Source organism: Ambystoma mexicanum, chromosome 11 (assembly GCF_040938575.1).
Source record: "Ambystoma mexicanum isolate Mex_15411 chromosome 11, UKY_AmexF1_1, whole genome shotgun sequence".
Lineage (NCBI taxonomy): Eukaryota > Metazoa > Chordata > Amphibia > Caudata > Ambystomatidae > Ambystoma > Ambystoma mexicanum.
In genome coordinates, this window is record NC_090934.1 from 1,330,407,646 (window position 1) to 1,330,551,824 (window position 144,179).

General features: G+C 44.0%; 1 protein-coding gene across 1 annotated transcript; it reads right to left on the minus strand.

The window, feature by feature from the left end:
* Positions 1 to 11,679: 11,679 nt before the first annotated feature.
* ONECUT1 (one cut homeobox 1) lies at positions 11,680 to 93,125 on the minus strand. The gene is made up of 3 exons (XM_069624852.1): positions 91,875 to 93,125; positions 50,793 to 50,900; positions 11,680 to 14,213 (listed from the first exon to the last, which is right to left on the minus strand). The coding sequence occupies exons 1-3, from the start codon at positions 92,944 to 92,946 to the stop codon at positions 13,921 to 13,923; spliced, it is 1,473 nt and encodes a 490-aa protein (XP_069480953.1). The 5' UTR covers positions 92,947 to 93,125; the 3' UTR covers positions 11,680 to 13,920.
* Between the last annotated feature and the right edge of the window lie 51,054 nt (positions 93,126 to 144,179).

Genomic DNA, 144,179 nt, shown 5'->3' on the forward strand with positions numbered 1-144,179 from the left:
GTTTTTTCTGCAACCTACAATTGAAAATTCATAATTTCTTCCTTAGTTACTGAGTTAATGTTTACATAATAGGGATGGAAAACATTATTTTCTTTTGTGCTTCTAGATATCTTAGCTTACTTTCCATATTGGTATCGACCTTTGTTCTTAGCAGAAACAGTTGCAAATGTCTTTTTTTGCCGGTGACCAAACAGAGGTGGTATATTGAAAAATATTTCTAATTTGTATACGTACGTCTCCGTAATAAGCCCATGCTTCACTATCACATTAAAAGATTTATGGTTTTGTTATGCTGGGCTACAAAGAGAATTATTTCTCTAGGGACCATTTTCTGTGTTCCAAAAACTGTACTCTTTTCATTTGTACTACATTTTAGCAGATGTTTTATAAGGTTGTCTAGATCATATCATCTCTGTGCAAATGTACTTGCTCATTGCAAGCCCTTTCAACCAATACCACTAGTTTTCCACGACTGGGAGGGCCTTCATTAAGCTCTGAGGATGGCAAGTAGTAGCACGGAGTATACTGAAAAACATGTACCTTCCAGTCTTACTGTAAAGAATCAGGGAAGTTCATAATTGGGCCTTTCATATTTGCCAACGCGGACACACTGGTGACATATTGGTGAGAGTAGGAATTTCCGTATTACATTATAGTGCGACTTCATTTATAATGTATTTCCTAATGAACGATTATGCCGAATAGAATTGGTTTCTCTGTAGGCAATAAATTACATTTTTTTAAAGGAGAAATGCCCAAATGCTGATATATAGAATTTTAAATATTATTTGAACTCCTAGGATATGATGTGAAAGTGAAATAAAAACCTTGTATAAGTTATGTGTATGGTTCACACTTTTATGTGGATGTGAGTACCGCAGGCTGAGCGGGTCAGATGCGAATTGAATACAAGAGTGCACTCCTCTGTTGGGGAATTCTACTGACACCAATGCCTAATTAATAAATCAAATAATTAATGCAAAGGAACAAACTATGTAAAAGCCAATACTTAGCACTTTTCTTTTTAAATAGGGATTGTATAGACGTATGTGTGGGGATATGGCAGGACAGGGGTTCATAACAGTGAAGAAGGCATAGGGTCAATAGGGATGATAGCCCACTCGATTGCTGCGTTCAGTGTGAGAGGACCACGCTGCCATCCCTCTCCTCATCCTGCCTCACTGTATGTGGACAGTGAGGCATTACTGTGGGCATCCTGCACTCTGGCACTATTTTGTCTGAGCCAAATTGTAGTATTTCTATACAAATGACTAGAGACCACACATAGTAAGTGTGCCTCATTGCTGACTTTGCCGGTAAAGATAAACAACTAAAAAGGAAAAAAAAACAACTCTGGTATGACAGTTTTGGTGGTGGGTCAGCAATCCCTTTTTTGATCACATGAGGATGCCTAGGGTGGGGAGCATTGGGGGCCCCATAAAGATAACTTTAGCATGTGGATATTTCATACCATATTTAGCTGCATCTATAGCTTTGAAAAATAATGATAACTTGCATAGATGCTTTTGATCGTACTCCTCATCTTGTCATGTTGTCATGTTGGGAATATTTAATCTTTTTATTCATGTTGGGATAATCTCCTTCAGCAAAGTAATGAAATGTATTTATTTTCCATCCCAAAAGATAAACTCTAATCTCTTCCTAATTGAGTCATACTGGAACAGATGCAAGTAAAAAATTATGATTGCGCCTGAACAAACAAAAAGAAGGCAAGTCATACCTAAATTTAAAGCGCTGGAAAATCCAACATTTTATTTACTACATTTTTTGTGACTACATAAACGCTGAAACATTCTAACACTGAAAAGCATGATGACATCATCACTTGCTTTTTTTGCTTAGCAAACACAGCAGATGATAGTGCACGGCAGAAAGTGAGGACAGTAGCAAAGGCAAAAAAAAGAAAGCATATGAAATAAACCTTAATGCAGTACAGGAGATACCCATAAACAAACTGGAATAATGCCTATTGCATCAACCTTGTAGCTATACACAAAAATACATAAGACGCGCTTGACCAAGAGAGATCGACAAAGTGTTTGCAAGGAACTGCAGTAAGGTGCAATAATCATTCTGAAATGCAGATGCAAATTTAGAATCCTCTACCGCTTTTTAACTTGCAAAGAAGTGTGCATCAAAATCAAAATCTTTTGAACCCTCTCTTGTTTCATTGCTTGGAAGAACTCCCCCTCTCCTCTCAGAAGAGTCTCTCTCTTCCTGTTGTTTCATCGCATGATTGTCCTGGGCGCACTCTTTCCATTAGGGATAATACCATCCAAGCTAACTTGAACATGGAAACTAACTCTTGTGAAAACAGTAGGAAAGATCAATAGGCGTACAGAATTTCTGAACAAATTGAAGCCTTGTTTTGGTAGGCATGTATAGTTTCATTGTGCAGCCTTGTGATGTCAGACTAAGCACATAACTTACGATTTATTGAGTCCACCACATTGAAGCAAGCTAATGACAATACTTGTATGCATATTATTTCAATTCTCGTTTTTAGGGTTCCTATTGCAAAGTTGAACTGATCCCACACTGGCGATGCAATAAACATAAGAGGAAATAAAGTTAAACCAAATACAGTGTTCTAAAACTCAGGTTTAGTGTTGGTAGCTTTATTGATTAGCCTAGTCTTGTTGATGGTTGTTTTAACAATATTGTGTCATGGTGTATCTAGAAAGCAAACAATCACCCGCTGCCAATACTAACCGTCTGACCATTTAATGATCGTACACGTCAGAGCACTTTATTTTCTTATATTAACACTTGAAGTACAAAATTGTATCAAAGATGGATCGCCACCCACCCCAACAACACATCCGGCCCATCAATCCCATGTCCTATATAAAATAGTATACACCTTGAGCTTAACGTTTGTGAACAATGAGAAAATATTTACACCCATAGCACAGCTGTATGTTGTTATATATTTACAGTGCTATTGGAGACTGAAATATGCACACCTAAAGCACGAATCAATCCCACAAGAATTGACAAATTGTTTGGAATACAGTGTTTACAGTTTTCCAATTGTGGGTAGCGAGGTCGTCCTGTCTTCTATTTTGACTATGTATACATTCTGCTCCAAGAAAGCGTGGTCTTACAGCAAATCAAAAGATACAACAAAGTAAGTTTAAGTGGCACAGTAGTCCATGTTTTGACAATCGTGTTGTAGTTACATTAATGTCTTATTCATCTGGTTACATGTTTTACATTTTGGTTAAAGGCAATGATACAATACTTTTTGCGCACACCTTGCTTTATGGTTGTTGGCCTGCTCGTGCCATGATAGCCATATTCACTCTATAGGGCTACTGTACCATTCTTTTTCTAGTAAAATACAGCCTTCTGGTACTTTTTGCAAAGTGAATTAATTTGCAAAGTGGATCACAAAACAGCCAATTCATTTCTAGCCGCAGAAAATCAGCAGGATCAAAATGGGCTGTTGAAATATTTTGAATGTGAACTTGCCTATGCTAACCGCAAACTTCAATAAATAGTTCTGCCTGTGCGTTGAGTCAAAAAATGGAAAAGAAACAACAACAAAAAACAGCGCAAAGACGTGTCCAACCTGCTACTTCTATGACAAGTTGAGCTCTCACATTTTCGGTTTGACTCCCACAAACATACACAAAGTCCAGTTGACACTTAATTAAAGAGTTGCAAAGGTGGAGAGCAAGAGGGGGGGGCTCATTAAATGATTAAAGTAGACAACTGCTTAGTAACGCCTACAAAGATAAACTCCCAGCCTACCCTTCCTGAAGAAACTCTTAAAAGTCTGAGGCAGCATGATTGACCATGACTCACTTTTGACTCACTGAACCAAAATGGCCGAATAGCCCCCCCCCCCGCCGCCAGAGCACTTTATAGCTAGATTTAAAGCTAGATGTTCACACACTGTTAACCACTTAACTGCACAGAAGTAGCAGACCACGCCCTGGGCTAGGCTGCTGTGACGCGTAGGACATCCTCACGGCACTGTTTTTAAAAGCGGCCACAGCACCGCTAAAACTGTTGCTGCGGCGCGTGGATGATGAAGAGAGCTGCGCAACGTTGCTAAGCTGCTCAATTTCGCACAATAAATAGATCAGCATAACTAAACTACGTGGCAGACCAGCTGCATGAAACTGGGCATTGGGAGAGGGAGAAAACTATATATGGATCCAGCTCAGACTATGCAAGCATTCACTGCCCCTTAGTGACGTGGTTTGCTCTTCTGAATGTCTCTGTCAAGGCTATATACATGCATTCAGCTGATTTGTTCAAATTCAAGTTAGCTTGTGTATTTTTTCTTTAAGTCTTACTCCTTCTGCATTCCATACCCGTGCATGAGGCAAATCAAATTAGAAAAGCAACAAATTCTCTCACGGATTCCAGTGCGTTCAACATTAAATAACGTTTCAATTCTTTGGATGTGCGGGTTTTACCCACAAAGCAACCATTCTACAAAAAAGGACAAATAAATTAACAAGAGAAACATACATATAATAATGCCATTGTATTTAAGTAACAACACCGTGAACCCTCCTTTTGGCTTGTCCAAGTGTGGGAGATCTGGCAGTGTTTAGAACACACATTGAAGTGCCTGCCAGGGCAATCGCTAAGATGCACCTGGCAGTCAGTCATGAGAAATCATTCTCTCATTCATTGTTTCATAGCAGAAGGACAAAAAGATTGTAACATAAAGCTTTGGCGATTTTCAAATCTAATATGTACACGTTTTCATTTTTACTACACAATCATAAATTAAAGCATTGATTAAATAAGCATACAAAATTGCAATTAAATATCAAAAAAATCACACCACATTATAGAGAACGCAAAAGTATGAGCAACAAGTTATCACAGAAGAGGATGTTTTTTTTATACCCTGTGAAAAGAACATCAACCGTCAAACACAAAGTTTTGTCGTAAAAAATTAAAGCCATGTTTGTCTTTCTCGCATTTGGTTTTTGCATCCCCTTAACATTTCCCCCCAAAAAATTCTTCCATGAACGCAACAGGGTCGTTCTGCAAAAATAAAAACTACAAAATAAATAATAATTATAAAGCATTTGAAGTAACATTAACAATTGTCAAACTACTATGTTTTGCCTTATCACATAGACTCTCTATACAACAGAACCCTAACGATTTCGTATACTATGAGGTATTTGGAAAAATTGGTAAAAGCACTGCACGGCCTGCATCACGGCACCAGGGACTCGAGACAGCTGCGCACACGCAAGGAGGTGGCGGGGATGCGCGGGTGAGAAAAGGGACCATTGGCATTGGCATCACATCAATGTTGACTGTGCATCGCAAGTAGGACCCTATTGGGACTGTGCCAGTGTTGATGACCTTGGGGACTGATGAATTCGGAAACACAAATATGTACTGTGAAAAGAGACATACAGAAACTTTGCACAGGAGCAAGTGAAATTGACACTGGGACAAATATTGCCCGCATACGAAAGACATATTCTTTCAATGCACTTTTGCTTGCCCTGGACCTAGCACTAGGGTGAAGTGAAAACATGTGTTCTGCACCAGGGCATCTTGACGTTGGTGGTAACTGTGCTTACACTGGTGCAAAGTGTCTGTAATATGGCCCCAGGTGTTCAAAAGGTGAATAGTGCCATGAAAGATCATGGAAGAAAATGGGTGCGCGAAAGTGCGCCTGCGTCTTAGCTTTGGTGGTTTCCAGTTTCTGTAAAGTTGCTCCTTCTCTACCTTATTTTTACCTCGATGAAAACTGGCTGCAAATGTGGCTTCAATCGCAATGGTTTACATGCAGAAACCAATGCATGTTATCTATATGAAAGAAAGTGTGGCTAGCTCAATTCTAAATGTGTATTTGTGTGTGTCTCCAGTATTAGGCAAGATGCCAATTTGGTTTTCTCAGTGAGGAGTGGATCTACACCTCGGGCGGTCTTCCTTACACCTCGGGATGTCTTCCCAACACGCTGATTCTGACTACGCGAACTAGACTACAAACTAAACACAAGCCATGTGCCCGACCTGCTCACCCTTGTACCATTTGCTCATACCACTATCTGCATTCTGCCTGAGGCTTTGCTTTATCTGTTCTGATTGGTGCTAAATATTCCAGAAACAATACAGCTCTGGTCCCAATCCCACCAACCAAGTCAACCACCTCTCCCCTCCAAGTGCTTCCCCTTCTAGCTTCCCCTGTTGGACATCCTTGGTGTGGGCCAGACTGGAGGAGGGCCAGTGAATTCTGCTTTTGTAGCCCGCGACTACTGGCCCAGTTGGCCACACTTGCAATGCACGGTCTCCCTTGATGCAGGCCCATGAATCGGAGCTTTGGTTCATTAGCGATAAGAGTGGAAACAGATTCCTTTGGTATCAAAGAAAGGTTGGTTGCATGCTTGCACTGCAAAAGCACCACGGTGAAGAATGATTCCATTTCTTGTTTTATAAGTGGCCTTTCTAAGAGGCTGAGGTATTCATAGAGTAGAATGTGAGAGATAAGAGGTCAACAGCGGTTTAACACTTTGGTTCAAGCAAGGCACTCATTCTAGGAGTTTACAAAGTTTGCAAAATGTTTGCCTAAAGCTTTATTAGTAGTATTATTCATAGTTTTATTACTCGTAATAATAATAATCATGAAGAAAACATTTGCACTGAGTGGAGGTGGAGGGCGGGAGGGAAGATGCCGAGTGCCCTCCGCGGAGGAAGGCCGTGCAAGGAGAAATCTTTGGTATTCTTTGGTATCATCAATGTGAATAAAATCACGAATGGAAATCGAGTGAGGTAGCGTCTTTGGTTCACACTATAAATAGTCGATCTTTACACATTGTACACCTGGAAGCAACTATTTCGTACATTTGCTTCTTTGTCGTAGGAAATAGCTACCAAATGTATTGTAAAGCTAACCACACCACAATAAACCAGAAGGCCAACACAGTCCACTGGCCTCCCTTTATGATTTGAATGCACCCGAAACACCTGTTACAAAAAAGGTAAAGTGCGTTCTCTTTGTTTGCTAAATGCATAGTTTTTTTTTTCTAAAAAAAAAAATCTTTATGAAGAAAGAAGAACCGTTCTAGGAAACTGCCTTTCCGACTCCTGCGAGTAGAAATGTCCTAAGACTCTTTGGTATATCTAGGCCTGCAGTTTACTTTGCCTGTAAGGACAGGTCCATCTATGGCAAAAGGCAATATCCCACCTACCTAAAGGAAGCAATCGGGTCAGAGGTTGGATGATTGTTTCCTGGGAAACTCAAGCACTATCAATGTGATTAAGTGGCTCTGTGACGTGAAACTGAAAACATTCAAACTCCTTATGCACTCACTGTCTTTGGTATATTCTGGTTGGTTAAAGTCTGTCCGTGCCATCTCCGGGAAGGAGCGCAACCTTGCCCGCCACCATTCACTTCCTTGAAACCTGAACTACACATCACACAACATCACTTCGCAACTGCACATCTTCCACTCAGGTTACATGTTACACATTTACAGCATGTATTAAAGATCTCCTACATGCATCAAAATGATCTTTTTTTGTAATTGATGTGTTCACTATGCAGTCAACTTTCAATCAGAATGCCGACTCAGCCCCCGCTACCTCCCACTCACACATTCTCATTATATGCTCTGGAACACAGCTCATGTAAATGTGCATAATAACTTATTTGGGCATGTTGATGAAAATTCCAGCCCTCAAGTTACAAATAGTTTCTCATGGAACCTGTTGCCGGCGTATGGGCTTGAGGGCCTTTACAGGCCTTTGCAGACCTGTCGCGGAGACCACTGCAGTTGATCCAAGATACCACTTAGTGATTTTGATTGTATGTGATGGTTTTTGTTGGCATTTCTATTTAGCCAGCAGTCATTTCTTTTTATGCTGTTATAGACAAAAGTTACTCTGTGTATAATAGCCCATACGATGAAACAGGATTCAGCAAAAAACATTTGCAAAAGGTCCTTTGGAATGTACATTCGCACAGCTTTTAGTTTGTTTTTTTAGTTTGATTTTGAAGGCAACATGAAATGTAATATTCTGTCTTTGGTTGTAGTTTGAACAATCAAGGGGAAAAAAACAATATCAGAGATTGCAGTTAGAAGTTGCATTGTGTATATAGCAATGCAGAGGTTGTCACCATAGTGATTTTGTGTATGTTACTACATTTCACTGTTTATGTTAAAACAATTTTGACTACATGTATACAAAGCTATAACTTTCACTTTAACTCATATTTTTAGAATGCCATGCCATGCCTTCTGGATCTAATGATGGGGAAATATTTGGCATAGCAAAACAATCATATAATATGGACATAAAGAGCCGAAATGCGATTCCAGCATTGCCACCTTTTTCGGAGATGCATATTTTCATGGCCTTTTAATAGTACATGGCATATAGGTATTTAAAAAAAAAATATTTTGAAAATGAACATCATTCTTGGCATAGTCTTAACATGTTTGACCAATAAGGTATGAGGTTAACTGGGTGATTTTTGAACATGCCTTATGATTTACATGTTACGTGAGCCTGGTCTAGTCTATTTCGAGTGGCTAACAGGCTATATCACAGCTTGTCCATCACGCAACATTACAGTTAGTTTTACCTATTATGTTTCGATTTTGCGTGGACTCTTTGGGATTATGCTACAAATGGTCAGAAACTGCATATAAAATGGTAAATCTACCGTAAAAAGTCTCTTTGGTTTTAGCAAACGCTTCCTTTGGTTGCGTTACAAATAAAATAACTTTTCTGCTAAACAAAGAAAATATATCCACCGTAAGAAAAGGATATTTGATTGGTTACCTATTAAATAAAATAATCTTTCTGAAGTGTATAAAATATTTTACAATCCAGCATTTCCTACTTCAAATACTGGAAGCTGTCTCATCTCACTGTAAGAAGTGGACTTGTCTTTGGTAAAGGGTAGTTAGAGAACATGTACTTAAAAGTGGGTGTTCTGCAGTGTGAGTGTCTAACCCATGTCTTACAAACGTTGGCTATTTTCTGCTGATTTTCATTTCTATGTGTTTGAATGGATAGATCATGCTGCATTTACTTTGGGGTATCTTAGTGCTAACTAGACTATGGCAGGAATAAGCCGGTCATCTGGATCGGGTTAATCTATGCCTTCTTATGTTGAGTAAAACCTTCACAAGTCAGAAAATCGTACATCTTGTGAAGGTGTGAAACAATACAATTTTTGGGCCACAAGATAAGGCGGTCCTCTGTGAAAAGCCCTGCAAAATATATACAGTGCCTTCGGCTGAATCCTTTTGCTACAGGGCACCAATGACGTTTATGCAAAGCGGCCCATACAGAGTTGCTTGGCCCTGATCTACACAGCAATCTGAGGGCCAAATTCTCAATTCACTGGAGTCTGTAGGCTTCAGATTCTGAGAGGTCCAGGTATACAGCGTTCAGTAGTACAGTCTTGAGGAGACTGGACTGTTTTCAACCATGATCTGGGCTTTTGAATAATCAAATGATAGGCTCATGTGGAGCAGTCTGAGGTGAAACAAAAATCTAACCTTCTTCTCCCTGAAGATTCTGATAGAGTTACTGATGCGTCCAGTTTCCAGTTTCACCGCAGGTTTTTAACTAAATGCATTGGGGTTGGGCACAGGTCCCTGCAGGGAGGCCAAACGTAGGTGGATGCTAGATAAACTTGAAAGTCATTAGAAAGCTCCAAAAATTAAGTGCAAAGCTGCTGAGGCTACAAGAAGGGTATATGAGGCGTAATGCCAATTGAGATTTAATTCAAAAGTATTATCTTCCCTATTAAAATGTTAGGAAAGCTCTAGGGGCTATCAGCTTGAGCCTATTATTTGACAAAATAGTGAATGAAGACCAGCATATGCTATGAAGCCTGGGATTGGGAGATGGGGGATGCAGCTGTAATGCATGCTGCAGCATTGGCAGGTTTCTTCTTAATGACCCCTTTAATCCTTCCCGGTTGCCATTGCTGATGCTAAGCCTAACCTGTCAGCTTAGCAGCAGATCACCAGGTATACAATGGTAGTATTAGTAGGCTGAAGAGTCACTAGGTGGCAGAGTGAGGCTGCACAGAACGTTAACTGGGATCCAGCCTGGCCTCATTCCACATAACATTCTTTGGTAGCAGGTGCAGGAGGATATTTACAGAAACACTGCCATCTTCATCAAGACTAGTGGTATAAACCGATACCGTTGTTTGGCATGTGAAATTGTGCGACCCTAAACAGCTGTGAGCTGTGCTTTCATTTAGCTGGTCTATTATCTGCTAGAATAAACACAACATTGAGAGAGTGGAAGTGTAAAGCTACTAAGATACATTTGAGAGAAGCTGGCTCATTTTAGGATACTGGGTATGCGTGGCCAGGAGAACCGGGCAATGGCGTAAAAGATGCTGAGGGCCTGGAAATCCTGAATCCCTACCACAGAGTCCTGTGGACAGCATTTGGAATTTTCATGATGGTGAAATGCCTGGAATTAAAGACTGATATGGTGGGTGACCTGTCCTATGCATGTATTCCAAGCAGACTCGTTATATCTTGATTCCAAATGCCGAGATTCCTAGAACACTTTTGAAATTGGGATACTTTCTTGGATTTGTCTAAACTCGTTTTGGGTCTGCAAAGAGTTAATGCAGGATGCTCCTTTATCAGGGGAATCCCACTATCCATTAATTCATTGTGGTTGATTATTTACTGTTTGATAAAGGTAATACAAACGTGTTGCCTGGTCGGAATAGAGTACATTCTCTAGATAAGCAGACTCCACTCATGGATTCATGGTGAGCACTACACAAAGTGCAAACTATTTTGAGATAGATCTCATTATTCCAGATCATTTTAATAATTTAATTAATTTTGGAAGGGGCCAAAGTGACATTCCTTTAAAATTGTCCCTGAAAGACTGATGGTTGAGGAGAGATGTTCAGCTACAAAATTGAATTGTGGAAGTATCAGGGTAACACTGCTTAATTTTTAGAGGCATGGAAGTCTCAACAAATGTATCCAAATGTCCTCCTGCAATAATTGAGAGAGACAGAGTACAGGGATTCTACAACATAAACTGAATACACCATTAGACAGGATGGACGCATTATAGCCCTCAAGTAGTGGCAGGAGGAAGACTCGGTGGGACTATCTAATGTATTGAGTGGAAGTATCTTAATGACAAAGGAATCTAAAGAGTGCAAGGTCCAGGTGTTGGAACAAAAGCACTTTATAATTACTAATACCCCAAAACATGTGCAACACGAGTCTCTCTTTGCCGCACCATTTTGAATTTATGCGAAAGGTAAATGTATGATGCTTGAGCGTGTTTGTAATTTCAAAGATATCTGGAACTTCTGTGATTCGTCAAGAAGCATATTTTGACAGACAACTTTCTTCTTCTGTCTATTTATAAAAAGTACGGCCAAGTAATCCAGGCACTCACGAAAGGATAGTTACACACATTGTAGAAAATTGTTACATTAAGGAATCCAAGAGGCTTACTCTTCACATGTATCTAGGTTATGGGAAAAGGAGTCCAGGGTTTCAAAGATTGAACTGAAAAGGAGATAATGATGAGAAGAAAAATCACAGCAAGAAGTGTTGCTGATGTTCTAGAAGACGTAAGACAGTCAAATTGGAATCTGACTGTCTTTTGTCTTCTAGATCATCAACAACACTTCTTGTTGTGATTGTTCTTCTCATCATTATCTTCTTTTCAGTTCATTCTTTGAAACCCTACACTCTGTCTACAAATGTGGGAGGAGGTGGGAGGCCAGCAACTTCAGGTCAATCATTCAGACCTCATCAACAGGTATTTTTGTCAGCAATATACAAACTTAAGACCAGCAGAGTGCTTTGAAAGTATTGGGCTACACAAGATAGAATTTATGCAGGAAACATCTGAGATTTCTGACCAACCGTCAAAGTAAATAGATAAATGCAGTGAAGACGACATGAAACAATTGGACTTCAGTAAAGCCAACTCTATTGTTCCATTAAAAAGATGCGTGAAGATATTGAGTACCCTTGCGATTGTAGCTAGCATGGTTAAGAAACATGGGGCAGTTCACAAAGAGAGCTGGAAAGTGAAGTAAATCTTGAAATAAAAGAGGTGACAAGGGATGTGTCCAAGGATCAGCCTTGTGTTTGGTGCTCTACAGTGCTCTCCTAGTGAACCATGCATGGGGGCTGAAATTAAAGTGCCCAACTGACCTCAGATGATTCTATGATCCGCCATAGACAGTCCAGAAGAAGAGGACACAGCTTGATTATCCTAGGAAGGTGGCTGATGGCTCTTGAACCAACATTCGGGATTATATGCACCCAACTGCAAATGTATGCCCACTGGGTGCAGAAACTCGGACAAGGTTGCTGCCGCCTTCATCCCTCTATAAAAATGTGGTAATGTAACACATGTTTATTCATCAGGAGAATTTCCTGTTAATTAGATGCACAACCTTTATGTGCTCCCACATTTAGTGAAATTAGATTTGTGCATAGGCGTGACACGAGAATGTGATGGCAGGGAAGGTAATATTTTCCCCAGGTGGCATGGACCTAACTACTCAGCATACATCTTTGTGTTACCGTAGTACCAATGTACGTATGGAAGGGTATTCACGCCCTAAACTTAGAACTAATGTGTTTGAGGCAAAATGCTTATCGTCTAGTTTTGTAGAGGTGCTACACAGGAGAATTATGAATTGTTCAGGGTCTTTGGTGTTCATATAATTTGATAGTAAAATTCATCTACGTTCACTTTAGGTACAGAACACTGGAGTTGAATAACAGGTCAAAGACTGGGAAAGACATAAATTATATGTTTGATTTTAGCATCCTAGCAAAGGTGTGAGTAGACATTGTTTAACTATGTTGGAACGTTTTTTTTTATCAGTGTTAGGACCTCTCTCCTTCTCTACTTTGGGACTGAGGGGTTTTGGATGGGCTATTTGTTATTTTTAATGGAGAATGTGTGGCAGGCCATATGACCATTGTCTATCCCCTTTAGTGAGTGTCCGTTTGTAGTAAATGCCCCATCACACAAAGGGGGACAGGAATTTGCGATAAGATATCGTCGCATTTAGTGATAGTTCTTGAATGCCATTCCGCTCATAGTAAACAAATAAATATTACGAATAACAGTCATCTGTAAATCTTGTTTCTGGTAAATAAAACTGTCCTACACTATCGCTCTACATTTTTAGTGTAAAAAATAGCTTTGAAATATCAACATTGTTGCATTAAAATACCTGCAATAAAATATTCAATGTGTTCTTTGGTTCCTAGTTTACTTATTTTATGTGTTGAAGGAGTTGTGTTTCATTTTGGTTTGAACATCCCTTAACAAACAAAGAGAATGCACTAATTTCGGTGTCATTCAAAGTTTCTTTGCCTACCGTTTGGACTTAGCTCTTGGGTCTTGTATTACTATGTCCAAACAATACAAGCACAAACACACCACCGTTCATTTGAACTCAGACGACTCTACAATGTTTTTTTGTGGTCATGCTCTGTCATTACCCATTCTGCAGACCAGCTTTGACCATGTCCTTATCACTGGTATGTACACAGTACTGATACACCGTACACCTTCATGGCATCCACGTGGAAATGAAAAGTCATATTTGGAAAGATGCCCGTTCAATGACAAGAAATCACTATGCTCCAAACCACCAAACAGCCAAGTACAGTGACGATGATGATGATGGATGAAGGTGTAGGACCAGTGGGATTATTTTTTCCATTGTTTCTTTGATAGTCGTCCTCCTCCTACAAAAGTGGGTGTCTTAGTAGAAAGTCGTAATGCAGGTGACTAAGTCTTTGGTTTCTCTTTGGACTTATAAATAACATTTTTTTGTCAAACAGTTATAAGTTTAAACCTGCTATCTTGAGGACCTGGTCTTTGTTTTAAAGCTTTTCCACCGAGGTTTAGTTTGTGGTTATTCCTTCATGCTTTGGTACAAGTGCTTGATGAAGATGATGAATTTCCTGAATTGGAGTTACCCTCATCTTGCCACTTATCGAGGCTCCTTCTCCGCGCATTCATGAAGAAGTTGCTGACGGTACTCAGCTCCAATCCAAGTTGCTGGGAAATGGTTATTTGTAATTCTTTGGATGGGCGCTTATTTTCTTTGAATATTGCATGTAGAGTTCGACGCTGGACATCTGTGAAGACCAGCCTGGGCTTCTTAGGCGTGTTCCCTCGATCCTTCACATGATCTTGCTCTTTCCGCTTGCATGCTGTAGAGAAAACACATCTTCATGTGAGAATCAATTTGAAAAAAAAACTCTTGCAAATACCTAAACGCTTACAATAATTGAGAGAAAGATTATGAATATTTTGATAGATTTTTTTAATTATATGTGCATTGAGTTCAAAGAAATGTACTGCATTATTCATGACAAGTTGTGAAAGCACTTTGGTGTATCTGAAGCAGTTCGAGAAACCATTGTAAGCTCATGAATTCTCTTTGTCTTCATTGCGTGTGGTTAAGAAAACAAAGTGCAAGAAAAGCATTTTATTCTGATTTAATATTGCAAGAGATCCTTAGATTTTATAAGCTCGGGTTTAGATCACTGCATTTTAACTGAGAAACTTTAATGGCTTTCTTTAAGCCCGTCATAATACTAAATGGCTGTAGGTTGTATGGGTAATCTTTCTTCCCTCCGCGCTTAGAAATCTCTGGGTATTAAGCGCATTATAAATAACCTATCATATCATATCATGTCAAAGAAACAGGTTTGATATAGGGTCTATTCATATAAGTACATTTTTTTCATTTCTACTTTTTTATGTTAAGATTGTATTTAAAAAAGTGTTTGTCGAACACATGAAATAAATATTTTCAAATAAAGTTAATTTGATAAATAAAAAAACCTTCCTGAATGATAAGTGTTTTCAAGAGTGTGTCGAATTTAACAAATCACTCTGGCTACTACTGGAAATATGCCAATACATTATTGAACATTTTCTAACAAAGTAATCCCTTTATAACTGCTGTGCATCCAATCGAGGGGGTGAGTTCTCCGTATCAGTGGAAAGTTATTTACTACAGTGAGAATCATTAGGTGATTGGTCTTCCAACTTTTCATCAGTTTCACGCATTCTTTACTTAAGCACTGTTGAATATCTTTAGTAACTGCATTTTATAATCAGATTGCCACTGATGAACTATACTCCATTCCCCAAGGCAATACTATGCATAATTTTACCCGGGCATTAATTAGTTTTAATTGCTCACCAAATGTACCTAGAATATCTCTTCTTTTGTGAATATTAGAAGAGCGTGGTACAGCATCACACCTTTGTGCAATCACTTTAAATAAGTTAATGGTTCAGCATATGGTTTCCTCTTATTTTACTCTCATTCTTGTCACTCACCAGAAAGAAGAGACCCAGGCCTCTCTTTACTAACTACATACCATTTCTACAAATAGGCTTTACAACTAGGTATTACACTTGAGCAATGTAACCTTGAGAGGGATTCTGGAACATATTCAAAGTCTGGCAATCAATCACAAATACATTAAATTACTCTATACTTGTACTTTTAGTCATGATTTTCTGAGAGCCTGAATGCTTGGTAGGTTGACAGCCTACAATAAAGGTGGTTTGAACGTATATATTTTAGGACATTTAGATGATTGCCAACGGATATTTTAAATATCTTTCAAGGAAATAAGAGGCATATGTTTTCCATGTTTAAAAATAAGCTGTGTGTTGAAACCAATATAGAACAGAGAGTCAATCGAACAGTCCGGTAATAAAACTCCTACGCCAAGCTTTTGGTTTAGGGCGATGGACAGCGGGGAGACGACAGCAGTCGCTACAAATCTCTGAAGCTGTGAGATTGTTGATGCATTGTGCAGGTAAGAATTTGTTGTGGGTTTGTCGACCAATATCACACCCTTAATCTGGAACATCAAAATGTTACACGGTGCAACACAGGACTTCCAAGTACACTCTGCTTTGCAGTATTACAGTGCTGATAAAAAGATATTGAATTTAAAATAATGAAGCACAGTGTTTTTAGAGCGGACATTAATGCTCTGGATGTTACTAATTGTAGCAAAGTGACATAGCGCAATCTTGGGAAAGAAATGGCACAACACTTGTTCCCTAAAAAAGAATTACATGATTCTGCACACAGAAAACCAAAGAGGGTGGCCACAGTTCTCGAGTGCAGAAAGAACAGTTGTGTTATCATAGGTTCCTGTGCTGAAGTTGGTCATTGGATGTGTTCCAAATGTTATCAATATATAACATATTGTAACATATGGTTATCTATCTATCTATCTATCTATCTATCTATCTATCTATCTATCTATCTATCTATCTATCTATCTATCTATCTATCTATCTATCTCTCTGTCTCTATCTCTATCTCTCTATCTATCTATGTATCTATCTAGGTCAAGGGTCGTCAGTTGTTGTGTACCACAACTCCCATGATTGCCAGCCATTGACTATACTGGCTAGGCCTGATGGGAGTTTTAGTTGAAAATATCTGGCGAACCAAAGGTTGCAGACCCTTGAACTATGAGGTACTTATAAAGCACTTATGGCCCAAAAGGCATTTAAGCACTAATTATCAGAATATAGTCAACCCATTGTAATTGAAAATAAGTTTTAAGTGTTTTGCCAATATGCTACCCAAATTTGTTGTTTTTTTTGCTACCCAATTGGTGAAAAGTGAGTTATTCTTTCTTGTCACATTTATTAAACATGTTGAAAGAATCACAACTTTTTTCAAATTTTAAAATAACGCTGAAACACAAAATCAGATTTCAACCTACACAAAAATGAAACAATCCTCGAATGGAAATGTAGTCATAAATGAAAAGATTGAAGCCTCTCCTCAGCTGCCTTGTTGGCTCAGATTATAGTCGTGATATTGTAGCAGAAATGGAGTTTGCCAGTTTTATATATTTTTAGAAATACAAGGTTGCAGCTTTTTGAAGAAGTTGGAACGGAAATACGTTTTCCATACATAGGCATCAAACACGAGTTATTGACAGATATTGTCCAAGTGGTGTGGCGACCACTAACATAGTCCAGCGCTGTGTAAGACCTCTCGCGTACATACTGCGATTAGGCTGGAAATGGGAACAGTTCCTTTCCTCAAACTGAGTCCTCAAAGCCACAAGGGGAAATTCTTTCCATAGATGACCACAATTTACAACAACAAAAGGCTGCCAACAGGTTGCATGCAACACCCCTTCCAGTGGTCGATTTTCTGTAGTTGGACAACCCTGCCCTACCGTATGCCTTCCTTCAAATTCCATGGGACGGCCCACCTCTCAAGCTCTGGATGTAAGCGATGTTTACGAAATCAGAAAACAGAAACTAGAAATCACCTTATCTCAGATGGAGTCTCTCTGTGTTTGCTTCCAATGGTTGGGTAATGCTTAATGAGTGGGAGTGTTGGGAAGATAAACTTTAAAACACCTGCATAGGAATAAATATGGTACCTACCACCCAATACTTGAAAATGTTTCTTAAGGTTTCTGGTTTCTTGGCAGCGTTACTAACACTAAATACAAGCCATATAACACCTACCTAAGCCAAGTCTTTCTTATGGCTTGATATCCATTTATGCCAAAAACCATCTACAACTGATTAGTGCAACAGGTAGGATTTAAGTGGCATGCCAAACCTAGGGTGGCAGTTTCATACCTAAATTATGTTTATGGGGTTTTTGTATCAGTGATCTTCACATTTGTGTGTGATTTCTGTACATCAAAATCAAATAAATCAATTACAGACACGACTTAAGACTAGTTGAGCAAAATAGGATCAACTCATATCATGAATTTTGAAGACTTCTGGAAACAGATATGCTTCTTAGAGGCTGCGGAGATAGACATATGCTATGGAATAGGGTTTGAGAAATAGGGTTCCATGTCATTTCATCGCGGAATGTTTTTTCGCGGAGTTTATTACCGCAAATTCTTTATCGAAAAAACCCAATTTTAAAAGCAAATTATTTTTGAGGGGGTTCCTCCCTACCCCCCCCATTCCCTTTCAGTTTATATCTATTACCAAAAACCCACATCCCATATATATACTTTTTTAACCCCCCCAAAAAAGATTTGATGGGTTTTTTCGATAAAGAATTTGTGGTAAAAAACCCGCGAAAAAACGTCCCACAATCAAAGGACGTTGTACCACTCAAAGGGGTTGGAGTGAAACATCTTTGCACCCTGTTCTTTGAAAGTATGAATCGCTGCTAACAGGCATATGGAACATCCAAACAGTAAAACATATTTGCCGATATTTACTGGCATAATAAAATGTAAACAAAAAAAGGAAATGTCGCTCATAAGTACCTGTCACTGGCTCTTCCATATGGTCTTTAAATAGCAGCGTACCTTTAATAGAAACATGGTACATGTTTACACCAGTCATATGTTTACAGCCCCTTTAAAGAGAGGAATCACATACTTTATTGGCCTATAGCTACACATAATACTTCACTATTTCTAAAATCATAAATGTATGGTCACAAACAGAAATACGTGCAGCCGTAAAATATGGCTCTTCAAATGTTTGCGCCTCAATAAAAGGATTTGCTGAACTGAATTACTGTCTTTTTACGCAGCGACCTGAATGATTTCTCATATTTCAAACTAATCAAATTCCTTTCTAAATAGTCTACATCAGTGCATTCAGATGCGTCCCAGCAGAGCAATGTAATTGAACATGTTTTTTATTTTTTTATAAAATCGTGAGTCTTGTTGCAGTTCGGCTGAAAGCACAAAAGAAATAAATTCCGCGTTTGGGGAAGATTTTGTGACATTGTGAATTTCCGGATCCGTGTAGTAAGGGGATTTGTACTTCTTCTGTTAGAAATAGGCTTTGTTACAGTTGGTAATTCTACTGCAATAGTTGTTTGTTTATTAAAGGAAGCGGGATAGGGAGCTTTTAGCAGCAGCTGTTTTTTCTGCCCCGTGCTTTTTCTGGGCATTGGACCGGCAGCGCTAGCGGACCTTGGGCATTTGCAAATCCCAATGAAACTAGTCACTGCACTGCTTAAATGTGGTTACACAGTATTTATGCACTTTACAGAGTTTTAGGTTTCCAATTAGGGGTCAAATGGACAAAGAGGAGTTGCATAATTCCCTGACGCTGTTAGCGCCGGGCAGCCTTGTGCCATCGGGTTCAATTAGAGTCGCAGCAAATGTACTGCTCCTTTGCAGGGCAAATTCATTCTGTGCTTTTAAGGCACAGTCTGGGTGTGACGGTACAGTTCATTCACATAAATGGAGAAAGAGTCGTTGATCCCAAAGTGCCTACGGTGGGAAAAGGAGGAGGAAACCCAGACGGTTTCCAAGGCAACCCAAAACCACCTGAGTTTCCGTAAAACCGACGGTGGCGCCGGACAACATACATCAATAATTGTAATTGGTTATTTATAACACACCTAAGACCCAGAGGTTTCTAAGCGCGGACTGGTGTTGCTCTGCGTCGTCTTGCTTCCAAGACGAGCGCGTTGCCCGTGAGCTATCCACCCGAGACAATTGTGAAAGAATATCATGGCGGACACTTCTATGTTAGCTTTCTGTCATCGTTTTCCTCGTGTGCATTTTCTTTGTGCCCTTTTGCACAGTGTGTTTTTCACCTTTTTTAAAAATAATTTAAAAAACGCATTACGACGCATGCGGTCAAATTGACTTGGTCTTAAGACCGCTCAGCTCTCTTTAGGCCGTTGTAATGCTGTACAATATATGCATGCCTGGTATGTATTTAGTGCGTACAGATACCACAACATAAATAGAGAAGTATAATTTGCCTTTACAACATGCCTACCCTTTCCAATTCGTACTGTCCTCAATGGTTCCACTGCGTGGTGCAATGATGTCATTTTTGAAGCATCTGTGCCATCAGTATGATTTTACTAAAGCTCGTACAATAAGTTTTAGTTGCAGGCATTTGCATATTTTTGGCCCCTCTCGAAACCTGGCTACATTTTGCATTTGATTGGCTCACAAGCCTGGCTCTATTTCTGATAAGTGATGGGGGATGAGGGCAAAGCTTTTCACTGTAGGGCATGACAGCCAATGAACATACATCTGGTAGGATGGGGGTTTGCAACTCCTGGTTCATTTCAATCTACGTTTTTGACTTTCAGTAATTTTTTACAATTGACTTGAAAGGTTTTTATTGTTTGACTTGCAAAAAGAGCTCGTTCTACGGACGGGCTCCGGGGACAGACATGACAAAACTCTCATCAATTGTTTGAAATCAATGATCCTGTAGGGGGCTGTTCCGATTCGCTTATCGCTTGATGTGCTTTGTGTTCTGAAATAAACTGCACCGAGAATGGGCATGTGTGACTGGCTGACATGCCGCGGAGCAGACATTGGGGGGAGGCGAGAGAGGGTGTGCTGCTGCAAACTGGGACCTACTGTGCTCTCTCTCCCCACCTGTTGCCTCACTCTGGCATGTTGCAGCTTGTTGTGGTGCATTGTGGTGAAAAGCCCGAGAAGCCGTGCATTCTAGGGTTGAGGACTGGTCCTTCAATGACCACATTGATGTTTCGCTGATTTCAGGCAACCTTCTCTTCTGTGAAGGTGCTGAAATCCGGGGAAAGGGGTGAGGTGTCAAAAAGTTATTTAGCCAGTAATGTCCCAGGGGCCCTAACAAGTAACTATGCAAAATGTGATGCAGATTGGTGAAACAGTGTGGAATTGTATAATTTGTGTCTAGAAACATTTGTGTACAGGCGCGTTATAAATGACACATCATATCATATCATGTCATAAGGAACAACGCTTCACCAAGCCACAAACCCACAAACAAATTTTGGCTTGTGCTGAAATCCAGTGAAAGGGGTAGGGTGTCCACATTTCATGTAACCAGTAATGTCCGGAGGGTCCTAAGAGGTAAGTCTGCTACATTTGGTGCAGATTGGTGAAACAGTGTGGAGTTGTATACAGAACAATGCTTCAGTAAGCCAGAAACCCCCAAACAAATGTTGACGTTTGCTGAAATCCAGGGAATGCGGTGGGGTGTCCAAATGTCACGTAGCCAGTATTGTCCGGAGGGTCCTAAAGGGTAATTATGCAAAATTTGGTGCAGATTGGTGAAACGGTGTGGAATTGTATATGGAAAAATGCTTAGCCACAAACCTAGCCTCAAACCCACATATTTTCACTTTTATAAATATAGATAAAGCAGCAATACTTCCTGCTGTGAAGCTCTAAATACCTTCACTAACCGATTACAATGTATGCAAGCACATGGGGGACCACACACACACACACGTACGTAACCTGGACTCCTGAAATGAAATACATATCAAACAAGCATTGGCAATACCAACAGTTTGGGCTTTTGTGTAGCCTTAGAAAGGGCACTTGCCTGTCACTGCTTTAGTGGTATCAACTGGCCATTGATGGTAGCAGGTGCAAAATGGTGTGAGTACTTAAGCATACAATAGCAGTGCCTTGCAAATACCTAATGCTCATGCAGAAGCCGAAACTGTTGGCTTTTCCGATGCCGTTTTTAACAGGACTTCAGTGAAGGACATGCATGCATAGTGCTTATAAACCAAAGGCAGACCATATTTAGACATTTGTATTACACCAGTGACGTTTTTATACCTCAAATTAAGTGATTAAAATCTCAGAAGTCTGCTTTGAGAAAACACTGGCAGGCATTTTCAGTACTACGTTTGATGATGAGGCTTCATTAAAGAGAGCTCAAAAAGTTCCCATGCTGAGGTGTTTTGGGCAGGGAGAGCAGGAACTGGATGGTAATGGCCATAGGGATTACCATGGCCAGTCAATGGGTCAGCAAATAACCAAACAACACCGTCAAGTTGTGTGTCCCTCCTTATATGCCATTTCTCCCTATCTGTAGATAAATGCAATAGTTTCGGCTTATAGGTGGATCTGCCACCTACCAAAGCTAAACATAGCATTTTTGTGGACCTACCGTCCTACTTGAAGACATTGTAATGTATGCCAATAGCAGACCCAGAAGAACAGCTTGCCAAATATGGATTAATACTGATATTAACACGAATACTTATGACTCATTCTTCCTGTAATAACATCAAAGATCTTTTAATGTTTGTTGGTGTGTACATGTCTAAAGTATTGCATCCACAAAACAGTGTATCTAAATAGCTGGCTGTTTAAATGCATGTTTCTATTTATATTGTCATTCAAGGTATTCACACGCCATTCGTCCCATGCTAAATCTTTGTCCGGCCCTCATCTGTACTTCTCATGACATTTACTTCAAAGGGGCCAATTTACTACCATAACTCCAACTATATGGCTCACTGTGTTCTAATGGTGGGTGATGGGTGAGGGAGCCCATGAATGAACTCTGCGTTCTAGTATTAGGTGATGGGTGAGGGAGTCCATGAAGGGATTCTGTGTTCTAGTGTTGGGTGTTGAGTGCGGGAGCCCATGCAAGAATTCGAGGTTCTAACATTGGGTGATGGGTGAGGGAGCCCATGAAGGAATGCTGTGTTCCAACATTGGGTGATGGGTGAGGGAGCCCATGAAGGAGTTCTGTGTTCTAGTATTGTGTGATGGGTGAGGGAGCCCATGAAGGTATTCTGTGTTCTAGTGTTGAGGTGATGGGTGAGGGAGCCCATGAAGGAATTCTGTGTTCTACCGTTGGGTGATGGGTGAGGGAGCCCATGAAGGGATTCTGTGTTCTAGTGTTGGGTGTTGGATGAGGGAGCCCATGAAGAAATTCTGTGTTCTACCGTTGGGTGATGGGTGAGGGAGCCCATGAAGGGATTCTGTGTTCTAGTGTAGGGTGATGGGTAAGGGAGCCCATGAAGGTATTATGTGTTCCAACATTGGGTGATGGGTGAGGGAGCCCATGAAGGGATTCTGTGTTCCAGTGTTGGGTGATGAGTGAGGTAGCCCATGAAGGAATTCTGTGTTCTAGTGGTGGGTGATGGGTGAGGGAACCCATGAAGGAATTCTGTGTTCTTACATTGGGTGATGGGTGAGGGAGCCCATGGAGGAATTCTGTGTTCTAGTATTGGGTGATGGGTGGGGGAGCCCATGAAAGAACTCTGTTTTCTAGTATTAGGTGATGGGTGAGGGAGCCCATGAAGGGATTCTGTGCTCTAACATTGGGTGATGGGTGAGGGAGCCTATGAAGGGATTCTGTGCTCTAACATTGGATGATGGGTGAGGGAGCCCATGAAGGAATTCTGTGTTCTAGCATTGGGTGATGGGTGAGGGAGCATATGAAGGGATTCTGTGTTTTAGTGTTGGGTGTTGGTTGAGAGAGCCCATGAAGGCATCCTGTGTTCTAGTGTTGAGTGGTGGGTAAGGGAGCCCATGAAGGAATTATGTGTTCTAACCTTAGGTGATGGGTGAAGGAGCCCATGAAGGGATTCTGTGTTCTAGTGTTGGGTGATGGGTGAGGGAGCCCATGAAGGAGTTATGTGTTCTAGTGGTGGGTGATGGGTGAGAGAACCCATGAAGGAATGAATTGTGTGTTCTAGTATTGGGTGATGGGTGAGGGAGCCCATGAAGGAATTCTGTGTTGCAGTATTGGGTGATGGGTGAGGGAGCCCATGAAGGCATTCTTTGTTCTAAAGTTGGGTGATGGGTTAGGGAGCCCATGAAGGAATTCTGTGTTTTAGTGTTGGGTGAAGGGAGAGGGAGTCCATGAAGGAATTCTGTGCTCTAACTTTGGGTGATGGGTAAGGGAGCCTATGAAGGGATTCTGTGTTCTAGTGTAGGGTGATGGGTAAGGGAGCCCATGCAGGAATGCTGTGTTCTAACGTTAGGTGATGGGTGAGGGAGCTCATTAAAGAATTCTGTGTTGTAGAATTGGCTGACGAGTGAGGGAGTCCATGAAGGAATTTTGTGTTTTATGTTGGGTGAGGGAGGGCCTGGGGATCAGTAGGTCTGGTTGGCAGTAAGGGACGTGCCAGCTGAGAGGTGAGTTAATTCTCTTGGAGATTGCTATTGCAAATATTGATCTGTCTTAAATATATGTCTCACAAGTAGACATTTGAGGATTTGATGTACATTAGAGAGTGAGAGTGAGAAATAGAGAGAGCGCGAGAAGAAGAGAAAGAGAGATAGGGAGAGAGAGAGAGAGAGAGAAGCAGAGAGAGAAACAGAGAGAGAAAGTGAGAGCGAGAGAAGGAGAGAGAGAGAGAGAAAGAGAGAGAGAGAGAGAGAGAGAGAGAGAGAGAGAGAGAGAAAGCATATAGCAGATAGCAGGACAGTGAAGAAGAAGGTGGCATGGGAGGATAGACAGAAGAGCTTGAGTTGGAGGCTGGAAGAGAGACAGCAAGAAGAGTGAAGGTGAAGGGAAAGAAAGACATTGGAGGTGGTTCTATGGACATGGGGAGAAGATTATCAGAGAGCAGGAGAGAGATGAAGGAGGTCAGCACAGGCAGAGAAAAGAAGAAGAGAAAGGGAGGTGGTGGCATTGGACATCAAGGTCTAGGGATAAAAACCAAGCCATGAGGGCAAAGCCTGGAGGGGCTACTCAGAGGTGAAAGGCGAGAACAGTGGGGCCAGAGCTAGTCCACAGCCAGGGCATAAGAGCAAGCGAAGCAAGAAAGTGCAAAACAGAGACGGACATGCTAGCCGGGGGCCATACCAAGGATAATAAATAAGGCATGCTGGGGGAAGCCAAGAAAGGAGGAGAAAGATTCCAACAGGATAACTCACAGCCATATTCAGGGTCGAGGAGTGAACTCACAGAAGTTCACAAAGGACCAAGTGACAAGATAATTTGGTGAGAGTTACAGACCAAATGGTACCAAGAACTGGAGCACAGAGGATTCACTAAATTCAATACATCACTAAATAGAATACATCAGAGAAGAGCCTCTGGTGGGCTCAAAGGACACCTGAACTGACACTGATGCGGGAAGAACCTGATCATGCAGGTCCCTACGCGGCACATCAGCCTTCGTTGGTGGGCAATGCAATGACTTAGGCCCGACAGTCAACCTTGGACAGATGGGAAAGATATCAACTACAACTTTGCAGGGCAAACGTGTGCCAGTCGAAGCAACAGAGGGTGTTGGAGTCCAGGACCCATGACCCTACTTTGTATCAAATCCTTCTGGGAAGGTGCACCTTGAACAATTACTCATAAAAGCCTGTACATTTGGGACTTAGGATAATGGCCTCATTGTAGACTGCCATTGACTTCTACCAACATACTACATGTTTGGTTCTCGCTAAACCCATCCGTCTTTGGTTCTGTCCGTTCACCAACCCCCATATATTGAGTTGAATAACATGAATATAATGAAACCATATCTGAGTCTCAAATCATCGGTTGATCCCTTCGTCTATGACATGCGGTCCACCGAGAAGTATATCCCCGCTGCAATGGGGTCACAGGTAAAGTCCAGCATAGTAAACGAGATAGGGCTGCGGAGAGTATACTTGGACTTCAAGTGATCTGCTTTTTTATGTTGCACTTTCTTATTTGGTGTTGAGGAACACTAAATAAATGTTGACAGTGTATATCCTTTTTTTGATCTCTTTTTATAAATTCTTGGGTGTATTATTATCAGACATTTTAATGGAGAGGGCATAGGATGTTAAACACTTCCTCTAACCTCATACTATCCTTCCAGCCTGTCCCACTCAAGGACGCTTTTCTACAGGCCAACAAATTGAAGCAGATTGATTTTGGAGCATTTGCGCAATCTTTAAAAAAATGTGTTTTAATTTTATTTGATCGTTTTAAAGGTCACCAACCAACGGGAATACCACTCAACAGTGATTTAATGGATTAATGAAAACATGCAACACAGACTGGGGTGACAATGTCGGGATACTTGTTACATGGACGGGGTGCCCCAGATCAAAATTTGGTTACAACAAACAGGTGAAGTAGCTACACAATAAAGAGACGCATATGATAAGAGAAGCATTGGTGTTTCCAGTATAAAACAATAGGTGCAGGTTGTGTGTACATCAGGCATTAATACGTAACAGGTAGCAGATTCGACATTAACAGTCAGACTTAAAACAACAGCAATTGAGCCAAAAGTACTAGTTGTTACTTGATTGGATCTGGCATAAATGAAAGTGCTACTAGGGTAACAATGCAACGGGAGCAGTAGCAGTTTAGCGAAGGAACAAAATTCGCAAACAAAACAAATCAGGTTTTGCTCAATTTTTCAATTGTGACAGGTGTGCCTAGGTTTGGAGTTAAAGCTGTGTGTCCTAAAGGTTAATCTGCAAGTGGACAAAAAACTGCAACTATTGTTCTGCTCAATTGATTTCCCCAATTGCAAAAGAAGGTGGGGTTAGATCAGATCTATGTCTAAAAGCTGAGAACAAAAGACAGACTTTGCAAATTGCAGGCCGAGAAGGTTGCACCGGCTTGGGGGACTTTTGTTCCCGGCCCCTCTACTGGTTCTTTTTAGGGCCCCCCTGCACCCCTCCTTTGCTGCCTGACCCCACCATCCCGTCTTTCAACTCCCCCATTTACCTGCTGTGGGCTCAGGTTGCCTTCTCTCTTTGTTCTGCAGGTCTCGTAAATGGAAGCCCGATGCGCCACACGTCGCGCTTCTGTGCGTGACCTTTTGCGTGTCGGGCTTCCTTCTCTGTGGCCTAGAGACTGTGAATGGTTGGATCAATAATACGTTCTGTGGTCTGATTGCTTGCTAAAGCAGCACTGTAAGATGGTCGAGTAATGATACACAGGACAGCTACATTTCATGGTGTCTTGCACACACTTATTTATAGTGATGATTCAAGGAATAGGTTGGCAAACCGCCTACAATACCCGGGATAGAACTATAAATAAATAATAATCAGGCTCTATTCAAACTAGCGTCAGATTAGGACAACAAACGGAGACGACAGGCCTTCTGTTGGAACACGATTGACACCCACATCTCCCTGCTCCCACCCCCTTAGTTTACTTTGAAAACAGAAAGCTTCTAATCCTACTCTTCAAATCATTGTCACTCCTGGGGCACCACATTCTAAAAAGAAATTTCCAAACGGGTGGCCAACAGAAATCTAAAATCTAATCTTATCAAGTCCTTAGCTTTCTGGCTCCTTTAGTCTAAAACGCAAGACTTTTCACTAGATGGGCAACAATAGTTCACAACTCCTAACTTCAAAGGTCCATCACTATTCTAAGAAATCAAGAAAAAATAGTTATCTTGGTAAAGGCCCCTCTGTGGGTTACTCACAATCCAGTTCACACTCTGGTCTTCCTGCTTTCACAGTATCCCGGTGGACTCTTCAGATTCGTAGGTCTCGAGGTGTTTGCCCTCTGGCTCTTCATAAGCCTCTTCTAGTGTAATACTTCTTTTTAGGCCCTCCTTGATCATTGCTCCACCTTGCACAATCCTTCTAGGCCTCTCGGCTGCTTTTTGCCCTGGTATTCCGCCCCTCAATCTGGGTCCTTCTTAGGAAGTCCTTGCAAGGGTTTGTTTTCCAATCATTTCCTCATTCTTCCCCTCGGGCTCGCTGGTCTGATTTTCCACTTCTCCAAGGTCTTGTCAAGTCCTCTGGTAATAAGCTGGCCTGCCTGCTATCTCCAGGGTTTACCGCCAATGCAAGCTTTCAGCTGGTCTCTCCGGGCCTTTCAGGCTTGCACGGACTTCGCCCAGTCAGCAACTCTCTCTTCTTGTACTGCCCTATGACAGGGAGCAGTAGTGTCAGTCTAGTCTCCTTCAGCAGTCTCCCCCTGAACACGCCTGCTTCCTCTGGCTCCAGGCAGCTGAATGAACTTTCCCAGCCCCTTTTGTACCCATGAGGCAGTGCAGTATTTTCTAAGGCTGACTCTGATTGGTTATTCCTCACATGTTCTTGTATTCCCTTGTGTGATTGGTTATTCGTCTCAGCAGACTTCCCTTGATGTATTATTATTAGTGACGTTTGGAAACTGGTTTATTGTGCAGTGGCTCTTATTGGGTTTAATTAGGAACTGCGAGGTTTCTTAAGGACCCAGGGCAGGCAGCATCATCTGGGAATTCTCCTCGTCGCGTTTGATGGTTCTGTGTCATTCCACGGTCTCCTCTGTCTGTTCCGGTGGCAGCCTCAGAGGGGTGCTGGACTGCATGCTGCGCAGCTTGCTTTTGTCAGGCTAAGTAAACCTGAGGGATTTAGCAAATTCTGCAAACCTGCAAACAGACTTCAGATAACTGCTGCATGGTCGGTATGCCGGTTTGTGGATCGGTTTGCTTCCTTGTTGATGCATTCGGAGGGATGGAGTTCACAAGGGCAAGACTGTACTGATCTGCTCATGAGGGCACGCTACCACGTCTCTGTGGGCAGAGCCAGCTGGCAGGTTCCTTCCTCATCTACCTTCTGGGAGGCACATCGGGTAGCAGCCGTACCACACCAGTCCTTAGTGGCTTGCTTCCCACACAAGTTAAGATAGGGAGTTCAATGAACTCAACACGGGGACACTTGCAAATTCTTTACATTTTTCTGGCCAAGGTTTCCCTTTTCAATGCACAGTCATGAGTGTGTGCAATGTCTTTGCGCTTACAGTAAGTACAAGCTTAGAATAAGGCCTAACCTATCAAGCATGTGAGTGCAGGAAGCATAGAGGAAAGACTCAGAGGCTTGACAGAAATCCACAAAAAGGCACAGTACTGGACTGCACAACTTTGGCAACATGTATGTTCGAACACAGGCTGGAAATCAATTGTGCTGAAGTGAAGAAAATGTAAACTGGAGGTCCGAAACAATTTCTTCAGGTTGTAAACAGACGATTGTCTTCATTGGCAGGATGACAAATTTGCGGGATTAAGGACACGGTTCACCACTCGGCACACACAGTCTTAGGTGTATAGACAGCCCCGCAGAAAAGTATGTGAACGGAGGATAACGCAGGGGCAACGCGCTGGTCTTGGCAGTAGGGCAACAGAGGTTTGAATCCCGGATCTGCACTTAGAAACCAAATTCAGGTGCGGTATTAAGCATGTTATAAAAAAACAATTCAATAAATTCAATACATTGTGGGTTGGGGAATGTGCACAGGTCACTGTGAAAAACACGGTGCATGACCAGGAGAGGGCTCAATAGTGGTGTGGTGAACACATCAAGAAAAAAAGTTTTGTTTCGAAGCAGTTGGAGAAAGTCCACAGGGTATACAAACCTAGGGCATAGAAGTTTATAGGTAATGCTATAACTGGACCACACTGCAACATCCAGCATTGTGCAGATATTGGAAATGAAATGGGTCACTGTGATGAGTGGGCACATGGCCTAGTGCAGGGTCCTGCACTTTTTTCTCTCTACATGTTAGTGACTACAACTCCTGTCAATCCTTGCAAGCATATTCAATGGTGAGGGATCATGTGAGTTGCAGTTCAAAACATCTGGAGAGCCAAAGGTTGCAGACCCCTGGCCTAGGCAAATCCAAAACACCAACTAATTTGATTGAGCAGGGGAAATAATATTCTATAAAATGGGACTCAATGCTTTAAAATTAAAGGCATCCCCTATTGTAGCTTAGAGAACATCAACAGACTTTGAACATATTTGTATTAGCCTACAAAATGAGTTCTCCAAGTGCCTTTTGCAGAAAGGCATTTATAGTTATTATTTTCCACTGCCTATTTAATTCTCAAAATAAATATTAGGAATGTTAGACTCCTGTCCCAGTGTATCAAAAAGTATCCCTGGATTTCCTCTTCTTTAGAGTTGAAGAATGTGTTTTCTGCAAGTTCAGTCAATGTGTATATAGTATGATGAGAACCCTGCTGCTCTAATCTTTATTTTGAAAACAATTCCAGAAGTGGGAAAGTTGCTGCAGAACATTGGGATGATTAAGATATTTGACAAGTTTGCTGCTGTTCTCTAAAGTGCATCAGGTGGTTACTTCAGTGTTTTTATTTTAAAAGTATGCCTGGCTACGCCTCTTTAAGGCTCTCTGTTCCTTAATGAATTCTAAAATCACAAGCGAAATTTATGAATAGTGAATGTTGGAAGTAACAATTAGACACTGACCCAAATACAACCAATTTCCCATTGATATCCATAATCAAAGAGCATCTGAATGCTTAATCAGTGGATGCCATTTATTAGAAAGGAAACATTTCCTGGACAATGATACATTCTTGTAATATGTAACGCTTCGTCCGCCCAGTTCTGTTGCACACAAAAACAATATTTAGCCTAAATAGATGACTTTAATCAACTTACTTATCGAATGAATTACTGTTTCAAATCCCCAGGTTTGCAATAATGTGATGCAAGCTTTGCCAACTTTCATCCCAGAAGCCTAGACTAATGCAATTACACTCCCTGTTTAAACTGCTGAGCTTGGTTTATTAGATTTGCAGAAATCCTTCTTATCTTCAGTAAACATCTCATTATTTATTCCCATAATGCCCTTCTAACCTCATTGGAACCATTGTATCTTATTGCTCACTATAACTTTGTAGTGCATCTTCCCAAGTTAATGTTTTCCTCATTTAGCTGGGCCCCTGGTTAACCGCATTGGTGTGATGAGATAATAGTTTGTCGGGCATTTGTAATTAGAATTGAATCCCTTTAATTGCACTTTAATTACCCCCAATGAATTGAGAGTGCCTTTAATAGCAAAAAGTAAATTGTTCTAATGGGACTTTTTTTGAGAATACATCAATATTTTAATCACATTAGCCACTCCTATTGCGCTCCGCTTTGATTCCCATTTAATCATGGTGCGTGCACAGAAGGTGGCGCTCTTCCTCCCTGTACTACTTCTGAACAAGTAAAAGGCACTTTACCAGGCTGGCTGATTGGCATATTGTCAGCTTTTATGCTAGAGTTCAGGACACCTATTATACCATGTCTTAGCTATTGGTATCAGTAAATTTTCAATTCCTAGTGGTAGATACAGCCATTCACGACTGCAGGAGACATATTCCAAGTCTTGAATGCTGCCATGTTAATTCAGTTTAAAGAAGAATAAGAGACATACAGGTTACATTGTCCACAAATATTCGTTTTTAGTGCTCTAGAATCTTAGCCAACCTAATTCTGCCCTGAACTGATGGAAAACATAGACTATGCAGTGTGTTGCATGTTGACATTTCGTGTGCGTTTTGTCTTTTAAGTTGTCTAGCCTTCATTTTGTTTTTACAAAATATTCTATTTTGTGCAAATGTACATATTTTAAAATATAAGTAACAACATTGTAATCAGACCTCCCGCCTAAAATATTTCAGTGATGTAACTAATGCTCCATGTGTTAATGTTTTTTTATGTGTGATACATGAGTGCAAGTACAGAATGTTTGCATTACCATATGGCATAATTGAATTTGTGTTGAGTGTGACCTATGAGGTCCAGTAGGCTGAGAGAAGAAGCCATCACAGCTCTCCCATATAAACAAATGGAAGGCACGGCAAGACAACACCAACCATGAAGGCCTCATCCTATACGACAATAACAACAGGGAGACTCTGCTACCTACTCTAGTTCATGGGGTGACCATAGAACCTGCTCTCCCCAACTCGTTCGACAGAGAGCTGCTTAGGTTGATACCCCAATGAGTACTCTACAAAGCCAGAATGAAAATGAGGGGTGGCACATCAAATCATAACACCTGCAGGAAGAGTCATGAGGCTAAAGCCTTACCGTCTACCTGATGCACGTAACAGAATCATCAGAGAGTGGTTACGAAGACTATTGGACCTCAGCGTTGTACAGAGATCTCATAATGAAAGGTCCTACTCCTTTGTACTAGTGAATAAGCATGACAACAGGTGTAGGTTCTGTGTAGACTTCAGAAGACTGTACAAAATGTCCATGTTTGATGCCTATCCCGTGCCCCAAATAGACAAGCTGGATGAGACCCTGCGGCCAGCCAAGGATATCTCCATGCTGGACCTGACAAAATGGCATTGGCAGGTACCTCTAGAGGAAGAGGTCAAATGCAAAAAGGCCTTCTCCATCTAGGAAGGGCTATCACAATTTAAAGTCTTTCAATTTGGCCTGCATGGGGCACTAGCTACCTTTCAATGCTTATTGGCTCCAGTTCTGACTTCTTGCGGAGACATTTTCTGGGGCCTACTCAGAAGAAATCATTATATACAGTTGTTCCTGTGAGTATCACATAAACTATCTATCTGCCTATGTGATCGGCTAAGGATGGCTAGCCTCAGGGCAACTCCTGCAAAATGCCATCTAGCAAAGTCATGTACAACAGTTAAGTACCTTGGCTTCCAGGTGGGAAATGGGCAAGTGTTCTCCCAAACAAACAAAACAGAGGCTGTCCAAAACAGCAAACTGCCCGTCACCAAGTAGGACATCCATGCTGTTCTATGCCTGGTGCGGTATTATCAGAGGTTTAACCACAACAACTCAGAGTTAGTATCTCCCTTGACGAACAAGCTCACCAAGGTTCACCGCAGCCCTTGTACGGTGGGACTGCAAAGTGCATCTGTCCATCGAGAACTTTAAGAGTACCTTCTGTAAAAGACCAGTCTTAATCATGCCAGGCTTCATCCTAGAAATGTTACTCCAAACTGATTCTTCATCCGTAAGGCTTGGAGTAATCCTCTCCCAAATGCACGATAGGGCAGAGAAGCCAGTTCTGTTTAGAAGCTGAAAACTATTCCCAAGACAAATAGCTATCCGGTGGTAGAGCTAGAGTGCCTGGCCAATAAATGGACCATTTGCAGCCTACAATAATTGTTCGCTGAAAGGCAATTAAGACTGATAACAGATTGCGCCTCCTTGGTCTGGATGGCATGGAACAAAGACATTAACCCTCGATTTCCGAGAGGTTTTCTGGCACTCCAACCATATACCTTTGTGGTTGAACACAGGGCCAGTTCTAACCAAGCCAATGTTGACTTCTTGTCCCCTCAGACAGTTAGAACCTTCGTGGAGAGGGGGGCTCAGAGGAAATGATAGAGGTGTGTGAAAAGGCCAGCAATCTGTCCTTGAAAGGTGGGGATAGGGACCACTCCTACCCTGGGGTTGGAGGACCACCAGGGTACAAGTCAGAGCCAGTCCTACCCCCGAGGCAGGCTGGGCGAGTTCGGAGGGCCCGGACCATATGCCTTCATCCTGCTTGCCAGGTGTACCACAGTTTATCACCCCATGCCTGCACAGCTCCATCCTGGCTGCCAGTGTCTTTCTCTGTGTCTCACAGTACCCACAATGCCAGCAGCCAGTGGATAACAGGAGAGGGAGAGAGTCAAGCCAACAAGAAGCAGAAACAACCACGCAGCAGCCCAAATGTAGCAGGCCACTATGCAGCTCACCCCAGTTGAAACATTGGCAGGAGAGCGGAGCGGATCAGAGTGCTCCACCTGCCCAAGCAGAGCAACCGGCACTGGAACAATGCCAGAGCGAGTCTGGGTTTCCAGACAGACTTGCTCACTAAGGAACATTATGCTCACCTGCAGGGATAAAATGATGGGCAGGAAACAGGAAGGGGTTGGTTGTTTGGGTGAGTTCAAGGGAGAAGCAAGAGGACCGAAGGACCAGGCTGAGGTTGGACACAGCAGAGGAGCATTGAGGAGATGTATTACCAGAGTGTGCAAGGTGAGGTATTGGTTGGGGGGAGAGAGTGGTACTTGTGTTGGAGTGAGTGTGAGAGTGATGGGGAGAGTAGGCAGAGATTGTAAAGGTTACTGTGGGGAGTGAAGGGAGTGTGAGTGTGGGTGGAGAGAAGAGGAGTAGTAGAGAGGAGCAGAATACTACAGTGAAGAGTGGAGTAGTAGTAGTTAGGAGGGGAGTGGTAGTAGAGTTGAGAGGGGAGTGATAGTAGAGTGGAGAGGAGAGAGATGGCGGTAGAAGCAGGAAGTAAGATCGCAGGGTGGAGGTAGAAACAGAAAAGGGACAGAAGAGTAAGTATCAGGGAGTGGAAGGAGAGACGGTGGAGTAGGAGAGAGAAGATAAGAGAGAGTGACAAGGAAGCATAGGGAGAGGTATGGTAGCACATGGGAGGATAGGAACAACTGGAGCCTGAGTGTCTGGATGGCAAAGAAATCTTAAATTCCTTCTTGGGGAACCTAAGAGCAGGGACCCCCTACATTGTTCTCTGAGGAAGTTTAGATAGAAAAGGCGTTCACATTTAGGTTATCATCTGAAGAGAGGCAACTCATAGATAGTACGGGTTACCGATCTCGCGTGACCATCCCGGGGTTGAGAGAGGCCTGAGTTAGGGAGGCAACACTGTCTCTAGATGAGAGAGAGAGGTACAGCTCATAGAGAGCCCCTTGATTAGGAAAATAACAAAAACCCTTCAACTGTCTTAGACAGTTGGTGATTTCTTGGGGCAACCTGTGACAAAATTTGTATTGCCAGCATCCAAGTGGCAGAGTTTCCTGCCGCATTCAGGAGTGAGTGTAGGGCGTGTTAAAGACCACGAGGGACAAGGGTGATCTTGGAAGGGCTATACCGGAGATCCAATAGGAGTTAGAAAGAAGGGGCCCACTTTGAATTGTTGTAAGGAGCAGGAGTGGAAGGATGTGAAACGGGGGTGATGCATGTCCATCACTACTGCTAGTTACGTGTGATATTGAAGCAGGCATTTGATGCCCATGGTATTGACAGCGGGCCAGATGCCTGGAAGTTCTACCTGGTACTCCTCTCCTTCATCGGCTGCTGTGAGATGACCATTACAGCTTTTCGGGGTGGGGTTTCTGTGCCAATGCCGCTGCTGGAAACCAGGCTGCAGGTGGGTGTGGAGGAGGCTGTACTAGTGAGCAAGGAGTCCGGAGGTAACATTTTTTACAAGGATCTTGGATGTGGTGGGGTGGAGGCGTGAAATCAAGATTTAAGTATTCTTAGAAGAATGGCTTGGGTCAAGGTTTCATTGGCAGGGGATTTCAGAGGGGGGGGGTGGTACCCGTTAGGAGCCTGAGAGACTTTGCTTCAGGGTTGACTGTTGGTTTTAATGCAATCTTTTGTGAGTGTGATGCCCATGAAGATATGTGACGTTTGGAGAGAAGCAGTGTCACCCCTAAGTCTACTACGATTTTTGATCACTGAGCAATTGGGCTTCTTAGAACACACACATACCCGTTTTTCTGCTGCTGTCAGCCCGCCCTGACGTCCCGTGCCACGAGAGATGTTGGAGACAAACCTGAACTGCTTGAAATGAGCCTTGCCTATATGGCGAGACATTGCGTGTTTGCACCATACCGGGCGAAGGGACTCTATAGAGATAACAAACCGCTCCTCTGATCTTCTGACATACAGCCCTTGAGGATCGAATACTAGGAATGGCTCCCATCCTGGACTGCAAATCCCTCGCAGGAAGATGAGGTTACTGGGACTGGTCTCGACCAAGCTGCATAGGCGTAATGGTTCTAAGATTTCTAGATTGTGTGCCGAAGCGGTCTCTGCTATTAACCCACCATACACTGTAGGCCAGTAAGTATTTGATTGCTGTCCATCTCTGGGCTAATCTGGTTGATGTCTATCACTGTGCTCACCTGGTTAATCTATGTTGATATGCTAACTTGGTTGATTGAAAACTATTCCTGTAGACTGTGCCAAGTACTTTTCATCACCAAAGTTTAATGATAATCACTGAGGTTTATTGGTGGTTAAGTAAGTGCCCTTTCGATGACACGTGTTACGGCATTTGCATTTATCAAATCACTGCAAATTCATTTGTTCAAATTCACAAAAAGAACATTTTCTTTCTGCTGTCCCGTATTTCTGAGCATAGATTTAATGGGTTAGATCCCGTTGTCTCAACAGTCTAAGCACTCCCCGTTGGCTTGTCAGGGCTCAGAAATCAGATTCAGAGTCGGCCCATTTCATTATGGTTTGTTTTCAGTCACCACTTTCCCGTTTTGCCATTTTCTCTTTGCAGTTGGAGATCTGTGGTGTGCCAGGGTGGTAATCCTGGATGTTTTGTCTTTGAGGGTGCAGGTTTTGAACAACACTATTTACAATAGAGTACTTTTGTAGGCTGGGATAAAGGTATTTTGCTATGACTTTTGGACATTTGTTAAAGACCCCACAGTTGTGGGACCCTAAACTTGGAATCGATATAACATTTGTTGGATTGGTCCTTGTTAGAAACATCTTGTGAACTGTGTATATTTTATGGAAAGAGGAAGTTGCTTCATAACAATAAGAAAAGAGAATTTGCAAAGGGTTAGGGGAATTTTCGGAACCATTTGTAAATATATTTCAAGATTGATATTTCAGAAGTGAAAAGATAAGGTTGGGGTGATTCAACTCAACTCACTAAAGTGGTTATGTGACCTTTAGTATCCCTGATGCACTTCTGAATGTATTACTCATAACATTATAAATCACACTATTAACTATACCGCGCATGACGTAAACAAGGAATTATTTGTTATTAAAAGTCATGACATTAAATATGACATCAACGAAGACAATAGTGATGACACCACTTGTGAATCATTGTGCCATAAACCCAACACGCACTCGTCTGGTTCAAATGTATTCTAGTCATGTGTACTGCCACTGATCTATGGTTCCAACATGTGATATACACACTGATGGAGGTAATTAATTGCGTGTTTGCTCTTCAGCAAACTCTGGAGACTGTTTCAGTGATGCTGACCATCAAGATGTACAAGGAAAGATGAACATGAAGTGGCAAAGGCAACATTTATAGATTGTGTCAGGGAATGGGGCAGGCATTTTCCAGGCACTGCCATAATGGTGAACACCCGCCACAAAATAGCAACAGCAGGCAAATGGTGTCAGTATCTGTGCATTTTATGGCACTGCCTGGAAAATGCCTGTGTAGTGGCTATACAAGTGCCCAAACTATTGGCTTTAACAACGCTTCATTTCAAGGTACAGATACAAAGACATACATATTGTTTATAAATAAAGCGGCTGAAGGCGCAAACAGTTAGGGTGTTCTCATTACACCCTGAGCTGGTTTATAGCTGCTTTTAAGTCATTACCTTTCAGAAGAGGGAGAAGAACTAGTATTTGCATGCCCTTAACAGCACATTATAAGCTAAAAGAGACTCCTGGGGTCGAGGTTGCCTTGAGTGTAGAGGGGCAAGTAGTTGGTGGGAATGGTCGTAGGTCTACCATGGCCAGGAGGACAGGGTAAATTAGTGGGTAAAATCCAAAGAATATCCACAGGCTATTTGTCTTCCGAAACTCTCTCTCCTATCTTCGCCTCCCATGCCAAATGTTTTGGCTTATAGGCAGTGCTTACAGCGACAGCTAATGGTCAAAACTAAAAATTCACATTTTCACAACAGTGATATATCTTGGTTTGTCAAAAGCAAGCTTCGAAACAAAGAAACTTGTGAAAAGGTCAGTCCCAACTCTGAGGCCAGTGAATATGCCTCACCAATCACTACATTCCAAAAGCTGATGGAAAATTCCAGAATGTGCCGAACAACCGAAACCACATCTAGACTGTTCAACAGAAACACAAGTGAATCCCCCATCACTGGCCCATCTTGCAACAAGTCCTGCCCACAAGAGATGTACACAATTCACCAAAGTAAGGTGTGGTGTACAGCTGCGCCTGACAACCTTACCAGGCTGATTTTCAATCTTAAGTCAAAATTTGTCCTCTCTTTAATCTGGACCCACATTCCTATGTAACGTTCACACAGAAGATGAAATAACCCTTGAACCAATCCAGATGTACTTTGTTCACATCTAATACCAATATATATAATTTCCCTCAAACAGATATGAGATAAAAACGTTGAAAGTGACATTGCCCAGAGATGATGACATCATTATGAGCTTCTGCAAGGAATGCCTGAATTTAAACCAGTAAGATAATCCTCAGTGTCAGCAACTTCCTCTATTACGCTCGTCATGCAAACATTTAATCTATTCTTATTCTTCTCGACCTCTCTGCTGCCTTTGATAATGTCAACCATTTTGACCTTCTCTCTACATTGTCTCTCCTTATCATCAGAGATAAGGCCCTTGTTTGGCTACCTTCATATCTTTCCGCCAGATTTTTCAGGTGTCCTAGAACAGCTTTACATCCCCACTTAGCCCCCCTTACTGTTGGATCTCCCCAAGGGTCTGTCCTTGGTCCACTTCTCTTCACTCTCTAGACTTCAGTTCTTGGCGGCCTGATCTCCTCTAATGGCTTCTCCTATCAACTCTTCGCTAACGACACTCAGATCTTCTCCTTTCATGCCTTGTCTGACAAGCTGTTGTCAAAAATGTCAAACTCTCTGCCATCAAATGTTGGATGGTGTCTCACTCGCTCAACTCCACTAAGACTGAGGTTCTCTACTTCCCAGCCAAACAGACTCTCTTCCTCACCCACTCTTCTACTCTTCTCTCCTGATTACCTTCCTTACACTGCATCCATATGTAACCTTGATGTTATCTTTGACATATCACACACCTTCTCCCTCTTTATCTCCAAATCTGATACTGCAGTCATACTTAACTATCTCAAAATCAGAACAAATTGTCATTGTCTTGCTTTCAATACTGCTAAACATCAAATCTCCTTCTTTGTCCTTTCAAGATCTGACTACTCTGCCTGTTTCCTCTATGGCCTTCCAAAATATGCTTTTTCACTTCAGGGCAAATTCATCAACTTTGTGATCCGCACACTTTTCAACCTTTCTCGCTTTACCTCTACCTCCTCTGCCTGTTGCCAGATTGGCTGATTATCTATGAAAGAAAGTGCTAAGGATAAGCTTCTTCTCATCATCTTCAAACTATCCATGGACTCTCCCCACCCTACCTACCTCTCCCTACTCTCCTCCTTGCTCGTTAAGATCATCCTCAGCTCACCTCCTTGACACCACTCGAACCCTCTGTGCTCCCCTAATTTCCTCTCTCTCTCTTTCTCCACGTTCCCCTACTCTGGAATGCTTTTCCTTGCCCTCTCCATACACCTCCAACTCTACCACTATTTAAATCGAACCTCAAAGCTCTTGTTCATTCTGAAGAACCTGTTTCCTAGTACTCTATGCTACTGCATCACACTGTTTTCCTCTTTCCCTACCCTTCACGGACAACCCTACAGTACTTTTCCGTCACCCCTCCCTCCTTAATTCAGCACTTCCTCTGCCCTCCACTTCCTGTTATTCTGCCCTGTCCTCGTCCCTGGTTTATGCTTCCAGCTTCCCCTGTAGCATCTTGTCTTCGAGTCACATGATCTCACCCAATTGTAAAGGGCCCATGTCCTCTGCTCTGTTATCAATAGAAGTTTCTGTAAGCGCTTTTGTGCCAAAAATACATTGCTTTTCCTGTGATTTTTATGACTAAATTGATTTTAAAAATCCTGTGTCACCCTATTATCGGACTGTTCTTTTCCTCTGGGAGGGGGGACTCCCAGTAGCGGTCTGCAAGGCTGGGCGGTAGGCACATTTTTATGCATCATATTTCATTTTTAGATTGTGCGATACTGGGGAATGGGGTCTCCACGCTTTTCTGAAGCTACCACATCATTACGGTACGTAAGCAGACATGAACCCTCGTTATTGTGTAAATCACATATATGCATATATGTGACTAGACCATTGGAGACAGAAGCCACCAGGACATGCGTGGATTTCTTTGCCGAGTCCAACCTTCACCCATGAAATATCTGTCTGTATTCCAGCCAAGAATACTGTAAACAGGAAGATTTGCTTCTTGGTTAATGTATCCAGAGTTTTGATTAATGTAACTCAGAGATTAATCAAGTAGATGAGACAGTTCAGTGGGTGGTGCCCACATGGAGACCTGCAGGTTCCCATACTAGAAGGCTTCCCACAGTAGCTGATTCCTCTGGCCTCATTTTCAGCTGCCCAGAGACAATTGATTTTCAGATATGGACGTAAACGAATAGCCATTTTTAAAAATAATATCTTGCCATCTTTAGTAAATTTACTGTACCTTCCACCCAGGCACAATTCATGTCAGGAAACTGCCACCGAGTGAAATGAACTCGCAAAACCATGCGCCATCTTTCGGCATTATGCTCCGGAACCCACGCATGCAGACTCACGAGTCTGCCACTTCACTGCCCTGGCTGAAATCGTAATAAGCTTCCCTTACATAATCCTGACGTTCTGCACAGGTGGAAAAAGCTGCACATAGCGGGATTGCGCCTCTATAGTTTTTAATTGTTAATTCCCTAGACGTTGTTGCTTATTAAATTGCTCTCCTTTCTGTAGTGTCTGGTTTGCCAATTGAATCTGTGGTGGTATCTTGGTTTTTTGGATCCCATAAGCTTTTAAATCAAGCGGTGGGTATTTGTGAAGCATAATAGTTGCTCCCAAGAACATTAAGGTTCAATAAGCGCCCTGATGAAGGAGATATCCACAGGCGGAGCATGAAATCACCTTGCATTGCAAAATCTGCAAATTTAGCAAATTATTCACATCAGATTTAAAAGGAGAAAGAGATCTGCACCATCATCCGCGGTGTCTTATTGGCGTTTGGTGACAAGACAGCTCAGCGAGTAAACGTGGACCTGTAGGAGACGCAAACTCATGCATATTCACAAAACTGGCCACATAAAACTTTAATGTACTGAGCTCACAGACATGCATCGATGCTCATTAATAGCTGACCAATGGCGTGTCTATGCTCCGAAACTGACGAGGCGACAGTTGATCAATACCGTCTGGGAAAGCGTGCACCTTCTGGACGGGGCGTGCGAGAGATCAGCGTGTGCGCATCACTCAGATGCAGCAAATATTACTCCTCTGAAAATAAATGCTATCTTTAATTTGCATAATGTATGCGTAGGTGCATTGGCTGGTGGTTATAAATTCATGCCCCTCCTCAAAATGTTCAGTGGGTGATTACATTTAGATAGCACCAAAACAAACCAAAATGGACTCTTGGCGGCATATTCATTGCTACCGTAACTTGATATGGTACCTCAGGTAAAAGTGAGGAAAAAATAAGATTTTGACTGAAAAGGGGATAAGCAAAATTAGATGACTACATTTTATTATCTTTATTTTGACAGAAAGGCCATAAAAATCATAACAAAAACTTAACAAATAATCCAAACACACCTTTTTAAAAAGAGACAAAAACGTTGATTAGATCTCAGACAATAAAGTCCCAAATCCCCCAAAGCATTTACAATATAACCCCATCAAAACAATGTAAAATGATTAAACATTGTAAGACACAAGAATTATCTTATTAAAAACAGACCTTATGAAGACAGAAGCAGCTTTCACAGCTGCCAAAGAAGAACAACATTTTTAAAAAGCAAGGGCCGGGGGATTGACATAATATTTTGCTGGGCCCATAATCGCCCAAGCCAACACAGCCTCACAGCTCAATAAGGGGGGCGAAGGAGAAAGAAATGCTCTTCGTCTTCGATTACATCAGAGCAGAAAGGACATGCGGGCGACGTACAGCCCTTATCCCACTTAGCAGTAAACTTGGCCAATGGGAGGACACCCAAACAAAATTTTGCATATCAACTTTTAAGGACGGGCAACAGCTGCAAGAATGGTTCCAACCACCATACCTTTTGGAGATGCAAATAAACCTCTGATTGTTCCCCCCTCTGGGCATTTGTCTATCATCATGCTACAAGCCCATTCAATAAAACATTTCTAAAGCTGGGCTTTATACCCGGCCCCAAATGTTTTGGGATTTTCCCATCATTCCCCAAGCCCCAGGTTATTTAGCATGATTTTTACATGCCTGAACCCAGAGGTGTTGCTAGGGGGCGCTGAGGGGGCTATAGCCCTCGGTCTTTTGGTTGTAGCCCTGAATAGAAGCTCAGGGGCTACAACCAAAATGCTAGCTAGCCCTGAGTCCCGCCAGTCCCTACATTAGCGTAGCCCCTGATCTTTTCCAGACCTAGCAACTCCTCTGCCTGAAGCACTTTAGTTTCCTATCACCTGGGATATGAAGTATCTCCATTAGGCAGTGGCGTCACTAGGGGGAAGGCTGGGGGGGCCAGGGCCCCCCCTGTGAAACCCTGTGGCCCCCTTAGCATCCCCCACCTAAGACGAGCAGTGACCAGTTCTCCCCCTACTTTTGTCTGTGCCCCCCTACTTTTGTCTTTGGCCCCTTCTGTGCCCCTCCTAAATTTCATTCCTGGCGACGCCACTGCCATTAGGCCCTCCTTATAGTGTGTAAGTGCTTTGGAATTCCCCATTCATAGCCAGTATGAAACAGGTTGCAACAAAATAGCATATAAAAAGGGTTTTCAAAAATCTGTTCTCTGCGGTCTGAATGAAGGCACAATCCCCATAACCCCACAGTTCGGCTCCATACATTACCGCCGGCAATACTTGGGCCCAATAGATCTTCAGGGGTATGGAGAGAGCCTCTCCCCCAATTGATTTACAAGATTTAGGATTAGCCTACACTGACATAGATGGCTTAACAAACTTTTTTCAACATGGCTATGCCATTTTGATTTATTTGAAAAAATCACCCCCAAATAGCTGTAAGATTCCACAGACTCCAACCACTGGTTAATTAAATGGGCTCTCGTCGCTGTTCGAGCCCTAGGCAGGGGCCAAACACATCACATAATCTTTACTTTAGAATAATTGATTCGCAAGACCTTTTGCAGAACACAACTTTTCAAAAACGTCTCACTGATTCTGTAGACCCCGCCCCCACCCCCGCGCAGTTTTGGACAACAAAAAAGCCTCTTCTGTGGACAGAAGGAGGCTCCACTTATACCCACCCAGGCTCGGGGCATCCTTGCCGCACCCTTAAATGCAGGGACTATGCTATTAATAAATAATAAAAACAACAAAGGAGCTGTCTATGCTCTGAAACTGACGAGACGACAGCTGATCAATACCGTCTGGGAAAGCGTGCACCTTCTGGACTGGGCGTGCGAGATATCAGCGTGTGCACATCACTCAGATGCAGCAAATACTACTCCTCTGAAAATAAATCCTATCTTTAATTTGCATAATGTGTGCATAGGTACATTTTCTGATAGTTATAAATTCATGTTCCTCCACAAAATGATTAGATTTATATAGCACCAAAACAGACCAAAATTCTTGGCGGCATATTAATTGCTACAGTAATTTGATAGGGTACCTCAGTTAAAAGTGAAGAAAATTAGGTTTTGGCTCAAAAGGGGAAAAGCTAAATTAGATGGCTCAAACAGTTGTGCCTTTAGACACTTTTGAAAGCTCAACGGAGAAGAGGCAAAACGGATTTCCAAGGGGAGTTGGGGTGTGTGCAGCGATGTAGGGGAGTCTTTTTTTGTATTCCTCAGGATGACACGTCTTCAAAAACGGCTCAACTTGTGCAACAAACACCATTCTCTTGTTCAGAATCAGACACGGCGTCTGCCCTTCTCTTGAAGAGAAACGTGTTCACCAAGCCCGGATGGCCTACTAGTGGGTGGGAACATTGTTGTGTATTGGGATCCTGGATTGATACTGAAAACCTCGATTTACAATGTTTTTAGTTTAAGTCAATTCTCTCTTACATGCACACCTGGAATTGGTCAAGGCTACAAACACGTTTTTATGGTTGGTCTTCGCCTTGACAGCTGTGTTGTCTAAGGATAAGGATGAAAGTTCTCATACAACTATTACATAAAGAGCGGGGCATTGGGAGGCCCAGAGGAAGAGCGTCATGATGAAATCCAGATCTCTGATGTATCATTTCTCAGTTGCATCCACTGTTCTCTTTCTCCGCTAGGACGGATCGAATCTATCGGAGTTCAGTAACGCCAATTCCAGTGAAACCACTAGTTTCCTCACTCCTCTCTGTGTTCTTGAGGCAGTCTTCAACTGCATTTAGGGTTCGGTGCTGTGCCCTAAAATTACACTGCTGGGGTTTTAAAATCTTTTTACCATCCAGATGTCTTTGTAATAAGGAAAATACCATATTTTGCAGGATCTTAGCCAGTTCGAGAATCGCTTCAATTGACTGGACGTTACCTTGATGGTATCTGGTAATGTTACCCCCAGACAAATGGTCGCCGTACATATAGTCGCCGGGAAAAGACTGTGGGCGAGATTATGTATGGTGGCCATTTGTGAGGGGAGCAGGGCTGTCCCCCTCTCGCCTTGGGGAAAAGGAATATATATTTTAAAATGGGGGTTGTGGGGGTTCACATTGATAATGTTGCTGCAAACCACTGCCTTTTTGCAGCAAATGTTTAGTCACATGGCCTTTTTGCAAGGACATTATGACATGGAACCAAGTTGATTCTATTGGAAGATGGGCTATTTTGGCTTTCTTTAAAACTTGGGAACAAAGCCCTCAGTGAGTGGGCAGATATGGGTCAAAGTGATATTTCTGGGTGCTATTTTGACGTTCTGTGCTGTAGATGGGCTGATCACTTTTTCTGCGTGCTAAGTTAACTTCTAGTCTCTTTTCCTAAACTCTTAGTTTGCATGAGCATGGTATGGGGATTTCTAGACTCTTTTCCTGAACTGCTAGCTTGCATGAGCTTAGCATAGCATCTTCTAGTCTGCTTCCTTAAACTGCTAGTTTGTATGAGCTTAGCAAAGGATCTTCTAGTCTCCTTCCTTAAACTGTTAGTTTGCATGAAATTAGCAAAGGATCTTCTAGTCTCTGTCCTTAAACTGTTAGTTTGCAGTAACGTAGCATGGGGATAGTCTAGCCTCTTTCAAAACTAATAGTTTACATGAAATTAGTATGTCATTTCCCCTAAACTGTTAGTTTGCATGATTTTAGCATGGAGATCTTCTAGTTTCTATCCCTAAACTGTTAGTTTGCATGACCTTAGCGTGGGGATTTTCTAGTCTCTTTACCTAAACTGTTAGTTTGCATGAGCCTACCATGGGGCTCCTCTAGTCTCTTTACCTAGCATGGGGATCTTCTAGTCTCCTTCCCTAAAATGTTAGTTTGCATTATCTTAGCATGGGAATGTTCTAGTCTCATTCCCTATTAGCAAGGGGATCTTGTAGTCTATTTCTCTAAATTGTTAGTTTGCATGAACTTGGCTTGGGAATCTTTTAGTCTATTTCCCTAAACTGTTAATTTGCATGATGTTGGCATGAGTATCTTCTAGTCTCCTTCCTTAAACTGTTAGTTTGCATTGCCTTAGCATGGGGATCATCCAGCCTCTTACCCTAAACTGTTAGCTTGCATGACATTAGCATGGGATGTTCCAGTCTTTTTCCAAAATCTGTTAGTTTGCATGATCTAAGCATGGGAATCTTCTAGAATCCTTCCGTAAAAACTGTTAGTTTGCATGACCTTAGCATGGGGTTATGATATGATATGATAGTTTATTTATATAGCGCCTATAAACAATGTGTTTCAAATCACTTTCTTCTAGTCTCTTTTCCTGAACTGCTACCTTCCATGAGCTTGGCATAGGATCTTCTAGTCTCCTTCCTTAAACTGCTAGTTTGCATGAGATTAGCAAAGGATCTTCTAGTCTCCTTCCTTAAACTGCTAGTTTGCATGAGATTAGCAAAGGATCTTCTAGTCTCCTTCCTTAAACTGCTAGTTTGCATGAGATTAGCAAAGGATCTTTTAGTCTCCTTCCTTAAACTGCTAGTTTGCAGGAACTTAGCATGGGGATACTCTAGCCTCTTTCCAAACTAATAGTTTACATGACATTCACATGCGATTTTTCCTTAACTGTTAGTTTGCATAATCTTAGCATGGAGATCTTCTAGTTTCTATCCATAAACTGTTAGTTTGCGTGCCCTTTGCGTGGGGATTTTCTAGTCTCTTTACCTAAACTGTTAGTTTGCATGTGCCTACCATGGGGCTCCTCTAGTCTCTTTACCTAGCATGGGGATTGAGAACTGTTAGCTTGCATGACCTTAGCATGGGGATGTTCTAGTCTTTTTCCAAAAACGGTTAGTTTGCATGATCTAAGCATGGGAATCTTCTAGTCTCCTTCCTTAAACTGTTAGTTTGCATGACCTTAGCATGGGGTTATGATAGGATATGATAGGTTATTTATATAGCACCTATACACAATGTGTTGTAAAGCACTTTCTTCTAGTTTCTTTCCCCGAACTGTAAGTTTGAGTGACATTAGCATGGGGATTTCTTGTCACCTTTCTTAAACTGCTAGTTTGGATGAGTTTAGCATGGGGATCTTCTAGTCTCTTTCCCCAAACAGTTAGTTTGCATGAGATTAGCATGAGGATCTTCTAGTCTCTTTCCCTAAACTGTTAGTTTGCATGATCTCAGCATGGGGATCTTCTAGTCTCCTTCTTTAAACGTTTGCACTTACTTAGCGTGGGGATATTCTAGTCTCCTTCCTTAAACTTTTAGTTTACATTGCCTTAGCAGGGGGAGTTTCTAGTCTCTTTCCCTAAACTGATAGTTTGCATGAGTTTAGCATGGAGATCTTCTAGTCTCTTTCCTAAACTGTTTGCATGACCTTAGCATAGGATCTTCTTGTCTCTTTCCTAAATTGTTAGTTTACATGACATTAGCATGGGGTTCTTTTAGTTGCATTCCTTAAACTATTAGTTTGTATGGACTTTGCATGGGGATGTTTTGCGTCTTTCCCTAAACTGGTAATTTGAGTGAGCTTAGTGTGCGGATATTCTAGTGTTTTACCCAAAACTGTTAGTTTGCATGAGTTTAGCATGGGAATCTTCTAGTCTCTTTCCCTGAACCGTTAAGTTTACATGAGCTTAGTGTGGGGATCATCTAGCCTATTTCTCTAAATGTTTAGTTTGTATGAGCTGAGCATGGGGATATTCTAGTCTATTTCAGTAAATTGTTGATATGCATGACCTTGGCATGGGGACCTTCTAACACCGTTTCCTAAACTGTTAGTTAGGATGCGCTTAGCATGGGGATTTTCTAGTCTCCTTCCATAAACTGTTAGTTTACATTACCTTAACATGGGGAGCTTCTGGCCTCTTTTCCTAAACTGTTAATTTGCATGAACATGGCATGGGGATCTTCCAGTCTCTTTCCCTAATCTGTTAGTTTGCATTATCTTAAAATTGGGATCTTATAATTTCTTTCCCTAAATTATTAGTTTGCATGAGTTTAGAATGGGGATCTTCTAGCATCCTTCCATAAACTGTTAGTGTGCATGAGGTTAGCATGGGGATCTTCTAGTCTCCTTCCTTAAACTGTTAGTTTGCATTGCCTTAGCATGGGGACCTTCTAGTCTCTTTCCCTAACCTGTTAGTTTGCATTAGCTTAACGTTGGAATCTTCTAGTGTATTTCCCTAAACTTTTGTTTGCATGCGCTTAGCATGTGGATTTTCTGGCATCTTTCTCTAAACTGTTAGTTTGCATAGCGCTTAGCATGGGGGTCTTCTAGTCTCCTTCCTTAAACTGTTAGTTTGCATTGCCTTAGAATAGGGATCTTCTAGCCTTTTTCCCTAACCTGTTAGTTTGAATGAGTTTAGCATGGGTATCTTCCGTCTCTTTGCCTGAACTGTTAGTTTGCATGATCTTCAGATGCAGATCTTCCAGTGTCTTTCCTTAAACTGTTATTTTTTATGAGCTTAGCATGGGGATCCTCTATTCTCTTTCCCTAAACTGATAGTTTGCATGAGTTTAGCAGGGGGATCTTCCAGTCTCTTTCATTAAACTGTTAGTTTGCATGACCTTAGCGTGGGTATCTTCTAGTCTCTTTTCCAAAACTGTTAGTTTGCATGAGCTTAGCGTGGGGATCTTCTAGCCTATTTCCGTAAGCTGTTAGGTTGCATTGCTTTAGCATGGGGCTCTCCAAGCCCCTTTTCCTAAACTGTTAGTTTGCATGAGCTTAGCGTGGGGATCTTCTAGCCTACTTCCGTAAACTCTTAGTTTGTATGCGCTTAGCATGCAGATCTTCTAATCTCTTTCCCTAAACAGTTACTATACATGACCTTAGCATGGCGATTCTTCTAGTCTTTCTCAGAACTGTTAATTTGCATGACATTAGGTTGGGGGTCTTCTGGTCTCTTTCCCTTAACTGTTAGCTTGCATGAGATTAGCATGGGGATCTTCTAGTATCCTTCCTAAAACTGATCGATTTCATGAGGTAAGCATGGGGGTCTTCTAGTCTCCTTCCTTAAACTGATCTATTTCATGAGGTAAGCATGGGGGTCTTCTAGTATCCTTCCTTAAACTGATCGATTTCATGAGGTAAGCATGGGGGTCTTCTAGTATCCTTCCTTAAACTGATCGTTTTCATGAGGTAAGCATGGGGGTCTTCTAGTCTCCTTCCTTAAACTGTTAGTTTGCATTCTCTTAGAATGGGGACCTTCTAGCCTCTTTCCCTAAACTGTTAGTTTGCATGCGCTTAGCATGGAGGTCTTCTAGTCTTCTCCCTTAAACTGTTTGTTTGCATTGCCTGAACATCGGGACCTTCTAGCCTCTTTTCCTAAACTGTTAGTTTGCATGAGCTTAGCATGTGAATCTTACAGTCTATTTCCCTGAACCATTAGTTTGCATGAGCTCAACATGGGGATCTTCTAGTATCTTACCCTAAACTGTTAGTTTGCATGAGCTTAGCATGGGGATCTTCTAGGCTCTTTACCTAAACTGTTAGTTTGCATGGCCTTGCTTGCAGATCTTCTAGTTTCTTTTCCTAAACTGTTAGTTTGCATGAGTTTAGCATGTGAATATTACAGTCTATTTCCCTGAACCATTAGTTTGCATGAGCTTAACATGGGGATCTTCTAGTGTCTTACCCTAAACTGTTAGTTTTCATGAGCTTAGCATGGGGATCTTCTAGTCTCTTTGCCTAAACTGTTAGTTTGCATGGCCTTAGCTTGCAGATCTTCTAATTTCTTTTCCTAAACTGTTAGTTTGCATGAGCTTAGCCTGTGAATCTTACAGTCTATGGCCCTCATTCCGAGTTGGGCGCAAAGGGATACCGGGCACCGTTAAGGACATTGGTGCCGGTAATCCCTTTGCACCCTATTCCTAGGTCCCTTAGCGGGTACTTTCCTTAACGCCTGTGTTTTACCAGGCATTATGGACGGGTCCCGTTAGGGACTTCAGAGCTAATAACGGTACTGCAATTTGCGGTACCATTCTTAGCGCATTCCCTCTTCCCATTGAGCCCTATGGGGGCTGAAATGGGAATGGGGAATGGCTTTTTCAATGGGGACTTAACGGTCCTGCAAAGGTTGGAATAGACCGGTAAGTCCCCATTGAACCAGGGCGGACTGGGTACCGGTATTGGAGGTAGTCATGGCGCAAATAGCACCATGATTACCTCCAAACTCGGAATGAGGGCCTATTTCCCTGAACCATTAGTTTGCATGAGCTCAACATGGGGATCTTCTAGTGTCTTTACCTAAACTGTTAGTTTGCATGGCCCTAGCTTCCAGATCTTCTAGTTTATTTTCCTAAACCGTTAGTTTGCATGAGCTTAGCATGTGAATCTTACAGTCTATTTCCCTGAACCATTAGTTTGCATGAGCTCAACATGGGGATCTTCTAGTGTCTTACCCTAAACTGTTAGTTTGCATGGCCTTAGCTGCCATATCTTCTAGCTTATTTTCCTAAACGGTTAGTGTCCATGAGTTTAGCATTGGGGATCTTCTGTTGTTTAGCATTTTGGTTTTGCATTCTATTGACTACTTTACCCGGGGGAAGCTGGAGATTGGTTGGGAGGGGTCATTCTTTGGTCTTCTTTATTTTGTTCCTCTGCTCTTTTAAAATGGTCGAGACCCCCAAATCCTCCACACCTATGTTGCTCCAGCCCCAGTGAGTTTGGAGATAGAAAAGAGGGAATCAGTATTTAGGTTGTGCCCGAGAGATCGAAAAGAAGAGAATGTTAGCAGCAAACGATGTTAAAGAGATCAGATGGTATGAATGTTAACCTCACAGGGGCCAATTTATTTAAATAAATCTCCACTTGACAATGCCAGTTCACTCATAAATTGCGAAGTGTCCTGAATCGGTCTGTTGGGTGACTGACATGTGAAAACTCCTGTGAAAATGGCTTCGCATTGGCAGCTTCGACCCACCCACGTAGTTTGCAGGCAAGGGGGTTGTTCTTTGTGATGTGTTTAAAACGTTTTACAATTATTTCCTATGTAATGCACCTGCTTTTTGCTAGTGTAAAAAGCAAGCGGAATACGTAGGAAATCACTGCTTTTTACGCCACAAGCAAAATCTCATGCTGGCGTTAAACCAAGTTGTTTTTGAAGGTGGAGGGTTAAAAAAGGCAGAAAGAAACATACGTCAAGTTCCCCCCACGCCTCCAAAAACAATGAAAATGCGCCAGAGCGTAAATGGAGGCCTTCAGACCGGCGTAACACCTTTACACCTGCCTCTTGCACCTTCATTCACGCTCCGGGGACTTCGAAAAAAGATCCCCACAAGCTTTTGAAATGCTTGGGAACCATCAGTCGTAAGATTAAGTCCAGGCCGCGCGTGTTAATAGCGCTTGTCGTAATATATTCATGTTCCCTGCCTTTGAATGTCTGCCCGCATACCTGCACCGGGCATCCTGTAATCCATGAGATAACCTTGAAGAACGTACAGTGCCTAGACGCTTCTGTGTAGGGTGACCACATTTTGAAAATAAAAAACTGGGACATGCCACTAACATAAAAGTAGGACTAGTGCCCCCAGCTCAAAGCCTGCCCCACCCCCCATTTAAATAAATGCAATACACAGCCCTTCTCCTACATATAAAGTTCAGATTTGGCCGTGACAGTAAGCAAGTTAAATACAGAGGGTTTTGGTTTGATTGCTATTACAGGCTGTGCTAGTGGCATTTTTTAACCAGATTGTGACAATGGCAGTTCGAGCCTACCCTGGGGTGGCAGAGTTCTATCAAAGGTTAATTATTATGTGTAAATGTCACCTTGAATTGTTGAATTTCAGCAATGATAAACCTCTCTTTCCTAAAACCAGGATGGGATATATAAATAAAAAAAATCTCTTGGGACGGGTGACAGAGGGCCTAATTCCGGGACAGTGCTTGCAAAACGGCCCGCCTCTAGTGCCTACATCTTTGAACATTGCAAGGCATGACTGATGACGCCACACACACACACATTTGCTTCACCGTGCACATTGCTGCAATACACACATTATACTCACACAAGTGATTAGACTGCGCGCTTTGGGGCGGAGGGTAGCCGAGCTTGGTCATGGAGTCCGCTTGCAGCTGTCCAGAGTGCTGAAACACCGGGTCCGCTGGCACCAGGGCTAGTTTTACAAAGACATCAAAATAGTTTCAGTACCGCAAATGGCAAGGTTTTTCGCATACACACTTTCAGTTACTAGTTCAGGCTGCACATGACGGGTTATGTTCTAGAAGGGCACGTACGGTTCACGTACATAGATAGGAGAGGCACATTTCAAATAGCTGGAGTGACTACTTACTGTCTAGCAGGATGGCCCTGGCACTGGCCCCTCCTCCTGTCTGGCTCGGCCCCATTGCCTTTCTTTTCTTATTACGTGTATTGTTGGTTGCATATAGTATCACCCATCTCTTATTCCCCGGCACCAACATGTGTGCTGCGCTCTGGTTTGATTGGAACCTGCTTTGCTCCTTCCTCTCCCTGCATTTAGAAGCTGCTTGCACTGTAATTGTGAGTGTTATTTAACTTCAACATAAACAAACAATTGGTGATATATCCGTGCGGTGCGCAGCCAGGCCCGTCTAAACGCCCTCTGGCAAGTGCAGGTGTGTGCCTTGAAGGCTTCCTTCGGCGATTCAATGATATGGCGAGTAAGAAAGTGCGCTGGGCTCAGTCACCCACCGACGATGAAAGCCCAGACTCGCGTTTAGTGTAGTCACAATAAGTAAGCCTGAGACCAATGTGCAGGCAATGATTTGCGAATGGTATCATTTGCATATTTTCTGTCATTCTGGGAAGGGCGCCTGCCACTGACTATTCGTGGGCGATAGGCCGAGCCCGCCGTGACAAGGGGGAATCTACTGTGATGTGCGGTAGAGTTATTCGTCCCTTCCCCCGGTAACAATCTGCACGATAGGCCGCCGCATACTGGGGTGCAGGCCCGGAACCCGCATATTCCTGCAGTGTGCTGTAGGGGGGCACAACCGGAAGCAAAACCCGATCAGATCTATCTGTTCTCGCAATCAACGCGGCGCCCACGAGCCTGTTGAAAGGGCGATGCGTGGATCGTGATATTATTTCAGGCTAGTATACCTTGCTAAAGAACTGCACTTGGCTTAAGTGATGTATACATACGCATCATCTTGCTTGGACTGCTTATAAGAAGCTCTTTCCAATGGCGCCATTTGCTGAATTGTCATTTTTTTTCAAATAGCACGATGGCCAGTAGAGGGCGCGCTTGTTCCAAACTAGTTAATGGGTCATTGTGGCGGAAATAAGTGTTCATGTAATCAAGGCACTTCTTTTAACAATAAAAAAAGTTGCTCATAGAGTTTAACGTTAAATAACTTGCAGAGCTTGAATAGAGGTTTGCAACCTTTGGCTCTCCAATGTGTGACTACAACTACTATCAGACCTAGCCAGCATAATCAATGATGAGGGATCATGTGAGTTGTAGTCCAAAATACATGGAGAGCCACATGTTGCAGACCCCTGCAATATTGCGCGTGCTTCGAACAATACCGGAGACCAGCCTCTAAGCGCAAGGCCATGATTTCAACCTCTGTTGTACACAGTTGTCTTCCTTTCAAGACAAACACGTTGCCCCTGAGCTATCCTCCGGGCCCTCGATGCCTGCAACTAAAAAATAAAGCAGGTATCTCATTTTCATACGCACGGGGATGTGACATCACCAGAAATTAGCATATCCAGGTGACATTTGCAAATGTCATTCATTTGGATTTGTATAACCATAGAAATTGCAAGGTCGATTGGCATTTGACCTTCATAAAATCAACACGTCTCCGAAGGCCGGATCATAAGGCCTTTCCAGCTCTCAGCCGCTCTCTGCCGCACAAAGCCAAGCACCTTCGCTGATTCGCCAACTGGAAGCTACCAACATGATATCAGTGCTGGCAAAGGTAGGCATTCATCTGATCCGTGCCATAATGCAGCTGTTCTCAATGTATCCACCACCCGGGGTGCACCCGCCCGCTTCACTGTCTTAGTCACATCACTATATGACCTATCGACCCCCCATACTCCTGTCGGCTTCTGATTGGCTCAGGTAGGTGTTGCAAATCGCTCATTTTTGCCCGCCTACTTCCATCCCCACTCCTAATGCTCCATGCTACACTCCGAAGAGAGCCCCCTGGCAGCACTAGCGTCACTGCTAATCCCACGCACCAGGAGGGCTCACTATCTGCCTCTCGCCAGTATGCTGCTCCACCCACATGAGATTGTACTCACAGGAGCACCACCACAAGCTCCGCTCCGCGCACCAGCGCACTACCTGCACCAGCTCATGCCCACCTTCTGCCACAGACGCTCGGCCCACGCACTCTCTGCCTGTCTCTGCTAGGAACACTCGGCTCATGTCACACCCCACCTTGCACACACTCCCCATGCATCCCTAACCCATCCCCATCAGGAACTCCAGGCTGACACTGAGCACCTTGAGTTACTCAGCTCACACTCCGAACTTTCCACAATGGTGCAACTTTAAAAACTCAACTGCACACCACCCTCCTTGCCCAGCCAAAGCAGCCTCCTCCACAGACCTGTGTGCACCAAGTGCTGCAACCAAGCTACCAACAGCGCTCAGGGCAACTACCAAGTCTTACAGCGACACCCTCACCCACCAAGCCCCACACACCCCCTTCAAAGGAGCCCCAATTAATGCCTGATCTCTCCACGCCCACACACGGGAAATCAATGACCTCATCTCTTCACAGAAACTCGACTTCCTCGCCATCACTGAGTCCTGGCTGCATGCCACCTACTGCCTATCTCTATCACTAGCCATCCCTCCAGGCTTCACTATCCTAAGAACTGATAGACAGGACTTCAAGTTCGGACAATGTCCATCCAAAATGAATGGAAACTGTGACATGCTCTCCCTAAAACTCACCACCTCCTATACCAGCACAATACTAATCATCTTAGTATATAGGCCGCCTGGCCCCCCCAGGCACATTTGAGGAACACCTCCGACACCCCCTCAATGCCAACATGAAACCCACCTCCAAAGTCATACTTCTAGGAGACTTCAACCTAGGCCTTAACGACCCCACAGATGGTAATGCTTACACCATAGCAAATACACTAAGTGCTCTAGGCTTTACTCACTGAGTAAATGCCCCTCCCCATGCTAAGGGCTGCACCCTTGATTGGCTTGAGGGCCTCCACTGCAACATCCTCATCAACACCATCTCCCCATGCCCATGGTCCAACCACTTTATCAGGACCTTCGCCATTACGTAGCCCATTGACAACCCACCCGCCAGCACCCCTATGCCACCCACTTGGGCCCAAAGCGCAAGTAACATCACTAAAGACAGTACCTCTCCACTGCTCTCTAACCTCAAACCAGACCATCTCACTCACATGGCTAATAACCCAGTAGTTCTTGCGGATATCTACCTAAAGACACTGGCAACAGCAGTTGGCATGGTCGCTGCTCTAGCACCCCATTAAGCCAAAACCCTCGCCTATGCTGGTTCACCAATGATCTCTCTAATTTGAGAACTAAAAAACGCCAGAAGAAGCCAGTGGAAGAAATCTCAATCAGATGCCAACAGGACGCTATTCAAAGCCTCTGCCCAGGACTTACAAACTAGCCACCACTCAGGCCAAAGCATCATCCTACAACACTAGGATCTCTGAAGCCCAGTGTAACACCAAGGACATTTTATGTATACTTAGGGAACTGGAAACTCCAGTCACACCACCACCTGGCATCACCAAAGATGCAAGCTGGTGCGCAAACATCCAAAAAGCCCCCCTCCAAGAGAAAATCTCTGCCGAGCAGACCTCCATTAAAACCCCTTCTCCCACCGCCCCACCTAGCCCAACTCCCCACCATCAAGATGCCTTTCACTTCCAACAGGTTACTGAAGCTGATGTTGCAGCCATTCTCAAAGGTCCTCAGCCCACCAAATGCAAAGGCGACACCTGCCCTGGCCCTATCATCAAAGATTGTGCAGAAGCCCTCATTCCATTTATCACCAGCTTCAATGATGCCTCCTTCTCTGCCTCCACGGTCCCCACCTCCCTGAAGGAAGCCTGGGTTCTCCCCGTCCTAAAAAAAAACACCCTAGATACGACTATGCCCAGCAACTACTGGCCCGTCACATCGGTGCTGTTCCTGCCAAAGGTCCTAGACAGGGCCACCTACTCACAAATCCAACACTACCTGGAAATAAATCAACTCTTGCGCCTACGCCAGTCAGGCTTTAGACCAGGCCATGGAACAGAATCAGCCCTGTTAGACCTAAAAAAAAAACAACTAGATGCCCTCATGGATGACGGCGAGCCTGCTCTCCTGCTCCTACTACATCTCTCTGCCACAATCCAATTGGTGGACCACGAAATTCTATGCCACCACCTACGCTCTGCTGCCACCTTCTCGCCAGAAGCCTCATGCTGGGGAGCCTCCTTGCTGGAAGGAAGAACAATAACAGTCTTTTCCGAAACCGCTTGCCCCACTTGCCCCCATTACCTGCGGAGTGCCCCAAGGCTCATGTGTATACCCCACCCTGTACAACTGCTGGACCCCTCGGCATTACCTACACAAACTATACTGACAACATGCAAATCCTGCTTCCCCTCACAGGCAACTACACAGAAGACTCCCAGGCACTAAGTACCATCTACCTTCCCATCCAAATATGGATGACAGCGAACAGCCTCTGCCTCAATGATGAAAAGACAAAGAGCCTGGTGTTTGGACTGCCATCAGTCGCTAAAAACCTCTGCCCCCAATACGCCAACTTCATCATAGACAGGCTACGCATACCTGTGTCCATCTCGGTGAAGACCATAGGCGTGTACCTTGACTCCTCACTCTCACTAACACGCCAGGTCAACGCTTTTGCCTCCTGAGATGCCTGCACAACCAAGTTAATCAATGCGACCTGACCATTCTTAGACCCTAACAGCTGCCTCACAATTGCTAGAGCCATCATCGCAGCCAGGCTAGACTACTGCAACGCCCTCTTTGCCGGCATCTCGGCTCACAATACCCACAGGCTCCAAGTGATCTGGAAGCAACGCGATCCTTGCAGCTCTCAAGATCCCTCAAAGGGAGCACATATCTGAGGCACAAAGAAACTGCCACTGGCTACCCATAAAGGAAAGGACCTTCTTCAAAACACTCTCTATCGCTCACAGATGCCTTTCCAATTCGGCCCCTCCCTACCTATCACAGTGCTTCGTGAGAGCCCAATCCTCCAGACCTGTGAGAGGGGCCTACACTCAGAGCGTTGTCCCTCCCACATCCAGGCGAGAGAAAAGTGGAGGCGCCAGCTTCCCCTCCATGGCCGCACACCAATGTAACTCACTCCCTCCCCACCTAAGAATAGAACAATCCTACTGGGTCTTCAGAAAGGCACTGAAAGCCTGGCTGTTTACCCAGAAACCCTGCTTTTGTTCACTTGTATTCTTGCCTTGCCTGCCTTTCCATAAGTTGAATGTACCTGGCTGTAACAGCGACTCGATGCACCCCCTACACCCCCTACACCCCAAACCCCCCCCCCCCCAAGGTGTGCATATTTTAAATCCAAAGAATCAATACAAACATCTTCTCTGGAATATGCAGTCCCGGAATGTGACGTTTTCCCTTTAGTAGTTTGTTATTTTTCCTCATGTTATGTGGTGCAGTGGTGACGTGCCCGGCCTGCGAACCTGGCGACCGCTGATGTCAGCATAAATTTAAAAAGCACAGTCAATGTTTTTCATTTTACACACAGCCTCTAAAATAACCAGGGGGGCAGCGTCCTCCCTCTGAAAAAAGTGGGCGGACACAATCCACCCGCGTGTACCCTCGACTTGACCCCCGGTGCGCATCAACTGCCCCTATAAAGTGGAGACACCTGTCGCACCCCAAACCCTTCATCTGCCCAGCACAACCGCACGCCTGCCCAGATATGCATCCATGCATATGTTCGGTCATGCGGCGGGGAAGCCCTGGTCTGTGGATCCGGCTTCCTGCTCAGTCACCGGTGTTCCTACGTAGAGACTCTTTTGCGGAATGCGTCCTTCCCACTGGAGACGCGAGGACACGGAAACGAACACCTCACATCACTCACGCCTACTTCCCAGCTGCAATCCGAGCAACCACCCCAAGTTGAATATGGGTGGGGGTTCTTGTAGGGGCTTTTGTGTGTGTCTTAGCCCGCGTGAGAGTGATCCCTGGAATGATAGATTAGTCCATACACCCATAAGTAGACGGGTAGACACACTGTCAAGGCTTGTGGGGGCCCATTTTAATATGATGTTTGGGGACCCCCTTACCTGCAGTCCGGGAAACCAGCCTGAGAGATCCGTGGGGTGCTTAAAAAATAATGGCTGCAAAGGAATGCAGCGAGTATGTTAATTGCTGCAGATGAATGATAGGCAGCCATTGGTAGTTTAGGGCCTGATTGACAAAAGCCTTTTTCAATGGGAAAGTCCAATTTAAAAACGCTTTGTAATTCAGGCCCATAAAGTCCATGCAAAAAGGTAGAAATTACTCTTTGTCTGCGGGCGGCTAATGCAGTCGCAACTGGAGTAAAAGGCAATGAGATGAGAACAACGCTGCTGTATGCCGGGCCCCAGTAAAGGCAGCCTGTAATGTGTGTACCCCAAAGCGCACAGTGAAAGTCTTCAATTAAAGAGATATGTTGCTGTACAGTAAGGCTGTGAACGTGGGGCCCCTGGAGCTTGGGCACATTTTAACTGAAAAGGTTGAAAAGCCCAGACGCTGTCCCTGGTCACACAGCTAGACAGAGCCAAGATCGATCCATCTGTCAGGTTTCTTTCTACTCATAAACCCATTTTGACCGATGAAGAGGGGGGCCAGTGCTGCCAGCTGTGATCACCCGTGAGTGGGGACTTGGGCATGGATATAAGGGAATCCGGGGCGGGGGAATGGGAGGTGGGGGTGAGGGAAGAAGCCTCCTGGGGGTCCTCCCCCACCTACTATTAATGCTATACCATTGATAAAGGTTCGTGGATGGGAGGGCACTAGTTTCTTGACATTTCACGCCACGTACTCCTGCAGTTACAGTTGAAAAGGCAATATCATGAGTGCCAGAATGTTAGGTAATAAACAGAGGTTGAAGAACTCACACCCTCTCAGAACAACTTACAGTCGCTGAAGCAGTGCACCCGAAAGTGTGACACTGATCTTAAAACAAAGCGGTCATTCTTGCACAATGCATGTAATCCAGCAATGCACGCGAGGGCCTTCTCGTTGCTGCGAGGCAGGAGAGCCATTTACATCCGGCGCTGGTATTTTAACCCATCGCAGTTTGCATTCTGGGACTTGTAGTACAGTCGTTTCCCTCGTACCTGCAGGCTTGAAAGTCCCAGCATGTGACCCGCTGATACCCGAAGAGCCAAGGCTGGCAGGAAAGGTCACACTGGACTGTTGCCGTTGTGAAAGGCAAGGCCCCTTTCGGGTGCTGCATGTATGACCTACTGCTCAGCTGATGTGTGAAATACATGTGTCTGCATGTAACGAGGCAGCTCCGAACCCCCACAGGAATGGGCATTTACCTGATGAAATGTTAGAAGAACACACTCGCACTTCAGTCACCGAGTTAGACAAACATTAACAAAAAACAAACGAGCCTGTGTGCTCGCTGGTTATAAATCACCCAGGCCCAAGGACGCGCAGCCGGAGAGCCCTGCCCGCCCGGCACTGGGGTGGGGACGTTCTCAGGGTGCGGGGGAGCCGCCTATCAGCCATCTTATCGCGAGCGCACAGCCCCAAACTGCTGATGCAGCTAAGCGGCCGTCAAACAGCGCCCGTGCCTGGCCCAGGCCAGCGAGCAGGGCTCCTGCCGCTGGCAGCCAAATGCCCAGGCGAGAGGAGCTTCGAGCAAATAGCTCAGCGTTGCGCCCCTAGTGGTGGACAGAGCCACGGCCTGAGGCCTGGGGTAGCCTTACACGAGGAGATACGGGAGTCCAGGGGCCGTTCATAATCATTCACAATAAATCACTTAACGCAGTGTTTAGTGGTGCTAATTGTTTTATGCCGACGAGGGCTTAGAATGAGGCGTGCACAGAATACAGTTTCTACCCAAAGTTAGGCCTCTCTCCCATTCTCTTGGTTTTCCTTGCCTCCGTTTCCTCCCCTCACTGCCCCCTCACCATTCGTTACCTTCCTTCTCCCACTGCCTCGCTTCCCCTCACCCTCATTTTGCTTCTCGGTTCTAGGACATTTTTCTCTCCCGTCCGGTCGCTCGCTTTTCCCTAACCTCCCCTTCCCTCATTCTTTGCGCATCCTCTCGTCCTCCCTCTCTAAAGCCCTGTCGCGCCCATTTTTCTCTCCTTTTCCCCCCTCCACGTTAGGTCTTTCCCCAATCCCTCTTGGGTGCAGCCTTCCCTGCCCTCACCCTGAACTTGAGCTGGTAAGATAGCTCAGTGGGTTGAATACTTGCTATTGCGATCTGTGTGTGATCTGCGGATTATAGATTTGAATCTCTGCAATATCGACTCAGCCTATCATCCTTCAGAGGTCAATAAAATGAGTACCAGTTTGGACTGGGTAAGACTATTTGCACATAAAAGGTTTCTGTGTAAATAACAAATTAATATTGAGTGCGACCTGATTGCCACTATTGAAGAAGGCTCTCTAACATATACATGAACAGACCTAGAGCCCGATCCATGGGATTATCTCCATGGAAAATCAGGACTTTGCATGCCAAACTGTGTGCAAAATCCCATTTGTCGTTTCATGGAATCGAATGCGCAGCACTTTTTCATACTTTGCATGGACTTCGCGCAGGCTCGACATGTTACTGCGAGAGGCTAAGTGACTTGCGTGAGACACCACACAGAGCGTGGGCGTGGCTTGTGCAGAGGACATTTAAGTGGGTGGAACACAGAAAATGAGGAAGAACAAGGGAAAATGTAGATGTTATGAGGGACGGGGCGCAGACAGTCCATCGCACGCCCGCTATTGTGTGGAAGGATACCTATTCATGGATACGAGCGCACAACCTCGCGGCGAGGAAATGGCAACGCAAAGCCCTCATACAATCCGCTACCCAAAGCCAGGGGTACAAACACTATTCAAACACTTGCGCATAGGAATCACAGCATAGAGGTAGGATTTAGGGGTGTGTGCACGCAGCCGTGGTTCCGATCTGACTTGGGGGTGCGCGTAAGCACTGTAGCAGGGTGTATGAATGGTTTACAGGGGTTGGTTTCACCCGAGTTACGATGTATCGTAGAAATGTTGTCCTGGTGCCGGTTACAGTTACGGGGGACCGTGCAGAGGGTCCCTGAGATGCAGGCCTGCTTGCGGGGGACCCCACACACTGTTTCACGGGTGCATCTATTTTCGCCCAGGGGAGTACACAAAGGTGGCTTTTGTGGCTGTTTTTGCTCTGCGTATAGGCGTGTCTGAGGTGTTGCGGCCACAACTTGCATATATGGTTACTTTGCGCAACCAATCCCATGAATACGTGGAAAGCACATTTTATGTTCTGCGCGCAGGCTCGCGCATTGTCGTTCTCGCACACGGCCCTTGCCGGATTAATGCACACCTTTCCGTGAATCGGGCCCCTAGTCTGGCACCATTCTTTTTGCAGATAATATAATACAAAATAGGTTGTAGGCCCTACACAGTCTTCCTAAAAAAGCTATTACAAGATCACAAGTGAAAGCAGAAAGGACTGATGGAAAACGGATTTTGTTTTGTTACCAGTAAGGCTCTTTACCTAAAACATCTGCTTGGGGATGGAGTTCTCCCTGGCCAGTTCCCATCCAATGTTTACTATGTGCGATATGTTGCTCTTAAGACTCTCTCTGAGGGATCAATATGTTAAAAGACAGGGCAACCTGGGCCCTTGCACTTTGAATCATTTGCTCAGGATCACACAGTGAGATGAAGAGGGATAGGTCACACACATAGATATCCCTGCTCCACAGCCGATAAATCAACACCCGTACCACCAGGTCACTCACAACTTGGTTGTTTTTTCTAACTTTATTGATAAGAAAGGGGAATGATTTTAATTCAGAATCTCTAGGTGGAACAGGGATAGCCTGCCCTGTCCACGCCAGTAGTACACCAAGGAGTTCGAGTTGTGAAGTTTGTCAGGCAGGGTTGGTTTGATGTGGAAACACCTTGGCAGAGCAGAATGCCATAAAATGGAATTGCCATTATTAGGTGTCAGGATTTCTCTGAATGTGTGCATCAGGCATTTACCAACAGTGTAAGCATACCTTTGCCCAAGGAACGCCCACTTTCTAACAAAGTGGACAAACCCTTTATTACAAATGTGCATCTGCACACTTCATGAGTACCAGCTGAGTATCACAAAGTAGCCAATTCTTTGTGAAAGTATGCAGCCCCACTCACTGTGATTCTTGATTGTAGGTAAAGAGCACTGCCTTATTTGCTCCTTGGTAAAGTGCACTGTGTTATTTGCTCTATGCTATTTTCCTGTGATGTTGCCCATTCGGAAAGTGCATCTGTGTTGTATGCTCCCAGATATTGTCACTTTGATATTTGCTTCTTGGCAACGTGTTGTGGTTTATTTGCTCAATTCTATCCCTGCTTTGATATTTGCTCCTTGGTACAGTACACTGTGTTATTTGCTCCCTGCTGTTCTCGTTTTGATATTAGCTCTTCAGCAAAGTACACTGTGTTATTTGCTCCATGCTATTCCTGCTTTGATATTTGCTCCTTGGTACAGTACGCTGTGTTATTTGCTCTGTGCTATCCCTGCTTTGATGTTTGCTCCTTTATGAAGTGCACTGTGTTATTTGCTCCCTGTTGTTTTCGTTTTGATATTTGCTTCTTGGTAAAGTACACTGTCTTATTTGCTCAATGCTATTCTTGCTTTGATATTTGCTTCTTGGTAAAGTGCTCTGGGTTATTTGCTCAATGCTATTCTTGATTTGATATTGTTTCCTTAGTAAAGTGCACTGTGATATTTGCTTCCTCCTGTTCTCGTTTTTATATATTCTCCTTGCTAAAGTGCACTGTCTTATTTTCTCCCTGTTCTTCGTGCTGTGATATTTGCTTCTCAGTAAAGTGCGCCCTGGCATTTTCTCTATGCAATTGTTGCTATGCACTTTGTTATGTGCTCCCTGATATTCTCATTTTGATATATGCTCCTTGGTAAAGTGCACTGTGTTATTTGCTGTCTGCTATTTTCACTCTGATGTTTGCCCATCTGTAAAGTGCACTGTGTTATTTGTTCTCTACTATTATAGCTTTGAAATGTGCTCTTCGGTAAAGTGCACTGCTTTTTTTGCTCCCTGCTATTCTCCATTTGATATTCGCTTTTGATAAACTGCATTATCATATTTGCTCCCTGTGACTTCAGCTTTGATATTTGCCCCTTGTTAAAGAGCACTGTGATATTTGCTCCCTGCAATTCTTGCTTTGATATTTCTGCTTCTCCATGGTAAAGTGCTCTGCGTTATTTTCTCCATGCTGTTCTTGCTTGGTATTAGCTCCTTGTTAAAGTGCACTGCTTTATTTGCTCCCTGCTATTCTCCATTTGATTTTCGCTTTTGATAAAGGGCACTATCATATTTGCTCCCTGTTATTTCCGCTTTGTTATTTTCTCCTTTGTAAAGTGCACTATGTAATATTCTCCATGCTATTCTTGCTTGGTATTTGCTCCTTGGTAAAGTGAATTGTGTTATTAGCTGCCTACTGTTCTCGCGTTGATATATGCTCTTTGGTAAAGTGCATTGTGTTATTTGCTTCCTGCCATTCTTGCTTTGATATTTTCTCCTTGCTAAAGTGCACTGTATTATTTACTCCCAGCTATCCTTTCTGTGATATTTGCTCCTGGTTAAAGTGGACTGTGCAAATTTGCTCCCCGCTGTTATTACTGTGACATTTGCACCTTTGTAAAGTGCACTATCTTATTTGCTTCCTGCTTTTCTTGCTGTGATATTTGCTCCTTGATAAAGTGCACTGTGTTGTTTGCTCCCACCTATACTTGGTGTGACATTTGCTCCTTGGTAAAGTACAATGTGTTATTTTCTCCCAGCTATTGTTTCTGTGATATTTGCTCCCTGGTAAAGTGCACTGTGCTATTTGCTTCTTACTTTTCTTGATATCTGTTCCTTGGTAAAGTTAGCTGTGATATTTCTACCCTATGATTCTTGCTTTGATGTTTGCTCCCTGATAAAGTGCAGCGTAATATATCCTCCTGGCTATTCTCACCTTGATATTTGCTCATTTGTAAGGTATACTTTATTTGCTGTCTGCTACTCTTATTTTGATACTTACTCTTTGGTGGTAAAGTGCACTATGATATTTGCTCATTGGCGAAGTGCACTGTGACATTTGCTCCCTGCTATTCTCTCTTTGATATTTGCTCCCTATTAAAGTGCACTGTGCTATTTTCTCCATGATGTTCTTGCTTGATATTTGCTCCTTGGTAATGTGCACTGTGTTATTTGCTTCCTGCTATTCTAGCTGTGATATTTGCTCCTTGGTAAAGTGCTCTATGTTATTTGCTCCCTGCTGTTGTCGCTTTGATGTTTGCTCCTTGGTAAAGGGCACTGTGATATTTGCTCCAAATGATTCCTGCTTTGATCTTTGCTCCTCGGTAAAGCACAGTGTGACATTTCCTCCTGGTAATTCTCACTATGACATTTGCTCCTTGGTAAAAATGCACTTTTATATGTGCTTCCTGCTATTCTTGATTTGATATTTTCTACCTGGTAAAATGCACTGCGTTATTTTCTTAGTGCTATTCCCACTTTGATATTTGCTCCAAGGTAAAGTGCACTGTGTTATTTGCTCAATGCTATTCCCACTTTGAGAGTTGCTCCTCAGCAAAGTGCACTGTGTTATTTGCTCAGTGCTATTCCCACTTTGATATTTGCTAATTCGTAAAGCCCACTGTGTTATTTTCTCCATGCTATTCTTGCTTTGTATTTGTTCCTTGGTAAAGTACACTGGGTTATATGCTCAATGCTATTTCCGCTTTGATATTTACTCTTTGGCAAAATGCAGCATGGTATTTGCTCCCTGCTGTATCTCATCGATATTTTTTACTTGGTAAACTGAACTGTGCTATTTGCTTCCTGCTATTCTTGCTGTGAAATTTGCTTTTTGGTAAAGTGCACTGTATTATTTGCTCGATGCTATTCTTGATTTGATATTAATGTTCTCCTTAGTAAAGTGTACTGTGTAATTTGCTCCCTCCTGTTCTCGTTTTTATATATTCTCCTTGCTAAAGTGCACTGTCTTATTTTCTCCCTGTTCTTTGTGCTGTGATATTTGCTTCTCAGTAAAGTGCTCTATGCTATTGCTGCTATGCACTTTGTTATGTGCTCCTTGATATTCTCCTTTTGATATATACTTCTTGGTAAAGAGCACTGTCTTATTTTCTGCATGCTCTTCCCGCTGTGATTTTTGCTCCTCAGCAAAGAGCGCTGTGACATTTTCTCAACACAATGTTTCTATGAGATTTGCTCCTTCGTTAAGTGCACTTTCTTATTTGCTCCCTGATATTCTCATTTTGATATATGCTCCTTTGTAAGGTGCACTGTGCTATTTGATCTCTGCTATTTTCACTGTGATATTTGCCCATCAGTAAATTGCACTGTTATTTGTTCCCTACTATTCTAGCTGTAATATTTGCTCCTTGGTAAAGTGCGCTGCTTTATTTGCTCCCTGCTATTCTTCATTTGAAATTCACTTCTTGATAAAGGGCACTATAATATTTGCTCCCTGTGATTTTTGCTTTGATGTTTGCTCCTTGGTAAAGTGCACTGCTTTCTTTGCTCCTTGCTATTCTCCATTTGATATTCGCTTCTTGATAAAGGGCACTATAAAATTTGCTACCTGTGATTTCCGCTTTGATATTTGCTCCTTGGTAAAGTGCATTGTGATATTTGCTCCCTGCAATTCTCACTTTGATATTTCACCTGATCCCATGTAAAGTGCATATTGTTATTTTCTCCATGCTGTTCTCACTTGGTATTTATTCATTGATAAAGTGAACTGTGTTATTTGGTCCATGCTGTTCTCACATTGATATTTTCTCCTTGTTAAAGTGAGCTGTAGTATTTGCTCCCTACTGTTATCACTTTCATATATGCTCTTTGGTAAAGTTTACTGTGTCATTTGCTTACGGCTATTCTTGCTGTGATATTTGGTCCTTGTTAAAGTGCACTGTGTTATTTCCTTCCTGCTTTTCCTGCTGTGCTATTTGCTCCTTGGTAAAGTGCACTGTGTTATTTGCTCCCAACTACTCTTGCTGTGACATTTGCTCCTTTTTAAAGTGCACTGTGTTATTTGCTCCCTGCTGTTCTCGCTTTGAGATATGCTCCTCCCTAAAGTGCACTGTGCTATTTCCTTCCTGCTATTATTGCTTTGATATTTGTTCCTTGGTAAAAGGCACTGTGTTATTTGCTTCCTGCTATTCTTACTGTGATATGTGTTCTTTGGTAAAGCGCACTGTGTTATGTTCTCTCAGCAATTATTTGTGTGATATTTGCTACTTGCTAAAGTGCACTATGATATTTGCTCCCTATGATTCCTGCTTTGATCTCTGCTCCTTGATAAATCACAGTGTGCCTTTTCCCCCTGGCTATTCCCACGCTGATATGTGCCCATTGATATTTGCTGCCTGCTATTCCCACTTTCATACTTGCTACTCTGTGGTAAAGTGCACTGTGTTATTTGTGCAATGCTATTCTCGCTTTGATTTTTGCTCCCTGGTAAAGTGCACTGTGTTATTTTCTCCATTTTGTTCTGGCTTTGTATTTCATCCTTGGTAAAGTGCACTGTGTTATTTGCTCAATGTATTCCCACTTGGATATTGTTTAATTGGTGCAGTGCACTTGTGTTACTTGCTCCTAGGTTTTCTCGCTTTGATATTTCCTCGCTGGAAAAGTGCACTGTGTTATTTTCACCATTTGATATTTGCTCATCAGTAAGTACTGTGTTCTTTGCTGTCAGCTATTCCCACTTTGATATTTTCCCATTGGTTACGCACACTGTGGTATTTGCTCCAGGCACTGCACCCTACTACATTTTTCAGTCTTTCAACATAACTGATATCAACACAGGCCACCACATAACACTCTACAGCAAGCACACCAACCAGCACCACCTCAAAGCACAGAACGGACATACAGGAACTGATGGGAGTCACAAAACAAACCCATGATTTAAGCAAAGACACAAACCCTCAGATCACCCCATACAACCATGACACTCAAACATACCATAAGAGACGCCATCAAGATACACAACGTGTTTCATCCACAGGACAGGCTCAGGCCATGCCCTAAAGGACTGCACAGAGTTTGGTTCCTTCGCGCCTGCATGCATAAATACAATAGCGTTTTTTTTAAATACACATTTTCCAACATTTCGACTCTGCCTTAAAATTTGCGGGATTATTTGTGTTCTGACAAATTCTTCAAGCTATCAACGCACCTATGGAACAGTGATTCCATGTTCGTAAAGCGAGCAACCCCTTTCAGCCTGCGTTACAACCATGTTAACCCTGTCACCCCTGGACAAAACTATTCATTTCTTGTTTTATCGTCTTCGGTTACACCCGCATTGCATTAATAAGTCATGTGGTCACAGCTGAAGTACATTAACAGCCATCTGCCAGACCCTGCGCGTTCCTCGGCCCTGTCACTCAGTTCACTTTTCAAGACATGTCCAATGTTGCCCTCCTGGTTTGGCAAGGGTTTTGCAAACACCCGCAGTGCCTGCCCCAGTGCAGGCGGGTAGCAGCTAGGGCTACCTGGGTCCGGGGCATATGACTCGGAGCTTGCGTAGCCGCTATGTTCTGGGCTTTAACTAGAAGTGTATCTGTGTCTTCAATTTCCAGTATCATTCCTGTGTGGCATTTCTTTGGGGCAGTGGAGATCCCCTTCTCCTCTTCTGATGGCAGTTCAGAGGGTACAGTGGATTTTTGAAGCTGGTAAGGTAGCTCAGTGTGCGAAGCTCTCGCCCCAGACATATGTGCCCAGCGTGCAGGCACACGTTGCAGTTCAGGCAGGGAAGGGGAAACCCGTTTTCGAGAAAGTGAGCACCATTCAATTGGGTAATAACACCTGTTGTTATAGCTCTTAAAAGCAAGAGGACTCCACCATGAAGCACTAGATAACAGTGTAATATTATTGTGCAGGTCTGGAAGCTGCAGTGGTGCTTTCAAAAAAGATCTACCTTTCTGCCTGATTCAGTCTGTGAAGCGGCCCCACAGGTGGAAGCTGGGCTGCCATGCAGTAGCGAGATGGCATGCATCTGCCAAGGTGACCATGCATCTGCCTTTTTACTGCCTGCCACCCTGCGGCTGACTCAGCAGCATGCACATCCACTTAATAGTAAACATCCAGCCAGGCTTTTGGAATTACCAGGAATATGCAAATAACCTCTGTAGAAATTCCTTATATGTGAATGAGTCTCATACATATTCATTGTGAATATCCTGAAAACCTGACCGGAGTGTACTGCTCACTCATTCGAACAGCCCAGCTCTGCTTCTTTGCCACCAAAGGCTTTCATGCTGCGATTGGCCCATGTTGACACTGGACTGCATCTACAAGTCGGGAAATGCAAAGTGATGTCGGTTAAAAAGAAGTCCTGGACTGGACGACGATGGTACTCATGACATGGGGCCTCTTGGCACTTTTGGTTATGGATAGAATTGCTAAATGAAAAGCATTTCAATAAAGGAAACGGCCTTTTCATTCTGATGCAATGCCACACCATTTAATTACATCAAGATCCCTGCTATTTGTGCTTTGCTTTTGCAAAATGTTCTTAAATCGTACAGTGCTGCTGCTTTATAATAAACTTCCTACGAGAGATAAACAAAGCAAGGGGGCTGAGAGCATCCATATGAATTGTAATGTTTGCATCCATACCGTTCAGCTCATTTCACTTTGCATTCTGGTACTTGTAGTTCTAGATTTCCCATTATAAATCCTCTGCTATATATATATATATAATAGTCCATTTGAGCCAAGTTATAGAATGCAAAATCGCAAGAATCAAAATTACAACAAAACAGCTGGCTAACATTAGACACCTGACATGGGACAGCACGCAAGCTCTGCTATTTTTCACTTTCCCATTTAGGGATTTAGGGAAACACGGCCACCCTCACACTCTCCTGCACCTGGAGCAAGAGACCTTGTGTGTCACTTTGCATAGTGCAACATAGCCCAACTGTAGGAACCTAATCCCAGGGAGCGCCACATGCTTGCTCAGAAAGGCCCTCCCAGGGCCAGTTGTGTCTATGATGGCATGGCATGTCGAACATATGTCCCGTTGAACCGCCAGGTCATCCGGACGCTCACAATGAACGCGCAATAGAAAGAAAACATTCAAAATGTCCGATTTCACTGTAGATCACTGACTTTTGTCATTCTGAAAACCTGACTGCATTGCACTAATCAGCAGGCTGAGGAGGCCGGCCTTAGGCAGCAGGGTTCTGCAGTTATGCCATGTCAGATGCCAATAGCACAAGAGGGCCTGCATTAATGGTGGGATCATCAAAACTGCAAGTACCCGGATGGAAAGCAGTCAAATCAGTCAAGGATATGTGACCTGTTCCTACCAGCAGGGCGACTTGAGGCCTTCCTATCAGTTTGTAAAATCGTTTGCATGTGAGCTGGCCTCGTCCACAGCGGAAACCTGGCCACTATACTGGACAGGCTGGCCCCTGACAGCTGCATTTCTCAGCAGAAAAGAACAAAGAGCTGCGGCAGAGGTGCCTGACTTACGCCATGAGAGATAATGGAAGAGTGGGGGTGGGGTGGTCCGCGGACGAGGCTGCAAGGGGTCAGCTTTGCAATTAGGAGCTCTGCTTACTTTTCCAGAGAGCCCTGGCAGTGTCAAGACCTCAATATTCTCCCAGTGTCACCTCCACACTTCCATCTGTGTGTCAGAGCCTCCGTGTGATGTGTGCTCTCCCAAGCCCACAGGGAGGATGGAGAGTGCCCAAGACACATACTACAGTGACAAAGGGCTCTGCAAGCACAGCAAACCCCCCTATTCCAGAGGCCTATTCCCTGGAAGGCAGAAAGAGACCCATACGTAGCCAGGAGCGACCATTAACAGGCCAGCATAACCTCCACAACAGGCCTGTGGGTGGCAAAGGCACATCTTGCTACGGCGGAGGGGGGAGGGGGGGCAAGGCTAAACCGCCCTGCTAAAGCCAAAGAGACAAATACTTAATGTTGTGTGCTGGGGCCCCCGGAGCTTAGTATAACCTCACTTATGGACCCAACCCATCCCACCAATAAGGGTCGTGACAAAGGGCCACCTCCAGTTTTGGGGGATCCTGGACGCTCAGTATTGCCTCAACCACAGAGCTCCCAGGAAGGGCTGTGAGGGACTCAAGCACAAAGGATAGCTCAGGGGCAACATGCTCACCTTGGAAGGAAGACGAAACGGAGCAACACTGGTTCGATCCCCGGGTCTGTGCTTAGAAACCTCTGGGTATTAAGCGCATTATAAATAACCCATCATGTCACACGCTCTCCTTGGGCACAGGACAAGGCTGTGCGACATGCGCTTGATACCCTGGCCAGGCATCTCGGTTCTTCCTTTCAGGTTAATAATGGAGTGGGCAGAAATAGCGACACTGATTACAGCACTTAGCAGCAGCTGGATTCTGACATATAGCACTACATAAATCACCAGATTATTATACAACACTGGTGTGGGGGGAGACCTCAATAAACCCCCACACTAGCATCCTCCTGTGAGTGTCAACGTCTCATTATGCAGTACATGGAATGGGTTGGGGAGTCCGGGAGATCAGTAGGAAGCGAGGAGGGAGGAACCATCTTTAAAGAGGGGGAGCTCAGCCTGACCCCCTTCCTCGTGGGGATGGCTACTGGTCAGCAGGGGGCACAGGCCTGCTATATTCACCCCACAACCCCAAGGGTGCCAGGAAGGGGCGTTGACCCAAGTGCTGGTTGGGAACAGTGACCTCGGAACCCCCGCGAAGCGCATCTCGGAACATCACGGCACGTCCAATTGCTAAAAATAAACAGAACGCGGAGCGTGCGCGGGGGAGGTGGGATTTCCCCGCTAATTTCGGCGCGGACGCCTCTGTTTACACATCAGCATCAGCTGGAGTGTATTTTCGCCAATTAGTAAGCCGATCACACGGCTGGGCCCGTGCCAGGAAATCGATAGCGCCTGCATCTCAAGCAGGCAGCCTCGCATTCATCACGGGGGAGGGGCGCCACGCCGCGCAGTGCGCATGCGCGCAGCCCGCAGGGGGCCGCGCAAACGCAGAGCTATGAGAGGTGGGCGTTTACGGCCGTCTATAAACGGTCACGATGCTCTTTCTTTCCGGGCAGCAGCCAATCCCACCGCACCAGTTCTCCACCGTGATCTCCTTCCGCACACATTTCAATCCTTTCCTACATCACGCACGGCACAAAGCCTCCAAAATATTTGACCAGCCCCGACACATTTCCGTGCCCCCTACTCAGGAACGAGTTTATTAACAATACACCACGTATGTTTATTTGGTATAAAGTAACCATGACGAAAAAATGGCGCAAATCGATTTTAACGAAACAATCACGCATTCTACCTTTAAGACAATGTGCATTAATATAGATGTTGATTTTGAAAAGAGTACTTTACAGATAATGTGGCAAACCTCGATTTTTTAAAATGTGCCCATCCCTCCACTTTGTCCTTTTTTCCATGTGAATTTAAGCTAGTTGCTTTGGCAAGAGGTTTATAATTGAATTCATTTAAGATGGAGTGGACGATTGGGAGGGGGATGGGGCGTGGAGCCCAGTGGTCATTGTCCTTATCCATTGCACGAAAGCAATGGACGTACACTTACATTGCAATGCTCACGCCCAGGGCCTGCTTGCAGATATTAAAGCCGCCTTTGATCAGGGATTTAATGGGTTTGAAAAGCACACATGACTTCTTCTTAATAGGGTACAATCATTTCTTACCAATTAACACATATTCAAGCAATTGATAACAAACTATTTCATGTCTTCCGTACTCTGTATTCCTGTATGTCTTTCAGACTGGAGACGCTCAGGCTTAGTCTATTTGCTCTATGTCCGTCCTCTCTCTGTATGATTATCAGAGGCTTTTAACCACTCTAACAGTCCCTGCGGATGTTTTGCATATCTGTCACCCACCCGCTCTCTGATTGCTTCCGCGTGACATCCAGTCTATTTCCATGCAGTCGTCTCTTTCAGCTTGTCTTTGCATTTGCCCCTTAATCATCCTCACTGTGTCTATGTGTCAATTTCCATATCAGTCATTTATTCTATGTGTGTGTGCATCTTTCTCTGTGGGCAGCAGCCGCCTCTTGTTTCAGAGAGCGATGAAGGGTCTTTTATGCCCCAATCCTATTGCACCGTGACTGTACCTGTCCGGTCGGCATTGGCTGGAGGTTGCACTCCTTGTTATTGCCAGTCTGCCACTGAAGGCGGTGTTGTGTGAGTCTCTTTCTATCCCTCTATGTCTACAACCCACAGCCACTTTCCTAGCTTTCCTAACAAAACGAAGGAAACAGATGGAAGGGTTTGAACTTCCAAAAGACACCCAAAGTTGATGAATTGAAAGTTTTGAATGAATCGCAACTTCTGGCCTTGCTTCACGGCAGTTCCATTGCATAACTGTTTAGCCTGTGTGGGCCATTAAACATTGGGGACAGACATGTACACACCAGTCTTGGTCCGGCCATAAGTGGAAGCATTCCAGCCCTAACAGGTAAGGAAGTCCCCCTTGTCATGGCAAGACAAGCAAATCCAGACAAGAGTTGGCCTTGTTAGGCTGCAATTTCAAAGCACAAATTAGGTACACACAAAATACAAAGTGGGCATGGCTATGATTAGAGTGTACAAAATGCACCTGACCCCGAAAACTGAGCAGCATCCGATACAAAAGAAGTGCTATGTCTGCCACATGGTACCCACCCATAAAATAGGGCTTAGTATAGCATTGAACAGAGAGCACAGGACTGGATTTAACGCTGAGTGTGTCAGCTCTTAAATGCAGGGTAGACTTAAGCCAGGCTTACCAGTCCAATCCCAACATCAGGCATGTAGCCTGGCACAGATCTGAATCAGAGATCAATAGCACATAGGATTATTACCTGCCACGGGTCTATTTGGACAGGGCCATTGAGACCGCCATGCAATGGATTCCACTGTGGCATGGAGACCACTGTGACATGCCTCTGATGGCATCATTTTTCCATTGAGGGGATAGACACTTGTGCAGTGGTGGCTCTCTTCTAAACCTTTTTACCGCCTACGGTGCTAGTTCTTTTCTCATGTCTGCCTGCTGTGACTTTATTTTGTATTTTTGGGTTCCAGTAGAGTAGTTGTAAATTGATTTCCATTTGGCTCTGTATAGCCAAATGATTTATCCTAATTTGGAGTGGTTCCAACAAATCTTTCCACTAGTATTCATCCAACCCATAGCCCATGATTCTGCACACTTTGGTTCTCTAGATTTTTTGGACTACAACTCCCATCAGCCCTTATCAACATAGTCAATGGTGAGGTATTATGTGATTCGTAGTCCAAAAAAACTGGAGAGCCACAGGTTTAAGATCCCTGATCATAGCTAGTACCATCAGATAATGTGGCTTTAGTTTTCACATCCCTGCTGATAAAAGACAAGGTTGCATTTTAAGTAGATTAGGTAATGGACCTGGGCAGGAATCAGAATTTAACATTTACAATCTGGAAACTGAGCCGTGGACGATATCCTACTGACTCTGCCTCCCTCATACCAAGGAAGAGAATTGATTTGTTGGCGAGGAGCTGTCTGGGCTACTGCCAAACCAGTGGAAGCCATCTTCTCTGGGTGTTACTCAGTAGAAGCCATCTTCTCTGGGTGTTACTCAGCGGAAGCCATGTTCCCTGGGGTTTACTCAGTAGAAGCCATCTTCTCTGGGTGTTATTCAGTAGAAGCCATCTTCTCTGGGTGTTACTCAGTAGAAGCCACCTTCTCTGGGTGTTACTAGGTGGAAGCCATCTTCTCTGGGTGTTACTCAGTGGAAGCCATGTTCCCTGGGGGTTACTCAGTAGAAGCCATCTTCTCTGGGTGTTATTCAGTAGAAGCCATCTTCTCTGGGTGTTACTCAGTAGAAGCCATCTTCTCTGGGTGTTACTAGGTGGAAGCCATCTTCTCTGGGTGTTACTCAGTGGAAGCCATGTTCCCTGGGGGTTACTCAGTAGAAGCCATCTTCTCTGGGTGTTATTCAGTAGAAGCCATCCTTTCTGGGTGTTACTCAGTAGAAGCCATGTCCTCTGAGTGTTACTCAGTGGAAGCTATCTTCTCTGGGTGTTACTCAGTGGAAGCCATCTTCTCTGGGTGTTACTCAGTGGAAGCCATCTTCTCTGGGTGTTACTCAGTGGAAGCCATGTCCTCTGGGTGTTACTAGGTGGAAGCCATCTTCTCTGGGTGTTACTCAGTAGAAGCCATCTTCTCTGGGGGTTACTCAGTAGAAGCCATGTTCTCTGGGTGTTACTCAGTAGAAGCCATGTCCTCTGGGTGTTACTCAGTGGAAGCCATCTTCTCTGGGTGTTACTCAATGGAAGCCATGTCCTCTGGGTGTTACTAGGTGGAAGTCATCTTCTCTGGGTGTTACTCAGTGGAAGCCATGTTCCCTGGGGGTTACTCAGTAGAAGCCATCTTCTCTGGGTGTTATTCAGTAGAAGCCATCTTCTCTGGGTGTTACTCAGTAGAAGCCATCTTCTCTGGGTGTTACTAGGTGGAAGCCATCTTCTCTGGGTGTTACTCGGTGGAAGCCATGTTCCCTGGGGGTTACTCAGTAGAAGCCATCTTCTCTGGGTGTTATTCAGTAGAAGCCATCTTCTCTGGGTGTTACTCAGTAGAAGCCATGTCCTCTGAGTGTTACTCAGTGGAAGCCATCTTCTCTGGGTGTTACTCAGTGGAAGCCATGTCCTATGGGTGTTACTCAGTAGAAGCCATCTTCTCTGGGTGTTACTAGGTGGAAGCCATCTTCTCTGGGTGTTACTCAGTGGAAGCCATTTTCCCTGGGGGTTACTCAGTAGAAGCCATCTTCTCTGGGTGTTACTCAGTAGAAGCCATCTTCTCTGGGTGTTACTCAGTAGAAGCCATGTCCTCTGAGTGTTACTCAGTGGAAGACATCTTCTCTGGGTGTTACTCAGTGGAAGCCCTGTTCCCTGGGGGTTACTCAGTAGAAGCCATCTTCTCTGGGTGTTTTTCAGTAGAAGCCATCTTCTATGGGTGTTACTCAGTAGAACCCATCTTCTCTGGGTGTTACTAGGTGGAAGCCATCTTCTCTGGGTGTTACTCAGTGGAAGCCATGTTCCCTGGGGGTTACTCAGTAGAAGCCATCTTCTCTGGGTGTTATTCAGTAGAAGCCATCTTCTCTGGGTGTTACTCAGTAGAAGCCATGTCCTCTGAGTGTTACTCAGTGGAAGCCATCTTCTCTGGGTGTTACTCAGTGGAAGCCATCTTCTCTGGGTGTTACTCAGTAGAAGCCATCTTCTCTGGGGGTTACTCAGTAGAAGCCATGTTCTCTGGGTGTTACTCAGTAGAAGCCATGTCCTCTGGGTGTTACTCAGTGGAAGCCATCTTCTCTGGGTGTTACTCAGTGGAAGCCATGTCCTCTGGGTGTTACTAGGTGGAAGCCATCTTCTCTGGGTGTTACTCAGTGGAAGCCATGTTCCCTGGGGGTTACTCAGTAGAAGCCATGTTCCCTGGGTGTTACCAGTAGAAGTCATGTCCTCTGGGTGTTACTCAGTGGAAGCCATCTTCTCTGGGTGTTACTAGGTGGAAGCCATCTTCTCTGGGTGTTACTCAGTGGACGCCATGTTCCTTGGGGGTTACTCAGTAGAAGCCATGTTCTCTGGGTGTTACTCAGTGGAAGCCATCTTCTCTGGGTGTTACTCAGTGGAAGCCATCTTCTCTGGGTGTTACTCAGTGGAAGCCATCTTTTCTGGGTGTTACTCAGTAGAAGCCATCTTCTATGGGTGTTACTCAGTAGAAGCCATCTTCTCTGGGTGTTACTCAGTGGAAGCCATGTTCCCTGGGGGTTACTCAGTAGAAGCCATCTTCTCTGGGTGTTATTCAGTAGCCGATGGATAGTGGCAAGTGCACATTTTGCACACTGTTCACAGGACCAACCAATCAGCATGTCCAGCATCCTCATATCTTGCAATGATTTAATTTAGGCAATAATAACATTTCCTTTCAAATATTATGTGTGAAACTGATATGCACTATCAAGATCCTCACACTGGCTGTCTGAGAACATAATTTCTCTGATATTTAGAAAATCATTTTATACCCTTATTCGCTTGCTTTGTACTTTTTAGTTTGGCTATATTCCAAATCTATTGCACTAGAGTACAGATAGGGAGACATGGCGTCTGAGGAAGGGCACAAAGCTTGTAGGTGTTGTTTGGTTATTTACCCACCCATTGACTGCACATACCATGCTAATCTCTACGTCATTCCCACTCCGTTCCTGCCCTCCCCACCCAGAACACCTCCTCGTGAAACTTATTGAGCCTGCTTTAATCAAGCTTTACCATCAAACTTTGCACTCAAAGTGCCTGCCAATGTATTTTCAAAGCAGTCTTCTGAGAGTTAATGACTTAATTGGAGTTGTAAACCTGCTACTAGTGCGATAGAAATGTCTTAATTAGGTCTGCCTTCAGCCACTGTATTTATAAGCACTATGCATGTCCTTCACGGAAGTCCTGTTAAAAACAAACATTGGCTTGTGTATAAGTATTAGGTATTTGCCAGGCACTGCTAGTAGACACCAAGGTACTCGCACCATTTTGCACCTGCTTCCACCAATGGCCAGTCAGTGTCACTACAGCTGTGCCTGGCAAGTGCCTTTCACATGTGTACACAAAAGCCCAAACTGTTGGCATTGCCAATGCTTGTTTACTCTTACCTCTTCTCTTAGCAATGCTATGCTGCAGTAAGTATTGTCCTTCCTGTTCATTTCTTGCATTTATTATTTATGTACATCTCAGGTTGCCTTCTGAGCTACTTCAGTACTTACTCATATTTTAACCCTAATTCACCATACATTTGTTTTGTAATAAAGGCACGTTGTCAGACCTGTCATGCCATTTTTTTATATGTTGGCTAAAAATGTAGACAGTACTTTAAATGTTGTCTAAAAAAAGAGAAAATAACTATTACATCAATAGTTCTTAGCATAAATAGCCTATACGCCCTTTTTATTGGTTTATCCCATTGGCTGCTAATACTTTAATCTAGAGATGTTTAATAATGGGTGCAATATGGTACGTTTACAACAATCTTACCATATTGCACCCATGTGGGATGATCAATTTGAAATGCTACATCATTTGCAAGGGTTAACTGAGGACACCACCACTGGGCAAAAGTAGAGGGCAAAGCCCATTTTGAGAGCTCTCGTGCTACAGACAGGATGTCCATGGAGCCCCTGCACTTGTCTGACTGCGGCCTCGCCCCTCGCATACATAACTCATGCTCCTAGGTAAAAGTGGGGCATTATTACTCAAAGTCGAAAATTGGGAGTGCGAGGAGGGCCATCGTCCACATCCAGCGCCACCTGGGTGTGTAAATGGCAGAGGGAGGCTTTGCAAAATCCACATAGTATAAAATAATTTAGCCATGGCTTACTTTGAACTAGTCAAGCTGAGGTCCTGATTAAAGCTGGTGCTCTTAAGGATAAAAGAAACGTCGGTCCTAAGAACTAGCCATGTATAATGGTGCATTATCCATTGAGAATGGGTGATTACCCATTGAGAATGCTACATTATGCAATTGTGAGTGGTATATTATCCTGTTGTGAAGGATATGTTATCCAATTGAAAATGCTATATTATCTGATTACATACCATATTATCTACACTCTGAAAGGTTTGCTTGACTTGGCGTTTGTGTGCATCCTGTCAAAGACAATCATTTCTGCAGCCCTTTTTGTTGTGTTCCAGAGCTGGTAGCACCCAATATAGCCCAGCAGGCATTGCCACACCTCCTAGCATCAATGAAAGATCTCCGCTAATCTGAAAATCTGTGATTGCTCTACTCAAATCACAGTGCACTGATCTCTAATTATCTATCACTCTCCATTCACACACGACCAATCATCATGCATACATATTTTATCAATAGAAAATCCATATTAATACATTGCTAATCTCCCCCCATTCACCAGTAAGCTTTCATTCACCAGTAAGCTTTGAATGTATATTTGCCCCACAAATTCTTGTTTACAAGGGTTGTTGGCATGGGTAGTGTAGCTCAGTGGCAACACGCTCATCTTGGAAGCAAGACAATGCTAAGCAATGCAGATTCAAATCCCAGATCTATGCTTAAAAACCTCTTCAGTATTAAGTGTGTTAGAAAAACCAAATTACAATAATGATCATTTATTTGATGAATTGGGAATTGGTAGTGGTCTTGCCGTCCCCCTGGAATATGAACATCTGTTGTGGTTTTAAGGAGATCCCTAATCTATGAGAACATCTTCATAGATAAATGTTAGTTGCGACTACTTGCATATTATGGCGGCCATTTTGTAAAGCCTGAAAGACTTTTCGCATTCTACAGGCCCATTATACCAGTCATGTTGTGGATCCTTTTCCACCCACCTCCAAACAATATCCAGCGTGTTGATTATTTTTTGTCATGCAGGATGGGGTACAGGCACCAAACGAAACGAAGAGTGCCACCAGGCCAGCGGTATTAGATCTTTTTTCAGACTTCAAATTAGTAGGGTTGTGGGTGTTCTACTTGAATTTTTTGACCAGTTTTCCCTTACATTTGCTCTCTTTGGATGTGATAATCGGTCATAACCCCTTAACACCAAAAAACACGCTTCACTTTCTTTTGCGCAGTCGATCAGAATCACAGAAAGCGGGTACTCATACAATTATAGAGAAAAACGCCTTAGCGCAGAACAGCATTAATATTGAAGACGCTCCTGGGCGAACCCTTAGTGCGGCCTGTAATAGAAACCTACCTGTTGCTGCCCACAGAATAATAGAAATGAAAGAGGGACTCTACATGCATCTAAAAGCTCTGAAGGTTATTGAGTGGCCTGTTAATTCTGATATGTGTATCAATAGTTTATTCATTTCTGTGCCATGGGTTGGTCAAGCACGCTTTTGGCAGGCCAAACCTGGAATGCTCTCCATGTAGACATTCACAATTCCAGAGGTATTAGCATACTTGATCGTGGCCCAATTGACCTTTTCCAAATTGCCCACATTTTTTGTTTCAAATTCTTTAGCAATGCCAGTCAATTTTACTTAAATATAGATGTGGGGTGGGGTAAGGGAATCGGTTAAGTTGGGGGAAGTGGAGGGAGGGTCTACCCCTGCATTTTCGAACAAAAATACAAACAAAACAGAATTCGTTCAAATCGGAAAAGGTCTGTTTTTTCAGAAAAATAGACCTAAACCAAAAAAGAGAAAGCACACCTTTTCTATTTTGCTACCGTGCTCCTCTCTTCTTTTTTTAGGCTTTAGCAGTCTTATACCCGTGTGGTCAAAGTGGCAGGATCCCCGATCGTAAACATAAACATGTGTATATTTGATATTGTTGAATAAAATAACTTTCGTGCCCATTTCTTGTACATGGGTGAACTAGTTTTAGATCCTGACTTTGATTTTATTTTTGTTTCAAGAATGATTTTTACATTGCGCAGTGGCTGCTTTCATGGACATTTTTGTTATCCATAAATAAATCTTTTTGAACTGAGCGAAACTACTGCGTCTGTGTTTGGTGTGTGGGCTTGCTTATCCTGCATCAACATGCTTTCACTTTTAGATCTGATGGGTGTGGTTATCGGGTACGCTTGTAGAATCTGTATAGCCAGCTTGCACTCTCTTGCTTGGGCTCTCTTTGAATCATGTTATACTTATGGAAAGCTACTTCAGGTATGTTCTAATACATTTAATCTCAAACTTAATCACATTGCCAATGATCTGAAAATGTCTAATCTGACTTAGAAGCAAGTCCCAGCAGCATGAGGTGTTCCAAGGTTACCTCTGAGCTAAAGATCTCTGTGCTCTCAAATGAAATATATCCATACCAGATTCAGTGGGGTCAGTGTCTATGAAATCAAAATGCCATCCAGTATCTTGGTCATTCTTTGGGGTACAACATGCAAAAATAAACATGGGTTCTACGTCGGACGCACAGAAGCTCCAATGGTCCCCATACCTTTCCTTTGATTAAGGCTCTCGCTTGGTCCCTATTCCACTCCACATCTATGAGGAAGACCATAGGATTTGAAGTCAAATCTATCCCTCACTGTACCAACTCCCTCAATGCAAATCTCTCCATGGGACGTGTGAGCAAACTTCAAAAGACACCAAAACTTAGGGTTGAGTTGCAGTTAAACAGAATCAGGTAGTCTGTCTCCTGCAGCCCCCTTCCACCAAAGCTGACTTCCAGTGAAATTCAGTAGGGAAATCAAGGCACTCTTTCTTCCTCACAGGTGCCCGTGCTAGAATGCTCAAACTATCTCTGCTATGGCTATATAAATGTTCTCAGTTCAACTATCGCTCTTTTCTTTCTGTTGATCACGGTGATATGCTTCGATTAATGAGAAACTGTAAAGGGAACCAGCTCCCCCTTTAAAACGCGTTCCACTTCCAACAGTTTGAGGTTACGCAGTCTAGGAAGGAACTTTTTGTCAAGGTCTGCCCTCCTGCAGTTGTTAGAATCAAGCACCCGAAGGCAGTGTAGGCTTCTGCATCCGCATTGTGTGTCAATACTTCAACCAGTCAATCATCTGCAATTAGAAGTGTCTAATCCGGGGGCCTCCAATTCCATTCCTCAAGTGCCCCAATCACACCAGGTTTTTGGATGAACCACAGGCTATGTGGATAACTCCCATTCAGATTCACTGTATTCAAGTGTATTTTGTGTGGATTTCCTGAAACCATGGGGTGGATTTGGCTCTAGACATGGAGATCCTTCGTTAATCCCGGCTGTGAGACTTCTAATATGTGCTTCTTTTTTTAAAAAACTATCAATCCTCGCGTATGCATCACTGGTTACCTATGAATCTGAATTCACAACACTTGAGTCCTTCTACAAGGAGTTCCAATTACCTGTACATTTGCAGTTGGACCCCTCCATAGAGTATTCATATATCTCTTATCATGTGTGAATTTATATCCCCCAAGTCCCTGCCGCTGTTCACAATTGTTAAATCATCTGTTGCATATATTTACTTGTATATAGATCTGTATGTGCACATCTGGAACTATCTTTACATAGAATTCTTCATCTTGGAACCTTATTCAAAGGCCATCTCTCAAGTTGCACAAGCTGTTAATAGTTTGTAAATCAAAACGTGTAGACTTCTCATCAATGATCACACATTACTGGTTATCAAACAATCTGTATTTACACACATGAGATCATGCTTGGTAAAAGAGAACTTTCAATCTTGTTTTAGCCCCCAAACCCTGAAGCGTAGGGGAATTCCAAAGAACTACACAGTCCAACTTCATGGAAGTGAACACTGAGATGAGGCTGGAATCTTTCCTGACCATGTAGGAAAGGGACTGGGCAATGGCCTGCCGGGCAATGGCAGTGCTCTATAACTAATCAAGTCCACCTATGAACGTGATCATTAATGCGAAACCATGAAAACCAAAAGAAACCAGAGGAGTCCGACAAACCAAGACACATCCATGTGACTCTCGAGTCTAATTCAAATTATACGCTGGTAGATCTGATAGTGGTGTTTGAGAAATTAGTTGGAAGAACCTTTGAAAGAAAGTCTGGCGCGATATGCTGAAGCCACCTGTATACATGGTGTGTGGGCAACATGGTATCATCAGGGCAGACAGCTTTCGTACGTGTGTTAGCGCGTGCAATGCTGAACATGGATCAAAAAGGTTAGACAATGAGATCTGATGCGATTTAACAAAGAGGAGTCACATGCTGGTCGGTTGGCATTAGTGTGGCCACAAGTTCATGAACTGGAGTGAGAAGTAACTAAGTGATAGGAAAGGCATTATAAGGGCTGATAGTGAGATCGGGAGACAATATTTCGCAATGTTTCTGCAGAAGGACTTGCAAGGAAGACGCGACATTGCCACAGACGGCACCAAATCAGGAAAAGAGAAACCAGTTGTGGGAAAGGTCAATGGAGGACATGTCACGGGATAGAGATGTTTGAATTTTAATAGTTGGGATCACAACATTTTCAAACACTTTGATGAGTCACTGAGTTGGGGGCAGTTTAAGAGTTTAAGGGGATGCCTAGGCAGAATATAAGATTAAAGTGTGTTGCCACTGTATGAGTGTTTGGTGAGACCTTGCCGAGAAGTAGTTTAGATTTAGAAGTCACATCCCAAAACGGTTTGAGACCTCCCAGAAGAAAGCTCCCAAAATGATTCAGTGTTTGCCTTGAACTCTTCAAGAAGGGAGATGAAAGGGCCCATATGCAGAGCAAGCCAGGGCTGAGCAGAAGAAACTTAAGTAACACAGAGGTATAAATGCATTGTGGCAGGTGAGGTTATTTAATGGGCAACGGGGGGCTTGAGAGCAAGGATCATGAAATATACCCCCGGTGGTGTCACTCTCAGTCTAAAGTTTCCCCCATGCTCGTCCCCAATTTTTTAAAACACCCCTACCCTTGTTTTCAACATTCTTTTTAAACACCGCTTATTCCCGAAATCAAGGCGTCCAGGAAACAATTACAACTCCCTGATGCTTGAAATGTTCTAACCTGCACAGGCCACCCAGACATCTCTGTGCATTGCCTACTTGTCTTCGCTCATAGAAATGTTTCACACAAGCATCTTCTGAATCAAATGCACAAGTGTTTCTGCATTATTACCTCACTGTTTTCATGTTCATGTTTGAGACATTGCAGACTAGCTAGAAAAAGATCAGGCTTATGTGGTGCAGGCCCTTACTGTGGAGTATGCAGACAATGTGGGGCTTTTGGGGTGCCAATGGCCGTTCCCAGTGAGCTGTGGCTTGTCCGGGGAAAGGGCCATTGGCATTCTCCATTTCACACTTGTGTCTGTCCTAGCCCAGCAACAAAAGACAAGACTTAAAATAAATATGCAAGAAAACACACCCTGGATCATGATTTCACAGAGGCAAACCTCGGTTTTTTACACTCCGAAAAGCACAATTTACTTTGTTTTCAGGAACGAGGATGCGTACCACCCAACAGTTTCCGTGCCACCGCTGGGAATATAGCCCATATTGGGGTGGGGCTGCAGCTTCATTGCAAGGTTTTTAATCAAAATGACAGCATAAAAGTGCCCTACAGAATTTGTTTGGATGGACAGATGTAGCAGGGATTGGGGAGGGGTGATCCTTGCTGAAGATGTAAAAGAGGTTGGTTCCAGCCTGCAGGGAAATTGGCAGCTTGGATGGGTCTAATATGCTATATTTGCCCTGTCGTGTCTTATTGATGATTATTCTGTTTTCATGAACTCTCTGGACCTTAAAGTTAATGCCCAAAATCAGCTGTCATGGTGTGTAGTAGGGGGAAGTGTCTACCCAAATTCCAGGCCATGTTTAGAAAGCTGTGTTAATCCACATAGTGCAGCGTTTCGATTACCTGCAGGTTCGACGTTCATCGAATTTCACCGCTGAAGCCCATGTGAATAAGTAGACTGCAAGATTCAAACAGGCAATCTGGGGGGGCGGGGGGGCTCGAGCAATGGGCATGTTTAAAGCAAAACCAGTTGAGCTGGTGCTCAAAGTATATAATGGCAGATATGGGTGCACGGCAAGACTGAGCACAGCCAGGTGGTAGAGAGCACTTTCTTCAAAAGATTATTGAGGCTTCCTCGATGGGCTCCCAATTTTGAGGTGCACCAGGAATTGGGCTGCAGGTTTCTTAGTGATCTTATTGCAGCTAAGTCATTGGCTCGGAGTTTGGGGGAACAGTAGAGCTGTTCTGACTCATGCACCATTTAGATATCTGGTGCCCAGGGACCCCCACCTGAAGATTCCCTGGCATAGGCATGTAAAAGTGACATTGGGCGAGGTGGATGACGCACAATGTTTTATGTGACATATGTTATGCCGCTCAGTCACCTAAAGCCTGAGAAAGCCCGGGTACTCCAGCATATCATGGACAAAAGGGAGTCATATGCGATTATGAGGCCTGCCAACAGGAAACACACACGATTACTGTGGGCCCAGGTCTCCAGACGTATCTGCGGTGGGCCCAGAATCCTTTGCAGCATATTGTTATCACCAGGGACAGGTTTAACTGTATTAACCTGAAAGCAGTGAGGGCGGCCTGGACTAACGGGAATCAGAGTCAATTGTGTGTCTTTTGTGAAGCACACAAAGACGATTTGGCACACCTTTTATTGTTTTGTCCAGCTTTTTCGCCCATCAGGGAGCGCATGCATGCTCTGTGTTACTTGCTATGGGCGGGTTCAGTTCATCCGGGCGGGGCTCTATTATTGTTTTTAAAGAATGTGCTATCTGTGTGGACATTTTTATTGAAATCTGTTTGAAATGGTTTCCTTTTGTATTTGAGTATTTTTGTTATGATTTTAATGTTGTTAGAATCTTAAGTTTGAGATTTGCAATTATATTGTATATGCTGCTATTTCTATGGGTATGTTTTGTATTCCCGAAATAACCTTTCTGAATGCTATATTTGCTGTCAATTTGCTTAATTCAGGAATCCCTAATCATGTGCACATGGACAGTAGTACCCCAAGGGTGGCAAAACGTGCAATGACCGCCTGCAGATCCAGTTTCCTCTGTGAGCCTTCCTCTACATGCTTGCAGTGACCATTGAGAGGGTTCTAATCCTCATCCAGCCCCCAGGCCCACAGCTTCATTCATCATTTACAAATCCTTCCCCATGCCCCACCCATCCCTCATCATCTGGAGGGTCTATTGACACAGCTGTAATCATTCACAGACCCCAAATTACCTGTAAATCGATAGTCAGACTTTGCCAATAATGGGCGATGGGTTTGGTATGAGTTTATCTACAGTCAATCACGCTCTGTCCTTGCACTGCCCCCAAGCATCAGTAGGGCTATATCCAGTGGCCTCCACACGTGGGAGTGTCCGTGCACAGCCCCTTCACACATCTGAGATACGCCTCTACGGCCAGTCTCTAATCATTAAACGCCACTGCTCCATACGGAGTTCAGTCGTTCTTCTCAGCCTTTAAACTATTCCAAGCAATAGTAATGTCAATTAATGACGCAAACCTGTGCCAGGGAGCGTGGAAAGCTCCCATGTAACCCTACATGGAATGGCATGGCTGTCTCCGTCTGAAGACTTGTGTCTCCAGAGCTCCTCTCGGCTATGCGCCTCGAAATGAGTGCAACATATACAGAGCTATGACGCGCTTACAACCGCCGTAGCTCTCTTCCATAGATTCGTTGTTGGCCCTGGTTTGGGGGGCGGCTCCCTTGACACAAGGAGAGGGTCATAAGTTGAGAAATTCTGTAAACTTGTATTTTGCTTGTCAGACGCTTCATTGGCAGGCAACATAGATGCGTAGACATCTAGGGCAGCCAATGATCTGCAAGAAATGCCACCCTCTCTTTGTGCCGGCCCTATTCACAGACTTCGGATCATCTCTGCATCTGCCCAGCTATGGTGCACTGCAAATCATCTGGGGAGATGCTGGTCCAACACTGCAAATCATCTGGGGAGCTGCTGGTCCAACACTGCAAATCATCTGGGGAGCTGCTGGTCCAACACTGCAAATCATCTCGAGAGCTGCTGGTCCAACACTGTAAATCATTTAGGGAGCTGCTGGTCCAACACTGCAAATCATCTCGAGAGCTGCTGGTCCAACACTGCAAAACATCTGGGGAGCTGCAGGTCCAACACTGCAAATCATCTGGGGAGCTGCTGGTCCAACACTACAAATCATTTAAGGATCTGCTGGTCCAACACTGCAAATCATCTAGGGATCTTTTGCTCCGACTTCAATAGTCTACAATCCACACATTGGTAATTGTACAACTATGATACAGTGCAAATCATCTAGGATCCATCCATTGATCCAAACAACACACAACATATGACTCTGCAATTGTACAGTTACGATGCAATGGAAAACATCCATGGATGTATTTTGACAACTTGAATAACCCACACACAATCTACAAACCGGTGCTTGCGCGCCTGAAATGGATCTCCAGTTATGGGAGATGTTGCCTGTTGTGTTCTATTTGTGCACTGCTACCTCCACCCTTTCACAAAGGATGTGCTGTGTGGTGTGTTGTGCTTGGGCTCTGACGTCCTCTTTTTTTAATTAATCTTTTTCTTAAGAGCCACTTCTTTGTCTTAAATCCCGTTTGTCATGTAAAAGATGTTGCAGGCTACACAGGACACAGAAAGAGGAGCCGAAAGAGCATAACAATTCTAATGCACAAGTAGACAGATTATAAAGCGCTCTTTCACCTAAAAAGGAATCTTGGCGCTGAGTGAGAGGTATTCCATCACGTAGCGTGCACTGGGTGTGATTATTTAGGGTGAACAGGTGTGTTTTAAGATGTTTCGTGAACCTCAAATGGGGTTCAGTGACTCTCAACACTGAATGCAATGGCTCCAAAAGGCGGGCAACCTGTGCAAGTCCTGCAACTATGCCTACCATCTCAGGTAATCAATATATAGTACGTGGGTAGTTCTGTTTGTTATTGATCAATTGATAGCACAGGAGTTGAAACACTAGACAGGCAAAGCTAGCTTCCATTAGCTGTGGAACCTTGAAAAATGAAAATGGCGGCCAGTCCCGCCTCTGGTGCACGCAGACGACAAATCACAAATGCTATTTGCAGCAGGAAAGTCCTGACAATACACGGTGGCCGGCACCACTGGTTAAATAATGTTCTGATTACAGGCTAACTGTGACATTACTGCTAATCAGTAATAAGAAGATGACATCACTACTGCTCTGTAATCGGTTGTTAGAGTCGGGTTGTGACATCACAATACCTGCCGTTTGAGCGAGCACGGAGCAGAATTCCAGCTGCCATTGCAACACTTAATTCTAGCCCTGACAATCTTGTCAAGTTCCTTTCTTAGAAAATAAAATGAGTCTTCTGTAGTACCTTAGAGTCCTTCATACTGAACTGTTCATGGTAGCATAATTATTTAGTGCACTACGCGAGTGCAAGAATCACTCTGCACGTTATTACTTATTTTAAAGCACAAAACAAAAACGTTTTTAGATGTATTACATTTTTTCTGCTACTCTTTAGAAGCTGCAAATCACGTTCTTTGTAATCCAGCTTCTACATTGATATCATTTACCAGAAACTGGAAGGTCTGCTACCAGGGCTGCAGGTAAGATTTTGAAGTGGAAGTATTTTACTGCCTATTTTTTAAAGTTGGGAGTGAAATTAATTTTTAGGGAGTAAAAATGTAAATCCAGTTCCCAGTGTGAGTGTTTTATAAGCGAGTAGAAAATGTTGTAACTGGGCAATGGAAATGTTTTTGTAATAATTAGTCATTTGCACTTATTTATTCATGCACACTAAATGATATGGGTTTACTTCGTCCAATCAGGGAGTAATAATAGTAGTGTCTTTCTGTGGTACCACTTGCACTACTGGTCCAAACGTATCCATGGAGCTGTGTGGGTGAAAGCAGGAGCACAGGGTCGTACGTGTGTTTCCCATTGTTTGTTGGGAATATTTTTACTCCCTATTTTTTATTTTTTGGGAGTATTTGCCTATTTTTAGTGAGTAAACGTGGCCGGTACACCCCTTATTTATAGGGCTGTCTCCTACAATACATTAAGCAAGAGGCCAGGTATTAAAGGTAGGGACCATGTGTAAAGAGGAATAAAATATGTCCTACCATGAGGCAAAAGGATAATGCAACTCTCCTTGGAGTTCTGTGACCTTATGAAGGAACTCGGTATTTGGCCAGGTTCCTTTATTTGGCTTGGTGACTACTTTCAATATCCGGTCAGATAGCACAGCGAGCTGAGCGCTCGTTTCTGGCACCTGTGCGTAGCCTGCTGGCGCAGGTTGGAATCCAGGCTGGGCCAACTCAGCCTTTCATCCTTCTGAGGTCGATAAATTGAGTGCCACGTGATGGATAATGATATCAGCGGTTATTACAGTGCTTAAATGCCCTCGAGTGAGCTAGCGCTATATAAAAACTGGTAATATTAACATTATAACGCACAGAGGGGGGTACTTTATCGAAAGCGATTTCTTTAATATGCATAATGATAATACAAAAGTATATATAAATTATTAGAAGTGTACTCTCATCCCTGATCCAAGTTTGTGCTTGATACCAGTTTGCTATGGTTTCAGCGAGCGCTAGGATAACCTTTGAGGGGCCCGCATCATATCTCCCCCAACAAGAGGGGGCCTGCCGCGAAGTGAGTCCAAGATGGCCGTAGATTCACCCATCATTGGTTACAGGTGGAGGATTCACTATGCACCAATGTCTGATGGGCTTTCGGGCAAGGCCTTATCTATAGCCAATCAGAGCATTAGTAACAATGCCGTTTGACATGTGCTCCCTATTATTTAAATTGCGCTCCATTCACGGCCAGAGACAGTTGCTCTATTTGTGTTGTGTTTTGTGCAAACGTATTTGTGTGTTTTCAGACGCTTGGAAGGTACTTGCGGCAGGTCGATTGTGATACACGCGGCCGCCAGAGGGCGCTGTAAGCTGCTCGCTTCTCATCTCCCTGAGCTTCCATCTTAAACTTCATGGACGCTGGTGGGGGAGCAGGCGGCGTAGCCTCACACCTTAAAGGCGGCCATCGGATTGGAGCAGGAAAAAGCACGACCAATGCACGCATGCCTCTTATGACGACGAGAAAATGCAGCGAAACTGCCGCCATCTACCCAGAAGTGGTATAATGTGACATAATGGAAGTGGAACCTTAGAATACACAGCAAGCGCGCGCCACACACATGTAGGCAGGTGGGCGATGCACATTGCACGGTTTGAAGGTTTGCGAGCCAGTGGCTGGGGGGGCCCCATGGGTGCCCTTGCCAGCTCTCTCGGGGACACCCTACCTGTGAAGCAACACTCTGCCCTGATCATTGGCCCCCGCGTTGCCGTCTCTTCTCTTGCATTTATCCCTCGCCAGACACGTCACCCAAAAGCGAAAGGTTCACTTCTGAGTCTTTGCTGGCAGTTCATTGTTGGTGGTGCAGTCCTGTGTTTTTTTTATATCCCATAATATAAACCGCATTGTATCTTTGACCAGCTGCCTGGCAATACTAAATCGTGATCAAACTTAGGGCAGAAATGAGTCTCAACCCTAGGTATTGCTTGATTGGTGGGGCCCTGGGGCAGTTCCGGAAGTGGTGACGTCACCAATACCCTGCGAGACAGACGCGACGATTGCTTCCTGATAACAATATATCGCTGTGTAGGGAGTTCACCAGCGTTCCGGCGAAATTGCCAAAAATCAGGGGTGATTCCGATAAAAGGGGGGGGGGAAGTATAATAGTATAATACTATCGAAAAATATATGGGATGAGGAGGGCAGCAAAGGGGGACAGGAAAGGAACATTTGTTCTGGGCCTTGCAGTGAGTTTTATAATGGCAAAAGCAGGAATACATATCCCAGATTGCAAAGGAAAAAATAACAGGACTGGATAAGCACCTACAAATTGGAATGGGTCATGTTGGCAACTATATGTGGCAATCATCTCCCTCCAGCGCTATTTCAATACCATTGCATTTATTAACAGCATCTATGATTACAGTGCTTGGAAACAGGCGTATCTAGAATAAGCACTATATAAAATTCCACATTGAATTTGACACACTGCTTATGCTTGATAACAGCGCTTCCAAGCAATCATAGTTGAAATGGTATCGAAATTGCACGGGAGGCAATGGGAAACGACCTGATTGGAAAGCGCTTTTCAATGGGAAAAACCCACTGAAAAACGTTTTGGGAATCGGAGCCCGCTGTGCGCACTAGAAACCCGCTGTAAACGAACATTCGTTTCGATCCTCAAATGGGATATTTTGGCGAAAGGAGTCCTGTTGAGCTGTGCTGATTTTACCCGAACTCGTAGAGCTTCGCGAATGTCCGCGGAAGAGGCCGAAAGCCCGGCCTAGGCCCGGGTACCGCGCCGTGTCCTGCAGTGGCCGGAGTGTGACTGTGTGTGAGTGTGTGCGCTTCCAGGCTTTGAATGGAATGCAGAATAGAGGGGGCGCCACGGACATTTAAAGCTGCATTATCGATTGCAAGCCATCGATTTGAAATCAGCACGTGCTTCCTCGACGCACTATTTACTCGCCCTCAGTCGCCGAGCGAGAAGCGGCCGCCTTCTGCTCTCACGCGCACTGCGTGCACTCCCTCGCCGCGGGGCTTGAACGCACAACAACACCCCTTGCATGTTCGATTCCAGCTCTGCGATATAAACGCAATGCCCTTTGAAGTGGAATGCATTTCGATTTCGTGTGTCTTATAATTGCCACGAGGTTATTCTCGCACTCACACCTGACCCTTCGTGGAAGGTCCCCCTAATTCTGTAGGCAGGCAGCCTGCTGGAGTGAGCTGAGATGCGCGTGGGCCTGATTTACAAAGCCAGGATTGCGGCGTGGCGCAACGCTTTTGGAAACCAGGCCCTGGTGTGTGAGGGGTAGAGGAGGCGTGTCGGGGTCTTAAAATTATATGTGAAGTCACTGGACAGCCCTCCTGTGGAATGTTCCAGGACAGGGCCCAATAGGGCTGAGGAAAAGCGGCGCAAATGGCAAGGCGCCTGTGTGTGTAAAAACGAGCGGCCTTCTTTCGATGGCTACAAGCTGTAAACGAATAAAAACACCCCACTCTCGTATTTCGAAAAAATAAGAATGTTGCGCAGTGTGCAGTATTGACATGTTGCCACACGTATCTCAAAAATAAAAATACGTGCACAAATAAGGCTCTTTCATTGATAAGGAAATTGTGGTCTCTGCTGGAATTGAAAGTGCGGGCGCCAGGTTCTGTCGCCCCACTGTGAGCACCCAGGGCCTCCTTTCCCTGGCACGGCTGCGGCCAGGAAAGAGTGCCCGGCGCCCTCGGATCCGGGAGGTAGTTTCCATTATCGATCCTATGCAGATCAGATGGAAATCGGGATCCATCCGGGCGGCCTGTGATCCACGCGGGCGGCGGGAGCCGGGGCCGGTCTCGCTCCCTGGCCGTGTCCCGGGATCCGCGCGCCTTCGCCCACACCGTGTGGCGACCCCTGTCAGGGGCACTTCTTAACATACGAATTAAGCTGCCCCCAGGACGTGTTCGGGGGGCTATACATGGATACCTGGTAGACAACAGAACCCACTCTTTTTTTAATGTAATGTAACCTGCACCGCGATGCATGCCGGCCCATAAGCAGAATTTGTTTTTAAATGCACCTGCTGCAAAGAAAATACACAGGCCGGAGCCAAGGCAGTTATTTACCAGTTACACACCAGGCCCGCAGAAGGGATACAGCGGCCCCTGCAGTGACAATAAACACAGCTGCTGTGTGCACCGAGGCCCGCACCCTGAGTTTGGGTCCCTAAAATGGACGCGTGACCCTGACGCGGCTCGAGCGCCCGCAGCCCCCGGGGACACATTAATGGAGACCGCTGCGTTAATTAAGAAGCCCTGGTATTGGGGGAAGCGATTGTAATCAGCGCACGCCGGCACCACACACAGGCACACAATAGCAAGCATGCACACCTTCTCGCATATTCCTGAAGACGGCCCATGCTGTATCACACACAACACACAGTCGAAGCATTTGCCCACCTACCCACACGCATAAGCACGGTTTCACGGCGCAAAAATCCAACTCCACAAGTCACACACTCCCCCACAAACACGCACACCGCGAGACCCGCAGGAGGCAGGCCTCCTTATCTCACAGACACACACAGCAGCCACATACTACGATCAGCCACATACTACGATCAGCTGGGAAAGAGGTGTGTGATCTCACACAGACACACACAGCAGCCACATACTACGATCTGCCGGGAAAGAGATGTGTGATCACACACACACACAGCCGCCACATACTACGATCTGCCGTGACAGAGGTGTGTGATCACACACACACAGCCGCCACATACTACGATCTGCCTTTGACAGCGGTGTGTGGCGAGGTGTGTGAGACCCGAGGCGCGCCTCCTTTTCTCCCGCTCAGTGGAAACTCCGATGGGTGGGAGGGGTAGGGGCTATAAATATCGCCGGAGGGAAGCATCGACCGATAAGATCGATAGGTAAATCGATTGATCTATAAGTGACATAAGCACACACAAGACATTTGCATGCGGAGAGAAGCAGAGCGAGCGTGAGAAATCCCCGAGCCACGGCCCGGTCTCACCGCAGTCTCCTTTTTTTTTTTTTTTTTTAAATAAAGATTATTGTGTTCACATTTCCAGAATTCGGCTAAGAAGGCAAGGGGCATCTATCTGTGAGTGCTCCACGTGTCACCCCCGCCCGGCAGCCCGCACCGGGTAAACCCCGCATTGTCCAGGGCCGCACTCCCCTCTGTCACGGACACGCGCGCCCAATGGGGGAGGCGACGGACAACTTGACCCAGTGCACAGTGCAAAGAGAGCGGCCCTTGACGGATTGTGGGATTAAGTGAAGCGTCGCCGCGGGGCTTCCTGCCATTAAAGTGGAGGGCCCAGACAAAGCGCTGCGGCGACGGCACCTTCCCCCGCAGCGCCCTGCTCCATAGCACACGCAGCAATGTACACTTACATACAGAAACATAGGCATCTTTAATAAAATGGGATACTGTCTAGAGATAAAAGCACCTCGCCGGCGATTTCTCAGTAATATCTTTGTGTGAGCTCTTGACATGCACATGTGTATTCTCAATGATTAGTCGTGTTTGTGCAGTGCCCACATGCACAAGGGGCGTCTAGTTTGTGGAGCTGCTGCACACATGCACAAGGGGCGCCTCGTCTAGTTTGTGGAGCTGCGACCCCCGGGTGTGTGTGTGTGTGTGTGGAGCGCTGCGCGTTTACGCTTCCCCTGCGCCTGTGCTTTTGTTCCCTGCGCTCAGCGCCGAGCGCGAGGGCGCGCAAGTAGCGCGCCTTCCGCACACTCATCGACAGTAATTGACAAACACAGCGCGGATAGATGGCATCGATCGGGCCCGCGGCGGGGCCTCATTGATCGGCGCCGCAGACATTCCTCGAAGCCAGGCTCACCTGCCAGCCGCAGCGCCGACATCCTCTGGAACTCGGGCTCCTGCAGCCACTTCCACATGCGCCGGAAGGTCTCCCGGCCGGACTTGAGCTTGCTCCAGGGCTTGGGGTTCCTGAGCAGGTCGGAGAGGGTGCCCTGGGAGCGGCACAGCACCCGCTGGGCGAAGATGGCCTGGGGGATGCTATAGCGCTTGAGCTCGGTGGTGATGCGCTGCGCCACGTCTTTGGTGTTGATCTCCTCCATTTGGCCGGCGCTGCCGCCGCCGTTGCTGAGCTGCGAGCCCGCCAGCGACGGGTTCTGCTCCCTCGGGGAGCCCAGCATCTGTCCGTGGTTCTGAGAGCCCAGGTGGGCGTGCGGGTGGTGCGAGATGCCGTTCAGGGGCACCATGCCGGAGGAGGGCGGGCTGAGGTGCTGCTCCCCGTGCCGGGAGAGCATGGAGGGGTGGTGGGCCTCGAACCCGTTGGGCGTGAGCATCTTCTCCGAGGGCATGGCGGCGCTGGGGTGGGCGTAGTGGGGCAGCCCCTGCTGGGAGCTGTGGAGGCCCCCCAGGCCTGAGCCCGAGAGGGGCGACAGGCTCTGCCCCATGCCCGATATGTCCTTGTGGTAGGGGGTGTAGAGGTTGTTCATGGAGCTGAGCGCCCGCTCGTCCCTCATCAGGGTGAAGCTGCCGCTCACGTTGCCCCCCGGCAGGCGCTGGTGCGGGTGGTGCGGGTGGTGCGGGTGGTGCGGGTGGTGATGCGGGAACTTGTCCGAGACGGTGGAGATGGGAGGGAGCGGCTGCAGTGGGGTCAGCGTGGTGTAGGTGCTGCTCATGCTCATTCCCGGGGGGGTCTCGCACGCCATGGTCATGGTGGGGTGCAGGGGTCCGGACAGGTGCTCCGGGGGCCGGTGGTGGTGGTGGTGGTGGTGGTGGTACTCGCCGCCTTCCAGGAGGGAGGACATGCCCATGGCGCGCGGGTGGCCGGACAGGTGGCTGGCGCGGTGCCGGTGGTGGGGGCTGCCGGTCATCACGTCCTCATGGCCTCCGACCCCGTGTAGCTCGCCGAGGCTCTCCATGCTCAGCTGGCCGTTCATCGCGGGTGTCCGGGTGGGCAGCCGCCGGACCGCACATCTATGAGGCGGTGGGCCAGGCCGGCTCTCCCTGGCGAGTGCTCTGGGGGCTCCCCGGCTTCCCCCGGGCGGTGGTCAGGCGGCTGCCCGGCTCTCCTCTCCCGGATAGTCCTCCAAAAAATCCCTGGGCTCCCCCCGGCAGCTCCCAGATTATGCCCCCCCCCCTGGCCAGTCCTCAGGCAGTCCCCAGGCTCCCCCCTGTCAGTCCTCCGGCAGCTCCTCTCCTGTCCGTGGTGTGCTCGGCGCTGTGCAGTGTTCTCATGTGGCGTGAGACCCCCGCTCCTTCAGGGTCGATGCTGCAGCCGAGATCGCCGTCTGGTCGTGTCCCTCGCCATCTCTAGCCATGTCTCACCGTTCCAATGGCTTTGGCTCGAGTTCTGCAGCTGCTGCCGCCGCCGGGGAGAGCCTGCGCATGCGCAGCGAAGCCCCCACTGCCTCTGACATCAGCACACTGTGCATATTAAGGGAGCTGCGGCCAGAGGGGCTTGGACTCAGCGAAGCTCTCCAGGAGCAGTCAGCCTGTGGACCGGGGCCGTTCACAGGCTGGGTGGAGCAGCTTATCCGGGCCAGGCACGGGGCCACAACACGGCGGCGTGTGCAGCTGGCGCAGCAGAGCAGAACGCAAATACGTGCGTGTGAATGCTAGACACGTACATTATTAGTTTTTATATATATATATATATATATATATATATATATATATATATATATATATATATATATATATATATATATATATATATATATATATATGATTACGTGATGTTATGTACCCATTCTGAGAATTGGGTCGTATTTGTGTGAATATATATATATATTTATTCATTTGGCTATACATACATGCCTCTGTATACATATATGTGCATATTAAGCAGCGCGTATACAAACAGAGTGGCCAAGTTGTCCGAGTCGTGTTAATTAAGCTGCTGTGAAAATGAACCCTCATCCTCACTGGAAGGACCCCCCACCCCCAGCTCGTTGACCCCCGGTTCCATCCTGCAAGGTGGGTGTGGGAGGGGGTAATTAAGGCCGCACGCCTCTCCCCTTTCGTGACTTAGCATGTGTAGCGAGCAGGCCTCCTTAAATAGAATTTTAATAGGTACTTCCGGGTTTCCTGGAGTCAACACGTCAACTGGGAAAATCACAGCTCTCTATTTAGCCAGGCAACAATACGCAGGCAGATGGGCTAGAAATGAGCGCAGCGCCACGCTCGGCCCGGGCCATTGTCAGGGCCTGCTGGCGCCTCGCAGTGCGCGCGAGAGGGATCTTAGGGGTCTCTACCTGCGCCCCACCCAACTAACCAACCACCTCTCCCCAAAATTCTACAACAATTCCTATTTGTGTTTGTAAAACTGTGGCAATTTGAAAACGTCGAGCATTGCAAATAGGCCTCTTTAGGTTTAATCCAAGCCCTTTGTGCGCGTGTTGCCTAAACAATGCAGGACTTTGCAGCATCGTTATTTTAAAAATAATATTGGCTTTATTTATGTAATAAAGAAAATAATACGCTAGAGCAAGGAACGCGCGCAACCCACGGCTTTCTACAAAAGCCCAAGCACAATAGGCGCAACAGAATGGCTTTAAAAGACACACATGGCCTTCTTGCAGGCACAGGTTGTGCTGGACGCTGCTGGTGTGTGACCCCCACGCCCCCTTCCCCGTCGCGCAGCCACACGCTGCTGGTGGGGGGAAGCGGCCCGAGTGGGGATTTGTGTCCAAAGAAAGGGCAGATGCGCCCATTGTTCGTCCATTTACAGCGAGGAGCCAAGCCAACCAGGAATGCCACCCACCCCCTCCCCGCCCCACCTCCAAGATGTGGACGCAGGGAGGCAGTCACTCAGTAAAGGGCTCTTGTGCCGCTGGATGAGGGAGGGAAAGGCCGCGACATTGTGTCTGACTCAATGATGGGTCAGTGCACAGCCACCGCGGCAGGCGCCGGTCACTGTGCACTGTGTGTAACACGGTGAACGGGTCTTGTGCGTTGCGCCACTGGCTGAGGCAGGAAAGGGCCATGATGTGCCATTGTGTCGGGCATAGGGAAGGGTGGGTCGGTGCACAGCCACCGACCGGGAGATCGGACAACATCCACTGCGTGTAACACGGCGCAGAGGTGTCCTGTGACGCCGGCTTCAGGAGGGTGGAGGCCGGTGAAATGACCATGTGGTTGGCACAGTGAAGTGTAGTTGCACAGCCACCGAGGGGAGGCCGGACAGCGTGCACTGTGACCCATTGCAGGGTCTTTCCACAGTCAGGCTGAGAGAGGGACGGCCAGAGACAGGGCAGCGCTCCCGAGAACAACGGGAGTGACCCGGTCCAGAGGGGCGGGGAGGGCCGCTGACAGCGCAGTGCGGCGACCACATACGCAGTAAATGGACGCTGTGCAGCGACCCTGCTCCAAAAACCGCACACACGCCTGAATAACACACGAACCGCTGTATTTATGGACGACATTTACAGTCATGGTTTCAGGAGAGCAGTATTTATTATTTATTTACATACGTGCATCCCTCTTCAAGGCAGCACACACGCGATATAAATCTATTCCATTGACAATCCTTAGAACAAACATTTTACCTCACGGTACCGGCTCCTCAATCTTGTATCCTTTTTTGTGGAGGGGCACGGCCTTACATTATATGCCCTCGTAATTGTTTTGGTTTTTTTAAAACACAAATTAAAAGTAAGAACACTTGTTTTAACCCCTGGCCCCGCGTCCCTCATCACATCAGGCGCGGCGTCGAAGTTCACGCGACGTGAAATCCATGCACGTCAGCTCTTTAAAAATAAAATCCATGCTCCGGGTCAACGTTGGTCTGCTCGTCAAAATTGTAAGCAATGCACTGGGGGACCCTGCGCCTCCCTCTCCCCACCCCCCCCACACACATGCACACTGCCCCTAAAATAAGTGCAAACCAGCAGCCGGGCTGCAGAGTCCCCACCCACGCCTCCACCGCGCGCTCACGCGGCCGCGGAGAGATGCGTTTAAAGAAATCATTTGAGCGCTGTAATCAATCCCGCTTTGTGTAGTTAAGCACCGCGCATTTAACGGGATAATCGTTAGCCGCTGTAAGTCTTTATTGGGCCAGTGGAAACCTAAAGAGACTCTCCACATAATACCTGCCCCCCCTGACCACCCCTCCTTCCCCCTCCCGCTGCTCAGGATAGGCCATGGATAAGGAGTGGGCCCTCGGACGTGCACACGAGCTGCAGGAACTTTTCTTTACAGTAGTTGGTGGGTGCTGGCAGTTTTCAGAATATTTTTACCATCACACCAACCGGTGGGGAGGGGGTGGGGATCGACATGAGTGGTAGCAGCCATCCTCGCCGGCTATCAATGTGCTCATTTAATCAGCTGTGATATCAGTTACATAATTGATCCTGTTAAATGACCAAGCAACGAGCAAAACAGGCCCTCGCGCCACGTTAGAACACCTGGACAGGGGCGTGCGGGACCTATCTATTCACATCAGTACTGAAGGTGCGAAGAATGCACGAGCAGAAGCCCGCCACTAACCCAGACCCGGCATGTTCGCGGACCCGGACTCCCGTGGCTTGGCCACGGTTCACTTTCCGCTGTCCTGTGTTTTATGGTCAAGGAAATCATTTTTTCCTTTCTTGTTTTTGCGCACAATCCCACTGCAGCATCTGCGTTTTTGTAGGAAGAGTGCATTTTCCTTGCGTGGCTGTTTTGTGTGTCCTCATGCGTGGGTGGCTCTGTGTGGCTGCAGTGATGTCCCCTTTCCAACGTGTATAATTTTGGGGGTGATGTGTGTGTGTTTCCCTGGCATTGGCAGGTGTATGTTTCGGGGGTCAAATAAGTGCAGACCAATGTTGTTCCCATAGCAAGTGATAATCTCGCAGCAAAAAAGCTGCGGCAGAAAAACCTGATGTCAAAAAAATGCATTTTCTGACGCATTCGTATGCAGGGGGTGGGTTATGGTTTATATATGGTAAGGGGATGATGAGGGCGGGGGAAATGTGGGGTCTCCCCTGCATATAAATGCGCAGAAACATGCATTAAAAACATCTGCATTTTCGGCTGCGACATCACATAGAAGCGTTGTTTCTGCGTTCTAGGAGTATTTCACTCAATAGCACAGGTGTGTGCAGGAAACTAACATGGAGAGGGAGAGAGACAAAGGGGGCGAGAGATCAGCAAAGTTATTCTGGATTTAAACCCACCATAACGCTGCCGATCTTTGCTCAACAAGCCCCAATGCTCCAACCACAAAGGTTCAGATTATACTATAAGGGTCCCTATGTTTGCAGCTGTCTGAATACTTGAGAGCTCTCTGTCTCGGGTTAAAAATACTTTGTATCACGCAGCACTGGCCTTCAGAAAATGCCCTTTTCCTGGAGCAATGACTAGAGCTGATTTGCATACCCACAATGCATTGCCCATTTGGATGTGAACTGGAAGTTAACTTCCTAGAATGGTTACGGGATGGTGCTCTGCTGTGTATCACCTGACAGCAATCGCAGTTGAGTATCAAGTACCATAGGAAACCCGAAAAATGAATTGCTAATAACCTCGTATGATGGATTTGGCTGACATTTTGCAAACAAAAGTGTACGTAAGATGCCCCCACATCCTCCCCTTCCTCCACACTGGGAATTTTGGGAAAGATCTGTTAAAAAATAATGACTTTATTAATAAACCCAAAAAAGGCAGTTTTGGCCTAGTACCCATTAATTTTCCCATACAGGAAAAAGTCAAATTTTTGCTCAAGTGCACAGCCAAAAGCACTTGATGAAATTGGACCAGTACGAAACAACTTGGGCACAAAGTCTTGCCTCAATTTCTGGGGGCGGGGTCTGGCGTTATTTCATCCAATTGTTTTTTATATATTTGATGGATAAAGGGGTGCCCCCTTCTTCCAAAATTATAGGCATTATCAGGCATGGCGCACTGCTAACAATCTCTGCCTTAATGCCAGTAAGACTGAGATCCTTCGCATTGGGACCTCAGCTCCCTCCTTCCCTCCTACACTCTGGCTGCCCTCCATGGGCCCCCTTCCCTCTTCCTCCTGTGAGGTAAAAAACCTTGGTAAGGCCTAGTAAGATCGTTTGTCTTGTCCTCTCTCTGTCTTCCTTCCCTTGTCTTGTCGTGCCTAGAAACACTTGTGTACATGCGCGTTATCAATGACTTATCATATGTCATTTCGACTCCTCTCTCTCCTTGTCTCCTCACATCATAGACCTTGCCAAGAAGGCCCACTTTCACCTACACCCCCTCAAAGGCATTCTCCCTTTCCTCACCTTCCCCCAGAAACTCAATGTCTCCAGAGCTCTAGTCCTCTCCAGGCTCGACTACTGCAACAGCCTTTTCTTCAATCTAACTCCTTCCTTTGCCCGCGTCAAATAATCCAGAATAGGATTACAAGACTTATTCTTGGCCTCAAGCCCAGGGGCTGCATCTCTCCAGCCCTAAAATCTTTCCGTTGCTGCGAGGATCAAGTTCAAGACCATCTGCATCATCCACATGCTTTCTGGGGCCTGGGACCCGCTACATCCAACTCTCTCTCCCTAAATACCTCCCTGCTAGGGTATTACCCAAATGTTCGTTTACAATTGTTCGAATGAACAATTGACCGATTTTAAAGGGTCACAGTTAACCTTTTCATAATTGACCATATATATATATATATATATACATATATATATCGGTTTGGTAATATATATATATATATGGGGTTTTGGGGGGTTTTGTGTTGGGTGGGGGGTTGCGGGGCACTTCCCCCCTCGCCCGCACTTCTTGTTACTGCACTTGCACAATTCCGATTTCACAAGGCCTAGCAGGACCATTTGTTTTTGTCATCCCTGTCCCCCCCCTTTTGTCTTGTTGCGCCTTGAAATACATTGTGAATAGGCCGCAATTTTTTGTTCTATGCAAGAGATATTCACAAATATTCGGATTAATACTCAGGGTTATCCGAAACGGAAAGCTGAAAAAAAGCCATTTGCAGGAGGAAAAGGGATGAAATGGCACCAGGCTCGAGGTGCGTAGAGGGAAAGAGGCTATCATGTGAAATTGGGGAGATGGAGGGCTGGGGGTGCTAGGGACCAAGTTCAGAGCAAGTTCAGAGCTCGAACGGTTATGAATATTCAGTTATTTTTCATATTCAGGGTTATTTTCATATTCATTTTTTTTGTTGCATATTCAGGTTATGGTGGGAAAATGGAATTGGGAATAAGTGTGCCACATGTATAATTACCACAAATATTTTCAAAATATTCAGGGTTATTTGAGGTCCATTGCTAATATAAATGCGTTTATGGGAAAAACGTTTTGTTTTTAAAAGAGTTAAAGAATTAGATTAATACATAAAAAAGTGGAATTCTTTTATTTTGTATTAATTACTGCACATTTTCTAAGATACGAGTGTCCATACAGTCTTTCAGGTTTAATGTCTCAACAAACGTTAGTATAGCTATGTTCATTTTAGCCAATTGACTATGATACGATTTTTCCCATAGGACCTCATGATCTGTAACACACTGTTTCTCAAAAATATGTTTAAAGAATTTACATCTATTCTCAATTAACCCCGGACAAACAGCAATTAAATGTCTTAAGGTCTCAGACTGTAATGGCACCTTACAGAATCTACAATCCCCATTCATAGTCATTCTACGCATCTGACAAACTTCATTTGTGAGACAAATATTCAATCTTATTCTCAAATAACCAAATCTGTTTTTTGAATTCGGAAATTTCACTAAATATTGCTCTATTTTATGTAGTTCCTTTATAGCGAAAGCTTGGGTTTTAAATATCCGTAATTTAGCACATGCATTTCTGGTCTTAATCCAATCAAGCATCCACAGTTTCTTTTTGGCTCTTTCTGGGTTATTTGTTAAGAGCTCCTCGTCAATACAAACTTCAATCATTAATGAATTTATCCACTTTCGCCACTTGATGATTTTATTGTTATCTGTTTTTAATATAAATTTTCCCAGCGTAAACATCACACCTTTTCCTTCGTTAACCAAAAGATACTTGCGGTATAGACACAGCACTTTCCATAGATAAACCGCATGCAGGGATACCAACCCCAATTCATGTCGTAGTAGGCATATTGATACTGTCACGGGCAAGCCACAGACTGATTTCCCAAAATCTCCTTCCATCTTGACCCAGGTGCTCTTACTGATGATATCTCGTGTTTCAGTAGCATAAGTCAAGATGGGGACAACCTTTTGTTTGTAAAAAATCACTGCTGGCATCATTGAACACTTACCATATTTAGCTTGTATGATTTTTGTTTGGTATATCCCAGTTGACAATTTTTGCTTCAGGTCTCTAAAAAATGGTTTATCCCCTGTGTCATAACTGAATTGAAGGCCTAGATATTTATACTCTCAAACTATTTCAATTTCTACATCCTGAATGATCCATCGGGTCTTTCGCTGTAAACATTTCTTCTTCAGACCTAGTATCATGATTTTACATTTTGCTTCGTTTATTGCCAAGAAACTTGCATCCGCATATTTACTCAGAGATGCCAATAGGTTATGCAATCCCCCTGGGGTCTTAGCCAACAACACCAGGTCGTCTGCATAAAACAACCAAGGGATTGGATGACCCCGTATTCGTGGGGCATCTGATCTACAGTTCAAGAAGTCATGACGTATCGCGGCCATAAAGAAATTGAAAAGGGTACTTGCCAGAATGCACCCCTGCTTAAGACCTCTGAATGTTGAAATTGGATCTGACAGAGTTCCACCAGAGGCTAACCTAATTTGAACAGTTGTTCTCGAGTGCAATTCCTTTATCCAGAATATTAGATATTCGGGGCAACTTGCCTCACACAATTTCTTTATCAACAATTTCCTACGGACCAAATCAAAGGTCGCCTGGAAATCAATAAAGGCAATGTAAATTATTTGACCCTTTCGCTGTTCTTGGCTTTTAATGATTTCCAGGATGTGTAAATTGATAGCCGTTCCCATCCCCGGCATAAAGCCTGTTTGATTTGGATCCCTCATTTTCGCATCATTTAACCATTCATTCAGATCTCTTAGCAACAAGTTTACTTGGTATATCGAGTAGTGATATTGGCCTATAATTAGGAGGATCTTCATTATTTCCTTTTTTGTAAATGGGAATTGTAATCGATTTTCTCCAAGAAGATGGTATACAACGAGTTCTAACTATTTTCGTGAAGATGCATAAGAAAATTGTGGCCCACGCCATGGGATGTTTTTTGATCATAAAATTAGATAGACCGTCTGGTCCTGCTGCACGGGATGTTGATAATTTTGATATTTGAAACAATATATCATCCAGGTCAAAAGCCAAATCCTTTGATTGTCTACCAATTGTTAATATATTGTCTTCTTCTAAATTAATATTCGCATACAGGGACTTTTAGAACGAGGCCCAGACTTCTTGTGGGATTGGATTCAATTGATGGATTGTTTGTACTTTAGTCATCTTGAGTTCAACAGGGACCAGATCTTGGCTGAGTTCTTTGATTGTAATCTGTCTAACATATTTTCTGCATCTTGTTGGTACAACAGGGCATGTTTAGATTTCAACCAGTTTTTATACTTACACTTCAGAGATCTACGTTTGGGTCCCCTGTCAAGGTGGTTCAAATGCATCAACTGCCTTTTGTCTTTTCTTTATTGTGTCTTCCGCACTGAAACATCAAAATCATACAAATGCAGGGTCTCATTGCCATTTATTTTTAAGTTATTTCTCTTTACTGCAAATATCTGCATTTCTTCCACATATGAACGAGCGTTTGATTTGCTCCCACTCACTCTGTCATTTTAATTCCTTACAAGATTACAATTTAACAAATATAAAGATTGAGGGGACCACTTAAATCTATTTAAAGCAGTGTTCGGGGTCAGATTTGTTGCCAAGGACTTTTCATGTCATTTCTCATGAAAATTCCATGACCAATGCATGGTTTGAATATCATGGTCGCTTGCTTGTTGAGGTAAAATAGTGAACTCTGTTATATTGTTAAACAGACAGCCATCAACAAATGTATAGTCAATCATGGCAGGTTGTGCGCCACGATGCCAGGTATTATGTTGTGGAATATCCCCTACTTTAGCTCCATTAAGTTTAATTAGTTGACGCTCATCCATTATGGAATTCCATCTCAATGCTGCTACAGATAAACATTTACCTCTTTGAGCATGGCAGGTTATATTAAGGTCACCAGTGATGATTATATGATCACAGGTCGGATCCAAAAGGGTCATGTACAAAGGACCTCCAATGTAGTAAAACATTTGTCATCTGATATTGCTACTTGGTTGCAGTAAATATTTATTAATCCTATGATCTTGCAATCAATTTTTATCCTCATCATTTGGAAGAAACTATTGGGAGAAGACCAAGGCTCTTGATGAATATTTGGAGATATTTTTATAGCTACCATAAGGCCAGCCATTGGTCTTCCCTTGACCGGAACAATAGCCGGCACTAGGGCTATAATATGATTGTCCCAGACCGGGGCGGTTGCCAACCATATCTCCTGAAATGCCAATATATCAGATTTTCCCAAAATACACTCCTTGGTTTTCGTCAAATGTTTAAAGCCTCTCGTGTTCCATGAGGCTAGGGAGAGGGAGACTGAATGATGAACTAGTTAATTTTTACATGGTTTTATTTCTCTGTCATGGTATTGTCTTTCACTTTCATTTGACGGGCCTAGTTGTCGATTCATAGACTGATTCTTCCAATTTATGTTGGATTTGGACTGATATTGATTTCTCATCATAGGAACTTGCGGAGGATCCACCTCTGAATTATTTAACAGATGGAACCCCAGTTCATACAGTCCATTCTTGCCTGCCATAATGCATTTTTAACAAAACCTGATTTCATCCACAACTTTACCACTGATAAATCAGTTTGATGCAAGAACTCTATCTGATCAATGTCTGCCGAACATATTCCATCCAAAGCTGGTACATCCGCAAAAATATTCATAACTGATTGTCTATTGAGATCAAAGCAATGGAACGGATGCGAGCGGCACTGCAAAATTAAATGGTGTGTTAACACAGGTTTCAGTGGAGTTCGCTGAGCCCCTCTTGGAGTAGGGTTCGTTTTTAGCTCTCTTTGATATAACGATTTATTTGTATATGCCACTGGGGCAGGTTGGCCAGAATCATTTTTCCCAAAGGAGTCCGCTATGTTAGCTTTATTTACCATTGAAACAATTCTATGTAATGATTTCTCGATTTCATCTTTCCACTCCTTTATCATTAATGTGTCCACACCTGGCAATTTTGCAGGCTCCGCTGACATATACACATTTGTAGACTTCACTTCTTGAGGACCCTCTGCATTTGAAGTTGAACCCGAGGGCTCATTATTATTCTCTATTGGTACTGGAACGGAAGACACCTGATCAGTATCGAGTACCTTGCTCCGATTACTCAATAATACAAGGCTATCTAGAGGTTCATATATGCTATTCTGGCCAATTTGTTTTGGTTTGCTTTAAACAAGAGCACATCACGATACTTATTGGCTATGGTTTTCCGTGCCAACGTTGTTGCCGATGTAGGTTTTGATAGCGCCTGTATGAACTGTCTAGTTCCAGAGATGTTAGAATTTGGAATAGATTTAACATTGTTTGATTTTTTCATGACCTTCGTTGTCGGTATTTGTGCATTCTTGCTTTTCTTATCAAATATGAGGTACGTAGCTTCTTTGTTACCTGGCACAATTACCTCTACAATTTCAACATCCTGACTTTGATGACCATTTCCACTAGAGGAAGTGGTCGGAATTTCCATGTTCTTCATTTTTGCCTTCTTTATTTTAGAGCATTGCTGACCAGGCACACATTTTTTTTCCAAATCTTTTTTTGCCTCCTCTACAGGAATAATTATACCCTTTGTGTTCCCCTGTCCTTTTACGATTACCTTCCCAACAATCTCACTGTTATTCGCAGATATTTTTTTCTTGCCTGCATCATGTTGCAGGACCAATTGTTGATTCTGTGAGCAATCAATTAATAATACATCAGACTTATCAACATCCATTTCCCCCTGAATATCAGTAACATTTTGCTTCACATTTAAGTCATCGTCACTTTGATTATTGCAGCAAATACAAGAAGGTTTAACATTATTTTGACTTTGTAGCAATGTTACTAGCAACATATGTTGGTCGTTCATTTTTGTGTCTAAAGTGGAATTCTAAAGCTACAGTGAGGTGTCGGGTAACCTATTGGGGCAACATGTCAAGGGGTGCAATATGGTCCTGGCTAGTTGGCCTGAAAGACATGTATAGAGGCCACTGGCCATGGCTAGTGGCTCAGCAGTGTTTTAAAATTTACAGTGGACACGGCCGACATGCCTTGCTCACTGGCCAGTGGGCAAAAAAGACAGGTACAGTGGTGACAGCCAAAGGCTGTGGCCAACTAGTGGGTGCAAAAGAAATATATTGGGGGAACATGTACAGTGGACATGGCCGAAGACCATGGCTAGTGGCCCGGTAGTGTTTTAAAATGTGTAGTGGCCATTGCCAAAGGCTATGTCCTCCTAGTGGGTAAAAACAATCTTATTGGGGCAACATATACAGTGGACACAGCCAAAGACTTTGGCCACTGACAATGGCCGAAGACCATGGCTAGATGCCTGGTAGTGTTTTAAAATATACAGTAGGCACTGCCTCACTATAGCTGTAACATTCTACTTTTTTTGTACTAATCTAATTTTTTAACTCTCTTTTAAAAAAGAAATCTCAAAAGAAACATATTGGGAGAACATGTACAGTGGATATGGCCGAAGGCCATTGCCACTGACCATGTCTAAAGGCCATGGCTAGTTGCCTGATAGTGTTTTAAAATATACAGTGGGGACGGACGAATGCCGTGCTCACCGGGTAGTGGGCCCAAAAAGCATGTATAATGGCCAGGGGGGTCCAAAAGAATCATCTTCGGGGAACATGTATAGTGGATACTGCCAAAGGCCATGGATAGTTGCCCGTAAAAAAAACAATGGTATAACAAAACCCTTGAAAGTCAATGAAAAACTAAAGTTAAGGTGCCATTAAGTTGAGCAGATTTAACGCAACAAAACCCTTGAAATTCAGCAGATGTGGGAAGTCATGACGAGCTTAACCTAGCGGTTCCCATGAGCACATGCAAATCATAAGAGAAGCGATACACAAAGACATACAAAATGGCGTTATGGGTGACATAGCATTACAGGGAACATGAACGGGGTGTGTCGAGTTAAACTGGTCATGACTTCCCACATCCACTGAATTTCAAGGCTTTTTTTGCTTTAAATATGCTCAAGGTAGCTTCAACTTAACTAAAGTTTTTCAGTGGTAGAGTTTAATATTTCACTAGTACCTAAGTCTATGTTACTCTCTGTTATTAGTGTTTGTTTTTTGTGTTTTGTTAGGAATTGTGTCTAATTTTGATCCACTTAAGGGATGTTTTTTAAATTTTCTCTTCCTTTTTATGCTTTCGGAGTATCTATATTTCCCAGACCATGGGTATCTACAGATTTACTCAACTAGGAGTTTTGTGTTCTCAGTTATATTTTTTAGTTGGCTGGATACATTTTTCGTTGCTTTCTCTGTCCCATTCGTTCCCCGTGCTTTGCTGGAATTGGCAGCTGTCTTCTGAGAGCTGTAAAGTACCTGAAATCCTGCTCTCCTCTAATTTGTGATTTGCCGTTGTTCCTTGTTCTGTACGTGGTGGCGTACCTGTTCTCTTGTTTTGAGTGTGACCGTGACTCTGTTCTTCTGTGCTTTGATGATAACTGTGAACCAGAACTAATGTGGTTTGTAGTGTCTGTGACCCTGCTCTTCATTGATTTATGATGTTTGGCACCATGTACTGATGTTCTTTGTGCTAGAACTTGCTCTGTTCTACAGTGCTTTGTGAGTATCCAGGCCATTTCTTGTGTGCTTTGTGTTATCTTGCATTTTGTGATTGCCTGTGGCCTTGTTTTCCAGTGCTTTGTTGATATCTTTTGCTATGTTCCTCTGTGAGGTTCTGTATGTGAGGAAGTCATGAACAATGTACTTCTATACTCATGCTTCCAGTGCACCTAGGTACAGTCACTCACAGGCAGACATCAACCAAGACTTGTCAGTGCCCCGTCTTAACAATTGGTACCGTGGCTGAGCTCAAGGCTTACCTTGAAGGGCAAGATTGGAGTGCAACGCAGCATATTACAATTAGGATCAGCCAGGCTCGGATTGCCCTATAGGGCAATGCCCGAACTAAAAACACAAAATACTAGAGTAGGACAGCCTCTTTGGTCAAAGTGGGCACATTTTTGGCAAATGTGGGCCAGTTTGATGAGTTATTTAATATGCGGCTAGTAGTTTTGACCAGTGTTGCTGAATAAATATTATTTAAAATGCATAATTTGCATCAAATGTTATTAAAATAAAAACTTGCGTACTGTTCCGACAGCATGTCACAAAATAAATGAATTGCCAACTGTGGGTCACTTTTTCATTAGTGACCAACTGTGGTCACCTTTTCATTAGTGGCCCATACAATTGTATGCTCCAATACGACCCTGGGATCAGCCCAACAGATAATTCCCTCACTGTCCAAACAAAGGTCCTTTTTATATAATGACAAGTGGTAAATACACTTTGCTACCACTTTAAAACTCCCATTAAAGCTATTTTCATAGATGATACAGAAAACATGCACATTGAAGGATAACACTTATTGCCTGTGCAGGTCGCAGCCCAGACACCAACAAGCAAAAAGGACCGCTAGGTATACAGCTTCCAGAAGAGCAGCCTCCTGTCGGTTTCCCTTGGGGTCATAAGCTGGTCCATAGCACAGCGAGTAGAGTGCTCGGTTTGACATCTATGCAGAGCCTCCTGACACAGGTTCAAATCCTGGCAGGGACAAACTCAGCCATTCATCCTTCCGAGATTGATAAATGATCACCACACGCTGTGGGTAATAATAAGCAGCGTTCATATACCTGAGGGTTCGTAGTGCTATATAAATGCTAAGTTATTATTATGATATGTGTCCCAGAGGGTATCATGTTAGTTTGTCTGTTGCTGTCTCGTGACCATTTTCCGAAGACTAGCTGATTGTCTCCTGTGTGGAGTCACCTGGGCACGGAGTTGCAGAGTTTGGTAAATAGGAAGGAGGAGGAGGATCTTCAAGGTACTTAGTTTTAAGCTTCTGAAGGATGAAGGGTCAAGTTGACCCAGTCAGTATTCAAATGTGAGATTACAGGTTACACAGAGATGTCAGAGGTGAGCGCTTAATTTGTCAGAAATCATGCAGCCAAAAAGCCTTGATTAGAAAAAATCTGCCCTCGCTACTCCTGCATCTCAGTACATATACTAGTTGCTGAAAGACAGTAAACAGGCTTTTATACATTGGCTTGACTAACTCACAGGGAATACTGGGCTCAAGGCCCCCAAAACCAATGGAAACAACAATGTACCTCAGAATCTGTGGTCCACCTCGGAAGATGAAAACATCATTCAAATATAAATGTTTAGGAGGCTATGTGTCGGGAGTAGGCATTAAAATTACACTAGAGGTGGGTGATGTCACTGGGGAGAGGGGGAGTGAGAGGGAGAGAAAGGGAGAGGCATACCTTTAATTGTAGCTTGCAATTTCTGTATCTATTCTGCATTAGAGATTGTTTAATTTCTGCTGTGAGTCCACTTGTGTTGCCTGCGTTGCACTTAATCTTGTTTTATCCTGTTGAGGGTGAGGGGGCACTTACAATAATCCTGCCTATTCAGCAATGATCTTGAACGTTTGCTTTCTGGTCCCTCCCATCCACGGACTACCCATATAGGTTTTAGTTCGCATTTTATGTGCACCTTGATTGCGATAGAATATTTGTAGTAGTGTGCCAGAGGGGTGGGGTGGGGAGAGGGATCGCCCAGAGTGACCAGATAATTATATGTCCTTTAGGCAACTTTATTACACTCCCTTTTATTACCGCAATATTCCAATATTCTGGACAATGGTTTTGAGGAAAGGACTATTCCACTGTTGCTTTTATACACTATACTTTAATAAGAAGCAGAACAGAGCTCTAGAGTTGGACCTATGTTAAAGTCCTTGCTTTCAGCACACTTAATCTGGCATTCTTGTAAAGTAATTTTAATTTTAGTTTCAGACTATAAAGCCGGGTTTATAAGTTCCAGAAGTCAATGTAATGATAAGAACTGGTTTAGAATCTTACACCCAACATTGAGTAATATAGCTTTCACGCCCCGCCGCCGGGGCGGACATGGCGTTTCATGGCCCGCCAGCCCGAGCAGTTCGGGCTGTGGATCGTTGGGCATTAAACAACATGTCCGCCCCGGCGTTGGTTCGTGAAAGCTATTTGCACCCCAGGATTTCCCAGGGTGTGGATAGTTTTCTTTTTTATTGTCCAACGGGAGATGCGGTGAGCGAGCGAATCTCCTCTCTGAGAAAAAAAATGGCCCTGACATTAAAATGGAAGAGGTACTAGGTCCCTTTTCAAATGACAGCGACCATTGAAAACATGTTAAAAAATGGCCGCCGTCATCCGAAAAGGAACCTAGTCCCTTTTCTATTTTAATGTTTAATGGTGGTGTCCATTTTTTGCTTTTTATTTTCACCACTGCGGGCGCTGAAGGCAGAATCATGCCTGGGAAAGGCTGATTCTGATTGGTCAGACTGCCTTTCCTGGGTGCAAATATGAGATCTCTTTAATATTCCCACAGGATTTTACATGTGTGATAGTCACCTGATCTTAGTCGTCGTTTGATGCTGACATGCAACTTGTTATTATGCGTGATGTCCTTTCAAGAGAGAGAAAGCATAACTTTACTGAAAAAAACATCACTGACTGTTCAACCAGCAAATAGTATGCACTCAGCAAGACACTGTGCGCTTTTAACTAAATAAACATCACCTTTAGATCAGCTGAAAATAATATGTAGTCACAGATGGTGTTTAGCAGAAGAGACATCTTTATATCTATCAAATAATGTATAGTCAAAAACAGTTTTTTTTATTTTGTATTTTTATTATTTGTTTAACTATTTCTAGTTTTTACAAATTTGCCTAATTAAGAGATTATGTACTTTGTTTGTTTTGATAGATTCTTGCTGTTCTTTCTTTTCTTTTATTCTTTTCTTCTTCTTTCATTCATTCTTGCTTTCCCCCCTTGTCTTTTTGTTTGTCTCTTAAAAATACATCCGTTTCAATTTCAGATTCCAAGTTCCCCTGTTATTGTTGTTCTTATCCAATAGTGAACCTCTGTTCATGTTTGGGCTATTTTAAATCCAAATTAAGGCTTACAAGGAAATTCCCCACTGAAACGACAGGTTTTATGAATTCTCCATTCATCAGATATGCCCACCAATAGTCTTCTTCCAAACTACAGAAATAGGTGTAGAGGTGGCCAAGATGAATGCTTCTGGTTGTAGATAGGCCTCTACCGTTAAGGAGCAAATGTCTTAGTGTTTCCACCATTTGCATCTCCTTACAGTATCTGCAGTTGTTGGATTTAGTTTTATCCCAGATTGCTTGAATTTCCATAGTTTTCAGGATGTTCAGCCTAGATCTCATAAAGGTTGAACACATTTTCTTGTTCAGGAATTTCACCAAATAATTTACCGGCATATTTAGTTTTTGAACCGGTGTTGGTAGGTGAGATGTCAGTTTGTTCCTCCCGGGCGTCTCCAGAGTTTTTCACCAATCCCATTCTCTTAATTTTTTTGCTGCTTTCATGGGGTTTTCCTCCAACTCTTGCCAGAAGAGATATCACCCTTAGGTGCTAAGTACAAGGAGGGAGGCAACAACTGCCCTCTTAGGTCTCTAGAAACAAAGGCAGGAAACTCACTTTGCCCCCTGTAGAGACTGTAGATATGTTTACAGCTTTCAGCTGCTGACTTTACAATCTAAATGGGACTGTGAACAATGTCAGTGTGGCTGGAGATTAAACACCATAGGCTTTAAACTCATGCACTTGAATTGCACTGTTGGCAACACAGTGATTTTGAGCACAATCAGGGATCCACATCTGATGTTGGGAAGATGTGTCTTAAAGCAGAATGCTACTAAGGTAGCTCATCAGATTGACAGACTGTTGCTGGGATGTTAAATGTTAACAGCTGTATGTACATCTCGGGACTTTTTCAATTTCTTCTAAAACATATGCATTCTAAAATGCACTGTTCAACCAGTGCAGGTGCTGGGCTGGTCACTGGCTCGTATTCAGGGCAGCATTAAGGGAATTTCTGCCCCCATTGTGAAAATAGAAACTTGGCTCCCATGAACCCACAGCTCAGTTTTCTAACAACTGCTGTCAGCACAATAGAAGCATTTCATTTTTACTGAACAGTAAAAGCCAATAACATCTTTAGAACTATACCCTGGGGCACAAGATAGGCTAGGTTTTGTGGGGCATTCCCACCCAAATAACTAGAAACATTATAGACATCCTTTGATGCCTTTAAGCTCAAGATATTAAATTGTAAACTGAACATTTATCAAACAACATAATTTCCGGTCTGTGGAATGCCTGCTTTTACTATAGAGGGTCCAAACCCCAGTGATTTAAAGGACAGGCTAAGCAAACAAAGAGACAGTAAAATGGGTTTTCCGGCTTGTCAGCGGAGTCCCTTTAAGACATCTGAGAAATATCCTTTGCTGAAAGGTAAGGGGAGCCGGGCAGATCACCAATTAGAGGGAGCATTTCCCCCCTCCCCCTCCACGGATACGAGCTTGTGGTGGGGTACTGAGGAGAAGAGATGGATTGTGATTGAAGGCTGTAGAACCAGGAATCAAGGAAAGGGAGATGGTGGAAGACTTAGTGGAAAGCCCGTCAAGACCTCAAGGTGGCCATCTGTCGTCCTATGGCTGCAGGCCTTAGTTAAGAGCATCTCCAGTGTGACACCCATTACAGAAATAACCATTGGGCTCCAGGTCAGTCCAGATACCAGAAAGATGTCTCCACCCTGTACAGTAGCCGTCGAAGAGCCTCCGCAAGGAGATTACCAGAGACTGTGAATTTGCTTGTGGACTGAAACAGCGAGAAGTATCCGTAGAGACATTTCTTTTTCTTGGAATACATTATGACTTATTTGGTGCACTCAGTACACGTTACACATTTGCGTTTGCTATGTTAGCCACCGAGAAGGACCGCACTCGGCCCTAGTGAGAACCGATGGACTTTTAATTTGAAAACTTTGAATTTTTGTGATATACACTTTCTGCTGAGTTTGCCCTGAGATTTGACCACACTTTAGTGAATACCTATACTGACCACATTTGAGTTACTTTCATGCATGATTTCTACCTTGAGACAATTGCTTTGGTTTGTCTTTGTAAAATAAAACCAATAAAGCGATATGTGTTGGGAAACATACAACATCTAATTTATGTGCGATCCTTATGCGCTTTGTGTCATTATACATCTTTTACTTTGTGTGCATCTGAAGGCCCTGTTTTTTCATAATTCTTGTGTGGGTCTCTTTCCTTAATATAAGTTGCTTTTTGTGTGCATCTGGTTTGGAGTGCATTGTTGCTAAGCACCAGTTTCTGTGCTTATTTGTCATCTGTGTTTCAGGTTTTATGTGCCATTGAGTGTTTGTATCTTTGCTCTCTTGTGTGCTTTTAGTGTCAGTGACTGGCTCTGTGTGTTTGCATTGTTTTCTTCAGTTGCATGTTGTGAAGTAGCAATCCCTATTCCTAGACATTTAGCTGGTTTTTACGAACTTGTTCTTTTCAATTGTGTATTGTGTTGACGTCCATGTATTGTGGGCATCTGTAGCTTTTTCTACATATTTAGTGAATGACTGTCTCCATTTCTGCAGGGCTTTGTGTGTGTATGCTTGTTTGTTTCCTTGCTTTAAGGGACATGTCACCCTGTTTGCCTGTACTTTGTGCATGTATGGGGCCTATTTCACCAATGCTTAGTCTGAATGGGTGCTTTTTTGCCCTGTTTGTTTTTAAGTGTGTTGTGAAAATTCAGCCCGAGAGTTACAGAGATGGAGAAGCCATGCTAGGCCCCTTTTGTGAGAGTGAAGCTGACTAATGCAGAGTCTCATTGAAATATAAAAGCCAGCACAAAACATTGACATCCAACATTAGTCCTAGTGAATGAACGAGAATAGGCCTCATTCAACTTTATCAAAATGGAAATGTACTCAGCTGAAGGAGGCTGTGACTCAGAATGGTAATATTGATATTGATGTTCAATGTATGGGAAAATGCATGGGGTGCCACAGATGCTGACTTCATGTAAACTGGGAAACGGCAGCTTTTGACAGATTCAGAACTGCAGCAGTACACATGAGAAAAGATACATTGGAATACTGTGCCTTTGAAAAATAAAAAGGAGGAATTCTGCCTTACATTTAAAAAAAAGTGAAGCCAAGTGACATATTTCAGAAAAAGACACTTTTCACAAATACACTGAAATTCAAATGGAACGGCTTACTTGTTGTAGATGTGAACAAGGATTTTCTATGTAACTGTGGCCTATGTGTGAACAATGCCTAAGGTGAACTTATATCTGTCCAAATCGTATGCAAAAAAGATTGTATTATAGACAACATGCCCAGATATAATGCAAAATGTTACATGTATGCACATCTTGTCAATTTAAATCTGTATTTTCTGAAGTATGGATGCAGCTGGTGTTTTCCCCACTGAACTGAAAGGTCTGTGCTTTTGAACATTTGAATTCATGACCTGAAGGCTGGGCCCCCCAGGAAAAGCAGGCCTGGTTCAGTTATAAATAAACCGAAATAACAGAGAATAAGATCAAAATTGTGGGAGCTGTAGATAACACGGTTAGCAGAGATTACCTTTAAGGTCAGGTCTCTCCATTAGCTGTGCATTAGTGGCCAACAAAAAATGACGCTTTCAGGGCTGACTCGACCTCAAGGAATGGCTTCAGAGCCACTAATGAATGATCAAACATTGTGTATGAAACAGACCTTGCTGATCGGCAGATGTCTGTGTCAGGTCACAAGAGCACAAATTGATCTTAAAAAGGTTGGGGGTAGTGTAGAGAGTAGGGACACATGTGATGCTTTGCCATGTGATTAACATTGGGCCACCTTTTCTTTAACTACACGAGAATCGTATGTCCCACTGAGCTCATCCCGGACTCACATTAAAGGGGATAAAAAACCTGTTATTATCACATAAATGTGAATCTTGTGCGATGTATACAAATTGAGTTATAAAGACAATTATGATTCTGGCCTTCTCATAATTCCAAGGGAATGGAAAGTTGGTGTGGTGATAGGTTGTGGGAGTAAGGTTTGAATCTTGAAGGGTCAGAGTGGTGACTATTTTGGCTCAGGAGAAAATCGATAAAATTGGTAGCTCCTCCCAGGAAGGGCGTGCCGACATGTGATTAGTATTTTCTGACTCGCCATAAAATATAGAACTCAAATATATATATGTATGTGCAGTTATCTGAAAAATTAGAGTAGCTGCCCCGTTGTTAGATTTTGAAGGACACTGAAGAAGTTAAACCCACTTGTCATTTTGGGATGATGATTACCCTTGACCAAAGCCTTTGAACAGATCTGTGCTATCCTCAGAGGAGCCCTGCTGTTTCCCTGGATGCCCCATGTGATAGGGATGCGGCTCCCTCTTGTATCTGCAGGTGTCAGCAGGGGAGGCCAATGGCGAGCTTTCAACCAACAGGGACCGTCAAGGTAGGTGTTGCCTGGCTGGGGAGTAGAGCAACTGCTGTACTTCATAAGCCCTGCCACTCTGCCTACCCATAGAATATAGCACACCAGACTGTTAGTACTGACCAGCTTCGCATCCCGTGAGGTCTGTGATTGTTAGCTTATGCCACACTGTGATAGAACTGTGAATATTAGCTTGTGTTGCATCTAGAGAGGACTGTGATTAGTAACCCTTGCCACATTAAGGTAGAACTGTGAATATTGTCCTGCTTGCCAGCTAAAGAGGATTGTGAATATTAGCCTGCACCACATCTAGAGAGGACTGTGAATAATAGCCTATCACACACTGTGATAGATCTGTGAATATTACCTTGTGCTGCATCTAGGGAGGACTGTGATTAGTAAGCTATGCCACATTAAGATAGAATGGTGAATATTGCCTGCTTGCCGGCTAGATAGGATTGTGAATATTAGCCTGCACCACATCTAGAGAGGACTGTGAATAATAGCCTGCGTTGCATGCAGAGAGGACCGTGCTTATCAGCCTATGCCACATTGTGTTTATCAGTCAGTGCCACATTAAGATAGAACTGTGAATAGTAGCCTGTGTCGCATCCAGAGAGGATTGTGAATATTACCTTGAGTCACATCTAGAGAGGACTGTGATTAGTAGCCTATGCCACATTAAGATAGAACTCTGAATATTAGCCTGCGTCACATCCATAGAGGATTGTGAATATTACTTTGAGTCACATCGAGAGAGGGCTTTGATTGCCTGCCTATGTCACATCAAGATAGAGTGTGAATATTAGCATGCGTTGCATCCAGAGAGGATTGTGAATATTACCTTGAGTCACATCTAGAGAGGACTGTGATTATTAGCCTATGAAACACAATAGAACACAGAATATAAAACCTGTTTCCTATCCAGAGAGTATTGTGAATGTTACCTTGAGTCGTATCTGGAGAGACCTGTGAATGTTAGCCTGTGCCACATTAATATAGAACTTTGAAAATTGGCCTACTCGGCCCCTGGGGAGGATTGCAAATATTACCTGAGTCGCATCTCGAGAGGACTTTAGCAATTATAAGTCGGTGCCACATGAAGATAGAACTGTGCATTTAGCCTTCATCACATCAAGAGAGGATTGTCATTATTACCCTGTGCTGCATTAAGAGAGAACTATGAATATTAGCCTGCATCACATCTAGAGAGAATTGCGAATATTGCCTTGAGTCACATCAAGATAGAACTGTGAATGTTACCTTGAGTCACATCCAGAGAGGACTGTAATTATTAGCCTGTGCCATATTGAGATTGAACTGTTGATTTTGTAGCCTGCATCTCATTTAGAGAGGATTGTGATTATCACCCTTTTGCCGCATTGAGATAGAACAGTGAATTTAAGCCTGCGCCACATCTAGAGAGGACTGTGTATAATAGCCTCCGTTGCAGCTAGAGAGAAGTGTGCACATTAGCCTGCCTGCCACACAATAACAGAGCGGTGAATATTAGCCTGGATAACATCTAGAGAGGATTGTGAATATTATACTGGCGTCACATCTAGAGACTGTTTGTCATGTAGAGAGGATTGCAATTTCTTAACCTGTGCAACATTAAAGTAGATCTGTAAACATAAGCCTGCGTCACATCCAGAGAGGATTGTGAATAGTAAACTGCTTTGCAACTAGAGTGGACTGTGAACATTTGTCAGTGCCACATCTAGAGAGGACTGAATGCTAACCTGCCTCCCACCTAGAGAGGATTGTGGATTGTGAATCCTCTGCGCCTCACATCCAGATAGGATTACAAATATTAGCCTACGTAACATCTAGAGATGATTGTGATTACAAACCTGTCAATCCTCTCAGCCTCACAATCAAAGAAGATGGTGAATATCAGTTTACGTAACTTCTAGAGAGGATTGAGATTACAAATGTGTGCCACAACTAAGAAAGAATTGTGAACATCAGCCTGGCCCACATCTAGGGAGGACTGGGAATAATAACTTACTTCCCACCAAAGAGGATTCTGAAAAGTTTTGAACATTAGCCTTTGTCACATCTAGAGAGAAGACTGTGAACATTAACTGCCTCGCCACTGGAAAGAACACTGAATATCAGCCTGCATCACTTTCAGAGAGGATTATACATTTTGCTCCCATAAACGGTTAGAGAGTTTGCCCTAGCTATATAACGTCTCCAACTAGATCATCCCTTCAGCCACTAACTACACCCAGATTATTTGTTCTCCTTAGCCATATATAGAACCAGATACACGGTATATAGTTAGCCACACCACAAGACAACCAGCCAGCTTGTACCAGACAAACTGGCCTCACCTCAAACTAACATTGTGAAACAACCAGATTAAGCACAAAAGCCTCACTGTGTGTGATGACAACACCAAGCCCATAATCATACATGCAAGGAAGCAAAGAACCAAACGAAACCAACTAGGAAAAGAACCTACAATCGTACACTCAAGGAAGAAAAAAAAATAACAATACCAAGCCAACCAGGATAAGCACTGCATGTGAGCTACTGCCCATGCAAATTCAAAGAAAACTCAAAGGGGACATAAACCAACTAATTCCAAGGAACCAGACTCCAACAACCCAAATGCAAAAACAAAACCTCCACATCAACTCATCAACCTCCTGCCAAGTAACACAAAAATGCCATGAAAATGAATAGGACAGAGAGAAAGACAAATGGGAGAGGGAACAAACCGAACTGAATGCCACCACAGACCCACAACTGCGGAACACACCCCCACAAACAAGATTGAAAACAGAATGAATGCTGGCAGAACAGAAAAGTCTCTATCCCTAACACCATACCTTGCAATCAACCACTCACCGTAACAAATTAATCTGACAAACAAATCAGGAAAGGCAGACAACAGAACACAGCCACACAGAAGAATAACGGACAAGTACAGAGGGAACAAGAATACAATCAACGCCCTAACACCATATATCACAAAAACACGAGGAACCACCCTTCAATAGCTACAAAATATAGAAGAGGAATATGAAGAAAATAAAAACCCAAAGCTTAACCTAGAAGAGCTATTCAACAACGACACAAACATGACTGTACCACCACCACAACGGGAGAGCTACATGGAAGAAAACCAAAACACCCGTCACAAGACAACAGCAACAATAAAACACGAACCCAATGAAACCCTCAAATTCCACTGCAACCTAATCAATGCAAGATCGATGTCAAAACACACAACAGAGATCTTTGACCTGCTGTGTGACAATGGTATCAACATCCTATTCATCACAGAAGCATGGCTGGATGACAACTACAAAATCACACTCTACAGCTGCCTCCCCACCAACTTCAAATGCCCGCAGCTAAACAGAAAATGAAAAAAAGGAGGAGGCCTTGCAATAGTATTCAAAGTACACCTGAAAATAAAAACAGACAAACCTCTAAACATCACAAACTGGGAATCCATGGTCCTGCACCTATCAGCAAACACAAAAACAAACATTTAATTCATACTGGTTTACAGACCACTGACATACAATGCAACCTTCGTCGACAACTTCATAGAAGCCCTCACCAACATAGCCATCCAACATCAACATCTGATAATCCTGGGGGTTTTCAACATATGGTTTGAAGAAAAACACGCCAACTCACAAAGTTCACTAATCAGGCAACTAGCAACCATGAAACTACAACAACTGGTCAAAGGAGCAACACACACAGCAGGACACACACTTGATGCAATTTTCACCAACAAAAATCTTATCACCACTGCACGACTGATACAGAAACTCTGGAGCGACCATCTCATCATCCTATTTGTGATCATCCTACCAACTAAAGCAACTGACCAACCCCTCAAACTCCCAACCACCACAAAAAGAAACTGGAAAGCCATCAAAGCAAGCAACCTAATAGAAAAACTTGAACTCACAAAACCATCCACAACCACACCGGACAAGGCTGACCTAGACAGAAAAACAGAGTTTCTACATAAATGGATCGCTGATATAATCAACAGCATCTCCCTGGAAAAAACGTTCACCCATTCAAGAAAAAGAACAATGGCAAAATGGTTCACCCACTACTAAGCACCATGAAAAAGAACACCAAAAAGCTGTAACTAGGATGGAGGTAAAAATATGACCAATGTAAGAAAACTCAGTTCCAGAGGCAAATCCGATCATACAAGAAGGAAATGGTAAAGAAAATGCACTATGAGGATAGAACCACCAAAGCCAGCAACAAATAAAAAGAAATGTTCAACATCATAAATGAAATGAGGAACCCACCAGGTTGCGACAACACTCTGATACCTTCAGAGAAACAATGCAACAACCTAGCAGACCATATAAAAAATAAAATCAACAACATTGGAAAAATCCTACAAAACAGACAAATCAATCCTAACACACAACCAACCAGATCCAATGAAAAGACAGAGCACAAACTCAAAAACCTCCCGCAAATATCAGTAGAGACATTCATCAAGCTGGTAAAAGATAGCAAGAACGCAGGTTCCCCCGTGGACCCCTACCCTCAGACATTTACAAATCAATCCTCACACAAGGAATGCCATAAGAATACTACAGAAATCTCTTGAACCTGTCACTCGCAACAGGGACTTGTGGGGTGAAATAGCCCCTGGATGTGAGAAATAAATACCAGGCCTATACAGCAATGAGGTACCATATAAGGCCTTGTACATTCAAATCAAAAGGAAAGGAAATGGGCTAAATTGCAAAATATGCAGAGATGCAAACTGCCTTTTACAAAGAAAGCGAAAGACATGTGGAAATCACACTTTGTCAAATCCATGAAGAGCTGTACTGATATTTCCATGAAACGGTAGTCCACAGAACCCTCAATGGAATGTCACAATTGTGCGTTCAAGCAGCTGCAGTGAAACAGAGCACTTTCTTTCATGAACATTAAATAAAATTATGTAATTTAGTTTTTTCCTTTAGAAAAAATAATATGTTCAGCAAAATGCCTACCAGACTTGCATGCTTGGGCATGGTGTTCTCAAGTATCGGTACCATCCTGAAATAGTGTGCCAATATTTTGAAACTGTGTATTATATAAAATGTCATTTTAAATGTCCTTAGGCATGAGTTACAGGCTGTTTGTTGCAAGGGGCTCGGGATGTTGATTTCTTCAAAATGTGAAACACAGCTCCCCTCCCTGTTGCCTGAGAGAGAGAGGTCGGGCTGCTTTAATTGCCAATCCTATTCCTTAGAAATTCAAGACACAAGAGGCTCTCAGATGGGAGACACAGGGTGGACCAGATAAGATTGTGTCTGTTCTCCGGCCTTTGTGACCCCAGGTCACAAGTCTCAATAACAAGTACATTAGCTTAGTCATTAGCCCTTGGACTGGGTAGGCTAATCTAAACACAGACCACTCTGCTGGCGTCATGTGCTCCTGGAGGGTGGGGGCCTAGCCAGATGAGGATTGTGATTGCACATTGATTACAATGGGAGAAATGTATTTTATCGTGTAAAATTGACAATATTCACCGCACCATGGTCATTGTAGGTTTTTTCAAAGATGACAGTATACTCCTTCTGAAAATGCCAAAACCATTTTGGTGGGATCCACGCAACTAAAGTTATTCATGAACATGTGATGTGGCCCTCCTTGTGTTTGCCTGCGATGCACAATTGATAAAGCATGCCAAGTATGATCTATATAACGTCCATAAAGTGCCATATTTTTCACTAATGTAGTTCCAGAGTAAATGAAGAAAAACTGTATTTTTGCGCAGGAATGACCTACAGAATTCTGACTAGTTTTATGTGATTCACTGTAAAATGTAGTTTTCAAAAATATATTCATATCTGTTAAGATGTCAAAATTAAGGGTACTTGCCATGTGGTGAGATTTTTAGATCTTAATGCAGACCGAGCCCTGTGTTAAAGTGAGATGATGAAGTGCTCTCCTCCCTTAGTGTCCCAAAGCACTCCCACATTCCCTTGTTTTATCAGCAACAGGGCGGGAGTGGGGTAGTGAGCAGTAACCAGTCTCTTCTGTGGGAATTATGACAAGTTAGTGATGTCATTTGCACTATAACTAAGTCAGCTGGACTCAGAGCTAGACTTTTCCCACTAATCCCATGAGGTGACCTGCTGCAGAAACCTCTCATGAACATCCCAGCCAAGAGAGGCCTAACTTTGCAGTGGAGCCAGGAGACATAGTGACTTACTGGAACGCTTGAAGGAAGGAGAGGAGACCTTTGACTGATCCCATTTGGCTGTCCCCAGCAGTGTGCCCTGACGCTCTCTGTTGCCCAATCCTGACCTCTCCTGTAAGATGAAATACCCCAAGCTATAGATTGTATAAGGCCTATATTCTTTCAGTAATATCTTGGATATTTCCCCATTGCAAAATCCCATGTTGGCCCGTGTGTCCTAGTTCTTTCTCCATTAAAAAAATCCCAGTTTGCCTGTGTAGATCCTTAGCCTATTTATCAAAGTAAATCAATTAATTCCCCCATTTAATTCATGGGAGCTGTATTGTTGACATTTGAAACCAACAATCTCTTCCTAGTGTGTTGTGAGCCGGTATAGTCCTAAAGATTTATCTTCAAAAAGCCCTGTTTCCATGCGTGTCCTATTGTAAGGTGCACAATTAAAGTGTCCCCATTTTCTCATTGTAAGGTAAAAAACGAATTCCCATTTGCATTTTATTTCTCATTGAAATTGTGCCAAACATCATTAAAATCATTTTTCCCATTTTGTTCTGGTAATAACCCTGCAGCCCTGTGTGTTATTGTCAGGTGTAGCAAAACACATTTTTCCCATTGCATTTCTGTCTTCTCTATTGCTTCTGTGATCAAGTCTTCCAAAATCTGATTTTCCCATTGTGTGCTGACTAATATTCCCCAAAGCCCTGCCTGTCCTTTTACTCATAAGAAAAACAAATTCCCCATTTCTGTCCATTCTTCCCCATAGCAGTTCTGCTAAGTAATTTCAAACCGATTTTCCCATTGTGCTCTGAAAAACAAATGTATCCCATTCTTTTCCCGTTCCCCATATTGGTTCTGTGAAACATATCCCAAATCCAATTTTCCCACTCCTTGCCACTGCCTTCCATCCATAAGAGTCAAGCCTAGTGGATGTTTGGGAGGGTGAGGGTTGCTGGGACCAAAGCATAATTCTGTCCGCATTCACTTTCCTGTCTGTTTGCATTCATTTTCCTGGTGTACTTTGAACTGTTATTTGCTAGTATTGGGGGGTGACGTAAAAGGTAGCTATTGTAACTGCATAGTCTGGTGTCAGTTCTGTGGTGGTACTTTACTAAAAAGGGTATTTTGTCTTTATATTGCCACAAGATTGGTGGCTGCTGTAATCTGTTGGTTCTAATTTACCTAAATAAATGAATGAATACATATCTTATTAATACACACCAGCCTGGTTCATAGTCCATTGGTGGCACAGGGTATTTGTTGACGTTGTATGAGACGGGTTATGGGCCTTATCAAAAATGGTCTGAATGATAGAAATAAAAGCATTTTTATTGTGCGCCACATTCATTGTAGGGGAAGGATATCTCTGACTTGCTTGTGACCATAGAATAAACTGTGACAAAATGTACCGCGAGCTTACAAATCAGCGTATATTAAACCTCTCCTTAAAAACACAAGTGACAACGTGGAAGACTTCTCCATCTATAAACCTATTTCAAACATCCCCTACCCAGAAAAACTCCTAGAAACATAAGTATACAAACTAACTCAAGAACATGTAGAAAAACACCAATTGCTGAACCAAGCACAAATGGGCTTCAGGCTCGCGAGAGGAACAGAAACAGCACTCCTATCCATCTGGGATGACCTAAAGACAAACGCTGACACCAACACAACCTCTGCCCTGATTCTATGTGACCTTTCCCAGCATTCAACACAGTAGCCATGACACCCTCATCAAGAGATTAGAAGAAATAGGTATAACAGACCTAGCACGACTCTGGATAAAATAATTCCTAGCAAACAGAGCAGAGACTGTCTGGATAAAGCCCCTCAAATCAGCTCCATGAGTGAATGACTGCGAGGTACCACAAGTATACTCACTATCACCACTGTACTTCAACATCTACCAGGCTCTGCTAATCAAGATCTTCAAAAAATACAATCTTACGTGGTACAACTACGCAGACGAGACTCAAATCATCTACAAAATTGAAGATGAACAAGAAGAAAACACAACTCTAGGGGACTGTCTCAAAGAAATCTACAACTGGATTAAAACCAACAACCTAAAAATCAACCCAGGGAAAACAGAAATCATGATTATATCCAAAAACCAAGAGAACAACACTTATATCCTGTGGCCAACAGAACTTGGATCTGCACCCACACCATCAAAAGTAGTAAAAAACCTGTGAGTCCTAATGGACAACGCACTAACGTTAGAAACATAAGTAAAAGCAATAAATAAGAAATTCTTCATCCTCCTACACTTAACAAAAAGAATCCTACCATTCCTGTCCTTCACCCACAAAACACTAACAATCATTGCCCTCATCATGTCCACAATCGACTACGCCAACAGCCTCTTCCTCGGAATGCCAGAATACCTACTGAAGAAACTACAATGCATCCAAAATGCAGTGGCCAGACTTCTCCTCAAACTTCTTCTATAAGAGACCACATCACACTAGCGCTACAAATGCTGTACTGGCTTCCAATCAAACAACGTATCACATTCAAAACAATGTGCATAACACACTCAGCAATCAACAGCCAGGGACCCGGATTCCTACAAAAGAAAATAACCCCCTACAAGCCGACGAGACTCCTCAGATCAAGCAATAAAATCACTTTGGCACCAAATCCATACGCAAGGAAAAAACCTGGGGGCTTCCTCTTTCTCCCACCTGGTGGCAAAAACCTGGAGCAACCTCCTGAAAGAAATAAGAAGCATAAAAGACCACCTAAAATTAAGAAAACTGCTCAAAACCTGGCTCTCCAATACCTCGGAACCACAGCAAATGACATACACTTCATTACAACAACAAACAAAGCACCCACACCCTTAAACACCAGCACATGACAGATACCGACTGGATACCACACCCAAAATCTCAGCGAATGGTGTTAACCAAACTGGAGCTTCCAACAGCACATCACAGCTCTCTTGCTCTTTCTCTAAACGTTGTCCTACTAACGTACCCAACCAACCCCCAGCTTTATTTTCAGATCCACCAGAGCGCCAGGGGACCACTCCGGTAGTGATAGTGCACTGTATAAATATCCTTCAACATTAACATTGACATTAACATAACTAAGGCCTCCCATGTAAATAGATTCATCCAAATGCCAACAAAAGTGTGGTGGGAAATCTGCCAGCCTTAATCTCCATCTTGCATAGCGGGTAGGGGGTGGAACTGGGGAGAACTTTAGCACATTTCATTAAATCTAACTCAGATTAATTCCATTACAGAAAATCACTGTATCCATGTAAATTGAATTGTGTTGGGAACTTGCTGCCTTAATCATTTGCATTAAATTGTGGGGAGGGGGTGAAACTGTGTAGATCCTTAGCACATTGAATTGAAGTGAAAACAATTAATTCTCATATAGAAAATCACAGGATGACTGTTGTTAGAGTTCAAAACTAACAAAGTTCATGCCCAGTGTGTTAAAACCGGCATAGACAATAAAGTACTTGGGTGACAAGTAACCCTAAAACGCTGCCATTCAAGTGAATGTAAAGTGGGCAAAATGAAATGTAGCATTTATTTACTTGCCTCCCATATCAGGGCCCAGCATTTCATGCAAATAAAAAGTCCAACATGAGTTCCTCATTGTGTTCCTTTCCTGACCAGGCCTTTCATATAAAAAGCCCATTCTTTTTTATTGCATCTATTTCCCAAACCCTGCCTTTTTAATTAAAAACCAAAATGCTTCTGCTACTGTGTTCCCACTCCCTGAACCTTGCCTTCAAATCAGAGGAGTCATATCTAATTGATGCCTGTGGTTGGTTTGCTGGGAGACAAGAGATTGATAACAGACTAAGCAATCACTTTGTGAATTATATTGCTTGTGGGTGACATTCCAAGGCATCTGATGTAAAGTGATAACTGTCCATCTCTAAATTGCACCTGTGTGTTATAGTATCTGTAAGTTCATTAGAAATATAAATCAGTCAATTGGTGCAAGTAATTTGAAATTGTGATATTGATTAATGCCACGGCATTGGTGGCTGGTGTTTTGGTTGTTCTATGATACTTTGTCAAATCTTAAATAAATATATACATTCTTACTATACGCTGGGCTGGTTCATAGCTCATTGGGGTAAAGAGGGTATTGGTTGGACGGTGCGAGATAGGTTGGAGGACTCACTAAAGTTAAATCTGTATAAGCACTTAGGTGCATGCCACCTTGCTTGGGGGGGGGGGGGTAAAGTAAGTCCCCGGTTTAAGAGTGACTGCGTAATAAATCATGACAATGCTGGGGGCTTGTGGCCAGTATTTAAAGACAGTCTTCACTTGTGACAGTGTAGTAGCAGCAGACTTTTAATTTGAGTGTAATTGCATTGCAGTGGGTGGAAAGTTCTGTTGCATTGTGAAGGTGCCATTCAGACTTGTAGCCTGGGTTCCAGGACGGTTTATAGATAAAATAGTGTCAATTCTAAGTTGTCATTGTGAGTGGAAACTATGCAGAAACAGGGTTGAGATTTATTCCATTGCATAGAGAGTATATAAGGTTGCAGAACACATTTCAGAATGAGCACTGTAGAAATCAATATGGCCAGGAAGCACCTCCTACTCAAATTGTTTATTAAAGGTGAATGGGTAGAACAAGAACATGAAATGTGGCAGGCCAGAATGATGTAGGAGGTTATCTCTGCAAATGTTGACATGTGGCTGGATAATGGGCTGTTACATCAGGCCCTGGCAGACTTTTCCATGACACAAACCAGCAAAGATGATCAAAAATGGTTTAGGTCACAGGATATACGTATTTCCATATGCTGATCATGGAAGAAAGACACAAGAAGAGTGTGGCCTATGTGCAAATCCAGGCTGAGCTTTTGAATCAAGCCCAGGAAGAGCTGAAACAATTAGAAGAGAAAGCACAACAGAGCCAAAATTCAGAGTTACAATTAGGAAATGTTATTGAGCAGCTAAAAGATGAGTTGAAAATGCAGCAGCAAGAAAATGAAGAGCGAGAGACTCAATTTTCTACACTGTAATCTGAGCGCAGGTCAACACAAATTAAATGAGCAGGTGATTCATAATAGAGCCTGCTCAGAGGACATTTTCACATTGCAATCACAGGTAAAACAACTGAAAGGTGAAAACAGCAAGTTAATTATTAAGGGGGTTCATTCTCAGGGTGAGTTCAATTAGATGTGCCAAGATCTGAACACCTTGAAACAGCAGAGAGAGCAGTTGAGGGAAGAAAATAACAAATCAAGTGAAGAGAATAGTGCCCTGTTTCAGGAAGTGTGTCAGTTAAGGATGGACGTGGAGAAAGGCGAGTCATGTTCTCAGGAACTGACTGACAGTAGGTTACAAATGCACAATTAACGGAACGTGTGAGGTAAGATGAGATTGACCTAGAGCAGGCAACAGAGGGCAAAAATGTGCAAGGGGAGGAGATTACTCTCCTGAATAAGAAATGCTCTGAATATGCACAGATAATGAAAGTCTCTCAGAAGGAAAATTAGTACCATTGTGAAGAGAACAAGGGACTAAGAGACCAATTGATGGCACAGAGTAAAGTAGAAGCCACTCAAGCATTGGTGTCAGAATTGAAAACTCAGGCCTTTTTCATACCACCAAGTGATATGGACTCAGAAAAACAAATGTGAGAGATTGGAAAGTGAAATAGCCAAATACAAACAGGCTTTGAGGCACCCTGACCAGTCAGGGTACATAAAAGCACCCTCAATTACAGAGTGATGACCTCCTTACCAGGGACCTCAAGCCAAATCACCACCTCATAGTTACAGAGTGCAGCTGACTTCATGCATACCACTTCTCAAGAACAGGGAAAGATGAGGTAACTGGACTCAACCAGGCCTAGTCCAACTGATCCAGAAGGCCAGTCCTTATCGGACATCGATGAGGAACCAAGCTTACCAAGTAGAAGGGCATATGGCCGGACCAGTGGCCTCTGGGATTTTAAAAAGACCCTAGCATGTACTTCTGACCAGGAGGGCTTGTATGATGAAAAGATCAGGGAGTTGGACCTTCAGAAAATGAAATTACAAAGGAACTACCTGGTCCACTTTACAGAAAGAGGAGAACCAGTATTTAGGCCTCAAAAGAGCATCTTTAAAACCTCCACACATTCATGCAGTTGGGGTATATTCCCCAGCTTGCCTGTAAGGAGGGATGAGCACTCTCTGGTGCGAAAAGGGGAGTACAAGGAAAATGACCCAAGAGCCCACAGCACCACAGGAGAGAAGACTCCAGACCCTGTAATTCTGGGAGGTAGCCCCTGTCTCTTAGAGGTAGGGAGCACCTATAGGACATGGAATGGACCACCAACAGTAGCAGCTCTGAGTCAGGGGATGAGTGGACTCAGATGCAGTGGAAAAGGAAGTCTGCTAAACAGAAGAAAGTCCTCATGAAAGACCCAATTCGGCAGATAAATGCCATAAAAAGCTTCATGACTCCCTACCATAAGAATGCAAAATACTTGATATCGGAGCATCTAGTGTTTTATGACCAAATAATGACATCATTTGGTATTAACAATGATAGGAATTGCATGGAATTTGCGAAGTGGACATTCTCCACTGTATACTCCAGCTTCTTTGTAGGGCTGGAGGACCAAGATCACAAACAATGGTCCACCTATATGGGGGACATTCTGAAACACTTCTCAATTCATAGGAACCCACAGGAGGCCTGCAAGGCAGCATACAACCTGCAGTGTGGGGAAGACCAAGCACCTTAAGAGTTCGTACAGGAGCTGAAACATGCATTTGAACAGACTTCTAGGCGGGTGAACACAAATAGCTATGAGCTCATGAACGCTTATTTTCACGTGCTCCCAAATACATAATGACTCAATTAGTAAGGGATTTCCATGAGTGTAGGACCATGGATTGGGTGATAGAACAGGCTACCAGGATCTACTAGGTCCAGAAGCCCTCTGGAAGTAAGAATAACAACACAAAAAAACATCAAACACACCTGCCGCTAGCAGAGGTGAAAAATATTCCCCCATTGGACTTGGAGACGAGGGGCCTATAAATACTCTTCACGCCAGTCAGCAGAACGAGAGGTGGAGGAGACACTCAGATCCAACCCAATCGGAGGGGGTGGTAGCCAGGCAGGATACCAGACAAACTGTCCATCTGACCCTGCCACCTACATCAGTCTGAGATACAAGGTAACAGACCCATCCTCGGGTATGTCTACACTCTCCCAGTGCAGAAAGGGGGGCCCGTCCAGGTAGTTACCGCCCTGGGAAACGTCCCTCAAAACTTACCCCAAACTTCCCCCAACAGGGAAGGAATACTCCAACCCCAACCTAAGCTCCTTTCCCAGATACCATTCAAACCCAAATTGTCAGAAATATTCTCCTCTGTCTCCCCGCTTTCCGGGTAATAGATTCCCGAATCCGGGAGAAGAGAGATCAAAGATGGAAGGTTATCAGGCAAACTCCCAATACCCAAGCTACTCCGGGAGAAGGGACAGCTAGCCTTTCCGGGAGCAGCAAAGGTATGAATCTAGACCTCCATACCAACCAGAACAAATGTCACAACTGGAGTGACAGGTCCTACAATTAACCCATGACATGGGTTGCATGTTGATGGCTCAGCAGAACCCTCAACTGCAAACTGCTGCCCAGAATAACACAACACCCAGGTCTGGTGCCCTGGGAGAGCAATGACGGGAAGCAACCTCTGACAACCATCAGGTTCCAGAGGAGGGCGCCCTGGTGGAAGGGAGATGCGAAGCCCTAGAGGAAACTTCCTTTCTCACTGAAACAAAACCCCTGGAAACCTCTGAGCCTGAACATTAATATTCTTCCCCAGAAAAGCTGGAACCTAAAGAACAGAGGGCAAGTAGGAGAAATTGAAAGCCAAAGACAACCCACTTTGTGGGGAAGTCCGCATCATCCCTTTTGAAGCCAAATAATCCCTGGAGAATTCAGGGCAGAAAATCTTCTCTATCAGAGATGGAGAGATCCCTTCCAAGCACAAATGGGTCTCAAAAGACCTTGATTTTGACTAGTTAAGTATGGAAACCGACCAAGAGTGAGAAGCTCTTAAACCCAAACAATGTCACCCCTAGGAACCAGAAATCACAGAGGTATCTTTCCCCAAACAGGTTCAGATAACTGTCTCCAGGCAACGGAGGGCAGCAAAGAATCAGGGGACTTCCCATTCCCACCTGTTTCTGGGTGCAAAATCATTTTTACAGATTCCCTAACTCCGACACAGAAAGCTGTCCAAGATCACACACACAGTGTCGGAGTTCAATATAAAAAGTTAATCGCCAAGCTGGCACAGAAAGCACATTTTCTTTGCCGCCTTGAGGAGAGAGACGGAATATTTTACGCTCCTGTCAAGGTACAGGTTCAGTGTGCCTTGTAAGCGCTGATGGATAATGGATCACAAGCCACCCTCCTGTCCAAAAAGCTATGCAACCAACTAAACTCAGGAAGGGGGAGAGTCACCAAATTCCCCTCACACCTGTTCCCAGATAACTCCAAAACTTTGATGGGAATGATATTTCCGTTGAAGGCACTGCGGTTCTGGAGATAAAAATTGAGTGACATAGTGTGAAACACCCGGTGATAGTCATGACTCCAGAGGGCACACCTTGTCTGTTGGGGAATGACCTCCTTCGGACGTTGACACTCCTGATTGACTGTGTGAACAAGATCTTCTGGACTCAGACTAACCAGCCAATCAAACTGTTGGACAATATAGAAATCCATTTTTAGGAACAATCAAATCCCAGACATCATTGTCATCTCTGTTGGAAAACAAACTGATGATAGGAACCCCTCTCCGTTCTTGAAAATCAACCTCCCTCCCAGTTTTAAGTGGCATTCCACCTGGAAGGGAATACTCTGAAATGTTATACTAGTACAAAATCAGAGGAAAACCCAAATCCCATGATGAAAGAAAGTGAAAAACCAGCTCAAAGTCTGACCGACATACAGCTAAAGGGTATACAGCTGTTTTCACCGATTCAGATAAGTGAAGGGGAGGAGTCTGTTCTCACCAGAGTATGCCTGAATAATTGAAGAAGCTTCATCAGCGAAGCATTATTCAGGAAACTCCCAAAAGATCAGATCATTCCCACATTTAAATTGATTGATACGTGGGAAATGGTCCTGGAAACTCCAAATTGCAAACATATGCTGAAATGTTCTATTGGCGACAAAATTATAGAACATAATTTTTGGGTTGTGAGAGATGTCCCCTCCGCTTTTTACTTAGGCGGTGACATTCTCAATCGATTCGCAATTAATTTGGATCTAATTAATAACAAAGCCTGTTCCCAACTGGGTGTTAACCCCATGGGCTTTGACAACACTGAGAAAGCAGTACGGTCAGCTCAATTGCTGCCGTATGTGGTTGAAGTTCAAGTGAGAGAAGAAGTTACCATGCCAGGACAGGTGCGTTCATTTACAATTCCCCTAAACATTATGTGAGGAGGTCCCAAATGCAGCCCACACTCCAACCGTCCATTTTGAAGTACCAGGAACGTTCACGCCGAAATATGTGACATATGATGAGCAAATAAACCAGCAGAGAGCCGCAGTGGGGCTCTGTCCAGTAACCATCAGAAGAACAATTCCTATTGAAGTACCGATACCAAGGAAACCATGGACAGTAAGGTACCCGTTGAGAAAGCCATATCAACAAATGAAGCGAAATGAAGATCGTCTGAGTACAGTCCCTAAAGAAGCCAAAAAGGTCTTAATGGAAGATGAATGGTGACATCACGAGAACCTGGACTGACTCACATATAGAAGAAATGACGATCAAAGAATGACGTAAAGAGACGAAATGCCATGAACAAGGGATATAGTGAACCTAAAGTGAAAGGATGATGTCAAATATAAGAAGCTTAAGCTGTAAGCATGATGAAGATATTCAACCAGTTTACACATGTACATATGCTTGGAAGCACAAGAAAACTAAGAAAATCATGCGGCTTGCTATGCTTAGTAGAAAGATAGTTCGCCAAGCGCCACCTACACATATCTACCTCAAACGAAGCACATTATATAAGTATACTTCCACTTTTCACAAGAAGCAGAATTAACCAAAGGTTACTAAAGGCCACACGAGGAGAACTACATATTTAGCAAAATCGAGAAGAAGCGGCAGAAAGGAAACTCAGCAGAGACAAATCGTGCCAAGAAAGCCAAGGTCATATCAGTAGAATAGACGAACAGTAGCTACAATTAATTGAAGCTAAGAACAGAATATCCTGCTTCAGAAAGGCCAAGATAAGAAACTGGAGGCAGGTGGTGGGTGAAACGAAAAACAAATAAACGAATTGCATAAAGAAGAGGCAAATTCACGGTGTCTGAATCACTGGACCAGCCGAGCAAGGAGAAGTGAGACCTTCACACCTACTCATGGCAGCAGGTCAGGCGAAGATATCAGAACATTTCCAGACAGGAGATGCAGTCTCGAGGCCAACCACAGTGAAATAATCGACACATGGCCACTAAAGTGATGATGGATTTTAACAATAATTGGAGGAAGGCCGGGGGAGCTAAGGGGCACCCTGCACCTGGCCGACCATTCTGGTGCTGCTAACCAAAGTGGAAAAGTATGAGTGGGGTTGGTGCCAACCCAAGCACAGTGGACCAAGTAATCTAGGGTCCTATAGTTAGTAGAACCAATGGGACGTCATACTTTTAGTGACGTCTACAGTAGCCATTTTGAAGGTAGGGCTTGGATGTCCCACCTGACAGTGTTTATCCAATCCCCTTACTCTGTTATCATATAAAGATATAGTACCTATATTAAAGTTACCTTTCCTAAACCAATAGAATTGCATGCCAACTTTTAAGCGTTAACCGTCAATGATGATGAGTTTTCAGTATAAATGTTATGTTTTTTATGAAGTTCGTTGGAGTTGTGAAGAGAGAGAGAAGATCACGCATCTGCTGATATTCATGTGACGCCCCATTTTTTGTAGTTGTCATTAAACGGACTCCCTCTGCCAAACCGTTGAGTTGTCATTATTGATTTGGTATTGGAGTATTAATCTGCACTCCCATCCATCTCAAAGGTGCTGCTATCTTGTCTTAAAGTGTTTCTAGGCAAACCCCGACTCTATCGGCCGGTTGGAGGTCCCGGAGTACACTTGGTAGCAGAGATCGGATGGTTATCGATTAACGATTAGATAAGACACCCATTGACTGTCGACATAAAGTAACTCTAGGTCCTTGGCAATATCACAAGTTCTTTGCCATTTGTCTGAGTAGACCGTGAAGCTCCCTGTAGACAGTGGTTAGAGAAAAAAATAGAATCTGCAGACAGAGGTCTGAAGGGACCTGTGTTTCCCCACATAACCCCTTCCCACTCCTACGGGGAGCTGAGCGGGCGAACAGCAGGAGAGGCGGGGACGAAGGTGGTGATCCCGAGCATCCAGAGAGGAAACATACGAACGGTGAGTGAAAAAGACTAAACGCTTTGCTAAAAAGTGCATGCCTTAGAACAAGTAAGGGAAAGGTAACGGAGGGAGGCGGGAAAACAAAATATAGTCAGAAATCAAGTAGGATATATATATAAAGAAGGAAATAGTGACTCAAAGGGTGACTAACGTAGCATAAGAGGATACCGGGGAGGACATCCAAGAAGAGAGAGGATACCAGGGGGGGGACACCCAAGAAGAGAGAGGATTCGCCTAATTGCTACGCTTTAATATAGCGGCTAGAAGAAACTTGCATCCATAGTCCTGAATAAAAGAGGAACAAATAGGTCACCACAGCAGTTAAAGACGCTCGTGAAAGGGATGAGTTTAAACTCCATGTCGGGGTACTATTAGAGGCAGAGGTCTGTGTAATCAGCTGGAGTTTGTCTAGTCTGTGAACGTCTATCTTATGTGTTATTTGTTGAGACGTCATAGGACGAAATGTTTTCCTTCGAGAAACTAGCATACAAATTTGTGTTTATTGAGTAAAATAGAAGATATAAAATTTTGTGGAAAAACAGAGTTGGAGCTTGCGACGATTGGTGCTCGCTCATATTGTTGGAATTGTTTAAGTAACGAAAGACATTAACAAGTGTTGTATAAAGAGAAAGTGAACAGATTTAACTATGGAAGACATGACTCCATTAGTACACCTGTGCAAACAGTTGCCAAAACATGCACCTAAACTAAACAAGTACAGTTCAGAATGGGTTAAAGGAACCGTAAACAAGATGTTTATGCCATGGCCCCAGGGTGGATCGTTATCTAAAACGGTCCTATAGCACATGACGACATATTTGCACACACCATACACAGGAAAAAAGGTAGACAAACACCTAGTTAGTCTAGAGTTGTGGAAAATGTACCAACAGGATAAGGAAGAGGAACCACCAGTAGATTGGATACTTAATGTATGCACAGAGGGGGGAGGGATGCCCTAAGTGCCACACGGCCCATCTGAAACAAAAATTGAAGACAATAAGGACGAAGGGTTATACCTGCTGAGAGAACTTAAAGCAGCCACAGGTTATAGCAACCTGGCATATGAGTCACCTACGCAAAGTAGTGACGAAAATTTAGACAAAGATAAAGATAGAGGTATCACCTCCAAAGTCCCGAGGAACAAGGAGAGACACGAGAATGAGAGAAAAGACCAGGTACAAGCAAGTACATCTCTCGACACGGAGAGAGAAGGCAAAAGATGGAAAGGAAATGAGGATAGAACTGATGAGATAGCATTCACACAAAACGAAGGGATGGGAGGGCAAATTTTATTGAAACTCGATGGTAAAGGCATAGATGACGTGAAACAAAAGGAGAAGTTAGATGACTTACAGAGAAAAGAGAAGGACAAAGAAAAAGGATTGCGAGACAAAAGAATAAGGAAAACAGATAGGCAGAGACGAGAACAGTTATATCGCGAAGAGCAAGAAAGGCGACACAATCGTAAACAGAGAGCAGCCAATGATCAAGATAGACAGGAGCAATGAAGGATAGAAGAAGAACAAATGATACAGGAGAAAAGAATAAAGAGACAAAGGGATGAGGAAATCCAAAGGGCAAATGGACGTAGAGATGCAAAGAAAAAGGAAGAAGATAGGGTCAGAGAGGAAGCGAGGATGCGCAGAGAATTTGATGATGATGTAGAACTTAAGCGAAGGCAAAGAGCACACAATCTTGAATATCTGGAAAGGGAGGTTAAAAAACCTGAGCCAGTAGTAGACTGGGAAGATATAGAAGAATTATTTCCTGAGTATGATTCAGTACCAGGCACGTCTAGGGCGAATATCGAGGATGACTTCGACACCAGAAGCATTAGAGAGACGATCGATAGAATATATGATGAAATGGGGCTAGAAGTACCTCAAGGGGAGGGGGAAGACGAGCGCCTGGAGAGCACTCAGCTTTACGATACTGAGGATGTCTCCCGAAGTAGTGGAAATAGAGAACTGTCCCTCGATAGGTTGGAAATCAGTAGGAACAAAGAGGATGCAAGAAGTTGCATGAGTTGGGCGCAGACAATGTCTGACACCGAAAGAGAGGAGCATGGAGGAAAGGAGGAAGAAAGGAGATGCAAAAATCGATTCTCAGGAGGGAAAGGAATAAGATGATTAGATTCTAGTGGATCTGCACCAATGGCATTAGAATCATCCCCACAGTCAGACCGACACAAAGAAGTATCTCATGGTCAGAGGGGGGTGTCTCCACCACCCTATGTGAGCCGGCTAAGGACATTGCCAGGTAGGCAGCGATGCAGGAATATTACTCCTGCAATAGATAGAAGAACAATGAGAGAAAAGAGAGAGGGCTATGTGTCCCAATTTCCATTGCTCGAGAAACGTGGAATGAGACCACAATATATTCCATGGCCACACATGGATCGGGAAAACCTGAAAAATAAGCTTCCAATGTTGACACCGGGAGCCATAAAATGGACACACAAGCTAGAAAAAATGTCAGGAGGGAACACGTTAACTATAGGGGATATCAAAGGTCTCTTCATTGCCATACTTGGTGATAGAGCAGGTGATGTGTGGACATGGGCAGGTTACCTTGGTGTGACCTCAGAACGGGTTATCATGCCATGTTCTTTCTGGAGGGGAGCGCCAGCTAACTTTTTTGAAATATTTGTAAGGAACTTGGGGTTGGTCACCCTGAGTTACCTGGGGGCAACCAGATGTGGACTTCCTGCTCACTGTGCTCAGAGAGGCAAAGCTTCACCTCACTGATGAGGCCCAACAAGGCTGAAACACGTGTATGGGGTTGCTTTTGGTACTCTTGTTCAGAGAGGAATTGCCATAGCATTTTGGTGCTGGACTGCCCATGTGGGCGGGACAAACACTGATATGCAAATGGATATTTCCCATCTGTGAAAGGCACAGTGAGCAAAAAGCGTGGGCTGCAAACTCTCACTTCAGAACGGGTTATCATGCCCTGTTCTTTCTGGAGAGGAGCGCCAGCTACCTTTTTTGAAATATTTGTAAGGAACTTGGGGTTGGACACCCTGAGTTAACTGGGGGTAACCAGACGTGGACTCCCTGCTCACTGTGCTCAGAGAGGCAAAGCTTCATCTCACTGATGAGGCCCATCAAGGCTGAAACACGTGTATGGGGTTGCCTTTGGTACTCTTGTTCAGAGAGGAATAGCCATAGCATTTCTGTGCTGGACTGCCCATGTGGGCGGGACAAAGACTGATATGCAAATGTATCTTTCCCATCTGTGAAAGGCACAGTGAGAAAAAAGCGTGTGCTGCAAACTCTCACCTCAGAACGGGTTATCATGCCATGTTCTTTCTGGAGAGGAGCGCCAGCTACCTTTTTTGAAATATGTGACCACAGTTAATACTGTGCATGACGGAGCTCCATTTAACAATTGCAGAGCCGCAGTATGGAAGTATTATGATTGCTATATCCGGATACTTCTGACATGGTAGCTATAATGACACGTAAAATGAAGGAGTCAGAGAACCCTTTGATTTACATCCAGAATTTCCAAGACACGTGGGTATTCGAGACTCCGGAATCTTGGGGGAAATCTATACCCGTGTTCTACCATATATTATGTCTGGCAAGGGCTGCCAGAGCCTGTACAGAAACAGCTCAAGAAATTGGTAGGAATCGAGGCCAAACCGTGGTCTGGGATACAGTTGACCATCGCACACTATTGCAGGCTGCTGCAAGAAAATAATCACAAAAAAGAAGCTTCACGAAAGGGTGAAGAGGCAAAATTAGTGCAGAAGAAATTGTGAAAATACGCCCTTGAAGGGGCAATGATAACTAGCACAGACGGGTCGAGCATGCAGCAGGCCAATAATCCACAGCAGAATAATCAGACAATACCGAGTTTTACACCAGGGGAAGAGGATTTAGAGGAAGAGGATGGCAGAGTAATCAGGGAGGTTTTCAGAGTAATCAAGGAGGCTTTCAAAACCTGCAAAATGGCAATCAAGATATGTCAAATGAGCAAATGATCAGACGACTGCCAGTATGTTGGTTGTGTGGGATGACAGGGCATCTAGCATGCACATGCAGAAGTCAAGGCATGATACAAAACGACCCAGGAATAAGAGCAGGTATGGTGAATCCACCTGTGTTTTTTCAGCAGGGAGGAAATGGAGTTGCACAGAATCACACGGTGCAACAACAAACGCCAGGAGCGCAGCAAAGCTTACAATCTCAGAATTTGATGAGTTTTCCACAGGACAGGCTACGGACCCTGGAATGAGGAATAACACTGGTGATGGGGGAAGTCCATTCAACCAAGGTGGGACAAAATTATATATGGACTGGGACAGCTCACTGGGAACCCCGATGTGTTCTATCCTATCAGTGACACCAGACCCTCACCAGGAACCAAGGGTGGATGTCAATACAGGGGATAAAGAATAATCCTTCTTAGTTCACACAGATGCAACACCTTCGTGTATACGTGAAGGCAAGTTTTCCTTGTCCGGTGATGCCATAATTACTCAGAGTTTCACAGGAGCTACAAGTCATGTTCCTTTTACAGACACACTTCCAGTCTCTATAGGAGAATGTGATATGAATGTACCTCTATTATATTCACGACAAACCCCAGTAAACATCTTGGGACGGGATCTAATGACAAAGTTAAACATGACAATCTCGTTCACGGAGGAGGGCATAGTATGTTCAACCCCAGGAATGCACTATTTGAACATATGCAAAATGATTAGAGCATACGCAGGACACACAGCTATGAGGGCTGTACCATTGGAGCCCAAAATATTTGCGTATGAACTACGTGTGCTAATGGCAGGGCTGTCAGGACTGGCTGAGAAAACCACGAGGACCCCAGATGAATTTCTATTTAGGCCAAGAATACGTATGCACGAGGAAAGGGGACACAAGTATTTCCCTTGGTGATACACACAGCTACAATATGCGGGAAAATGCCTTTGATTGATGGTTGTGATGATGAAGCCCGACAGTGGTGCACAGTAATCGCCATTGAAGAAGGGTACAGACTGATTGACGTCACTAATGACGATCTGTTTGACGAGCAAGCAGATGGGGGAGAAACAGCAGTTGATGTGAGCCTCACTTTTTGGGTGAAAATGATCAAAAGGGAAGTGCCTCAGAGAATGATGTTGGCCCAGAACTGTCCTGAATATTTTGAGGGTGACAAGGCCCAGGTGTCTGTCTCAGTGTGGACCAGAGGCCCCTATGACGTAGGCTTATTGAAAGGAGTCGGAGAAGTGAAAATTAAACTGAAGCCAGGAGCAATTCTTCTAAAGGCACGACAATATCCCATGTCCAGGGAGGCAGATGAAGGAATTTTTAAGACAATTTCGGCTATGATGGAGCAAGGCATCTTAGTGACGTCAGAATAGTCATGCAATACTGCAGTTTACCCTATCAAAAATCAAAGGGAGGGTCTTGGCATTTAATTCAAGATTTACGCCCAATAAATGATATTGTTGAGGCCGGGTTCCCTTTAGTCCCTAACCCGGCTACAATTCTATGTAATATACCTGTTGAGGCAAAATATTGCACGGTGATTGACTTGAAAAATGCCTTTTTCTCAATCCCATTGCACCGAGACTTACAAGATCTGATGTCATTTACGTTCAGACAAATGCATCTGAAAAGCACGAGGCTGCCCCCGGGGTACTGTGAGTCTCCTTCTATTTTCAGCCGAGTCCTGCAGATGGACTTAAGCAATATTGCATTAGAAAGTGTTGTCTTACAATATGTGGATGACATCTTAATTTGCAACATGACACGACAGAAGAGAGATGCAGACACGATTCTGTTCAGCTATTAACTATATTGGCTGAAAAAGGATCTAAGGTTGACAAAGAGAAGTTACAATATTATCAACAAGAATTGCTATACATAGACCAGCTGATCTTACATGAGGGGAAAAGGGTTACCCCAGAAAGGGCTGAAGCCATACTGAACACGTCTAAGCCACACACGATAAAGCAGATGAAGAGCTTTTTCGGCCTTTGCAATTATGCCAGAGCATGGGTCTTCGACTACAGCTTATATACGAAGCCTTTGCTACAGGCCCTAAAGAGGGCACAATTGACGAAAGAAAAGATTGAATGGTGTGAGACCATGGAGGAAGGATTTGCTGAACTCAAGAGAGCCATTTGCACGGCACCAGTTTTAGGGATTCCCAACTATGCAGAGGAATTTTATCTGTTTTCACACACGAATGGCAGCGTTATGACAGCAGTGCTCACACAGAGAACCACATTGGGGGGCAACCGTCTGGTATATTATAGTGGAAATTTGGACCCAGTGATGAGAGGTAATTTCCCTTGCGTACAAAGTTTAGCTGCCGCAGCGTTCGCCATCGGGAATGCTACAACCATTGTAATTGGATGCTCAATGACATTGTATGTCGAGCACTCACTATTTGCTATTCTAGAGAAACCGAAGGGCACACTGACATCTCAGAGAGCTTCTGCTTATGAAGTGATCATATCGAATCCATTGTTTAAAATAGTCTGATGCAAAATAGTGAACCCAGCTATGTTCATAGCAGAACCAGTCACTGAAGGAGAGCCAATACATGACTGTGCCAATTATGAAGAATTCTATGATGAAATTCCCAGAATAAAAGAAAATGCATTGGCAGATGGAGAAATTGTATTTGTTGACGGTTCCTCGAGAATCGATCAAAGCGATGGACAAAGATATACAGGCGCTGCTGTAATGAAAAACACAGCAAATGGAGAATTTCGAGTGCTTCTTATTGCACGATTACCATCTCATTATTCAGCACAGGCTGCAGAATTATTAGTGTTGATACTTGCGATTGAGAATCAAGCAAACCAGGAAGTAACAGTGTACAGTGTCCCTGCCTATGTTACATCAACAGTACAGGCAGGATTAGCGTGCTGGAAAAGGAGGGGCTCCTCCGAGCGGATGGCATGCCAGTACAGCATGCAGCCCTATTGGATAGGCTGATTAAGGCACTACAGCTCCTAGCGGGCATAACGGTCGTGAAATGCGCCGCACACACGAAGGGGACAGATTTGATCTTCTGTGGAAATCAAGCAGCAGACACAAAAGACAAGCGTATTGGAATCCATGAGCGAGACGATCATGGATGTGGAAGTTGCAAATGTAAATGAAAAAATTATTGTTGCACGGAGTGAACATGAGAGCTACAATAATATGGGACAAACACAGTTAAAGGAACTCCAAGGGGAGGCACCACAGGAGGAGAAAAACCTCTGGAAGTGGTGAGGGTCTTCTTTAAACCCCTCCAAAAGCTTATGGTGGCAAGACAGCACTGGCAAACCATTAATGCCTATAGCCATGTTAAAAATAGCACTGGAGCAGTTACACTATCCAGCACATATGGCAAAAAAGAATCTGGTGGCAACAATCGCTGAAGACTGGTTCATACCTAACTTAACAGAGCACGTTGCATTTTTTATGGTGAACTGTATAATTTGCCAACAGTTCACAGCTGTGCATACACTAAGAGTAATTAGAGGAGTCATCCCAAGGCCCAATGGATCTTTTCAGCACTTGCATGTCGATTACGTCGATATGATTCAAGTATGTAACGGGTACAGGTATTTAATTGTTGTGGTGTGTCCATTCTCTAGATGGATAGAAGCAGGTCCATGTACACTCCCAGAGTCTACCTGTGCAGCCAAATGTCTAGTGAGAGATGTATTTCCCACGTGGGGAGTATGTGAAGTCATGAGATCAGATAATGGGACTCACTTTGTAAATGAAGTTTTCGAACAGATTATCTTGTTGCTTGGTATAAAGCACAAGTTCTCATCGGCGTATCACCTGCAAGGTAACGGGATATGTGAGAAGATCAACAGCTTATTAAGGGAGAGGATAGCTAAGTTGCAGCTTACTCTAAGAAAGTGATGGTTACACTTCCTTTGACACTTTCTTTGACACTGTATGCGCTCAGAAACCAACCCGGTTCTGACCATCATCTTACACTGCACGAAATAGCCACATGAAGAAGAATGCACACTCCCCTGACACCCAGAGACAGAGCTAGATGTGATGCCAACAAGAGAAATCTTAGTGTCTGAAATGCAAAATTACTTGAATTGCATGACATCTTGTCTTACTGTAAAGTCAGGCCAGCTGCAGCAACAAAGAAAAGGGTGCAGGGCAGCACGGAACAAATAAGGAGATACTAATGCAGACCCAGCTCAAGGATTACGTGTACCATCAATCTTTCCTGGAGACACCATCCTGGTGAAGAACCACATGAGGAAAAAGTGGGACGAGCCAAGGTTTAACTGTCTCCTTACAGTGGAAGACTGCACTCCCTCTGCAATGAAGTTGCAAGGAATAAGAGCTTGGATCTTTTTGGGTGACATCAAACCATACTTCGGAGAAGGCCCCCTGCCTGCACCCCACCGAGAAGAGACTATGGACAATGGGGAAGAACCACAGCACGTGCAGATGAGATCCATGACGAAGAAGAAGGACACATGATTAGTAGCAAAGAAAAGACAAAGAACTTTTGTGCAAAAGTTGTGGCTATATTTTGAACATTCCTCTGAGCAAATAAAGGGGAGAAGGACATAAAAACGGACACTGTGTGCATCCTAGTTGCAGGGTGAAGAAGAAAAATTGCACGTGTAAGCCACAACATAGTCTGTTGACGTTGAACTTTGGACTGAGGCACACTGAAGAATACAGTATCCAGATTCTTTCCACACAGAGACTTTGTTTGGAATCACTTATGGTGTCCCACAGTAGCAACTTCACTAAAGATGTCTTAACATATTTCGATCTAGTGCTAAGATCGTACCTGTCACTGGTGGGGAGGCTCACCAGTATCACTGACTTTCTTCAAGATCCTGAAAATGAAAAGACTATAAGGAAACTGCTTACTGTATTTGTCAAGCAGTTCCTCCTGCTTCCGGAATACAGCGAGGAAAAGCCAAATGTCACAAGCGGAGGAAGAAGCGAATAGGCTTTTCAACATACTGTTCTTTTGCCTAATTGAAGACTGTCCAGATCTTGTCAGAAGAACTACAGACGTATTGACATTTCTTTGAGATCCAGCAGATACAAAAGTTTAATTATAATGCTAAACAGAATTATTATTCAAGTTGCTCTTCACACACACCAAAATTGCAGAAACTGTCGCCAGAAGACAGAAGGTTGGCGAACAACGTTTTCTTTCGCCTAATAGAGGATTTCCCAGAATGTGTGGGAAGACCTGTCGGTGTTGACATCCTCACATTCATCAGAGACCCAGCTAATTCTACGCAGATGAGCATGCTCTTGTATGGCATCATGATGCAAGTCGTACTTTCTAACCATCAGCAAAACTATCTGAGGAGATGTCAAACTTTCTGCCGAGGGACAGATCGAGAGAGTAGTGCAAGATATTGCACTTTTTGTTACTGTCGAGACTTGCCACGTAGTGAAGAGTATTGAGCCTCTGTCCACAAATCACCCACAGGGAGAGAAAGATAAACACTCCCTGTGCGAGCTCTGAAGCCACAGGTGGTTGTTGGTTGTAGAATCAGGTGGCGCCGAGGACTCCAGAGGCTGTTGGAAGGAAGTCGGGGTTAATACAGGCAAAGACAGTGCTTTTAGTTAAGAGTGAATAAAGGATACTTTATTACCTATGTTCAGTGGAAGGGAGCCTGAGGAATTGGTGCAAGGGAGCGCCGATGATTCAAACAGTCAAGTACCTGGAGGTAGGTACGAGCTGACCACCAGTAACCCGTAATGATTTCCAAGAATGAACAGAAGGAAGGTCGTAAACAATCCAAGGGTCAAAATCCAGGTTGTAGCAAGTGAACCGATAGGGAAAATCCAAAGCAGTCCGTTATGCGCAAACCAAAGGTCCAAAGTACCAGTATCCATGCAGAGTATCGGCAACCGTATCCAAGGAGCAAGAGTTAATCAAATCCGTGAGAGCAAGCCTGAGGTCGAAATCCGATGAGGTCAAAAAACAAGAGTCAAGAACGCCGAACAGTCTTAGAGAACAGCTGTGAAGCGGCAAGTGATTCAAAGCTCCCGGCTTTTATGCGAGCCGCCTCCCGATCACATGAGTGGGGCTCCGTGCACGTGATCGGGAAGTTGATGTGAAACCAGGAAGCAATCGCGATCGGCTGTTCCAGCCCGATCGCAATCTCCATGGCAGTTGCCATTGGAGACGAGGAAACAAACCACACCGTCCTCTGCGTGTGATCCGCAACCATCGGTGATGGCGACTCCCCTGCACCCTAGGTGATGGGACATGAGGAGGGTTGGGATGTGAACCGAGGAGCCTGACAGTACTTTGTATCGGAGTGTTATGCAAGGTGTTGTATGGGTGTGTAACTGACCTATTGTGCATAACAGTTACACTGACAAGGACACAGCATGTTTTCGGGAATAAAGCAAATCAGAGGCACAGATTGGGAACTCGTATATTTTGAACATGCACAGTAAAGAGACTTGCTGAATTATTGCTTGATTTTGACACTTCCCATAGCCCAGCAAGAGAACTGTATCCAGAAATAATAGACAATCCATTGTTCAGACAAAGGGGGAAAATTGTTTTAGTTCCTGCAACTCACAAACAGAACCAGCAGAATCCAGAGATAATATTGTTTAAAAGTGTATTAAAAGTAAAGCATCTTTAAATGGATGATCGAGATGGGGATCCAGAGCAGCAATCTCGTCCTCCCTCAGGTGGAGAGACGTCTGTATTTTTCTGGAAGTAAATGCTGTAGGGGTATTATGTGTTTATGCATTTTATTCATCATTGTTTTACTGTCACTGACGATTAGAACTGCATTTTATATTGGTGCACAAAGTGTCCCAATTCCAGTGCACCTTCCTAATGATGCATGCATGATGCCTACAAAGGCACCCAGACCTTACATAGTCATTCCAGTCCCTAGGAGATCTGATGGTGGAGTGAGTGAACTTGAGATGGATGTGATTAGCAATGACACACACACACTTATGGTAACAAGCAAGTTGAAAAGCCGGAGACAGGGTCGGCAGAGTGTGAATGTAAAAAGGTTACTGACAACCACACGCATACAAACATTGAATGCACACACGCCAGGCCTAGTATCAATAACTACAGAACCACAGACCAAAGAAGAAAGGAAGGTTGGGCAGCCAGCAATGAGAAGCTACCCTACAACTGCAGTGACAAGACAAGTGGAGAAAAACGAACCTGTAAAGAGACAAAAGGTGTTAAAGAATGAAACAGCCGAGCTAGCATTAATAAGCACACATGATCCAATGAAGGGGACAAGTACAAGTTCTACAATACAGCCATATACTGAACCAATGACAGAGTGGATATGGACATTTTTGACCAAGAGAAAAAGAATGCAAGAGGAGTTGGTGAAGAAACTAACAGAAATAACATTAATGAACACCCCTGATATGACACTGATGGAGACGAAGACAAGCTCAAAGAAAATCTCATGAGCACAGCTGATAGCAGAATCCGTGTGGCCGTCATTAGCCAGAACCAGGATGAGGCAAGAGGAAATAGAAATAATTGCCAGACTTTCCTCCACTAGACTGGCACAGATGAAGATACCTACATCATGGATCAGGGTACCTGAGAATCCTGCAGCAAGAAGAAGCTATACAAATGCATTCAGGGATGTAGTTAAAGCAAATTACATGAAAACCTTAAGAATCAAGAGAAGCATACATGGGGTGACAGTGAACTAAACGAGTACTTGGACAGCACAGCACAATTGGGAAACATCATCTGGTACCAACACATGAAAGAAGTTGGAAGACGAAGTTCAGAGGGGGAATGTTTTGTTTGTGCACACTTACCGTACAGCATGGGGAAGTGCAAGATCTTCGTAGCTCTTGAAATTGATGTCCAGACAGCACACTGTCTTTCACACGTAGCAATTTGCAAGATCAGAGGCCAGTTAATGGGTAGTGATGCCTCACTGAAATGGACAACTGAAGCAACCGATCCAAATGAAGACAATTATGTCCAGGACATAAAGACAAGAAACAATGGAAAAACGAAACACCTTGTGATCAGATATGAGAATCCTGGAGTTAAAGGAGCAGAAATCAGAAGAGAAGCAAACCAGAAGCTAAATGTCCAAGGGAAAACTCCAGAAGTGGGTCAAAGTTGGAAAAACAGAGGCCAAATGCAGATTTGGGGAACAGTGCTTTCACCAGACGAATGGGAGAAAGGAGAAGTGATTTACAGGGCCTGGATGGTCCTTGGAGCCTGCAAAGAAGCAATTGAAAATGCACAAAGAATATGCAAGCCATAGTGGTCAAAGCTTTCAAAACTGCTGACATGGGTCGAAGATAGAGGAGGACCCCTGCAGATAGTACCACTGGAGAGCTCAAAATTGTGCTTCAGGAATAATGGCACAAGGAAGATGGGAGAGAATCAGAACTGTGGACACATTTTTGATGCTCCAGGGATGGTGCATGGAACTGCAGTAATTATGGACCATTACTGAGCATGTGGATCCAAAGCATACATCAGACTTCCAAAGAATTGGGGAGGTATATGCACAATAGTGAATGTCCACGTTCCAGCATTGGTGATCCCGAAGAGTGACCTGAACATTGACAGTTTCCCGAAAGCAGATGCTCACCCGAGGAAGAAGAGATCTGTGGAACTGCTGACTCAAATGAAAACAGAGAATTACTTTTCTGCCAAATCAGAAGAAGCTTTTCACGCAATCCCATATGAACACAGGTTGTTCAGCCTCACCTCATCAGTGTTCACAACAATCTTCATGCAAGATTTCAAGTTGGAGCAAATACTAAATGGTTGCACATAACCAGATGGGAGTTACTGCAGACCATCAACAAAACCATAAAGGGATTCAACACAATCAAAGAGGAGTTAAGGGCTGTCTGACTGATGTCCTCCAGAACAGATATGTACTTGACATGATCACAGCTAGGGATGGAGGTGTTTGTGCAAAAATTGGAGAATCATGTTGCACATTTAC

Excerpts from the sequence above, each read along its gene's own strand:
- ONECUT1 (XM_069624852.1), bottom strand. The coding sequence starts at position 92,946 with ATGAACGGCCAGCTGAGCATGGAGAGCCTCGGCGAGCTACACGGGGTC. Across the intron at positions 50,901-91,874 it reads GTCGGCGCTGCGGCTGGCAG|CCCTGGTGCCAGCGGACCCG; the intron begins GTGAGCCTGGCT and ends TTGTAAAACTAG. Across the intron at positions 14,214-50,792 it reads CGCGCAGTCTAATCACTTGT|CATGCAAGCGGAAAGAGCAA; the intron begins GTGAGTATAATG and ends TTTTCTCTACAG.